The 144179-nt window shown below is 42.6% G+C and overlaps 3 protein-coding genes and 1 long non-coding RNA gene across 11 annotated transcripts in view; 2 read left to right on the forward strand and 2 right to left on the reverse strand.

Moving 5' to 3' along the window:
- The window catches only part of LOC133419528 (USP6 N-terminal-like protein), a 25389-nt gene extending 21016 nt beyond the window's left edge, over positions 1 to 4373 (reverse strand). Inside the window, exon 1 of one of the 2 annotated variants that reach the window (XM_061708755.1) lies at positions 4210 to 4373. The gene's annotated coding sequence lies outside the window, so the exon portion shown is untranslated. Of the gene's footprint in view, positions 1 to 4184 lie in introns of both variants that reach the window. The other variant, XM_061708747.1, reaches the window with a different exon arrangement.
- Positions 4374 to 14953: 10580 nt separating this feature from the next.
- On the forward strand, positions 14954 to 90674 carry mapk8ip1b (mitogen-activated protein kinase 8 interacting protein 1b). Of its 2 annotated transcripts, none has more exons than XM_061737537.1 (12): positions 14954 to 15085; positions 35280 to 35391; positions 59231 to 59488; positions 66875 to 66956; positions 69821 to 70918; positions 73426 to 73501; positions 79202 to 79374; positions 82527 to 82630; positions 82787 to 82903; positions 83880 to 83950; positions 85759 to 85857; positions 86889 to 90674. In XM_061737537.1, the coding sequence occupies exons 1-12, from the start codon at positions 15009 to 15011 to the stop codon at positions 86959 to 86961; spliced, it is 2340 nt and encodes a 779-aa protein (XP_061593521.1). In that variant the 5' UTR covers positions 14954 to 15008; the 3' UTR covers positions 86962 to 90674. The 2 variants fall into 2 exon arrangements, with proteins under 2 accessions (XP_061593521.1, XP_061593530.1); XM_061737546.1 differs by lacking the exon at positions 14954 to 15085 and adding an exon at positions 27666 to 27879.
- A 2888-nt stretch (positions 90675 to 93562) lies between these two features.
- Positions 93563 to 101592, reverse strand: LOC133419543 (uncharacterized). 3 transcript variants are annotated; one of them, XR_009770533.1, is made up of 5 exons: positions 101575 to 101592; positions 101345 to 101468; positions 100862 to 100982; positions 94147 to 94226; positions 93563 to 93766 (listed from the first exon to the last, which is right to left on the reverse strand). It is a non-coding gene; the product is annotated as an uncharacterized LOC133419543 (long non-coding RNA). The 3 variants fall into 3 exon arrangements; XR_009770534.1 differs by lacking the exon at positions 101575 to 101592 and having other exon boundaries at positions 94147 to 94223; positions 101345 to 101542; XR_009770532.1 differs by lacking the exon at positions 101575 to 101592 and having other exon boundaries at positions 101345 to 101542.
- Positions 101593 to 101694: 102 nt separating this feature from the next.
- LOC133458057 (N-acetyllactosaminide alpha-1,3-galactosyltransferase-like) lies at positions 101695 to 117600 on the forward strand. 4 transcript variants are annotated; one of them, XM_061737569.1, is made up of 7 exons: positions 101695 to 101820; positions 106893 to 107026; positions 111291 to 111373; positions 111508 to 111585; positions 111817 to 111918; positions 113751 to 113888; positions 115417 to 117600. In XM_061737569.1, the coding sequence occupies exons 3-7, from the start codon at positions 111369 to 111371 to the stop codon at positions 116099 to 116101; spliced, it is 1008 nt and encodes a 335-aa protein (XP_061593553.1). In that variant the 5' UTR covers positions 101695 to 101820; positions 106893 to 107026; positions 111291 to 111368; the 3' UTR covers positions 116102 to 117600. The 4 variants fall into 4 exon arrangements, with proteins under 4 accessions (XP_061593553.1, XP_061593542.1, XP_061593563.1 ...); XM_061737558.1 differs by having other exon boundaries at positions 101736 to 101836; XM_061737579.1 differs by lacking the exon at positions 111817 to 111918 and having other exon boundaries at positions 101736 to 101836.
- Positions 117601 to 144179: the final 26579 nt, after the last annotated feature.

Below are 144179 nucleotides of genomic sequence, written 5' to 3' on the forward strand. Positions count from 1 at the left end.
ACTCCATCTTTTTTACTATAAATCTATCTCGCTCTCAGATCCGCCATGTTTGTTACACAAAAACGTCATCAACGGGAATTTTTCTCTTTCTTTCTTTCTTTCTTTCTTTCTTTCTTTCTTTCTTTCTTTCTTTCTTTCTTTCTTTCTTTCTTTCTTTCTTTCTTTCTTTCTTTCTTTCTTTCAGGCTCATTCCCTTCCTTCTTTCCTCCTGCTCTCTCCTTCCTTCTTCCCTTCCTCTCCCTTCCTTCCTTCCTTCCTTCCTTCCTTCCTTCCTTCCTTCCTTCCTTCCTTCCTTCCTTCCTTCCTTCCTTCCTTCCTTCCTTCCTTCCTTCCTTCCTTCCTTCCTTCCTTCCTTCCTTCCTTCCTTCCTTCCTTCCTTCCTTCCTTCCTTCCTTCCTTCCTTCCTTCCTTCCTTCCTTCCTTCCTTCCTTCCTTCCTTCCTTCCTTCCTTCCTTCCTTCCTTCCTTCCTTCCTTCCTTCCTTCCTTCCTTCCTTCCTTCCTTCCTTCCTTCCTTCCTTCCTTCCTTCCTTCCGCATCGATTTAACACAGAACCATAAATCAGTTTTACACAAAAACGTCATCAACAGGAATTTATCATTTTTACCATGAGATGACAAATTCTTACCGTGGGGAATTTTTTTGATGGTTTATCGTGAACGGTAAAATATCACCCATTCCTATTGTCCATCACCCAGATATGATGGACGTGGAATCGGTTCCCTGAAAGATCCAGAAACTGAATAGGTCCAAACAAAAGTTTACTGTGATGATAAATACTGCTACCAACATAGGACGAAGATGCAAATGCACCCGGGGATGTTTGAGACTGTTGTGAAGACGAAGTCAAGCAGACGAGTGAGGAGAGCGTGGGCAAAGAGGTCAGAGGTCAGCTTTGGCTGCAGAAGCTCAAACACCATGTTTTCCTCACAAATGAGAGACATCAGTAACATGTTTTCACCTCCAGCTGTAAATGTACCGGCTCATCAACGGGTCGCGACGATAAAACTGAGCCACAGTACCAAATACCGCAGCTGCTGCAAGGACAGCTAAAGGCCTGAAGACACCAGTGGAACTGGAATCGTCTCCGCTCGTGAGTCCACCACACAAGAGCCCCTGAACAGGTGGGAAGTCCAAATACCCAGCGCCACGTGGGGGAAGGGACAAAGACACACCTCCAAGCATGAGAAGCTCTGTGGAGGTCCGCCGGACCCTTCATAGACCAACGGGGTTCCTGAGATCATGTGATTGTTACCAGCTACTGATGAGGGATGGCTTCTGGACAGTGTCGGCGCCATGGGCGGGCACCAGGGGGCAGTGCCCGCTTACTTCAGTCACTGTGCCCCCTCACTTTTCTTCTTTGGCGGTAAACAAATTTCCCGAAAGCGAACTATGCGAAGGAGAGATTGCTTTTGAACGAGACCTGACGAGGAGGCTGAGAGATGAGTGGAAGGACCTTGTGCTGTGCAAATTCAGCACCTCGAGCCGCAGACTGCAGCTTTTCTAACCACCCTTTGTTCAGTGCGACTCAAAGTGTAAATATAAATCAATGCATAGTTGTTCTTGTTCTTGTTCTATATGCTATATTGAAAACATGTATGTGACCTCGTTGTGTGTTACGAGTAAAACGTTTTCAGTCAAAGTAAAATGTGCGCTTCCTTGCATTATTTACACCTAAGTGATTTGATTTCTCTACATGTTTTAGACAGATTATTAATAGGAAAGCAGTGAGAATGCACTTTTTTCCTTAAAATGCTGTCCTACAGGACTGATTTGGTGCCCGCCCTAATAAGCCTCGTGCCCCCTCTGAATATTTGCTCTGGCGCCGACCCTGCTCCTGGATCTGTGCTTCCTCAGATATCTGGACCCCCCCATCAAGGTGGACACATCTACACTCATCATCCACCCAGAAGGTTCTGAAGCCACATATTAAACGGAGGGTCCGGGTCACAGACGCAGGTCCTCAGGTTCAGTGGGGTCCTGACACTTCTGGAGTTTTGTGTCTCTTCATTCCACGCATGTCCAAACAGTCTTGGATTTCAGAGCTGTTTTCATAACGCTGGTGAGGAAACATCCGCGTCAGAGGGCCTTTAGGTCACTGACGACCTTAGACTTCTCCGTCAGCCACAATCTGACCCAGAGAGGACGGGTTTGAACCCAGTCAGCAAAGACTATGACTAGGGACTATGACCTAAGAGAAACCGCTCTGTTGTTGCTGAGGTCCGGGCAGCAGCCTGGTGCCTGACAGCAGCTTTAAATATGAGCTGATATCTCATGTGGCGGCTGCGTGCCGTTGGAGCGGCCAAACCCACACGAGCTCTGGCACGAGTCCCGGTTACGAGGGTGGAGGCCCAAACGGGGAGAGAGCAGCGAGGCTGGACGCCATCCCTCTTCCTGCCTACCTGAAGGACTGGACGGGGGAATGTGTTTCTCCCTGATCGGATTGATCAGCACCACAGACCTTTTACTGTGATTAGGGTTCAAAAGCTCTGGTGTGCACCCGGCCCGGCCTGCTCCTTCCCCCTGATCACTCAGCTGATTGGGGTTTATTGAGCTATCCGTGAGACTCTGATACAGATGAGCCAATGACTGTTCAGTATCAGTTCCACAGGGATCAGGACTCGGATATCTGTAGCTTTCAGCTCCACAGAAAATCACTGCAGGATCCTGGTAGACTAGGGTCTAGGGAGCCACTGATCCAAATGCCGTTCTCCATTAGCTAAAATTAAAAGAAGTACGTTCTTGGGGCAATAGCAGAAAGTGTGCAGTCATGATTGGTTGATGAAATATGAAGATAAATCAATTATTTTCCTTTTCGGGAATAAATAAAGAACTTTTTAATTGAATTAAAGACACAAGACACATTTAACATCACAACAGAAGGAATTCTCTTTAGATATGAATGTTTATGTTCTGGAAGGTCTTTGTTCACAGCTCAATGCGCAGCTAAACGCTAAGTAGCATTGTTAATTATACCTGATGTGACATATTTAATCTGTCCAGTCGTCCTGGGGGTCAAATCTAACCGTGGAGGCCAGAACTGGTTCTGTACCAGACTGTAAATGTGTAATTCTGCTGGAAAGTTGGTCGTTTTAACTTGGATTCACTGGATGTGGACCCTAGTGGTCGGTGGAGGAACTGCAGGTCTGGCATTGATGCAGGTTTAACTAGACACGTGGTTCAGCCTTGAATGATGTGTCAAAAAATGTCTTCATTCAAAGCTGCAAACTGGTAAATATTCAATTTGTATTCCCCTAAATAATCCCAACTTCCATAAAAGCCAGTGGAGCACCAACAAAGTATTAATTTTGATGCTTTTTGTTGCTTGTTGATTCCATAATTTTGTCTTTAAACTGAATTTTCAGTCAATTATATCAATATTATTCATTTCAAACTGTTATTTCCCCTGACAGAGATCAAACCTGCTGTTTCTGGTCTGTTGGAAACACAAGTCCAGTCCTGATCCTGACTCCTGGACCTGCAGGAGGGGAAGGATGAGGACCAGGTCTAACCAGGACCAGGTCTAACCAGGACCAGGACCAGGACCAGGTCCAACCAGGACCAGGTCTAACCAGGACCAGGACCAGGTCTAACCAGGACCAGGTCCAACCAGGACCAGGACCAGGACCAGGACCAGGTCCAACCAGGACCAGGACCAGGACCAGGTCTAACCAGGACCAGGTCTAACCAGGACCAGGTCTAACCAGGACCAGGTCTAACCAGGACCAGGTCTAACCAGGACCAGGTCTAACCAGGACCAGGACCAGGACCAGGACCAGGTCTAACCAGGACCAGGACCAGGTCTAACCAGGACCAGGTCTAACCAGGACCAGGTCTAACCAGGACCAGGACCAGGACCAGGTCTAACCAGGACCAGGACCAGGACCAGGTCTAACCAGGACCAGGTCTAACCAGGACCAGGACCAGGACCAGGTCTAACCAGGACCAGGACCAGGACCAGGTCTAACCAGGACCAGGACCAGGACCAGGTCTAACAGGACCAGGACCATCATCTCCTCGGGCTCGGTTCTAGATGGTAAACAAACCCTCAGACTACAGACTGCAGCAGAAATAACGAGACATCCCCGTGATCCGGCCGGAAAATACCAAACAAAAGCGAGAAAAAGAGCAGAATAAGAGAAGAACAGAGCAGAATGAGAGGATAAAGCAGCAGAGCTGCAGGTACCGTGTGTGTCCGGGTTTGCAGGTACCGTGTGTGTCCGGGTCTGTGTGTGGTTCTTCTGCTCATTCTCTGCTGAGCAGCTGGAGGATCTGACAACAATGAAGCTGCAGCACCAGCAGCTCCGCGGTCCTGGTCCTGGTCCTGGTCCTGGTTCTGGACCTGCTTATGGTTCCGAGCAGGGGCCACAGCGTAGATCCAGATCCGAACGATGATCCTCTGGTCCGGAGCGTTAAAGCGACAGAACCTACAGAACCTGCAGAACCTCCATTCACCGCCACGCAGCGGGTCAGCGCGGCGCTCTGGTGCCCTCTGCTGGACGCTGCGGTGCACAACACCCCGACACATCTCTGACCCAGTTTAGATATTTTTTTATACAAGAAAGCACAAAATAAGATGCATTTAAATACAATATCTTGAATTGGATTGCCGTATTTTCTGGACTATAAGCCGCACCCGCTCTATTTAAAAAAAAAGATATGCAAGCCGCAGATATTTATGTTGTTAGATTACATATTTACTACATGTACAGAATGATTTTAACTGTAAATGATGTACATGTATGTACGTAAATAGATCCTTTCTTTTAACACGGCAGCAACTTTGCTGATTAAAACGGGACAGAACCAAGAGAAAATAACCAGTATTTATTTATCTATTTATCTGTTTGAAATCTGCTTCTACCTACTTCTATCTGCTAAAGAAGAAGTAGCGTATTCTTCTTTGCATTTATTTTGTCTTAGTTTTGATTCTAATTCCGGTTAGAGCGCCCGAGCGGTGGAATAAAAAACCACAGAATAGCAGCACCTTTGTATAAGCCGCATGGTTGAAAACCTATGAAAAAAGTAGCAGCTTATAGTCCAGAAAATACGGTTTTCTTTTTAACGAACAAAACCCACCCACCCACAATACCCATAGTGCTGTAAAGGGGGAAAAAAATTAACCAAACAAAATAATAGTAATAATTAAAAATGATAATGACAGACATTAGGGGCATACACATTCAAGTACATGTCAATATTTAGGCAAGACCAAAAATATATCCCAGGGCTCCATAGGCTTATGATGGAAGGGTCATGAGATTTTTAAAGTACACAATCAAAGGGTCCCACATCTTGTGAAATTTTCTTGTTAAGCCTTTAGTAAAGTATTTAATTTTCTATAATTTCAAGAAAAACATGAATTCAGTGAGCCAAACAGACACTTGTGGTTCAGGAGATTTCAAATGTAAAACTATATTTCTACGGGCTATCAAGGATGCAAAGGCAAAAGCGTTCATTTTGTCAGTGGGTAGTATGCACTCATTAACCAACACTCCAAAGATGGCCATATCTGCACATGCTTTGACTTTGGTGTTAAATGCATCCTTTAGTGTTTTACAGATAGAAAACCAAAATTCATTTAACTTAGGGCAACTCCAGAACATATGGGTCATATTTGCTGGCGCAGAACCGCACACCTGTCATCAATGTCCTCATAGATTCTTGAGAGTTTAGATTGAGTGTAATAAATTCTGTGAAAGACTTTGAACTGTATCAGGCTAAGCCGTGCACAGGATGATGTTTTGCGCTAATTCTTTCCTGAGCGCGTTCCCAGAGGTATCCAGGAATTTCAGAGCCAAATTCTTCCCTGCCAGAGTTTTATTGACGGATTTAGGGGGTTTTACAGTTTTTTCTTAATTGCTAAGGCACATTTCTTGAAACTGCTCTCCCTTTCTCTAAACTGTGAACACAAAACACAATTTTCAAGCTACATTCACAAAACCTCAGACTGCTTAAAAAACCAAGCTTTCAACTCAAAACAGTTCAATCTGTTCAAAACTGAACTATGTTGTCAAATCGTGCTCCGAGTCAATCAAAATGAAATACACTACTGAGCAGTCACTAAACACGGACTAAATGCATGTGTATTGTTCACAGTAGACTAAATGCATTGTTGAAAAACAAAAAAACTGCATTTCCTACCATGTAAAAATAAAGTACAAAAATATACATGGAATACTATGTAGAGAAGGGTGGCCTTCTCTTGGCAGGTTTGCTGTTGTGTCATGTTATTTCCACTTGGTTAGGTTAGATTTGATGGTACTCTTCGGAATCATCGAAGATTTGGATATTTTTTATAACCTAACCCTGACTTGTTCTTCTCAACAACGTTGTCCCTCACTTGTTTGGAGGGTTCCTTGGTCTTCATGGCAGTTTGGTTTGTAGTGCCTCTTGCTTATGGCTGCAGCATGTGGAGCCTTTCACAAAAAGTGTCAATATGTACCGACAGATCATGTAGATCGCACACAGGTGGACATCATTTCACTAAATATGTGACTTCTGAAGTAAGTTGGTTGCACCAGAGGTTTTTATGGGCTTCATAACAAAGGGGGTGAATACATATGCACATGCCAATTTTCAGTTTTTTATTTCTTTTTTTTCAATGATGCTTTTTATTGTTTCCTTCACAGACATTCATCAAGGCAGTCCAATGCATACACAGGTGTATAATCAGAGCAGCAAAAATATACAGATAAAGAGGTATATAAAAATAAGTTAAAAAATAAATAAATATACATACGTATCATAGCAGATGCAGCTGAATTCACAAAAGGTTGACATTGATGATAGAAACTAAAGACACAGCAAAAGTGAAATAATAATAAAAGATCAAAATTAAACGACTATACATGAAATTCTATACCTAGAAGTACATATAACATATGCCTGCTGTACATATACATATAAAGACGTGAAAAACTAACCCAGTGAATGTTTGATCTGAACAGTTTTTTATTTCTGAAAAATAGCTTTAAGTATATATTTTTCTCATTTCACTTCACCAATTTAAACTATTGTATTGATCCATCACATAAAATTCAGATTAAAAAAACATTGAACTAAAGGCTGGAATGAAACAAAATACGTAAAAAGCGAAGGGGGGTGAATCCTTTTGCAAGGCACTGTACATTTACTTACAGTATACTGTGGTACACTATCATGTATTTCATACAGTAATTGCTGTCAACATTTACATACTCTACTACAATGTCAGAAAAGGTCATTGCCTGTTCTCTTCTCTAAATCTTCAGATCATGGTGGACAGAGTGAATCTGATGTTTGGTTGTACCCTTTGTCCACCTCCCTCATGCCCATACCACAGACAAGAACATGGTCAATCACAGTAGCTCTGATTTCATCAGATATTACTCTTCTTTGTCTTCGCTGACCACATCCACCACATCCACCACATCCACCACCTCCACCACCTCTCACACCAACTCTCAGATTTCTATCCATGTAGGGCTTCACAAACCACTGTCTGAACTGGCTTATATGTTCCCTCATATGTCATCTTTAGTCACAAGTGCGATACATTTTGAGTTCACGTGATGACAAATATGCTTTAATTACGTTTTACTTTTGTCACCTGTGCTCACCATTGGGCTATGCAGTACGGGTGCATCACAATGAAAATGTGCTGGTAAGTTGTGTCTAAACAGCTGAAAAGTGCTTATGGATTTTGCCAAAAGAGTGATTGATTAAATCAGTGGATTCAGGGAACTGAGTATTTGGTTCAGACATCAGAGTTTGGTGTTTTAGCAACTGAGAACTGTTGAAACTGTTGAAAACTGTAATGCTTCAAGAATGAAGCAAACTTAGTAGTAGAAAAAGTGCAGTTCCTCTACTGACCACAAAGGCTCCAAAACCGAGTCAAACTCCAGTAACCCCCATGTTAAACTTTATAATAAAAATAAGCATATTTGGTAGATAAAACAGTTGATGAGGGCACATAGCAGAAAACCAGACACAAAGCTGATTAACAGCACACAAGTATATGGAAATGATTTTGCCACATGAAACTATGATGACATCAGCAAGTAAATATTGGAGTATAGAGGTGAAATGTTTCTTTGATTGCTCCAATGTGAGACTGTGTTGGATTAAATAATATTGATTTAACATACGTATTGGTCTCCATAGCTGTGTTAACACTGCCAACCCAAATCCAAAAGCATATTTGTTGTTGAGCTGCATTAAATTCTGCCGAAAGCCTGCTGGGCAGAGGAAGAAAAGAGACATGAAAAACAGGACGAAGAACAGAGAGAGGAGTGACACAGACATTATGTCAAAGGTCCAAAAGACAAGATATATTAGTATGAACTATCAGTTTGCAGGAGAACTAAGAGTTGTATATGACTGATACATGGTTAGTTGGTGGACTACAGGATTACTACATAGACAGATCTAGACTGGTAACACTGGGAAGCTCTGGCCTGCAAACATGCACAGAAAAAAAAGAGAGGGCAGACCAGCACAACAAACTACAACAACAACGATGTTGTTGAGATACTTCTGATTAATAACTGAAGGTTTATCTGAAGAAAGAGAAGAGAAGAAGAGGAGAGAAGGAGGGGTGAGAAGGAGGGGTGAAGGGCTCAGTGGATCATGGTGGTGTCCCATGTACATATAAACATGTTTTCAACAATAACATTAATATCACAATATGACAAATTCCTGAAGTTTACTTTTAGTACCTCTTTTTTTCAAGATGACAAATTCTTATCATGGAAATGAAACTTCCTGGTTTATATTTACCAAGATCAGCCGTCCCTGCATTGCAGATTACGTCACGTTTTCTGTTTGACATGACGTCACAAGGGCACATGTATTTGTACGTGTCTCCAACTGATTACTAATGTGTCAATACTAAAACTGGTGCTACTTTAAGTTTCTACTGTGGTCATTACTTTCTCAACATGGACCTGATGTTGTTCTGGTATTTTTGACCTTGATCTGATGCAGAACTTATCACATCTGCTGTCACCTTTCTGTTTTCATCGTCTTAACCAAACAACACAAACATCTTTATGCTGTCATTTTAGGACTGAATTACTTCATTAACATAAATGAATTGCACTCATATAGTTTTTATATTTAGCTTACTCGAGCAGATCTGAAATTCAGCAGCCTTATGTGTGTCAGACTCTTAGGATAAAGGCCCTGACACACCAAGCCGATTTTCGGCCGTCGGGCCGTCGATGAGCATCGATGCGCGTCTGTCGGTGTGTCCCGCACGTCGCCACAGGTCGGCCTCCCGTCGGGAGCTTTTCAGCCGATTCGACATGTTGAATCGGCGTCGGGACATCGGTCAACAGCTCACTCTGTGATTGGCTGTTCCCAGAATTTCCCAGAATGCTTTTCATCGTCATTTGCGGACTGAATAAAAAAAAAAAAACATGGTGGACATTTCTTATTTTTTAGTGAATAAAATCAATATTTTGAGTTAGTTTTTCAAACCTCGCCAGAATAAAGGCTGATTTAGCGTTCTGCGTTACACCAACGCAGAGCCTACGGCGTAGGTTATGCAGCGACGCGCGCCGTACGCCGTACCCTACGCCGTACCCTACGCCGTAGGCTCTGCGTCGATTTAACGCGGAACCATAAATCAGCTCCCGAGCCGGCAGACAGGCAGAACATTTTCGGAGCAAATTTCTTAACAGGTGTAGCTACAACTGTTGGATTTCATCTATTAAACCAACATTTATCTTCCTAAATGATTTATTTCAGCCAGCGGTAATTGTCCACAGAGCTGCAGGTGGTTGTGCCGTCTGGTCGCCGCTGTTTGTATTGCACTTGTGTTTTCTCAATAAAGCTTTGAAAAAAAAAAGCCTGCTGGTATGGAGGGGAATTACCTCTCACGCATGCGCAGAACGTACGTGCTAGTTCGCCGTCGGGTGTCGTCTTTGCGGTGTGTCTAGTGAGCCCGACCCAGCCCGACACAGCCCGACACAGGCGACGCGAGGCAACACAGCAGTCGGCCGAAAGCGGGCGACGTCGGGTTGGTGTGTCCTGGGTTTAAGACGTCCCACTTTACTACGACATGTTAGCAGTGTGTTCTTGTGACATTGTGCTGCATAGTGTACACAGCATGTCTAATGTAAGAGGCCGTGAATGGGTGAATAGGAAAAAACTAACCATCCATCCCTCCATTTATCCACTTATCTTAAGGAGTAATTCAGTCATCAGATGACAGCATACAGATGTTTGTGTTGTTTGGTTAAGATTAAAAAGACAGAAACATGTCTGTATAGAAGACAGTTCTGAAGCCACAGTTGTCGTTCACGACCAAACCTCCATGAACCCAGCAGAACACGCTGTTGCTACGTCTGGGGACATGTCCACATGTTATCATCGTTTTCAGCAAATCAGTTACAAGCATCACATGCACAGCGTTAAAAATAGTTACTCTTTCGTGTGGCCTTGGAATGTCATGAAAGACATGGGATGTGATCAAAGACGTCACAAAGAACAGTGCATAAGGAAGTTATACACAGCACACATCAAAGTGAAGATCCATTTTTTTTGTAATTATTCACAAAACCAGACACAAAGCTGTTTAACAGCACACCAAAACAGGGAAATGATTTTGCCACAGGAACATGAAACTATGATGACATCAGCAGGTCAGTATTGGAGTATAGAGGTGAAATGTTTCTTATTATTAGGCAGTTTTAGATTCATTAATATTGATTTAACATATGTATTGGTCTCTAAAGCTGTGTTCACACTGCCGGCCCACATCCAATAACTAGCATATTGGTTGTTGAGCTGCATGACATTCTGCTGAGTGCAAAACATGAAGCACATGACTGTGTTACCAGATCTGCCCTCGTGCTTCTGGGGTTTCTGGTGTGTTGTTAATCAGGTTTGTGTCTGGTTTTCTGGTGTTAATAATTACAAGAATAACAGATCTTCAGTTTTATGAGTGCTATTTAGAACATTCTTCTTCGTGATGTCATCAGTGACATCTCAAGGCTGACAAGAGCTCCCTTTCTGTTTACATCAAAGTACAAGTGCTGGTTTCTGACAGTTAAACTGTGTTATCCAGGTGCAGAAAGCTGTATAATCTCAGTGCTGTTAATATATTCACATGTTACAAACTTGTCCACAGACTCAACCACAGACCTCTGCTGTTTGAAAAAGCTCCCAGAAACTGCTAATCTTGTTTGCTGTTGCCACAAACATGCACATGCTTTCATCGTCATCGGAAAATCAATCACATGCATCTGATGCATCAATGATTCAGTTTAATTTAATGTTTATTACGATACAAGTTGTCTCTAGGATCTTTCCAGAGACCAGAACATGACCCCGGGCAATTATTACATAAACAACGGCAGGTAAAAACTCCCCTAGTTGGAGAAAAACCTTTTTATAAGATTGATACATGGTTAGTTAGTGGACTACAGAGACTATAAAAACAGACCTAGACAGCAAACACTGAGGTGGTCAGAGGGGGGAACTGCAGGGCAGCATGTGAGACGCATCCAACAGAGACCTACTGTATATGTATGTATATACAGTGGTGGACAGTAACGGAGTAAATTTACTTGAGTACTGTACTTAAGTACATATCCAGAGGATTTGTACTTTACTTGAGTATTAGATTTCTTTGGTACTTATTACTCTTACTTGAATACATTTCCAAGACAAATATTTTTACTTTTACTCTAGTAAATTTCTAGGAAGGCTGAAAAATACTCGTTACTTTCAGGTCTGCTCTTTTTTCTTCTTCTCTAAAATCCTATTGGACACAAGCTGTTTTTGTCAAAGGAGGAGACCTATCACAGTGCACGCTCTCAGACAGACATGGGGAGACAGTTTGTTATGCTCTATATTGCTATATTGTACTGGTACATGTCCTTCCTGTAAAGTTAAGTGACTTCAACATTAAGTTATTGAAAGCAGAGGTCTTTGAGGGGATCCAGACTTAGTTGGATGGTGCAGGTTCATTTGGTTTCAGTTCATGATTGTTAATAAACTCTGCATCATCTGCTGTCCTCTTATGATCCCATTCGTTTGATTTGTTTTTGGTGTTTCTGCAGGTTTTATATAACATTGTGGTTCTAAAAGAAGCACATCAGTGCAGCTGGTTTCAAAGAGTTAATTCTCAGAAACAAGAGTTAAAAGATCCTTAAATTAATTTAGAAAAAATATAGTAATTTACTAATGTGGAAAATAAGAAATTTACTCTTACTCTTACTTTTACTTAAAGTAAATTTAAAAGCATTTACTTTTGGATACTTAAGTACCTTTAAAAGCAAGTACTTTTCTACTCTTACTCGAGTAATATTTTGACTGAGCTACTTTTACTTGTAACGGAGTAAATTTTGACCAGTAGTATTTGTACTCTTACTCAAGTACTGGGGTCGAGTACTCTGTCCACCTCTGTGTATATATGTATATAAATGTGTGTGTGTATGTTTGCATGTATGTACTGTATGTGTATGGATGTGTCTGTATGTGTTTGTGTATGTGTATGCACATCTATGTATGCATTTACACACATATAGAAACTATAAATGTATGTGTATGCATTAGCATTTCACTTGTTCACTTGCTCACAACTTCAAAGAATGTTTCTGGACATAGTAACATGTTTTAAACACAATATAAATAGCTAATGGTTTTGTGAAAATTGTAATTCCACACTGTCAACAATCAATGCTAACATTTAAATTTCAAACCATCTGGCTGTTTGTCCAAAAGCTTTTAAATGATCAAAGTGGGTATTTGAAGTTTCTATTTCTATTATATAATATCCTGAACCAGAAATCTATTTTTTGCGTCAAAAACACAACATTCAAGATAAAAATTACTCTGGAGTGATGCATAAGAGTCTTACTGTAATTAGGCTGAAAAATTGGTATTTCTTTAAAAAATATGTAATGTATGGTAACCCACTGAAGAATTTCAAGATGTCCAGCAGATGTTTTAAAGATCAACAGAAAAGCAATTAAAAATGAGAAACTTCGCGTCGTGATGCCAATCAAGGAATAAAAAAAATATATTGCAAAACATTTTTGCTTCAACCCCACACCGATTAATTTCCAGCTACATGTGTTAGGGTTTGACATTCCCCACAGCTTTTCAGTTTCTGTTTTGCCCCGCCTGTGTCCCATCTGCCCTGATTGTCTGCACCTGTGTCTCGTCGTGTCTCGTTATCCCCTGAGTATATCTGGTCTTGTCATTCCCTTGTTCCCTGTCGGTCTGTATTGTGCTTCCCTCCATGTATTCTGGTTTTTTGATCCCTGTTCCTGTTAGTTTTTTCCTGCCAAGCAGCACTTTGATTTTGGTTTTTTGCCTATCGCTTCTTTTGGAATAAACCCTTGTTTTTTTTGCAAACTCCTGCCTCCTCCTGGGTCCTCACCAAAACCCCCCTGACAACATGTGTGTACCATGCAGTTGCACAAGGCCCCGTCAGCCACTAGGGGGCCCCAGACTACAAGAGCGGCCTCATGTACAGTACTGGGGGAAAAAATCATTGAAGCCATCTGGGTGCCTTGTGTGTACAGAGGAGCCTTCATTAAAGACATGCTTAATAGATCAGTTTAATAGATCAAATCATGTGCCAAATGTGGACCTTTTTAGGACATGAAAGGGATTTCTGTGAATTTACACATTTGTAACAGCAAAATTTCAGTTTCTTATTTTCTAGCAAACAATGTGACATTGTGTGCGTCTTCTTTTTCCTCCTACGAATGTACAACTCTAAGCACTTCCCTCATGTGAATGACCAGTTTTGGCAAAGTCACATTTTTATGGAAAACATACAACTTTTTAAACAATTCCTTAGGTCTTTCTATTCCATTTTGTTTTTATAAAAATCCCTGTGTGTGTCTCTCTCTCTCTCTCTCTCTCTCTCGTTTTCTCACATGGCTCAGATTCCACTGGATTAACTAAATGACCTTGGTTCAATTTATCTAACCCAACCAGGATTTTTATTTACAGTATCTACTTCTGGATTGCTCAACATAAATTTGAACTTTATAATGTAGCTGCTTTCTTCTTAAAGTGTATCACGTTAACCCATGTCAATTACAGTAGTGACCCCTAAAAAGAAGCTTGCATAGTTCCCCCCAAAAAGCTAGAAATGGCCCGGAATTCATTAATTACTGTTTCCTGTACTGCAAAGTCTTAAAAACAGCCTATATGAATGAATGAAGTTTATTCAATCATGACAACACAAAAAAACAACACAACACCAAAAAACATTGTGCACAACATTGACATTTCACACAAAACCAATAATCATGTGTTGAACAATGACTGAAAAGGCATAAGCAGAAACAAACTGCTTATAAAAGCCTATCCTATGTTATCAACTTTCTTTTTTTGGCTACCAATCTCCATAAAAGCAAAGAGACAATAGAAAAGCAAAGAAACAACATAAAAGCAAAGAAACAACAGAAAAGCAGAGAAACAACAAAAGGCAAAGAAACAACAGAAAAGCAAAGAAACATAGTCAATCGCACTTATAAACTTCAAAAATAGCTTTACAAACCATTTTCTTAAAAACCAAAAGAGAATGCCATGTTTTTAAATTTATGTTGGCATCATTCCAGAATTTAACTCCAATAATGGAGACACATTTCCTTTTCATACCTTTTTTTAGCTTTTTGTACAGTAAAATTGCAGACACCTCTAAGATTATACGGAGTCTCTGAATTGAAAAGAACCTCTGTATTGAGTCAGGGAGCATTTTTGATTTTACTCTGAACATAATTTGCATGATTTTATAATAAAACAAATCATAAAATTTAATAACATGAGAATTTAGAATGTACATATTTATATATCCCATTCATGTGGCAAACCTCTAAAGTGTTGTTCTGCGCAGCTAAATCATTGCACATCAATGAATTATGGTAATTTAGAGGGTCGTCGCTGTTTTTCCCACCGCCTCCGAAGGCAGCACGCTGCCTGCATCCCCGCATCCCCGCAGGTGTCTCTCTCCGCCGGCTGCAGCATCAGCGGGTCCGGGGAGGGATGAGCAGGCGGCGGCATGGAGCACCGAGACGAGAGGGAGAGCAGCCCGCCGTCCGGCCGCAGCCTGCGGGTCAAGTCCCCGGCGAGCTTCAGGTAGGAGGGAGGCCGGTGTCCGGGGACCCCGCTGGGCTGGGGGTTGCGGGGGTTGCAGGGCTCGGTCCCGGTCACAGCGCGGCTGCTCCGGGGATGTGACCGGGGACCGAGCCCCGCGTCCCCGCTGAACCCGCCGCTCCGCGCCGGTGTCTTGGGCGTGTCTGCTCCGCGGGGATCAGACGCACCTACAGGGAGCAGATGTCGCATAGCCTACTTTTTATTTTCTAATCTGCTTTAAACCTCCTCAGGCTTGTTAAACACGAGCTTTACGAGTTTTAAAGCTTATGTTGGTGACACAGTCGTCTTTACCGGCCTTACTGCCATCTGGATGCTTTTTGTTTCTACCCCCCATCAACATCAACATGTATGTCGCTTACCTATCCATTCCCTGGAGCCTTAATTATAAGATATATACTTTTTTTAAATATTATGATTATATACTTTTTAATTAGATTGTATGAGCATCATTTTGTAAAGACTAAATGCATCGTTTACACTCAATTAAATATTTGAATGTTACATATATGTAATTCATAGTTGGTTAAATGGTTAAACATCCTTAACTTATAATTTAACCTAATTAGTTTACAGAAACTATAAGAGAAACTTAAACCTGGACATGTAAGCACTTCCCGTTTTCATAATTCGGAGCATACACATTTCATAATATATGATTTTATTTGGGTCATATCCTACACCAGAGCAGTTCACAGGGTTCATGGGTGCTTGAAATACTTGAAAGTGCTTGAATTTCAATGTTGTGTTCTCAAGGCCTGAAAAGTGCTTGAATTTTAGTTTAAGTGCTTGAAATTATAACTCTGTGTCTTTCACAAAATTTGGATCAGACTGTATAGTTTAGTTATTACAAGGAGAAATAAAATCAGTAAGATGAAACATAACTAGATGTTTACAGCACGATAAAATGTACATAATTGTGATAAAAAGCGGAAAAAATAATTATGACTAGATATATTCCTGTAGATATTTTACCCCAGCAATAAGGTGCTTGTAAATTTTGAAAATGACCCTTGAAACTGCTTGAAAAGTGCTTGAATTTGACCTTGACAAATGTGTGGAACCCTGAGTTGACGTGTTTTGGGCATTTGGGTTGTGGTCTCTTTCCCTGGGACCTGGATTTGGGCTTTTTCATTGCCCTGATTTATTTACACACTCCTTCAGAGGTGATCAGCCGTAGCCGCCTGCAGAAGAAGCCCAAAAACACGTTGGCAAGCTCAGCAGGGATTTGCATCATGCTGGGGCTTTTTGTATACACTCACTCTTACATGTATGTTGCAGAGCTGCTTGAGGAGAAGCTGCGATCCTTCAGAGTTATCACAGGGTGCAGGAAAACCTGTGATCAATATTCCCTATTGAGACAGCAACAGATGCACAGCCACCCTCAGACTCAGCTGCTCCCCGTCTCATTACTGTGCCGCTCGCAGGCATTTCTACAACCGTCTCTCCACAGACTCTCTCATGGTGGCATCAAAGTCAGTCCAGCAGTGTTTACTGACTGATAGAAAACCTTTGAGTAAAGAAAAAACAAATAAAAGCATGTAACTGACACAAGTTTCAGCAGCAGAACAAATTTAAAGGACAAACATGATTTAATTGTATAAATGTATAACTTTTATGGGGCAGGGATTTCACTTTTGGCTATTGTTTTAATAAAATCTGAATCTATTCATCTCAGAAGGGAAATAATATCATTGTAATATTAAGTGAGAATCAATAAATATAAAAGATAACAAGCTGTGAAATTACAAGTGTAGCCTGATGATATGGGTGTAATTGAAACAGAGTTGACATGCTCATCCCTCCTGTCAGCTGTCCTCTTCTCCATTTACAGTGACAGACCCAGTAGGCTGCGTTGACTTAGCAAACTACCCCTCCACACCACCTGGTGGCAGTAGAGACACACTTTGCCACCTGCAATAGGGGCGATTAAATAAGAAGAGACGCCTCATATTGAAAACGAACATTAAGAGGGCCAATTATCATTTTCTGCCTATAGCAGTTGTAGTGTCCATCCATCCATCCATCCATCCATCCATCCATCCAGCAGGGATGTGTTTTGTGTTGTGTTTTTTTTTTTCCTGCCTGACTTTTTTGACGTGTCGTCTTCAACTTGTCTGGATTCGGGGTCTTTTTTTCAAAATTACTTGGGCATTACAAAGCTCAATCGGAGTGTCCCATATGTTCCCATTGTCGTTGTTCACCATTGTAACAAATGCTAAAGCGCCAGAATGGCAAGCACAGCATGTAAACTGGAAGAAAGATGTTTCAAAAACCACTTTTTTAAGCCAGATTTATACTTATACTTGCTTATTCATACAAAGCTGTGCTGTAGCGACGGGAACGGTTACAGTGTAAGCTGTGTCCTACGCTACGCCGTAGCCTGGCGGTGCACCTCTCTCCAAATGTGACTGCGTTGTGTTGATGTGAACCACGAGAAATGCAATTGGTTTGTCTGTTTGATTTGTTTGGTGTGTCTTGTGAAGCACGTTGTACCCTTTAACCTGCGAAAAATGCTGTTTAAACAAAACATCACTTCCTGACTGTTTTTTCTCCTTCATTAGGAATTTCACAGTTATTTTTTACTTTGTTGTTCTCATGTCGGGGAGAACGATGGTTTGTTGAAGTGTCTACTGATTCACAACATTTATCAGCTCCAACTCATGTAAAGTACACTTATGTATGCTTATTTGGTCTTGGTATTTCTGAGCTACATACAGGAAGTAAACAAATGAAAACTTGGCTGTGCGAGCGACAGTGATGCAGAAAAAGAACCATCACTGCCACCTAGGGGTTGGTGGCGTAATTACAGAGCGAAATTCAGATGCAGAAATACAAACGCCAGAGATGGCGTAGGCACCGTGCGCAGCCTACTGATTCATATGCTGGAGCCTATGCCAGACCTTAATTCATTTAAAGGAGCATGAGGCAGGATTGAGGCAGGATTTATGAAAAAAATTCGTATACGTTTTACGTTTTCTAGTAATAATGTCAGATGAAGCGTTCCAAACCCAAAAGAATGAGCCCTCTAGTGTATCTCTCCTTTGTCTTGAACAGGCTGTGTGCTGCAAAATGTGCTGCAATGGTGACCGGAATTTCCCGCGCTGTCCTGCGGATGTGACGTCAAATGACGCTGCATGCGCGTTCTCCCCGTTCTCCCGTGCCGGCTTCACTGTTGGCTGCAGTACCCCCGACGGCCGTCGTGGTGAAGGGTGGCGCTAGAGAGTCTCATTTCTTAAAAGGAGCCTCATGCTCCTTTAATAAAGCAACAACGTTGGCAAGCTGCAGAGTGGACTGACAATGGTCTGAACAGAAATTGCAATGCTTCAGATACTACTGCCAGCTTTTGTAATAAAAAATGACTACGTTATATACTTGGAAAAAATGAAAATGCAACCTTGCTATTTGGTTTTCCTGTGCTATTCATGATTAAATGATCTCAGTTGATATTTTGGAGCTGAGCCTGACAACAGAAAGGAGGCCAGATAATCCACAACCTAAGAGTTGGCTCAGCCGCAGGGTGGCCATATGCCGGCGTGTTTCTTTCTGTCACCTTCCTGCCTTCACACACTGTGTGCTTGAATTCTTCCTTTCTCCCAAGCTGGTGCTTTTCGCTTTTCAAATCCTTATGTGGTGGTAAATTGTGGCTACAAGAGTCCACACCGTCCTCAGTCATGTACATGTATGTACACACCTATCTATCTATCTATCTATCTATCTATCTATCTATCTATCTATCTATCTATCTATCTATCTATCTATCTATCTATCTATCTATCTATCTATCTATCTATCTATCTATCTATCGTTTGTAACACTCCTTATATCATAAGTATTGAGTTTGATTTTCCGCACTCGACCTTTCAATGAAGACCTGTGGTGTGTTGGTGTGAGTATTTATTGCGATACAGGCAAATCAATCATGTGCAAGCTAGGGATGTCCCGATCAGGTTTTTTTGGCCCCGAGTCCGAGTCCGAGTCCTTTGATTTTGAGGACTTGCCGATACCGAGTCCCGATCCGATACTTTTATAAAACAATAAAAAATGAAGAAGAGAAAAGAAAATTATGCAGGATGACCCTTTTATTATATTTTAACATGTGTACTGTAAACTGAGCACATAGGAGGTAGGCAGCTTGAACATTCTTAAGTCAGTATAAAAAAAAATTATTTTCTTTTTCTTTTCTTTTTCTTTTTTTTAGCATAGGGCTGCTTCAGCTTCAAAACAAACAGGCGTGCTCTGCGCGCATGCGGTGTATGGCTGCCGCTCCGAGCCCACTACTCCACGTGTGCGTTGATTTATGGTCCCGCGTCACACCAACGCAGAGCCTTCCGCGACGCGGACCATAATGTCGGCGCCGCAGCTCCGCTTCAGTCCTGGGGCCTCATCTATAAAGCTTGCTTGCGCAGAAAAAGCGCCTGAAAGTTGCGGAAGCCGCCATCTACGCAAAGCCTCGGATCTAAAAAGAAAAAACTAACCGATGGCTGCCGCTCCAAGCCCACTACTCCACGCCGAAGAGGAAAAAAGAAAGTGTTCTGATTAAAATAAGGAAAGTTGGACTACCGTATATAACAATTGCGTTCATAAGGATAAAGTTTTTAAAAAAAATAAAAATTAAAGAAATTGTCTCTTCTCCCCGTGTGTGTCTGCCTGTCATGCACGGGTACTTGGGCGCATGTTGTTTACTTTTAAGCCGGAATTATGGTTCTGCGTCACACCAACGCAGAGCCTACGCCGTAGGGTCTGGCGTAGGGTGCGCGTCGCCGCGAACCCTACGCTGTAGACTCTGCGTCGGTGCGACGCGGAACCATAAATCAACGCACACGCGGATGTCGGCGCCAGTGAGTATTTTCACCGGACATTTTGACCGGAGAGATTATAAAATACCGGACTTCGGCATATTTTACCGGACAAAGTCCGGCAATTACCGGACAACGGAAACCCTGATATATCCGATTCCTGATCGGCTCATAACGTCCGAGTCCGGATCGAGTCTGCAATCACGTGATCGGCCCCGATTTCCGATCAAGTGATCGGATCGGGACAACTCTAGTGCAAGCCAATGAAATCACATGTAGTGCAGGACTGTGTCAAAGCATTTAAACTTACTTGTGTTCTTACCAAGAAGCAATTAGTGTTTTTATTGGTAAGACAAAGGTGCATCAGAAATGCTGACCATTAAGCATTGCCACAACGGTCGGTAAGTGCACAATAAATGATCTATGAAAGTAAAGACTGAAGACGTGAAGAAGAGAAAAGAAGTGGGTGACTGAGGAGGATGAGTCTTTGACTGAGTCATAAAAGTAACTTAAACTCCCTGCTTATAGGGGGAACCTCTGAGCTTTAGGTACCTTAATAACCAGGTCTGCCATCATTATGAGCTGGTTTGATGATTCGGTGCTCTCAGTATGTATTTAGTCCTTTTATGATTAGCACCAGTTAAGATGTCTCCACATGAAAGTTCTTCTGGATCATTTCACTCTTATTTCCTTTCGTCTTGTAACTTGCTGCTTTGGTGGTTCTGCTGACAAGACCTGCTCCGGCAGATGACTCCTCAGGATGTGGTATGTGAGTGGGATGCGTTTGAGAGGAGGAGGCAGCAGCGATGATGACGGTTCAGCAGATTTGGAATTGTTTATTTTTCCAGATTCTCTGCAAATGTCTGTTTTTTTTCTAAAAGATTTCAGGATTTTTAAACAAGATTAACTTGCATTTTTTCCCCCAGCAGTTGGCTTTGATCAAAAGAAAGAAGGAAGTGAAATGGAGCTGATTTGAATTTTAGCCTGGATAGAAGCCGACAGAGCAGAGTAATTGCTCTGGTTGCTGTTCCCCTCTGCTGAATATTTACTGCCGTCTCTCAGTTCTGCTGACAGAACATGTTTGAGCCAACAGCACCGCCCCTCGCCAATTACAACGTCCTGTCCATCTGCCAAAACCTAGTTTCCTGGAGTAAAACCTACTTTAATATCCAGTAATGGAGCAAATATTTATTTTACACCTGTTAAATGAGAAAGTAAGGATCTTGTTGTTAAACTGACAGTTTCTGTGGATAGGTTATAACTCTCCTCACGTTTAGTCTTCTGCACAATGTTCTGCATTCTTTGCATTCTTTGGGAGACAATAGAAAGATTTGGCTTTGAAAACGATGCCTAAATCTCAGGATATCAGTTGTCAAAGTTGACACGGCCCAAAATGAAGTCATCGTTCAAACGTAAATTGTTTTTCATTTTCATTGAGTGATAACGTCCCCGCGGCTCTTTACAGGGAAACTGATCCTTTTCAGTATGAAAAGTGTGTGTGTGTGTGTGTGTGTGTGTGTGTGTGTGTGTGTGTGTGTGTGTGTGTGATAATGAGAGAGAGGTGGTCATCGGATGGTCATTTCCAGCTATTTTTGTCGAATCTAGGGTGCTTCTACTTTAGCTTTGTGCTAATTCTACCCCCAAACAGTGTTGAATTACTTAAAAACACTAAAAAATATCACAAATATACAACTTCTTTGTAAAGGAGAAGGTGTTGTCTTTAGTGTCTCCTCATTGGGGAGTTTCTGCTGTCCTACCTTGATCGGCGACAGGGGCCCAAACTCAAATCTTGCTGTTGCTGTGACAACAACATTGGCATGACACCAGTCAGGAACACACAGCTCAAAAACAAGCAACATGAAACAAAACTTTGATTTTGTTTCAGGTTGATTACATTTAAGCAACTTTCACAATTTCAACTTAATATACATTTATATTTTCAACAACGACAAAAGACGAACATCTAGTGCAGGGGTCGGCAACCCGCGGCTCCAGAGCCGCATGCGGCACTTTAGCACCGCCCTAGTGGCTCCTGGAGCTTTTTCAAAAATGTTTGACCTTTTTTTTCCTTTTTTTCTTCTTTTTTCTTCTTTTTTTCCTTTTTTCTCTTTTTTCTCTTTTTCTTCTTCTTTTTTTCCTTATTTTGCTTCTTTTTTTTCTTCTTTTTTTCTTCCTTTTTCCTTTCCTTTTTAATCTCGACATTTCGACTTTTTTTGTCGAAATTATGACTTTTTTCTCGACATTTTGAGTTTTTTCTCAACATTTCAACTTTTTTCTCAAGATTGTACTTCAACATTAATCTCGACATTTCGACTTTTTTCTCAAAAATTTTGACTTTTTTCTCAACATTTCGACTTTTTTCACGAAATTTTGACTATTTCCTCGACATTTCGACTTTTTTCTCTAAATTTTGACTTTTTTCTCGAAGTGCATAATGAAAAAAAAAAATCTTCCCCCAGTTCTAACTAATATAAATACATGCAGCATGTGTTTCCCTTCATTGTAAGGCTTATACAAGACTTTTCATTTTTTGCGGCTCCAGACATATTTGTTTTTTGTGTTTTTGGTCCAATATGGCTCTAAAACATTTTGGGTTGCCGACCCCTGGTCTAGTGGTACACGTTTATACCAAAGTATCACAGAAATAAACGGTGATGACAAAAAGCTAAAGGATAGTAGGTAAATTGCTAAAGAGGGTTGTAAAAACAAACCAGCTTAAATACACTGCAAAATCTCATTTGTTGGAAAGTAAAAAAGCTGTTTTCATGAAAACCAGTCTTACTTTCTGTCTAGTGGCCAGACTGGTGTTATTCCAGCCCTCGTCTTCCGGGTACACTGTCCTGCATGTTTGAGATGTCTCCTCGTATCAACACACCTGATTCAAATTAACGATCGTTGTCCGCTTGTCTTCAAGGTCTGCACAGCTGTGTTAATGAGCCAGTCATTAGTATCACATCCACAACCTGCAGGACAGTGTTCCCTGAGGACCAGGCTGGGGAAGCACTGGGAAAGACTACCTTCCTAGTTTTTTTAGCCCATTGCCAGACATTTCTGCTCAATATAAGACAATTTGAGTAGATTTAGGAATATTTGGCTTATTTCTAGATGGCTGTTTTTATGCGGCTTTAAAAGAATCAACCGGGGAGGTTTAATGGTCCAGTGATCATATCTTGTGAGCTGCTTTGCCAACGTTTGACTGTGTGTAACCTAAGTCTCCACGATGTTTTCAGTTTCACCTCTTGGGACGCTTTGGTTCCCTGTGAGGATCAATAAAGGATTTCATTTACATACATGTGCTCGCAGACTTGCCAATACAACTCTAGCACTTACGGCTCATGACCTTCCAATATTGGAAAAGCATCGGTTTTCAACGATCTGTTTCAAAATCCAGCATCATATTACGTCTTGTTCACCAAAAAAATGAAATGTGAAGTGTTGTTGACCACCAAATACATCTGTGGAAGTCTCTTTCTTACCCTACGCCCACCTGATGACATAGTTAGTTGAGGTCCCAAAATAGCGTTTCATACTGTTGGATTTGCAAGATGGTTATGCATAAAAATACAACAAAACCTTGCAGGACTCTTGCTTCTGAGTTTACGATGACATTTAAAGGAGCTTGAGGCCGGATTGTGGCAAGATTTATGAAAAAAATCCGTATACATTTTAAGTTTTCTAGTAATAATGTCAGATGAAGCGTTCCAAACCAAAAAGAATGAGCCCTCTAGTGTATCTCTCCTTTGCCTTGAACAGGCTGTGTGCTGCAAAATGTGCTGCAATTCGGTCCCGAATTTCCCGTGCTGGGCTGCGGATGTGACGTCACATGACGCTGCATGCACGTTCTCCCCGTTCTCCCGTGCCGGCTTCACTGTTGGCTGCAGTACCCCCGACAGCCGTCGTGGTGAAGGGTGGTGATAGAGAGTCTCATTTCTTAATAGGAGCCTCAAGCTCCTTTAAGGTAATAATTCACCACTGCAACGTGGAAAACATGTCCAATTAAATTATTACTTTCACCACCGATGAATATTAGCTCTCTGATAAAATGAATACACATCATATACGTTAGTGTAAACAGGAATTATGCATTTGTTCCACTTTCCAAGCATTTATTTCTTTATTAATCCTGCAGATTAAGTTTTTAAAACACACACATAATAGCTCTTTTTATATGGCATTAAGCTGGTACCTCTGATTGCAGAAAAAAGGGTCTATTTGACCATTGCAAAGTGAAAGCCGGGGTTTGGTTTATAATAAGCAAGTAATGCGCCAAAGGGCCTCTCAGCATGGGGGTGCGTTCAGTGTTTGTAGCTCTGCGCTGTGGGGAGCTGCGACAGTGGGAAGAATCGGAGCTGTCTCACCTCCTTCAGTAAGAAAAGCCTGGCACAGAAATCAATGCGGTTCGTGAACATTTTTAGCTCTTTTCCTTGTTTGGTTTGGTCATCATTATGAAGACAGGATCAAACTGCACTGTTGGACTCACCAGCTTGATGAATCTGTGTCCTGTTTTTCCTCCATTCAAACACATAGTTTCAGAAGTGGGCGCTCAGTCACGTCAAAGGAAATCTTGTAATTGTTTGATATTTTTATTGTTTGGCAATGTTTTTATTGTTTTCAAATCCTGGATAAATGTTCTTTTATCCTTCTGTGCATCAGACAGTTTAGTCTCCGTTAGTTGGTTGATTATTCTCTTGATGTAATGGTTTTCATTGTAATTTACTCCACTAACGGAGACTCTGAACTGCTGTGTCTTTTTTAAAGCCAAACCATTGAGTTTAACATTTTTTTTTATTTTATAAAAAAAAATCCATTCACATTTTAATTGAATGCAGTTTTCTCCTTTTAGGAAATGTTGCCTTGTAGTCTTTATATATACTGTAAGCAAAAGACCTTCAAAGTAACTTGGAGGACGCCTAACCAGGGGGGCTCTGCTACTGTGTGTTGTCTTTAATGGCACTATGTCATCCATCAACAACAAATAAACTAGATCGTTATGCTATAATTGACATCCTGGCAGACGCAACTAAGAGACTCCAAGTAATGACAGATAAGGAAATGAGTGTCTGAGGAAGAGACCGAACCATAGACTGTAAGAAACAATGGACAAAGCAGAGGTCAAGTTAGTTTAGTTTCTAAAGACCAGTTTTGAAGCCGGTTTTTCTTTGTACTGGGCACATTTATGTTGCCCAGAAGCTGATGTGGACACGCCCACTGCATGTCAATCAAAGTTAGCTTTGATCCAGCCAAACCGCACCGAAATACCTGCAGAGCTGCCTTCATAAATTTACAATGGGATACACCATTTAACACGTTGACTCGACAGCGAAATTAAAAAGGTTTAGCCAACACTGGGTTAATACAAATGGGTAGCTGCTTGGCTAAGTGCGGTAGCATGATGATTAAGGATCAGGAAGGGATAACGGCTAGCCATTGGCTGAGCCGACTGTCAATCAATCATATTAGAAATAAATGTACTGATTTTATATAAATTCCCCTGGGGTGGTACACAAAAAAATCACCCCCTCAGAGTTGTCATGGGTGTGAAATCAAACTATTAACTTTTTTTTTTAACCAATATGTTTATTTCTGCTCTAACGTTGGACATTTGGACATGGGATTCAGCCTTTAGGAGTCAGTCGAGGACCTGCAAAGAATCTTAGTTCTTCATGAGCCTCAATGCGGAAGTTAGAGGGTTGGTGCTTGGACTGAATGAGAGTAACCCTGCATTGTAGGCTAGTAAAGCTCCACGCCCATTGCTTCACAGCTAAATATTTTAAGTTTCTCTGTGCTACTTTGATTGTTTAGTTGTTTTTTTTCTCAGCAAATTCTGTCAGACTCTAGTAGAGTAGTAAAGTTGTAGCATGCAAGGATAGACTAATAAAAATAGGAGGCACCAACAATGTTGATGATGTCAACATTGGCTGACGTGGTTTTTACGGCTGATGCCAATTTTTAGAAACCGCGTGAGCCAATGGGCAGCTTATAATGCCATTCTTTGATTGATCAAATGTTGGGTGTATTTTTCTCCCGATATGGATGGAATTGTTTATTATTCCCTGATGGGAAATGAATAAATCAAAGTATTGTTTAACTTGAATTTCAGCAGCATGCTGGCTTAGTGGTTAGCACTGTTGCCTCACAGCAAGACTGTTCCTGGTTAACTCCTGGGTCTGGGGGGAGTATTCCTGTGGGGAGTTCGCATGTTCTCCCTTGCAGGGGTTTTCTCAAGGTACTCCGACTTCCTCCCACAGTCCAAAAACATGCACGTTAGGTTTTGTCCATACGTGGCCCTGTGGCGACCTGTAACACCTTTCACCTGTAATGAGCTGGGACAGGCTCCCGCGGCCCCCGTGACCCTGGACAGGATTAATCCGGTACGGACATGGGTGAGAAAATGGGTAGATTTGAATTCGATAAAAAAATTGGCAAATGATGTGAATGTTTCTTTGTATACATTTATAAGATAAGGCTGCCTGTTAATTAGCCTGATGTTCTCTGGTGTGGGACAACGCTGATTATTTAGAAAAAAAAAAAACCAATAGCCAATAATAAATAGCCAATAACCTGCAGTCTACGTACATTATCATCAGTTATAGCTTTCTTCTGGCCACTTTACGATTCTTTGCCTACATTTGGTTTGGATAACAGTTGGAAAGATGGTATGAACAAATTATGGGATTTCAGGCAGCCAAAGCAAAAGTGTTATGTGTGCAAGATAGTTGGTTTTGAAAAAGTTAGAAGTTGGGTGGAAAGGGAAGTAAATCAAGAAAAAACTATATATATATATATATATATATATATATATATATATATATATATATATATATATATATATATTATATTATTATCAATTATTGAAGGCACATGTGGGGTTGGCACCTATATAAATAATTCACCACCGTTTTTAATGGTGTATGAAACCTATTCATGAGGAACCCTGATCCGTCAGCTTACATGGGAGAAACAAATGCACACATCTGGTTTATTTTCACATATGATTGGGGCTTGAACCTGAGCTGAGAATATCCAAACACATTTATTACTGCTTACACATCCGTTGGCCATAGATGATCTCTGGAACCTGGGAGTAAAAAAAAACAAATCAGCATCCCGTGTCTCCTGTTTTTGTAACTTTGGCCATCATTTTTGAAGATGCAAGTGGTTAAAAATATATAAATTAGAATGTAACAGAGAAAAATGCAGCGCACCTGATGCGCCTGATGGAGTACTACCAACAGTTTAGCTCTACAAATCAATGAAGTCCACCTCAACTATAAGCTATTATTTGTCTTCATTGTATTTATTTTTGTAGCCAGATCTCAGCATTACCCTTGGAGAGCTCAGAGCTGATGGCTTACGGTAAGCCAAGAGTATTCTTTCAAGTAAATGAAGTGAGAGGGGAGGAAAGACAACAGGGATGTTGAGGAGCATGATCAATGGCTCTTGTAAATAATTCAGCACGACACGGTTTAGCAGAGCGAGAGAGGAGAGAGGGGAGTGTCCTCCTGTTTGGGCTTCCCGTGTTGCTGGTTGATCTGCTAACACCAGCAGTTTTGTGCAGGGGCATAGTAAATCTGACACACAGCAGAGTGGATTATATAACACTACTCCTGTTTGGCACCCTCATCTCCACAGCTTCAAACAATTATCCCATCTATCTCTCCCCCCTCCGGGTGAGCAGCATCATCATCATCAGCATCAGCAGCAGCTGCAGCTGCAGCAGCAGCGGCAGCAGCAGCGAGGCTTTGAATCGGACGCATTTTTCATCGACCCGGACGAGCTGCACCCTTCCTCCCTCTCCTCCGGCTCGCTCCTCCTCCTTCTCCTCCCACTCCTCCTTCTCTTCCTCCCTCCTTGACTCTCTAACCCCCTTGCTCTTTTTCCTCCTCCTCTCCTCTCGGCTGTGGATGTCCTCCCCTCTTTCAGCATGGAATCGGGAGGGGAAGGAGGAGAGGGCTGGATGGAGGACCAGTGGGAGAAATGGTAGGGCATCTCTCATTTTCTTCTTTGGGCTTTCTTCCTTTTTTTCCCTCTTTTTTTTACACCTTTTACAGAGGGCAGCAGCGTGGCTGTACCGGTGACCTTGTGAGTTTGTAACTGCTAATGCCTCCTTTTCTAGTTTTCTGTCATCTCGTTTGCATCGCAGAGCTCGGGCAGGCATGCCCTTGAAGAGGAGCACATGCACACGGGTGTTTGTGTGTAGGTGTCTGAAATGCAGAGGGGGAGCATGCATGCAGCTGGGTTTATGTTGAACAAAAATAGAAGCAGGGAAGACACAGAAGTGAATTTCCTTTTTTTTTTTTTTCCTGTACATGCTCTTGCAGGGGAAACACAGCACGGATGGATGTGTCCTCGGTTTGTTGTCTTACTGCTGAGGTGATGGAGAGGGACTTATTTCACCTGAATGTGTTGCATCTGATGGGACGGTCCCATTTCTCATCCTTGTCCACGTCCTGTCCTTGCTTAAGTTCTGATGAATGACTGACCGTACGTAGTCTTGTAATGTGGGAAATGCTTAAACTTTCTGTTCTGTTAGCAGAGAACAGCAGCTCAAGTGTGCGGTCAAATGAATTCAGCACAGATGATGGTCTGAATTACTTTGTAACGCTACAACAGATATGTTAAATGATATGTAATACTGAGGCTGAAGCTCTATTGAAGCATTGTGAAATTTAATATCGTTTATTGATTTTTCTCAGGGGGATTATTTGTGCCATGACTATCAGCTTCCCTGTGTTTGTTCTTGTTTTATTTTCTAATCTAAATCTGTGAGCAAGATCAGACTATCTCCAGTTCTCTTGATGTCTTTGGAGCCGGTCCAGTGCCGGGTTTGGGATGAAAACTATTGAGCAGGTTTGGCCCGGCGTGGCATGAGCGTGAGGTCAGCCTGTCCTTCATCAGTGCATGCAGAGAGCTAGGCCACGAGGACACGTAACTGCCGGTGGGCTGTCTTGTCATCTCCTGCTGGCCAAGTCATGCAGCAGTTTACACCCAAGTCCCAGTGTTTGTTGTAAACGGAGACATCAGTCATCAGTCCTGCAGCACTGTTGTCATCTGATGTCTTTTTCCAACTTAAACTGTCCAGAGTATCTGGAAAGATGTCTTGAACGTGATATTTTACCCACAGTATGATCAAGTAGTGATAACCACACGATCCATCCATCATCTACACCTGCTTCCTGCTGTTCTTCCTGCTGGAGCCAATCACGGGTCCCCTAGAGCAGACGCCCGGAGTTACAGCCTGGACGGGTCACCAGTCCGTTGCAGGGACACATATTTGCTTAATTTCCTGTGGGACATTCGTAGATTCATCAATCAGCCTCACATGCATGTTTCTGGACTTTGGGCAGGGGTGAAAATAAGCCGGATCGGTCCGGAACGGGGATCCGGAAAGAAATATAGACCCGGATCGTGGGAGGAGAGAGAAGAGTGGAGAGGACGTAACACAGGACCTGTGTTATTCCCAGTTTACTGATGCTCACAACAGGAGCAGAAACTAATCAAACGTTAACTAGAAGACAAACGTATCCCTTTATCTAACGTGACACTGCCAGTTTGTCCCTAAGACGAGCAAACTAGACTACAGCGGCGTAACGTTATAGATACGCCGCTGTAATGTAATGAGCAGCCCACACGGTCTCCTGGTAGGGCTGGGCGATATATCGAGATTTTAATATATATCGATATATTTTCAAACGCCATATGGTACGAGACAATATCGTTTATATCGATTAAAAAAAAAAATATAAATATGATTTTGATATAGCTTATTTTGTAACAAATTGACTTGAATGTTTTATTTGAGATTTACACAAATGTTTTGTTATTTGCACAACTGTCAACCTCAGTGGAAAAGTCTGCCTGTTACTGTCTACATTGTATTAATTGCACAGTGTATTTTAATTTAATTGTTATGCAGGAAAGGGATATTTGTTTTATTTCATTCAAGAAGCATTTTTATCCTATAAATGCAGGCAAAATATCAAGATATGACTTTTGGTCCATATCGCCCAGCCCTACCTCCTGGTGGCAGAACACACCACAGGAATATGAAGGTATATGAACACAGAATCGTCATCAAAATGCAAAGAAAGATTTAAAACATATTTAAGAGAAAAAGGGAGTCCAACTCTGAAGTTAGAGATGAAGAAAAGAGGGAGGAAGCAGCAGCAGAACCAAAAAGATTGGGTATGCTATTGACAGAATTAAGGGCCAACTAACTAATGATTAGTTCCTACAAGAACTTTATCCTACTTTCACCCCTGACTTTGGGAGAAAACCCCCGCGAGCGCAGGTGCAACCCACGAGAACATACAAACTCCACACACAGAACCCTCAGCCGGGATTCGAACCAGGACCCCTCGAGCTGTGAGGCTGTTGTCAGTTGTTAGCCTGCTGGTTCACCTCAAACCAGGATCTTACCGGCCAGGAAGTGGATGTCCGATACTGCTGCACAGCCGTGCTCCTGCTCCGCGTGTCCCTGATCACGGCGGGGGGAAGGAAAGATGGAGATTATAGATCAGAATGGTTCGACCACAGATAAATGAGATTGTAGATTGCGTACCATGACTGCAAAGCAGGGGAAATGTGTGCTCACAACCACTTGCCCTGGTTGTAAAAGTCAGATACAGATAGATATGTTTTTGAGCACAAGAGACATAATGGCGTCTTTTATATGTGATGTCTCAACCTTCACTTATGACAGTGTAATGTCTGGTGTCTGCAGCCACCTTACCCATAATTCCCCACGGGAACGGGGTCACACTGTCCTGTCCCGGCGGTTTATCACCTCGGACTTAATTTTCTCCTCCTTCCATTAGTTGCGTGTCGCCGCCTGGACTCTCTCCCTCCTTTCACCGCCTGTATCTGCACTTTTTTCACGATGTGATCTAAAGTCATGACATAAATTTCTGTCGGCGTTGCCTGGTCGCCCCTCCTGTTCCTGTCCTTGGAAAGTCATCACAAGTAACTGCAGTTGAGGGTCTAATAGTACGTTTCATGTCACCGATTGATGTTGAAAGATAATACAGGGCTTGATATTAAACTAAGTGTTTGACTCGGTCAAGGTCAGGGTTATAATAGTTTTGAATTTTTCATTTTAGTTTAGTTTTACTTCGTTTGGACTTTTTCTCCTTCAATTCAGTAAATTTTAATTCGTTTTTAGTGTGGGTTTGCTAGTTTTTATTAGTTTTTATATTTTCAAAAATGCTTAGTTTTAGTTTAGTTTTTATTAGTTTTAGTTTTGGTTTTGACGTCACGGACTGTGAGGCGTTAAGGTGCCGTAGCTGCCAGTTGGAGATAAACGGCCAGAGCAGAATAAATTCATACCAAGAGGCTTATATTGACAGGGACGAAAACTGAGGAAATTATATCTATAATTTCAGTTCATTTTAGTTAGTTTTCTAAACATGCAATATAGTTTCAGTTAGTTATTGTTTTTGTCTTTTAATTTTCGTTTTTATTTAGTTCAAAATTGTTTTTTCAATTTTAGTTTTTGTTATTTCGTTTGTTTTTGTGAACGATAATAACTCTGGTCGAGGCGCAAACATGACCCGAATGGAAAATGTTTGGGAATTTGAGAATATAGCTGTTGTCAGTCTTCTTTTGTTGTTGTTGTCCACTTGTAAGTTGTTTACCTGGTCAGAGTTGAGGTTAAGTATGAGTCAAGTGGGACTTTAGACTATTGTGTTGTTTTTTGTTTTATTTTGTGACATAACTGTTTGTTTGGTGAGCGATCAACGTATCGGCAAACTTTAAAAAGTGGCTTTAAAGGCCTGGTTAATCTTTTCCAGCACACTTACATGTTTATAAAGAAAAAAGTATTTTTGTACACATGACACCACAATAAGGAATTTGAACGGTCACCTCTAGTTGACCCTCAAATCCAGTTCTGAGCTTTGTGAATGAAAAGGTGTTTAAAAAGCTGATGATCAGAGTACGGCTGATGCTCAAGCTATTAGTGATTCCGTGTCAGCTAATTCCACAGTTGGATTCAAAATCAATAGAATAGTTTGCCTCTTCATCCTGAATGTTCAAGACATTTATGTAATTTTCCTTTTGGGGATCAATAAAATATTCCTGAAGTGAATTAAAAACACACCTGCATGTTTTCCATTCGTACTCTTAGTGACGTTACTCAGCGAGTTTGATCGAACGCTTCCCGTTTAAGTATGAATGTTCCTTTCCTGGAGACTATCTGGATATATTCAGGGTTAAGTCATATTGAACAGGAGTCCGATCAACTCCAGTGGCTGAAATCTTGGCTTTAAAAAAACTGTATTGATATTTTACCGCTTGATGCCTGATAAATAAAATAGCACAGAAAATCATACTTTTCTTTAATTTGAAGAAATTGTCTATTGTATTTGGAAATTGTATCTCTGCTCAGTTCATTTTAAGTACTCTTTCTGTTTATTACATTTTTAGACATTTTTTTTTATTGTATACATACATTTTTTTAATGATTGTATGATTGTGGGGATGGTGCAGCGGTCCCAGAGAGGCATGCGTCAAATATGCGACATCAGGCATCAAGGGGTTAATAATAGTGTCTAAAAGGCCCTGGAGACACAAATGTCATTCAATCAATGACATCTTTCACCTGCTTCTGTCTTTGTTTTTAAAATGTAGAAAAAAACATTCTTGAATTATTATCACAGGAATACATTTCACCAGGTGCTTGACAAGTTAGATTCTCTCTTCTTTGCTGGTATGACTTACATATGGCATGTATAAAATCCCCGTCCTGCCTTCGTAAACATTCCTCTTCTCTCTCCTTTCTCTTCCCTCCTCACCCTCGTCTCCTGCTACATTCCTGCCCTCATTACGGAGGGAAACAGATGCTTTCATTCAGGCTATTTAGCTCCTCGTGCACATCGCACACGTGACGGCGAAAGACGGTCGCAGCTGTGAGAACATTTGCACGATGAGGCAGTTGCAGTTCTGATCGTGCCTTTTACAGGGGGAGGAAGATTGCACTTCTCCGGGGGGACCAGGCGACCGGGCTGGGTTGACGGCTCTCTCCTGTGCTCCTGTGATTGCTGTCATCTCCTATCCCTGTCTTCTAATGACGTGTCCCTGCTCAGGCTCCGTTATGCCCAGGAGCCCGCAGGGTAAAGATATAATGGGCAGCCATTATGGCAGACGAGGGAAATTGAAGTATTGTTTACTGCGGCTTAATTGAATCTCTCTGCAGATGGAGCGACAGTCGCTCTCTGCCCAGCGATGGAGGGATCTGAGTTGATCCTGCAGGAACAATATCACCTTTTTGTTCTTTATGTGAAATATACACCGTGGTTCTTTCCTCCTCTTTGAAGGGCATTAAGATGCAAATGTGTAGAGTAAAGTAAAGTAATGGGAGTCTCAAGTATGTAGCTGTTAGGGATGGGCGGTATGGACTAAGAAATGTATCACGATAATTTCTGGCATTTATCCCCGATAACGATAAAAATGACGATAAAAAAAATACCAATTCAACTCCACCTTTAAGTATAAATCTATCACCACATTCAGTCTCTAAAAGAATACTAAATGTTACTAAACTACACCAATTAAATTAAATTAATAAAAACCAATTAAATGAGTTACACCTGTACTGCAAAACTGGAATGATTTTCTTTCTTTCTTTCTTTCTTTCTTTCTTTCTTTCTTTCTTTCTTTCTTTCTTTCTTTCTTTCTTTCTTTCTTTCTTTCTTTCTTTCTTTCTTTCTTTCTTTCTTTCTTTCTTTCTTTCTGGCTCATTTCCTTCCTTCCTTCCTTCCTTCCTTCCTTCCTTCCTTCCTTCCTTCCTTCCTTCCTTCCTTCCTTCCTTCTTTCACGTACGTTGTGCGTGGATTTAACACAGAACCATAAATCAGCTTTACACAAAAACGTCATCAACGTGAATTTATCGTTTTTACCGCGAGATGACAAATTCTTACCGTAGGGAATTTTTTTGACGGTATATCGTGAACGGTAAAATATCACCCATTCCTAGTAGCTGTTCATTCAGGCTGAGTTCAGTCTCCTGTCGAGGCTGGGATCCTTTTAGTCGGTATAATGTGTGCTGCATTTAGCTTCTGCTCTTCCCAAATTAATTCATGTCAGCACTGTTGGTGATTCTTCAGCCTGCAGAGATCAACATGGCTCAGTGTTAGGAGCAGTGTGTTTTCAGCTTCCTTTGTCTCCTCCTGTTTGCAGTGATTGAAGTGTTTTGCCTGTGGAAGATTTAAACTCTCTTTTCCAAACAGCACGTGGAGATGTGGCCCATATTGATTTTTGCTGAGTGAAAAATGTACAACAAACAAGAGCAAAGACCTGTTTACAGCTGCAGTGAAGAGCGAAGGACTTTGTGAAAATGAATAAACAGAGCTTAGAAAAAACCTCGATTTGCCAACAACTAACCCTAACCCTTCGACTTGTCGTAAAAACACACTGTTTCTGTGAAAGAAACAAATAACGACTGCGTAAAGTTGCAGCCAAACGTTCAGTGTGAAGTCGAGGAGACTTTTTCCTATTTTTGATCAGTTAACAGTTGTGTGTTTTTTGTTTAGTTTTTCTTGTAAAATGTCAGAGCATGAAGACATTTTCCTTGTTTTTTTATTTATCCTTTATTTATCCAGGAAAGTCCCATTGAGATACAATATCTCTTCTGCCAGGGAGTCCTGGTCAAGATGGCAGCAGAAAAATAAATTCAGTTTCATATAAAAGAAAATACATACAAGGACAAGTAACTTTACAAAAAAATAAAAACATATCAAAACAAGAAAACAACTTCTTTCTCCAAAGCCTGAAGTTTCCGTGCACTTGGTCAGTATTTTGGTAGGATTGGGTTGTGTTTGCGTTTTGTCTCATTCCTTCTGGCAGAAGTCGGGGACCTGAGTCACGTTAGTGGGACTTCTTGCTTGTACATGCTTTTCAACACGCTATTATCAGATTACGGTCAAGGTCTTGACCATATACCTTCACTTTGTTGCCCTTCAGCTGCTTTGCACTTTGGAGGCATGTTTGAGGATATCGTCTGTGCAGGAGACTCATCCAAGCCCAAACTCTAAGGTGTGGACTTGTAACTACAACATATGTTATGAAGTGAGCCAGACATGACCCCATGCATGAGGGACGGCCTTCTGAGACCTGCAAACGTCACCTCAGCTTTCAATATCTATGGAAACGTGACCAGCACAATGTTTTTTTTCTTTTTGTTGTCTGTGTTCAGAAGGCAGAACCTTACGAAATACTTTGTGTTACTTTAATACACAGAATATCTCTTATTTTCATGACATATCTTTGTCATTTTGAACCGTGTAGCTTTAGATGAGTGCTGAAGGACTAACAGTCTCTTCCTTGTTGTTTTTTAATCCTCGTCTCTCCCCCTCTCTCCCCCCCGATCCTCCCCCTTTACCCAGGCTGACTCATGACATCAGTGTGGATGAGTTTGAGGATGACGACCTGTCAGAGATTACGGAGATCACGGACGAGTGCGGGTTGAGTCTCAACTGCAACGGCCCAGATATAAAGGTAAGAGCTGCTTCATCGGGTCACGTTGTGAGCAAGTCTTCCCGTCGTCAGGCAGTTCTCACCAATGATGTCAAGGTCTTCGGTAATAACTCTGTTGCACCATCCATTGATTTTAGTTTCTTTTATAAGCAACAAACAAACAAAAATGTTTAAATTGATTTTGATTTTGAGTTTTATTTCGGTCCATTTGGATACAACATAAATCTGCAGCTTCTTCAGATTACCGTCTGCCCTGATGGAGAGCTACTCCGATGGAAGAGGTGAGCTGTGTGGCTTCACGTTAGTGTTCAATTTCAACTCCCTTCTTAGCTGCTTCTCCCACCTTTAAGCCCAGATTTGACTTTTCGTCAGTTGTAAATTTCAGACAAAATGAACCCAGTTACCGTTACGTAGCTACCACCACCGGTGAGAATGTGTATGAATGAATAATGATCCCTGTAAAGCGCTCTGGGTGCCTTGAAGGGCGCTATATTTAAACCAAGTCATTATCCAGATATTATTATTTTATTTGTCTGATCTTCTCCCCTTTTTACGAGAGATTAAAGTCGTGCCTTCTTTGGTGCCAGAGACCAACCACTGGCCTCATTTGTACTGAAAATGTGACAAGTGAACGTCCCGCTGTGTCCACTACGTCTACAGGAGGACACCTGTTGAGATTCTGAAGTGTCCAGCGATCCATACTCAGTCTGGGTGCCTGCAGCGTACTGCAGAACTGCCAGTGTGAATGTACTTAAACCCCCTGAATATTGAGTGTAAGGGAACTAGGAATGGGTGATATTTTACCGTTCACGATAAACCGTCAAAAAAATTCCCCACGGTAAGAATTTGTCATCTCGCGGTAAAAACGATAAATGTTGTTGATGATGTTTTTGTGTAAAGCTGATTTATGGTTCTGTGTTAAATCCACGCACAACGTACGTGAAAGAAGGAAGGAAGGAAGGAAGGAAATAAATGAGCCAGAAGGAAAGAAAGAAAGAAAGAAAGATAGATATGAGCCTGAAAGAAAGAAAGAAAGAAAGAAAGAAAGAAAGAAAGAAAGAAAGAAAGAAAGAAAGAAAGAAAGAAAGAAAGAAAGAAAGAAAGAAAAAGCAGTGATTTGGGGGCTCCAAAGACTGAATGTGGTGATAGATTTATAGTTACAAAGGTGGTATTGAATTGGTATTTTTTTATCGTCATTTTTATCGTTATCAGGATAAATGCCAGAAATGATCGTGATACATTTTTTAGTCCATACCGCCCATCCCTAAAGGGAACGCGTTCAGGACTGGGGACATAGTCATGGTCTATTAGGGTGAGTTCACACTTGGCATGTTTGGTTTGAAGTAAACTCCGGCTCCGGGGCATCAATAAACTTAAGACTGTATTGGGGCTCAGCTGGGGCTCAGCTGGGGCACAAATGATGGATGCATTAAAAAAAGCATAAATAGTGCTTCAAACTATACAATCAGATCAGATGGTGACAGGATCTTTCATTTACCACCTGAATGAACTGATTCATATCGGCCCACTTGTGAACTACTACAGACTTGTAAACCACTACTGGTAAAATCAAAAAGGAAGAGCAATGAATCTACTAACCAGCACCGTTAATGCACTGTTTCACGCTGATAGACGACTCACTGAACTTCCTCTTGGGTCTCTCTCTCATCACCACTTTGGGTTTTCCACCCTTATTAGCTACTAACAGAAGCCACTGTCTGTACTGGTGATGTTAGTTCGGTTACACAGGTTGATGTTGTCTAGCTCGGTGCTTACCTCTCTCATTTCTCCCTGTTGTTTTATTCCTTCTGCGAGCAAATAACTTTCTGACATCCATCTACAGGAGCGATACTGTTTGTGTCAAATCAAAATCAAAATAATATATGTTATATAAGTATTCAGCAAGTTGTTATGGGCTAACGTTACACCTTTAGTCACTCAGCTGCTAGACAGCGCCTCCGTCTCTTTCTCTCTCCCTACACGTGAATGAATTACCATATTAAGTAGCCATGTGCCATTTTTAAAAGCGACTAGTGTCAGCGATTTAAAACATTTTTTTACTGGTGAAATTTATACTGGGGCACTGCAGATCAATACTGGGGCGACGCCGATGCTCAGTGTTCGGGATGAGAGGAAAAGTGGAGGGAAAACAAATTTGATATTCAACATGTTTATTTAGAGACTCTGGCTGCCTGATATACTGAGTTTTTGAAGACAAATCTTTAGGTAAAAGGTAAAATGATATATTTATGAAGTAGCATGAGTTTGCACCGGCCCTGTTACTGAAGAGAAATCGGTTTTACAGAAGGAAACATTAATATTTTTTCACTTCCTTATGTTTCTGAGGTGATTTTATTTTGTGACTTTATTTTTTCAGTGATGTTTTCCATGCAACAGTAAAGGACAATCTTAAATGAACATTGATTTAAAAACAGCTACATGTTTCCTGAAGGGCTGATTTTAAAATACCTTTAAACACATTTACAGTAGGGAGGGTCTGTTTCCATAAAAGGAAAATGAGATGTGACTGCCTCCGGGAGACATTGAAGAGCATCCCATTAGCTGCTCAACTCATGCTATAGGTGTTTGTATAGGTCCATAGGGGGAGTAGCTGCACTTATGTTTTCTGCACTCAAAGAGCTGCCTGTGACCCTGTATAGGATGAGGTGGGTGGAGCGATTGGATGGATCGATGAGAAGCCATGACAACAGAAACATGTTTACAGATTAACTTTCCAAACATCAGCTGATGATACGAAAAAAATCTCAAAACCAGATGAACTGAAAAAGAAAGGTGAAGAATTTTGACTCCAACGATGCCATTCCCCTTTCGGGATGCATGAATTACTATTATTCAAATGTATTTAAAATACAAGCATAAACATGCTAAGATCTCCAATTGTGCTTCTGGTTACTTTGCAGAAAGCTGCCATCTCAGGACTGCTGGCAAGTTCAGATTTATTTTTCCTAAAAAGTCAACGTGCACTACGCTGCTGTCCTTGTGAGGTTGAGGACTCGGCGAGGGTCCAGAGACACACAAAAACCTAAATTAGCTCTATATCCCTGATGTAGTCAGCTGCACAAGTCTGTTGCGTTTTCCAGTTAAAGTCGTCCTCTTGTGACATTGTGGTGGCAACAATTGTTGTTAAAAAATGATTGTCAGGAGGACACCTCAGCCGTCTTTCTGAAGTTTTAATGAAAAGACGAAAAACATTCAATTGAATGGAGGATCACACAGTGCCGATCTGAACAGACGCTCAGTCAGCCAGTAATGTCCTAGCAATGTTTAAGCACACGCTATCTTATAGTGGCCAGGCTGGGAACAACTAGACAAAATATCACCCTGGCAACCATGCCAGCCTCTGTGTCAAAGGAGCATGACCTCGGCATAGGAATGTTCACTTGAAAACAGGATTTGTGCATTAGTCTTAAAGCATTCAAGATAAAAAAATATTGTTATACCAAAATTTCCCATTACAACATACTCTCATATCAATGTACTCATTCACTCATTCGTGCTTGTTGGTGTTGTTAGTCGTGAGCAGGTTTGTGCGACTGCCTTGCAGCTTTTTATTTTAACAGCACAGTTTGAGCCGCTGGAGGTTAGAGCTTACTGTATTTGCCACGTTGCAAGACGGACAAAAAGAGAAGGTCTAACAAGCGTTTGAGTTGCAGCGTATCCACCTCGTTCAGAACCTCTGGTCTCGTCCTCTCAAATGGATGCTCCTCTCACCTGCCTCATGCAGTCCCATCCTCGCAGGAGCCGCTTGCCAACCGTCTGTTGCCCCACGTGGGACTGCACACATCAACATATGTCTGGCTTCTCACCCGCTGCTGCCATGATGATGAGGATGATGATGATGATGTTGATGACCACCAACAACAACAACAATTGCAGTGACCTCAACCTTTTTGCAATTGCCTTTTGTTGGCCCCTCTTTTGCAACAATTTTATTGTAGATGAAAACTGAATGACAGCAGATCCTCAATCTCATTGTTATTCCGGTTTTCTTTTTCCAGATTTGCCCCAGTCCTGTATGAGTTCTCTGATGTCCTCTGATTGTGGTGCTCATATGTGCAGTGAGGTAATTATTTACCCTGCCATCTGGCTACAGCGTAGAGCAGGGAACATGCTATCCTCAGCACCCTTTAAAGTTTACCACGTATCATGGGTGGCCCACTTTAAGGTGTTTTGCTGCATCAGCGGTTCCTGTTTCAAAGGGGTAGGAAATGTTTTGTCCTGAACATCATCTTCAAACTTTATTTTAGCAGAGGTGAACAATTGGAAGGAGAGACACCTGAAAAACATTAACAGTGCTCTTGAATCCAGATCCCCAGAAACGGCTGTCACAGATGTGTCCTTGTTTCAACACGCCTCATTCAAATGAATGGAACACCATCACCTCGTCACAAAGGTCACTCAGCACGTCTGTTTTGTCGTCGTGGTTTTATTACACCTTTGCGCAAAAGCCTAAATATATATTTTACGAGGTGGTTTTTCAGACGTGTTGATAATCCAGCAGCTGAGACATGAGGTAGTCAGTCATGGCACCGCCATCAAAACCTTGTTTCCAGCTCCGTTGGCCTTATTAAAAGACTGTAGTTGTCTTACAAGACTACTTAATCATGTATTACTGCATTACAGGGCTTTGCCGTTGATAATAATCAAATCATGCCATTTGAATAATCATTTGAATGAACTCGGGCTGCAGCTATCAAATATTTTGGTAATCGATTATTCTTTTTTTTTTTTATTTTCTTTATTATTATTAACCTCACATCTTACATTACACAGCTGGTGTACAATTGGTTTACAATTATTGTCAGGGAGAAAGAAAAACATCAGCATGTCAAAACATAGCTGTTGCCCTATAGTTGTGTAATGTTGAAAGAAACAAAACCTGCGTATATTTATATTTTTTAAGGTGAAACGAACAAACAGAACTAACTAAAGACAAACACACACACACAAAAAAAAAAAAGGGGGAACAATGATGAATCAAAACTGGATGTATGGGCTTGTAACAGCGACTTAATTCAGTTGCAGGGAGACCAAACTACAATATTATAAGGGTTTGGATATACACACACATAAAATTATGTACGTATAAAACGCATGAAACCTGGCAGTCCATCAAACCAACAGAGAAATGACAGAGAAAGTAAGTGAGTGGAGACAAGTAATTCAGTTTCTAGATAATTGTGACTTTTTTATATAGGAGACCCATTTTGACCATGACCTTGGTAATCGATTATTCTATCCAATATTCCATAGATTAATCAGATAAGTTCAGTTTGGCATTTGTTTTGTGAAAAAGTGTAACGGAGGTCAAGCTGGTGATCCGTTAGTTTGAGCAAGATGTGTTGGAGCAGGGAAACGCCTGAAACACGCAGGACAGGGGATCAGAAGAACCACGATCTGAGGAAAGGCTTCATGAAAGCCTGGATGTCTGACCACATCTGAAACATGTATAAACTTTAAATAATTCTCTCTGAGATGTTTACCTTGGTAGTTTTATGGATTCACGAGCAAGTCGCAGATGTTCACAGGGAAGCGACTGGGTAATCAGTACGACTGGAGTCGGTGTGAACTGCAGCTCTCGGGGACGGAAGTGTGGAGAAAATGGGCAGAGGAGCATTTATTATTCTGTCAGATCTCTCCTGCTCTGTTCCCACTGAAACCATCATCACCTCCTCCTCAGTTCAGCAGTAACCTAGGCAACAGAAGGGTTCAAGGGCTGTTCTCACTGGCTTTTTTTCCCTCCACTCATTGGATTGTCTAAAGTAGGGGGGAAAAATACTGATATTGCAGAGGACTGGGAATATCTCACGAGCCACCTCTCTCTCTTTCACAGCTTTAATATTCCTAACCGGAGAGCTAAATATAGCTGAGATTAGTGAATGTGAGCCCTCCCCGCTGGATGTGTGTATGCATGTGAACACTGAGTCATCCCTTGAAGAGCAAACATCAGACATGTCTGGCATCAGCAGTCACAACAAACGTGTGTCATTGAAGGGCTCACATTTCAGTGCGTGGCCCCGGCTGACCTCCGAGCATGTAGACGGGGGGATATTAGCGGTGTTACAGATGTGCTTGATGGTGTTTTGCTGAGACACCGGCTCTGCCTGTTGGTCTGAACCGGTTCGTATGTGGGTTTAAAGATGAACAGTTTGGGACGGTTTGGGAGGCTGCAGTGGGGGGAATACAGTTTACAGCAATACATGTTTACTTAGACCAGGGTTCGGCGACCCGCGGCTCTAGAGCCGCATGCGGCTCTTTAGCGGCTCCTGGAGCTTTTTCAAAAATGTTTGACTTTTTTTTTCCTTTTTTCTTCTTTTTTTCCTTTTTTTTCTTCTTTTTTCCTTTTTTTCTTCTTTTTTTCTTTTTTTCTTGCCTTTTCCTTTCCCTTTTAATCTCAACATTTTGACTTTTTTCTCAACATTTCGACTTTTTTCATGAAATTTTGACTATTTCCTCGACATTTCGACTTTTTTCTCGAGATTGTACTTCAACATTAATCTTGACATTTCGACTTTTTTCTCAACGTTTTGACTTTTTTCTCAACATTTCAACTTTTTTCTCAACATTTTGACTTTTTTCTCAAGATTGTACTTCAAACTTAATCTTGACATTTCGATTTTTTTCTTGACATTTCGACTTTTTTCTCAACGTTTCGACTTTTTTCTCGACATTTTGACTTTTTTCTCGAAGTGCATAAGGAAAAAAAAATCTTCCTCCTCTAAAATATTATTTTATTTTTCTCCTGCCTGGCCCTAATACTCTTCCATAGATTCGCGTAACAAAAAGAGTCACGTGGAAAGACATTAGCAGCTACATTTGCAGCCGAGGACCCAGTTATAACTAATATAGAAACATGCAGCATGTGTTGCCTTCATTCTAAGGCTTATACAAGACTTTTCATTTTTTGCGGCTCCAGACATATTATTTCTTTGTGTTTTTGATCCAATATGGCTCTTTCAATATTTTGGGTTGCCGACCCCTGACTTAGACTCTTATTTATTTGAAGATAGTTTAACCTAAAGATGTTTATTCATGTCATTTATTTTTTTATTTGTTATATTTCAAGCCTGAAATGTTAAAAGAAAACAAAAAGAAGAGGAAAAAACGAGCTTTAGTGGGGCAGTGACCCTTTACCTTTATTGTTGCCCTTGCCTCTGTCAGGATTTGACATTTCCCCCAGTTTCAGCTCTGTCTTGTTCCTCCTGTTTCCCATCTGCCCTGATTGTCTGCACCTGTGTCTCGTTATCCCCTGTGTATATCTAGTCTTGTCTTTCCCCTGCTCCCTGCTGGTCCGTACTGTTTCCTCCCTCCATGTTCTCCTCGTCAAGTTTTTGGATTCATGTTTTTGGTCTGCCTTTCGATCCTGCTCAGCAGCGTTTTTGGTTTTGCTTTTGCAAATATATTCAAGTTTTTTCCAACTCCTGCCTCCTGCCTCCTGCTCTCCTGCGTTTGGGTCCTTAACAAACCACCCCGTGACAGCATCCTCAACCCTTGAAAAGGATGGTGCGATAGAGGCAAGTCGGCTATTTTGTGCCATTATTTCTGCAAATGTATCTTAAAGGGGACCTATTATGGCATCTAATACCTATTTTAAACAGGCCTTGAATGTCTTTAAAAACAAGCTTTTGATTGTTTTTGCTAAATAAATTAGAAATTCAGCCTCTAAACCATGTCTTATCTTCCCATTCTCTAACCTCATTATCTATGTGGGATTCTGAGTGGGCGGGGCTATGATAATGAGGCTCTGTGCTGATTGGCTGGATACACCGCTACGAAAAAATGGAGGAAACTCCGGCCGGCGGAGTTAGGTGTGGGCGTGGTTTCACGCATCGGAGGCCAACCTATATGAATCGCATTTTGGTTACGTAACGACGGGAGCAGAATCTGAACGGCTCGTAGATCCACATCACACTGGACGGCTCATCCGGGCGGCTGTACAGACACTGCAGAATTTGGTTGCTTTCCTCCTTCTATGAGTTGGCAGGCTGAGGGGAGACCACTTTATATATGTTAAAGCAAGAAAAAACCTGTTTTTCATAATAGGTCCCCTTTAAGTTGTGCAACATTAGCGGGTCATTATTCGTTTTTTTGTGGGGTTTCAGAATTTATCTCGGCCTCTGCAGATCAGAACTGCCCTCCTTCAACTGAGCCTTTTGTAACGTTTGCAGAATGTGGTTTACATTGTCTTGATGGAAGTGTATCTTAAAACTACCATATGTTACTGTAAATTCTCAATCTACTAGTCTGCATTAATGCTGCCATCACATTTGTGTAAATGGCTCGTGCCAAGGGCACTGATACAACCCCCGACCAGCACGGCTGCTTGGACTTGTTGCTGAGGAGAGTTGCAACGGTCCTTCTCATCTGTGAGCGGGAGGATGTGGTTTCCAGTCCTTTAACACAGGAGCTGGAATTCACATTTGTCTGACACGTTTTCCTGCGGGATCAGGTCACGGTGTCTGTCTTGCCCTTTCACGCACCGAGATTACATCAGGTTGATTTGATAATCTACCAACATTATGCACATAATTTCAGCTCTGCCTTTATTGACAAAGTGGAGCTCTTTTGTCAATCTTTACTCGTCAAAGAATTTCATATATTTCTGTATTTGTTTTAGAAATTCATAATTGGTTGCCAGTTGATTTGTTTTTTTTTTGGTTCAGGTCATTTTTCAGTGTATTTTACTTATAATAATAATAATGACTAAACTCTCACTTGTTGGGCAAGACCAGCACTATTTCAGACCCTTTTTTGTTGCACATTCATTAAACAGTTGCTTTTACACCTTTTTTATTTTTTTAAATAAAATTGTGATTTCAGTTAAAAATCATATAATCTTTCAGTGGAAATATCTGCATGGTGTAACATCCCATCACTGCTGACCATGCACATTACTACACACTGGACTTTTAGGGTCTTTAAATGTTAAATGAGGGTTTTTGCTCTCATGTGAAACTATGCTTTGGGTCTGAAACTAACGTGAAAAAACAACCCCTAAATGAGGAATGATATCTGTTTGTTTCAGGAGCACCTAATCCAGATGGGGAGCAGCTAGAGTGGCAACCCTAACCCTAACCCTAACCCAGGAAGTTGCATCATAGTGTTAATTTAGCTTAAGTTGCACAGTGTAGAAATGGCATTGTATGACATAATGCTGCAGTTTCTGATGTTACGAGACACTTATCCTGCCACGCACATAAAGTATTTAGGTTTTAAAACCACCTCAGAGGATATACGGTGCCAGTAAAACGTTTGAACACATTGTGTTCATGTGAATGAGTGAAACATGTAAGAACCAATCTGCGTTACTTCCTTAATGAGACATCAAGAATTTACAAACTATGAAAATGTAATGGTAAAAGAAATTGATTATTATCTTGCTAACTGATATTTTGCCCCCAAGACACGTGCACATCCAATAATTCAGTATTTATAAGAAAAACCAGTCTGCACATCACAAAGCACATCTTTGACATACTGTAGCATCCCAGCTATTACAGGCTTTGTTTATTTGAATACAGCTGATTATCTTACCATTTCTTTTTTATACAAACAGTTTGACATACACTATATTGAACATGTACTTGCTTCTACTTTGATTTGGATTTGTAAGACGTCCTGTAAGTTTGCGGGCCTACACCTTCTCTTGCTTCTTTTTCTTTTTTCAAATGCACACGCATGGATTATTCTTGTTTCTTTTCAGAGCTGCCTCTTATTCCTGAAAGCAGTTAGTGAAGTTCGTTAGAAGTATTCACAAAAGACTAACAATGGTGAGATATGGCACTCTGCCCGTCACATATAGGGTGTGCTATGGTTGAGTTAAAGTTTAGCTTTCCATTGTTGGTAATCCCATATAACTCCCTGTAATTGAAACAGGTTTTGGTTTCACTACAAGCTGAGATCCAAAGCAAGCTTGATTCATGACCTACAGTAAAGGCTTCGAGCAAGAATGATCTTGCGTGCTTTTGGTTTCACCCCCCATCAGTGCTTTTTTTGGTAATATCATCCATTTCTGAGACAAATTTGATTCGCCACTGTGGCAAAACCACGTTCTGAGATTCCAATGTGGAATCTGTTCCTGTTTCGTGCCTAGATGGTGTTTTGGAAGTTGGAATAATATCTTGTCTTTGTGGAGGTGGTTAATACGTGTAGTGGGAAACAAAAGGCTTGTTACCTGCATCCGTACTGAGCCAGACCATAGTTGTACCGTGCTATGCAGTGGAGGAAAAACACCAATAGACAGTTGCTAGGTAGCAATCAGTAACAATTTAGTCATCAGGGGCCTCGTTTATAAAAGAGTGTGTAGGATTCATACTAAAAGTGCACGTAAACCCAAAAGCCGAAAATGGCGGGCGCAAAAAAAAATCTGTATTTATAAAACCGTGTGCACGCACACTTGCATGCAATGTTCTCTTTATAAATCACAGTCCAGCTGGAAGGTTGCACAGGTGAATTCGCCTCATACCCCGCCCTCTACACGCCCACTTCATGCCATAAATGGCCAATGCAAAGTACTTGATGACTGTATTTGCATATGAATGAGCCTGCTGAGTAGGGCTGCAGCTATCGAATATTTTAGTAATCGAGTATTCTACTGAAAATTCCATCGATTAATCGAGTAATCGGATAAAACATATATTTGTTTAGTTAAAGAGCAATTATAAATATACATAAGATGTTAGATGTTAATTGACATCAAGACTAAATTATATAATACAGTAGGTTCATGGCTGTGCATTTAAAAACCCTGAACTTACACCAGTTGACCAAATTCACTGCCTTCACTCAAAAAACTAAGGATCTTACCAAGAAATGTTCTTATTTCTAACCTAAAAATGCCATTACACCTGATATCAGACATAACTTAAAATGTTAGGTGTTTTCCCACGTGTTTCAATTGAACTTTCATTTGTGTCAAGCAAATTTTAAGTTCTAGTTAAGTTTTAAGTTAAAGAATAAGATTTTGAGTTTTGGCAGTGTTTAAAATAAACTTCTGATTCCTGCTGTATTGGAGCATATTAGGCACCAGTGCTGCTTGTTTTATCCATGAATGACTACAGAGATAAAATGAAATGAAAACTATCCAGTTAGCTTTATTACGTTTTTATTTTTCTGACATTTTCTGCCTTTTCCTTTAGTTAAAACTGTAGCGGGAACAGAGGTTTATATACCGGGTAAATGCTGATTTATGGTTCCGCGTTACAACAACGCAGAATGGTGCGCGTCGCTGCGTACCCTACGCCGTAGGCTACGGCGTAGCCGTGGCAACGCCAGCCGGACCGGCGCTCTCCGCCCTCGCCGGAGAGCGGAGAGTGCGGAACAATAATTTTGGCTTTAGAGGAGGAACATATAGGAGAACGGACCAGAAGAATATAGCGTGGATTAAAAATAAAAGTTAAGCACTGAACTACATTAGTCTCCCGTCTGGGCCATTGCAGACTGCCTGAGCATGGCATGTTACTAAAACCAAACCTCTTTCTCCCCCCTTTAACGTGCGCAGCGCATGGATGTATGGCGCAGCGTCAGCGCGTTGTGTCGCATTAAATGTGGTCCGGGCGTAATACGAGGCTTTGAGCTGGTGAAATTAAACGAAAAAAAATAATAAATAAATACATTAAACGATTCCTCGAGGCAGAGAAAATTCCTTGATCATTTTTTGTAATCGAATTACTCGAATTATTCGAGGAATCGTTTCAGCCCTACTGCTGAGCATGCGCAGCGGCTTCCTGCAGCCTGTTTGGGCGTCAGGATGAATGAACGTGTGGAGCCACCGTGCCACTGAATTTCACGGAAACTGAGATCGAGATGTTGTGGATGAGGTGGAGGACAGGAAAACGACATTATTTGGTGGTTACAGTAAAAGTAAAAAAGTATATATTTGATTGTTTATTTTTGTACATGTAAGAAAAAAAAAACAACCCTTCATGAGAAGTTTAAGAAAACAATAACAAAACAAAGAATTTCATCCTTTAAAACTTGCTATCTTGATTTACATGTGCCAAAAAAGGAGTAGGAAGAAGTGTAAACTTATTTAGTCCTACCCGCATTCACTGATCATTACAAATATATAAATTGTTGTGGTGTGGTATGTTAAGGACCCAAGTGCAGGGGAGAGAGGGAGGCTGGAGGCAGGAGTTCTCAAAAAACAAGGGTTTAATCCAAAAAAGGCAAAACACAAGGCGCTGCAGAGCAGGATAAACAAAAACCAGGAACAGGGGAAAACGACGAGGAGCACATGGAGGGAAGAACCAGTACGGACCGACAGGGAACCAAGGAATGACAAGACAAGATATACTGAAGGGATAACGAGACATGACGAGACACAGGTGCAGACACAATCAGGGCAGATGGGACACAGGCGGGGCAAGATAGAAACTGAAAGTTACAAACACTGGGGGGAAGTGTCAAACCCTGACAGTACCCCCCCTCAAGGGACAGATCCCAGATGTCCCCAGAGTCCTAACCCAGGGTGGGCGGAGGGGGCCTGGAGGAGGGCCCAGGCCACACACGGCCAAAGCTCCGGGGGCCGCCCTCGGGACCGAGCAGACCAGCGAGAGAGCTCGGGGGGGCGTCCCCGAGGCCTAGGCCTGGGTCTTGGCGGGGGGCGTGACGGGGATTCCTGGCGGGGCTCTGAGACTGGACGGGACTCGGGAACCTGACGGGACTCGGGAACCTGACGGGACTCGGGAACCTGACGGGGCTCGGGAACCTGACGGGGCTCGGGAACCTGACGGGGCTCGGGAACCTGACAGGGCTCTGGGACCGCCTCAGGAACAGAGGGCTCTGGGACCGCCTCAGGAACAGAGGGCTGCGGGACCGCCTCAGGAACAGAGGGCTGCGGGACCGCCTCAGGAACAGAGGGCTGCGGGACCGCCTCAGGAACAGAGGGCTGCGGGACCGCCTCAGGAACAGAGGGCTGCGGGACCGCCTCAGGAACAGAGGACTGCGGGACCGCCTCAGGATCCGGAGTCGGGGCTGACAGGAGGCGGGGAGCCGAAACAGGGGCTGACAGGAGGCGGGGAGCCGGAACAGGAGCAGACAGCATGCGGGGAGCCGGGACAGGAGCAGACAGCATGCGGGGAGCCGGGACAGGAGCAGACAGCATGCGGGGAGCCGGGACAGGAGCAGACAGCATGCGGGGAGCCGGGACAGGAGCAGACAGGATGCGGGGAGCCGGAACAGGAGCAGACAGGATGCGGGGAACCGGAACAGGAGCAGACAGGATGCGGGGAACCGGAACAGGAGCAGACAGGATGCGGGGAACCGGAACAGGAGCAGACAGGATGCGGGGAACCGGAACAGGAGCAGACAGGATGCGGGGAGCCGGAACAGGAGCAGACAGGATGCGGGGAGCCGGAACAGGAGCAGACAGGATGCGGGGAGCCGGCGTCGGGGGGCAGAGGATCCCCGGAGCTGCCCGAGTGGGAACCCGGGTCCGAGGCGCCGGCTGCGGGGGTACCCGGGTCCGAGGGGCTGGCTGCGGGGGTACCCGGGTCCGAGGTGCCGGCTGCGGGGGTACCCGGGTCCGGGGCGCTGGCCCCCCCTCAAGGGACAGATCCCAGATGTCCCCACAGTCCACATCCAGGGCGGGCTGGGGGGGAACACGGGTCCTCGGAGCTGGCTGAGGGGGGGCACGGGTCCTCGGAGCTGGCTGAGGGGGGGCACGGGTCCTCGGAGCTGGCTGAGGGGGGGCACGGGTCCTCGGAGCTGGCTGAGGGGGGACACGGGTCCTCGGAGCTGGCTGAGGGGGACACGGGTCCTCGGAGCTGGCTGAGGGGGACACGGGTCCTCAGAGCTGGCTGGGGGGGGTCCGGAACCATCACCGGAGGAGGAACTCCAGCAGGAGCTGAGGCGTCCAGAACCACCGCTGGAGCCAGAACAGGGGGCGATGGGTTCAGGACCACCGCCGGAGCAGGAACAGGGAGCGATGCGTCCAGGACCACCGCCGGAGCAGGAACAGGGAGCGATGCGTCCAGGACCACCGCCGGAGCAGGAACAGGGAGCGATGCGTCCAGGACCACCGCCGGAGCAGGAACAGGGAGCGATGCGTCCAGGACCACCGCCGGAGCAGGAACAGGGAGCGATGCGTCCAGGACCACCGCCGGAGCAGGAACAGGGGGCGATGCGTCCAGGACCACCGCTGGAGCAGGAACAGGGGGCGATGCGTCCAGGACCACCGCTGGAGCAGGAACAGGGGGCGATGCGTCCAGGACCACCGCTGGAGCAGGAACAGGCTGGGGCTGGCGCTGGCGCCGTCGCTTCCCCTGGGGCTGAGAACCCCCGGGCCCGCCTCGAGCCAGGCGTGTTCCCCAGAAGGGGGGAACAGGCTGGAATGCGTCCAGGACCACCTCGGGAACAGGAAGAGGTGCGTCCAGGGCCCCCACCGGAACAGGCTGGGGCTGGCGCTGGCGCTGACGCCGTCGCTTCCCCTGGGGCTGAGAACCCCCGGGCCCGCCTCGAGCCTGGCAGGTTCCCAGAAAGGGGTCCCCATTTTTCTCTGCCTCTCGGCGGAAGAACTCAAAAAGAGTAATATACTCTCCCGCTGGGTCCATGTTGGTCGGTCCGTTCTGTTGTGGTGTGGTATGTTAAGGACCCAAGTGCAGGGGAGAGAGGGAGGCTGGAGGCAGGAGTTCTCAAAAAACAAGGGTTTAATCCAAAAAAGGCAAAACACAAGGCGCTGCAGAGCAGGATAAACAAAAACCAGGAACAGGGGAAAACGACGAGGAGCACATGGAGGGAAGAACCAGTACGGACCGACAGGGAACCAAGGAATGACAAGACAAGATATACTGAAGGGATAACGAGACATGACGAGACACAGGTGCAGACACAATCAGGGCAGATGGGACACAGGCGGGGCAAGACAGAAACTGAAAGTTACAAACACTGGGGGGAAGTGTCAAACCCTGACATAAATAGTATAAAACAAAGCGAGTGAGTGTCAGCACGCCGTTGCTGCGCTAAACGCCGTGAGTGCCACGGACAGATGGTGCAGAAAAAAAAAAAGAAGTGGTGTGATCTGAAGGTGGAGGCCAAGCGGTACGGAGCCCCTAAAGGGACGCGGATTTTATTTATATATATATATAATGAGTTTTACGTGCGCGCGTGAAAGCTTTAAGGCTGATTTATGGTTCCGCGTCACACCAACGCAGAGCCTACGGCGTAGGTGCGCGTCGCCGCGTACCTTACGGCGTAGGCTCTGCGCCGTTTTAATGCGGAACCATAATTTAGGCTTACGCGCGCGTAAAAGTTTCACGAGCGCGTAGAACTCATTATATATTAAAAAAAATCTGAGTCCCTTTAGGGGCTCCGTAGAGTGGCCCGGCACTCATTTGTTCTGTCCTCAGTCACTCTACGGTTGTCGCGGTGGGTGAAGACGAGGTTCCTGGCGTGTCCTGCACCGCGGCTGCAGCAGCAGCAGCACCAGAGTCCTGACTGACGCTGAGCTTCACACACAGAGGGACACGATCAGAGCTATTATATTATAAGTCTGATATATGTTGTGATATGTGATGACATTATTAAGAGTATGACATGAATCTGGCTTCATTTCACCACCTCACAGCCTGCGTCGCCAGTTACCCATATCTTCAGACTGTTCCTACGGGAGGGTCAGGGTTGCCGTAGGGATACGCACATTTTTCGGTTAGTTTTTTCTTTTTAAATCCCAACCTTTGTGTAGAAGGTGGCTTGCGCATCTTTCAAGCCCTGTTTTGTGCGCAAGCAAGCTTTATAGATGAGGCCCCAGGTCCTTTAGTCATTCTCATCAGTCTCCACTTGTTGTGCATGTTTAGGAAAACAAGATAGATAGCAATTATGCACATATGTCAGTTTTTTCTGGAGAAGAGTAAGTCAATTTCGGACAAAGGCCCAGTGTTTAAAAATGCATGATGGGACATTAAAGATGGATGGCTGTCGGGGAGGAAGGGGAGCCCTTAAGTTTGTGTACATGCAACCAGTGGTGACCTCATCGTGATCTCATCCTCCCAGGGGAGACTCAGGAGGCTTCCTGTGGCATCAATAATGAACATGGAAGTTACGTTGTGTAGACAGGCGTGGTGTCTGTCTCCGCAGCCGGCGGGTGTGTGTGTGTGGGGGTGTGTGTGTGTGTGTGTGTAACAATGGCAGCTCGTCCACTGAAGCAGGAGAAGCTGCCCTTGCAGACCAGAGCTGACTCTACTTGAAGGAACCTCTGTTTATGACTGGTCTGATGGCAGGTCTTACTTTGGTTTTGAAGCATCACTTCTGCGTTGCATCTTCAAGTAACTTTGACTGTTTTTACATCTTCCTGCGGGGACTTTCTCAGTTCCCCTCATTCAGCCTAGTCCTTACATTCAAATGAGAGCGATGAAAGTGATAAAGGGCAGATTTCAACTAACGTCCGTGTTGGGAGTCGACTTATCTGTTGATTTTAATGACAAGTTAAATAGTCATGAAAATACTCGGCTATTTCTATTATGCCCTCCACGTATCTTTGCCTTATTGATGCTGTGAAATCAGAGCTGATCATCACAGCTCCCACGTGCACGTCACCAGTAGTGCACGGATCGTTGGTAACGCAGGCAAACAATAGCAGACAAGGGCTTGGTGGCATCACCGGCATCACACCAGTCCCTGCAGAGCAGCAACATCCCTGTCATCCGGCCACACTGCTGGTTCTCTCCCTCACCCCGCCCTCTCGTTCTCCAGTGTCTTCTTCTTCTGTTGTTTTTCCACATCTGAACTATTCTGCCCCCTGCACTTCCCACGGTGAATGACAGTAAGAAATAACCATGCCCCTCTAAGTGGTTTGAAAGAACACCTGTTTGACGTTAATGAGGCTCTTATGCGGCGTGTCGACATTAAAAAGTCTGCATCTGCGAATTTTCACAAGCAGATATGCCAGGTAATAGTTGCTCCAGTCTGATGGGATCCTTCAGCAGACGCAACGTTTTTTGCAAGGAGACCTTGAAAAAAGCTTGATGAGCCACATGAACCGCCTCTTGGCTTTGGATAAATAGCTGTGTGGTGACCTTTATACAAGACGCCTGACAGGTATAGCGAGCAGGTTGAGCTCACAATGGTCTAGACTTGTAGTCAAGACCGTTTACACCGACACCAAGACCAGAGAGTATCAAGAACAAGACCAAGACTAGTTTAACTCAAGACCAAGAACAAAAAGAAACCTAGTTATGTTGTCATCCTGCGTGAGTTGTAGAACATCAGCACCATCCTGGTTTAGCTGCTTAGTTTCCATATGGGCTTGTATTCAACTGCAGCACAATAACACAGATAAGTGGATTTCTGATGTTGAATTGACTATAAATGTTTTCATCAATCAGCTGAGATCAGATATGTGTGACTGCACTACCGCTATTTCTACACTATTGGAGGATTGACTCCAGTGCTTTTGAGGATTGACACGACTACTAATTACTCGCAATGTCATTTAACACAATAATCAGCCTCAAACATCTCCCTCCACCTCAGAAAAGGAATGAATAGTAAATATTACTGATTTAAATGTGACTTAATTTGTAGATGAAACCTGAATTTTAAATATTAATGATACACACAATTATCGACTTGAAATTGCATTATTTACCATTATAGTAGCCAGATTACACTATATATCAGCATCACTGAAACGGCATAGACCTAATGCTTAATCAATCACAACGATCTGCAAATATTATTGCCAATGATGCCATAAATTTACTCAAACAAGGCCGTGATAAATACAATACTGTAATTAAATACAGACACACATGCAGATGCACCAAAACATGAAATGAAATACAAAACACAAATAGCTTAAAAACTGTACATTAACAAGAGGAAGAACTGGTGATACAAGGTTCTGTCACCTTGGTGTGTGAAATGACATTTCAATTATCTGATTCTGAGACTGAGAGACCCGAGGCCGAGAGAAGATTAAGACCAGAGACTGTCGAGGCCGTGACAAGACCAAGTGACGAGACCGGTCTACAAGTCTACGATGGTCTGGACTTGTTGGTAGTGTACACATATTCAGACTAAACATCACGAAACAAACTCCCTCCCTTGTGCTTCTTTGAGATTCTTCCCCCAGAATCGTTCACACACAATTTACATCAATATACATCCAGTGATGGGGCTGTAATGAAGAAAGATTTCACTGTAATTCATGGATAAGGAGCTCAATATGTCATAAATCTGTTGATTGATTCAGAATCTTTGGACCATAATAAGTAATAATCATTGTGTGAGAGTAAAGTCATCATTATGATGAGTTCTCATCACATTCAAAACGTTTAACCAAACACAAGAGATGAAATGTGGACACATTTAAATATTAGGAAAAAGTACACCAGAGATATGGGAATACTTTTATACACAAAGAAATGACTGGAAGTTGTGTTCTTTTCATTCCTTCATTTGAAATCTCTTTTTTTGTAGGATGACTAGAACAGAGGATAAGATTGTTGCACACACGGCTGTACTGAAAGGTTAAAGTGAAGTGACTCAAGTTCAAACAAAACACGAGGGGACTTGACGTTCCTCGGAGACATGAGATGACAAGACGCATCATCATCACAACCAGTGGAGGGCAGAGAGGTTGAGACGACTGCATGCACGTCAGCAGGGGGAGTGTGTTTGAGCAGCAGCCATTCGTTTAACATAGAGGTTGAAAAGAGGGAGAAAATTGTAATTTAGCAGAATCACAGAATCTTACTATTGATTTACTAAAAGAGATGGATTTTCTTCGAATTCTTTCTACACATGGTTGTGCGACAAAGGGAGTGCTGGTTCAGTTATCAGATAGTTATTAATAATTGTGTTATAATAGTTATTAATAAGGCAGATGAATTATCAAAATTAATAAATAAAAACGGGGCTCCACGAATCACACGTCAACTCTCCGCCATCTTGGATGTGGCAAAAAATTATAATACATTAAAAAGTTAAAAGTTTTGTCTTTTTAAACATGATTATTATACTGTACATCACAGTCAATTCCACAGCAACGGTACATTACATTAGTGAGACAGAGAAAAAATACTGTGGTTTAATGAATGAATATTAGTGTGTGTGTGTGTGTGTGTGTGTGTGTGTGTGTGTGTGTGTGTGTGTGTGTGTGTGTGTGTGTGTGATAGAAAAAAAGTGAGAGAGTGTAAGCAATGATAGTAAACTGAATAAATGAACACTGACATTATCAGTGTGTAAAGAAATTAAAAGAACAGCAATCAAGTAATAATAGTGATATTAAATCAATGAGATATCTGTAAGAGGTACTGTAGGTAAATATAGTTAAATAAAGTTATAAAGTTTTTCATACTAATTGGAGTTAGATTATATACAGGATTGACATGGTATGAGAGAAGAAGAATACTGTAATACAGGAGGAAGGAGAAAGAAGACTCAAAGAGAAGAAAAAAGGAGGGGCAAAACAAAAACGATAATCATATTTCAAATTTGAAAAATAAATAATAACAGAAATGTTGTCTTTGGTGCTTGTTAGATTTCCAAATATATTAGTGTTTGAATGGATCGATGACGGACAACACACTTTGTATAACGCTTTATGAAGTTCTGTCCACTTCTTGTATTAGTTTACTGGTAAACTTGTCACATCCAATATGGCGGACGCGGTGTCACATCACAGCAACAGCCCCCCCGCTCAATGAGGCGTCTATGTTTATATGTCTATGCTGCAGACCATGATGAATGACTGGGGAAGCCTGGGAACTGTAGTCTAGGCCAGTGATCAGTGTTGTGGGGGAGCTGACCTGGGTGGAGGAGGAGGAGGAGGAGGAGGAGGAGGAGGAGGAGGAGGAGGAGGAGGAGGAGGAGGAGGAGGAGGAGGAGGAGGAGGAGGAGGAGGAGGAGGAGGAGGAGGAGGAGGAGGAGGAGGAGGAGGAGGAGGAGGAGGAGCAGGCTTGATACAAACTAGCTTTATGACTCCACAGGCAAATTTTATGTAGCTTATATGTTATTGTCATCCTCTTGGAGTCTTTACAACATATTTATGACAGTGGTGATGAGGAGAAGCAGACCTATTTCCATGGCAACAGTGTTTCTCACCCACACACACACTGTCCCCACGGATGCTGCTCACACCTCCATACATTGTTGAGAGGAAGCAGATCCATCAGATCAAATGGACATAAAAACAGCCCTTTAAAAAAAAAAAAAAAAAAAAAAAAAAAAAAAAAAAATATATATATATATATATATATATATATATATATATATATATATATATATATATATATATTATATGTGTGTATGTAATGTATTTATCTTCCTTTTACCTTGTTTTTGCCTCCTCTGGACGGCGACTTTTTTGCCTGTTTCATTATATCGAGCTTATGCAGCTATAAAAAAAGGGAATATTCTAGTGAACTAAAAGAAACAGCTGTAAGCTTATAGAAGTAATGATTTGTTTTAAACCCTTTTCTAGCTTTGAAAGTCACTGTGTATGTTTCAGGTCGGCATGTGCAAATTGTTTTAAGTGATGGGAGAGAAATATTCAAAAGTACCATTAAATTAGTTTGGAGGGAGTAGTCTCCATAATGGTTCTGTTTAATATGTTCATGCCTCAGAGTCTTACAAACCCTGCATTTTGTATGTAACGTTTTAGCTCAGAAGCAGGTTTTTCTTGTTGTTGTTGTTGCATTTGAAGCCTTGTTTTGTGACGTTCTCTCGGCCCCATTGGCTGCGTCTTCTCTCCCCGCGCTGCTCTGATTGGCAGAGAGCCTGACGACACAGCATCTTCAGGGCTGCAGCATCTCCTTCACCGCTGAGCCTTGTCTCCTAGCAACAGGGGGCAGGGCTCCCTTAAAGAGGCCAGTCACATGAAAGCCACGCGACCCAGTAGACCACTGCTTTTAACAGAGGTATTGATTTTCCTAATGGGTGGAAAGGTGAACTTAAGAAGAGGATTGGGGCGACTAGAGGAGAAAAATAATAATGGGAGGATGTCTGTCAGAGACTCATACAGACAGACAAACAAGGGTCTGTTCCAGCTGAGCTGAACGTACGGCAGCAGGAGGAAAGGGTGGCGTTCATATCCTCAGCTTATCACACAACGGGGTTATTTAAGAGTACATTTGGGATTAATGGTTTGAGTGATGGATCGGGGGAAGAAGATTCCCTGTTGAAGGAGGATTTATAGACAGACAGGGTGAGAAGGACGGACAGATGAGTGGTCAGTTGGAAGCCTGGTAGATCTCAGTAATCAACATGTGCATGGATGGACAGATAGATGGAGGGGGTGGACAGGATAGAAAGATGGATGAGAAAAATGAAACGCTGATTGAAATATTGATGGATGGATAAGTAGATATGTGGACAGATGGGGGTGGAGATGTGTTGATTTCCAAATGGGAACGTCGCTGCATAAATGAATGCTGGATGTGAAAACAGAAGGAGGATTTTCAGTGGACGAGTGGATGTTTTGTTGAAATATGTATAAAAGCTGAACAGATATGTAGAAGCAATCTAACGTTTGTGTATTTTCTTCTGTAATCATATTTGCACTGATACTTTTAAACGCATAACAAGTAGACTATTTTGCTTTTTGAACTTTTTTTTCCATCTTCCACCAAATCTCTGGGTTCATTTTTTATTTTTTAAGCGATTCTGTCAATGTAGTCAAGTGCATCCATGCTCGTCCTATTATGATATTATAATACCGGTGTATTGTATAATATCTCTGTATTGTGTACCGTATCTCAGTCAGTCAGTCAGATATCTTTAATATAAATATATATTTATATCAATAAATGGCCCGTCTTATTATTTACACCATGGAGCTGTATTTCAGTGTTACACATCATAGGATGTTTTCACATCCCTTGTTGGCAGTATCATTTAGTCATATGATATTTCCAGATGTTATCAGAAATCAAATGCTGCCCAAAGGCTGCATATCTTGGCAATGTTTTTAGGGAGCATTTGAAAAAAAGCGTTTGTTTTATTATTGCAGCTGAAAATGAGCAGTTCAGAGGACGGTGTCCATGAATGACATGTTTCCCTTTTAATTCTTTTTAGTTTTACCTTTTAAGCAAACCACAGCCAGCCTTCCTTCATACTCAAAAGCTTCTTTCCTCCTTGAGTGAAAGAGATGAGTGGAAATCTGTGCCGAGTCTCCCACTGCATACAGATGCGCTTGAAGGCAACACGTAGCCTTTACAAGTGGATTAGCCTCCATCCCATTCACCCGTTTGAGTCGGCCGACTGTCTGCTGCTACACCCGAGCACATGCCTCATTTAGGAGAGAAGAGATGGATGATGGACTTGTTGTTTTTGTTGTTATCACCAAGTATAAAATGCCCACTCCAAATACAGAGCCTTAAATTATATTCTGCACAGACTCTACAAATGCCTTCGATAAAGCATGTACTGTAGAAGACAATATATCAAATGATTAATGATGCTGTAGTGTATATGTAATGACACCTTTATGTTTCACATTCTCCACATGAATGCGTCATTTGCATTTTTCCTCGTATCTGTTGTGTTGTGGGACAACACCTGCAGCAAAGAGTTAAATACTATAATAGGCTTATCAGCGTCTCAGAGGTTGGAGTTACCGTGTGTAAGCGTGGGTTGTGTGTAATGTGATCTTAGGGGTTTCATGTGAGTTTAATTTATTCGTTTGAGAGTAACTTAATGCAGATATGTTGCTAGGTTAGATGTCTGGTTCTGATTTCCTTTAAAGTCTGACAGGCAGATTTTCTTTCTGCGCTCTATAATTAAACCCATGCAGTAACAATCAACTGTGGGAAGATAAGAGCTGGTCCTAGCTTTATTATCAGCCTAATAGCCTTTATTAGCTTCATGCTCAGTTGGAAGATGCTCTCTTACACATAGGATTAAGATGTTGCTCCATTTGCTGACTGGGTTTATAGGAGTCTGATAGGAGATTCCTTGTTATTCCAGTCACATGTGACGGTGCTCCCATAATGCTAGCATGTTCTGATGAGGAACTAATTCATCAGTTTTGGATGAAATGACATTTTGATGTACTCCCAGTCTTGTATGAAAGGTTCTTTGTTATTACAAACAGCCAATGAAATACCAAGAATAAATGCCCTACTGCCTCAGCAGAGCGTCTGAGAGTTGCAAAGATATTTATAAGAATGCACACTTAGCAATGCCGCTAAGGCGAAAGTACCTTAACCCAAGTAGTGAATTAAGTACCTCTTAATTCAGTAGAATTCATGCTTTTATGGACTTAGATTGCATCTTGAATAAATGTTTGCTTGCTTGTGGTGTTTCTGTTAAAGAGAGAGAGAGATTAGAGGCCAGTAGAAGTGTAATTTGTAAGCTTGGAATAGATAAAAACTGTCTATATGTATAAAGACGATAGACATGTTTATTACAGTTAGTAGTAGGTTCTCCTGCCAACATTGCAAAGACTTGATTTAAGCACCAAAGCAACAAACATGGAGGGATAATTACCCAGACATGGTTTACACACTGATTAAGACCAGTTAACGACCTCCACAGCCTGACCTGACCTGAACATGATCTCTGATCAGTACTACTGTGTGTCAGTCTGATTATCGGGTCAGAAGATGATATTCTGGCAAAAGCCAGTACAGCGAATTCCCAGGAAAAGAGCAGCAGAGGATTTCATTCAGATGTAATGTTCCATGTAAATACTATCATGTAGAGCAACAGAATCCATAAATAGCCTGTTTCCTCCTTTAAGCAGCCCACTGTTGGCAGTGAGAGTGCTGTTTGTCGAAGACGGAGCAGCTTCTAATTGGCCGGCTTTATCTCCTCATTCCATGGATGCACACACTCCGTCTGTGTCTCTCTCTCTCCCTCTCTGATTTGACTGACGGCGTGCTCCCTCCAATCCCTGCAGGGCCGTGTGCGGCGAGGAACCAATAGCATGTCGGGGAGGGCGGAGCTGGGAGCCGTCGGCCAGCTTCAGGCAGAGATGCTTCATTTCGACCTCATCGACGGTGCTGACGGTTACCGCGGTGATAAGGAGTCCTCCAAGGCGACCGCAGTTGCTACGCCGCCGGTCACCAAGGACCCTGCAGCACCTGTTACCATGGATACGTACCGGCCCAAGAGACCCACGACCCTTAACCTCTTCCCAATTGTGCCACGCACACAGGTAGTGCCTGCATTAACCTCATCTACAGATGCATGCATACACTCTCAGTTTCTGTCTGACAGCAGAATACTGATCAGAAAGCAGAAGCATTGCATAGGATGTTTTTTCTGCAGAGGAGATGCTTTCTTTCTGTGTGTCAGCCAAGCCTTGTATGCAAACATTATTTTTGCAAATGCAATCACGAATGAACAGTCTGCTTGACATCGGCACGGCATTCATGACAATTGCTTCTCTGATAGGATGTGTTGTCAAGACTGAACAATAGCTCCGATTGTCAAGACACTTCTCCCTTTCCCCCTTGGTGCTCGTCTCGGTTTGTGCTTGAATGCTGCCAGAGCTCGTGACTGTGTGTTTGTGTCCAGTATGGCAATGCTGGTGAGAACCGGGATGAAGAGGCAGGAGTCTCGGAGGGGGATTTTAGGCTTCAACTTAGATTTAATGTCATTGGTTATTGGAGCTATGTTTGGGAAAGTGGGTTAATGTGCATGTGTAGAAAAAAGAAGACTAAAAAGGGATTGTGTATGCTAGAATATGATGCCCCCTATCTGAAAAAGGACACGACAAATCATGGGCTTTATGTAGCCGTACCACTTCTGTCCACACGGGGGCATACGGAGCCACTCCACTGACCAGAGCTAGCAACGTTGCCGTGGTAATGAGTGGGGACAGTCCGGCATGTCCAGTGGTAATAGTAACAGTTTGCACCTGTTGTGTCGATTCATGCCAGAGGCTGACAAACATTTTTATTTTTGTGCTAAGTTGTCCACGTGTGGTCAGAAGTGATGTTGTTACATACAGTGCCTTTAAGTTGAGGACTTTATTGACAGTAGGTGGACAGCACGGGTATAGAGAGAGGGGAAGACACAGGATAGAGCGACAGGCCTGGATTCAAACCCGCGCTGCCTGCAGTAGGGCAGTAGCCTCTGGAAATGGCGCCCGCTCAACCCACTCTGCTGCAGATTCATTTTAAAACAGGACATGTTCTTAAAGGTTTCACCAGACATTCACTGTTTCTGCAGATTTTACCATTGAGTTCTGAACATTTTCGATAATCTCCAGACCTGGTTTGTTGCTGCTCATTAGGAACTGAGATCTTCAGTTTCAGCACCACATGGTTGCTAAACATGTCTTTGGTGCTGGGCAGGTGGTCTCAGGTGGATTTACCAGGTCCTTAAAGGTGAGAAGACCTGCATCAGAGAACCATAACCCAGGATAACCAAGTCAGTCACAAAGGAAACTCCCTTTACGAACTAAACCTTGAGAAATAATCTTAAATGTTACCAATGTCAAATCATCTCAAAAGAGTAAATTCTTGGCTAAATAAAGATAAATGCAAGAGAAGAAATCAAATAGTTTTCAGGCAGAAGCTAAACACAACATTCCCATTTGTAGAATGTAAAATGTTAAATGTTATAAATTACGGCCAGCTTGAACTGTAATGGGGATACTTGTGTTATGTAACAGACAATAATATGTCACATAACGAGGTCACCCTTGACTCCAACATGACTAAAGGCTGTCAACATGATCAGCCAGGCAGGTCTATATATATCTGCATTTGTTCTTGGAGCAGTTCTGTGGGGCAGAACTACGCTCAGCGTTCTTGCTGTGTGTAATATTTGAAGTATGGAGTGTCTTCAGAGGTGCCGCCGTCAGGCTCGTATTTGCTCTTCTCACAGCAACTGCAGGAGGAAACCAAATAAGCAGGCAGAGATGTGCAACCTGACAATGTTAAGTGTGTGAATACATCCTGGTATCTCCTGTATGTAATCTGTAAAGATTTAGGGTTAACCCTAACCCTAACCCAAACCGTATCTTATCTACGTAAACACGTTGAAAGAAAATGGGTCTCTTTGAATCGAAGAAGCCGCCGGTCAGGAATGCTTTTTTTCTGAACATTTGACATTAATTAAGGAGGACTGGTCAGTCAAGGAAGAGGGGATGGTACGGACTGCATGGTTTAAATGTTGATTACGTAGAAGGAGAGGACAGTTTACATTACATGTTACTGCATCTCTGGAAAACTTCAAAGTGTCTTTAAATAGATAGTTATTTCTGGATTGTTTTACTTCATGTGAGAAATAAATGACTTAAATTGTTGTGCAAAACATATTCCTAAAATGCGTGTGAAATAGTGTCAAAGTACAATAAAAAGATTCAGAGCAAGATTTAGCCCCCCCACATCCCTAGGACCAGAGACCAGAATTTAAGTCACCCACATAAGCATTTTTATTGATATATAAAATAAACTGGGTGGAGGTAACAGTTAATTATTGGTCCTTTTATCAAAGGGAAAATAGAAAAAAAATAAATCAGCTCTGTGATTGAGGTCATTTATTTGGGGTCTTGGAGTCACTGCCATCTAAAAAGAAAACCCATCCAGCATAACACAACTGTGGGATCATTGCGCCGTTTAAATTTCCAGGGAACCGTGATGTCACAGATCCAGATCGGTGTAGAATTACCAAACCTCCTCAGCAGCTTTCCATCCCGTTGAAGTTTCAACTGCAGCTCAGTGGTTGGCTGCACAAAGCTGTGTCACCGATTTAAAACGAGGCACACGCCATCGAGGAGAGGACTGGCGACGAGTGTCTTAATCCACCCTTCCACCTTAAAAGGACTGCCTGGTCCAGGCCGTACAGGATTGGTGGAAAAAATGAATTAAAGTACTGATACAAACTGGACTTCAGGAAAATTTGGACATCTTTTGAGTTTAAAGTTATTTAAACGATAAACTTTGATTATCACATTTGATTATAACAGGCATTCATCCCACATAACTCACCGTTATCGCCTATTGCGTTTGTGAAACCATGATGTACAATCTAAATTAAAGCAGAACATGGGGGAATGTCAGCTTCAGTGTAACTTGAAGGAATATTAGATTACCTTTTTAGGAGGCGTCGTCCAGCTGTGGGGGTCTCCCATCCCTGCACCAAAGTTTAGTTTTGACTTCTGTCTTCTGTCTTCAGTTGTGGCGTGCAGCAAATACCTACCACTCTACAGCAGTATGTCACACCTCAAGATCACTCACAGAGCTACTCTGGCATGTGGCAAAGGTGACTGAAAGAGCGAAAAAGTGAATGACGGGACAGAAAACTAAGGAAAAAAGTAATTTTTTGCCCCTTTAATTATAAAGGATGCTAGCACATTTGCAGGAGCTCAAACAGAGCCAACAGTGATAACAGCCCAGAAAGAGAGGAGATGGGTGATTGATGAGGATCTCCATGAGGTTTTACTCTCAGTGAGTACTGTAAGACGAGAGGATGAGAGATGGATAGAGAGAGAGAGAGAGAGAGAGAGCCCACTGGGTCACAGTTTCCAGGTCAGTGCATCCGTAATAATGCAAAATAGACATTTTTAGTCCAATAGTGTGGAAAAAAAATAGCCGCTCTGATTGAACCCCCTGGCAATTTGAGCCGGAGTATTAAAAGATGAACGTCATAGGACATCAAAAACCTCAAACTATACAGAAACATGTACGTGAAGAGTCAATGAATGAATAATCAGATTAAAAGATTAATGAAACTACACAATATCTTGGGGAAAAAAGTGTAGGTTTATTTACTTTAATCAAAGGAGCCCTTTTCCACCGTTGGGGATGGTTTTCTTTCACAGGTGGTCTCCTACGGAGCTACTTGCGTTAAGTCGGTCGCTTGACAGAAAGACAGACGCTCGAGTCAAAAAGGATTCTTTGGTCTTAATCTAAGTCTGACTGTAATCCTTCAACTAGCTAAGCGGCGTTCGTTATGTGAAACAACATATGTGTCCCTGACTGTGATGTGCCTGGCCTACACATGTCTGAACGCACTAAAAAGTTTTACTAAAACCAGACACAATTAGCCTCAGAATATAATTCAGAGATAGTGCTGGTGAGCGGCCGTTTCTGCTCGCCATTCCTCAACCCTGGAGGGAACATGGACACATTCAGCACGCCATAGCCACCACGCACCAGCAAGGCAGTTACAGTTACCAGCCAAGGGCCAGCCAAGGGCCAACCAAGGGCCAACCAAGGGCCAGCCAAGGGCCAGCCCAGGGCCAAACAAGGGCCAACCAAGGGGAAGCCAAGGGCCAACCAAGGGCCAGCCCAGGGCCAACCAAGGGCCAACCAAGGGGAAGCCAAGGGCCAACCAAGGGCCAGCCCAGGGCCAACCAAGGGCCAACCAAGGGGAAGCCAAGGGCCAACCAAGGGCCAGCCCAGGGCCAACCAAGGGCCAACCAAGGGGAAGCCAAGGGCCAACCAAGGGCCAGCCAAGGGCCAACCAAGGGCCAGCCAAGGGCCAGCCAAGGGCCAGCCAAGGGCCAACCAAGGGCCAACCAAGGGCCAACCAAGGGCCAGCCAAGGGCCAACCAAGGGCCAACCAAGGGGAAGCCAAGGGCCAACCAAGGGGAAGCCAAGAGCCAACCAAGGGCCAGCCCAGGGCCAACCAAAGGCCAACCAAAGGCCAAACAAGGGCCAGACAAGGGCCAAACAAGGGCCAAACAAGGGCCCAACAAGGGCCAACCAAGGGCCAAACAAGGGCCCAACAAGGGCCAACCAAGGGCCAACCAAGGGCCAACCAAGGGCCAACCAAGGGCCAGCCAAGGGCCCATGGAAACAGGGGGACGTTTAAGTTGCTTTAACTACTTTAACAACTTTAACTGGAAGACGCCTTCAGCAGAACCAGGTTTGTGGGAGGGGTTGACTGTCTTCCTCGACCAGCTGAGGGAAACTGCAAACCAAATAGCTAGCACAGAAGCCTACTTCCTTTCCCTCAGTGTCTATAAAAGCTGTTATTCTGGAAAATGAAGACATATGACTATAAAATAAACCAGCCTTTGCCTAAAACCTCTCCGTGACCTCTTAGGAAACCCTTCTGGCCATTTACAAACATAATGAATCCTTTGATTATTGTAAAAGTGACATCAGAAACCAGCCACAAATGGGAGAATGAAACATCTAGAATGATAAAGTGGATGGACGAACCTGAAAATGAAGACAGTAGTAACGTATGTAACAGCCTGGGAAAGAGAATGTCAGCAGCGAAGTAGAGAAGATGATAGACAGTGAAAGCAAACAGTGGTACTGATGGGAATTGCGCCAGAATCTGGAGCAGTTGGGGCTGCGACCCTCTAACTAGGAGAGGATCTCTGGTAGATTCTTGACGCGCCATCAGAGACCTCTGGTCAGACACCGTAGAGAAGCCTCGACCTCTTTGTCTTCTCAAGCTGTGAGGTGGAGGTTGCTATTGGCATGGTGGTGTAGAGTTTGTTGCCGTTTAAACAGAAGTTAACTGGGTCCACCCCCCCCCCCCGTCACAGGCAGGTGCCCCCCCATATGACACTATGGTCCACTCTAGTGACCCCTACAAAGTGAAAATGCAGAAGAACTTGCTAGATTTGAGGGACAGTTTTACTGTCTATTTATTTGCTGTTTTAAGGAAAATCTGAATCTCAGCTGCAGTGAATCATAAAAGAAGTTGCCATGGCAACACGTAGGACAGAGTCATGTATTATCTGATCGGACCCATCACACCATTAAACCATATCTCAGTCACCGTCTTAAGCAACCATCCAATTGTCACTGCGGTAAGATATTTTGCTCTGTACATCAACGCTGCCATTTCCCACCGGCTTATTCACCCGTTACTACGGCAACAGCAGAATTTCCACATCTTACACGTGGATGGGAAGTGACTCATGTGTGGGTTGGCGAAAAAGTGGAGGACTAGATCTAATTATGGACCTGCTGTCGTCACAGGAGTTTCCACTTCTGCTTCCACCTAAAAACCTTTATCTCTTAACTAAAGCTGGACAACCAGCCAGAGCTGCTTTGATACCAGGTCCACCACAGACACCGTACAACATTTATGATCTTATTTTCAAGCATTATTTTACTAACATGGTCGTGCTGCTTTCTTCCTCATTCAGACGACATGTTCAGAGCAACGTGGTGATTCGGAAACACGTCTGTGGCAGGGTGGAGGAGCTGCAGCCACTCAGGCTGACGGGACACAGGTGTGGCCCGTCAGCCTCTCCACCCTGCCAGTCTTATAAGGGAGAGACAGAGAAGCTGCAAGGAGGACTGAGAAGCTGCTGCAGAGAAGCAGAAACTGCTGGTCGTGGTGTTTGTGCACGTGTGGTGGTGTCGTGAGTGAAATAAAAGGGTTCTGCACAAAACTCCATGTCCTCCTCTATCCTGTCGGTCGGGCCCCCGTAGCACTCGCACTTCTACAACGTCCAAAGATAATATCTAATCTGTTATTTTCCTTGCTCTTAACAATATATGTCTCTATAACCTATTTTCATTCTCCATTCTTCAAACAGCTTTAAACCAAAATCATTCAAATGCACTTAAGTGAATTACTGATTGTTGTGTTTGTGTTCTGATAATTGTCAAATATTCACTTGAGACACTTTCATTATAAACATGACGAATAGAAATATATGTTTGAAAAAATACGGAAAAGGAGGTTTCAGCTTTGTTTCTAGGGGGCAACACCAACGGATGCGGAGAACACGATTTGGACCCCATTGGACAAGTATACAACCAATCGAAACATGCGACAATTGGACCAGTACCAGCAAAAGACGTCCAAAATAGCATGCAGTGGAGGAATGTTGGTGTGTTGTCTGTTCTGCAGTAAAAACTTGTTGTTAGGAGTTTTGTACCAGTGGAAATGGCTGTGAATGGAAGGGGATATCAGCATGATGTCACGCGGGTGGGTGGGATGGCTGGCCAGGCTACTCTGTGTCCAAACGTGGACTGGGTTATGGCTCGGACTGGCTGGGTGCGGCCAGTATGATAGGTGAAGCTGACCAACCTCCAAATATCACACTTATACATCCCAACCCAGAAACCCTGTAAGTAACATCCACTTTAGAGTGCACAGGTGTCTGGTTAGAAAAATGTGTCCAAATGTTTGTAAATTTGAATAAACAAAGAGATTTCACAAAGGTTTGAAGAAAAAATAGAAACACCATGGGGGCACCTTGGCGACTATACGAATAACTTTCACAAACTGAATCTAAAGAGTCCGACTGTCGGTGTAGATTCCTGGTAGCTCGCACAAAATGTCTGGTCCCTTTAAATGCACACCACGGAGCACGGACAAAAGAATCGCTGCTCATTCATTACAATAAAAGGTTGGTGTGTGCGTGTGTGTGTGTGTGTGTAATAGAGAGAGAGAGAGGTGTGTGTGTGTGTGTGTGTGTGTGTGTGTGTGTGACAGAGAGAGAGAGGAAGGCAGAAACACACAGAAAAGTTGAACACTGTGTCAGTATCCAGAATTCAGAAGGCAAACTTCTCCCTTCTCTTCCCTCTTTCCTTCGCCTCCAACTCCATCTGTGTTTCTTTCTCAAAATGTCTTTCTTCTTCTCTCCTTCCTCATTTTGTTTCTGATTCAGGACACTTTAAACAACAACTCACTGGGGAAGAAATACAGCTGGCAGGAGAAGGTTTCGGGCTCATCCTCGCCTCTCAAGACAGGTGAGCTTTCCTCCGTCCACGCGTCTCCAGACGGCGACGCTGCTTTAACTTCATGAAGGTTCTGGAGTAGTTGATGATGACTGGTACGACAGTCCAGGGCGGTCTTTCCGGTGGAAGTGTATTGTTGTGCTCCTAAACATCGCGTCAGATTACTTGTGCGATTTGCATTCACAGCGACGGGCTGCGTCCCCGTCCCTGCTTCTTGTGGAGCGGTGGAGCTGACGGAGATCCACATGAAGTTAGTGGAGGACGGCTGTTTCATCCAGGCCAGGCAGGCACAGCTATCTTAGCTCAACTCTTTTCAAAGTTCAACAACCAAACTTAAGATATCAGCGACTAATCCGACCCCGGATCAGGAACGGGCTTATTTAGATGTGGTTGTTTCACGCTGCTGCAGTGTAGCAGCTGATATCTCAGATACAGAATCGGTGGACAGTGAGAGAGCTAACATCATCTGTCTGGCACTCGTGCCGACTCGTGTTTCCAGTCTGTACAAGTGGATCAGATTTTTGAGCTTTCCTCTGCAGAGCTGCTCCAGTTCACATTTGTATGGTGGGGGGTGTAAACGAGGGCGGGACCATTTTAGGAAAAGATCTCTCTGCGATTTTACCGGCAGATATTGTGATATAAATCCGATCCACGATTTTCTTTTTAGTGCCACAATCCTAACATTAAAGGCTATCACTCTAAAGTAAGGATGAATAAAAAGTAAAAGTAAGAACTGCTTCCAAATATATTTATTGACAAGAAACATCCTTGACCAAACGCAGTTATTATGACGGTGGAACTGAAAGAGCCAGCTTTGACGGTCTTAACTTAAAAAAAACATGTGCAAAAAATCCTTAATTGTGTTAAGGGGAGGGGAAGGAATCAAGTATCTTCTGTCCAGCGTGCGGAGGAGGTTTTTAAATCCGTCCTTAGTGACGGCGTTAACAGGAACCGTGTCCTTGGCAGGGTAGTGTCATATGCTAGTTGTTGTCTCGCGGCGTCTTCAGCTGCTCTTGTCATACGGAGTTAAGGCTGGATTATGGTTCTGCACTACACCAACGCAGAGCACACGCGGCTGCCGTGACGCCTTCGTGAATCCTCCGGATTTCTCCAACACTCCATTTCGCTGCGGTGCAATACCCCCCGCGACCACCAGGGGGTCGCAATCTTTTCCTGAATGGTTTATCTGACTTTTCCGGTCACAGTGAATCAAAGAGATAAGGACAACTATTGTGCAAAAAAACAAAAACAAAAAAAAAATCACACATACATGATGAAAAGAGCGCTGAAAGTTCACGACTGCTTCACGAACCGGAACTGGAAATGCGTTGCTACCAAGAGAACCAATCACAGCCCTCTCGGTCAGCGTTGGTCTGCGACCTCTCGACGCATAGTTATTTGTGGGAGGTGTGCGTCAGGCACGGCGTAGCCTGCGGCGTAGGCTCGGCGTCGATTTGTTGCAGAACCATAATCCAGCCTTTACAGCGACAAAGGATGCCGTAATTGTAGTGTGTTTGGTACGATGGGCCGGAGAATTGGTTGCACGATTCGCCTGTGGGGATTTTTCAAGTGCCGCTATAAGTTGGTTGTGTTTCCGCTGGATGTTGCAACCTTTGCGCGACAGGATTTGCACAGTAGCCTGCCTGTTTCTGGCGCACGTCTGCAGCCTCAAACCTGGATTACTCCCGAAAGGACCGCTGTGCTGTTTTTGCTTGGGGATTAAATCCCCCAACTGTGCTTCTGGTTCAGCTGGAGACATTTCAACATACACAAGGAGCAGCTTGGTACTGATTGGTCAGCGTGATCTGTCCACGAGTAGCATGCCACCTCTGATTGGTGAGATTGGGATCCTGGGACAGTCAGGAGCGCTGCAAAAAAACACAGCTTTTAGAGGAACAAACGCTCCTATCCGGAGAATGTATTGTTGGGAGAAATTCTTGCATCTTTCAGCAATACGAGGCTCAAACCACATCGTATGGCTTCACAGCAGGCAACCCTGTTCAGGCCCTGAGACGATGGACTGTCGCCTGCAGCTCAGACTTTATTTCACCAACTGAAAACATTCGGAATATCGAGAAATGAAAATATGAGATAGACCGAGGACTGTTTAGTAGCTCAAATCCTATTTCAGACAAGAATGGGCGACACGCCGCCCCCAAAACTCCAGCAACTGGGCTCCTCGGTCCACAGATGCATACAGACTGTTGCTCAAAGAGACAGGGATGTCGGCACTTTCCAACTTAAAACATGTTGCTGCCTTTAAATGCAAAATTAGCTTCTTCTGCACTTTCCCTCGTGTTGTGAATAAAATACGGGATTAAAAGATTTGCATATTGCATTCTGTTTTTATTCACAATTTACAGTGTTTCAACTTATTTTGAGTTGGGGTTGTGATGTGTCATTATAAGGGTATTGGGATGTAACTAGTGTAAAGATTGGTGCCTGAACTTCCTGTCCCCGTTTCCTAAATTCTGAAGCCCGTCTGGATGCTCAGCTCTCAGTTATGATCATGTGGCTTAATGCCAGTGCTGTTTCATTCAGAGGGAGATAATATAATGCTCCGGATTACTGACGTAACACATGACATAACAGAGCCAGGCACCTTCGCCGGGCTGCTCTGTGCATTTGATGAGTAATAAGGATTTAACTGTAATCTGAACATTACCTAACCATTTCTGCTCATCTCTCCTTCTGATTTCTGCGTTGTGCGTCTGTGCATTTGCTGCCATGTTCGTCTCCCGTCCGCCTGCGCGTCTGTGTCTGCACCATGTGCATCTACTCCGTGTTGGTGTCTGGCTTCTGCCTGTGCTTCTGCGTGTGGACGCCTGTGTTGGTGGCCGCCTGCCTGCTGATGTTGGTGTCCTCTGCTCTCCTAGGCGACCTCAGCCCTCCCCGGGAGCACCGCTGCCTGAGCGACGAGGACACGGTGCAGGCCGGGGCGGCGCAGACCAAAGACCGCGGGACGTCCACCGATGCCCCGTGCAGACACAGCCACACCTCCGGACACGGAGCGGCCACCCGCTCCAAGCTGCAGGAGAAGCCGCCGGCTCCGCCGCCGCCCCAGAACTACACGCCGGCTCCCCTGTACCCGCCGGGTAAGGCGGACGGCGGGGGGTACCACCGGGAGAGGAGCCGCTACCAGGCGGATGTGCACCTGGAGCCCACGGAGGAGATCTATCTGACTCCCGTGCAGCGCTCCGCCGACCCGCTGGAGCCCAACGCCGCCGCCGCCGCGCAGGACCGGCCGTTCCTCTCGCAGCAGAGCGAGCAGGGCCGGATGTCCATCAGCTCGGACACGGAAGGACCGCCCCCGTACCAGCCGCTCCCAGACCGGACCAACCCCTCCATTTACGAGGAGGATGAGGTCTACATCCCCCCGCCCTCGTACGCCTCCTGCGTGGAGTCTCTCATAACTCCGCCCGGCATGGCGGTGTCGGGCTGCTCCTCCCACGCTCTGGACCTCAGCCTGAAGGGGGCGGGGAGCGGCGCCCGGGGCCTGCTGAGAGCCGGCTCCTCCGTGGAGTACGTGGACGCGGACGAAAGCTATGGGGAGGACGAGGACGTGGACAGGGTGATAGTGAGGAACGGAGGGAGGAGGGGGGACGGGAGCGGCGGCAAAGCCGTCAGGACTTCCCTGAGCCCGGAGGCCAGCGGCCTGTCCTACGACTCGGTCAAATACACGCTGGTGGTGGACGAACACGCCCAGCTGGAGCTGGTCAGCCTCCGCCAGTGTTACCACGGCTACAGCGACGAGAGCGACTCGGCCACCGTCTACGACAACTGCGTGTCGTCTCCCTACGAGTCGGCCATCGGGGAGGACTACGAGGAGGAGGACGAGGAGCAGGATAATGGGACCGGAGGAGTGCGGCGGGAAGACACGGCCTGCTTCTCCGAAGACTCCACCCCCGAGGCCGACCTGCACTTCTCCAAGAAGTTCCTCAACGTCTTCATGAACGGCCGCTCTCGCTCATCCAGTAAGTCACAGCTGTGATCGTGACCTTATATATGGTAGTAAATCAACTCTAAAAAGAAATAATAATTCAATTTTTAGTAGTATTAGTATTATTTCTTTATTTCATTCATTAAAAGAAAAAACAAAACAGTTCAATATAATTACAACATAATCTCTTTCCTTGAATGAAAGGGAACAGAAAGAAGACTGAGCTTATTTTATCTCTCCCTTTTTCCTAAGAAATCAAATTTCAATTAATGTAATAATAAAAAACAAATTACAAATTACACAATTGAAAAAAAAAACAAAACTTTCCAATAAATGTAATTTGAAAAGAAAACAACAAAAAAACAAAACCAAAACTACAACAAAGTTATAAAATAAGACAAAATAGCTGTTGTCAAACACAGATAGTCGTATTCTTTTTTGATTCAAAGAAAAAAAACATGACAATGGTGCTAAAAAGAGAGGAAAAAAAAGAAAACCCACCTAACTTTTTGATTTGCATTCTTTGGCTTCTGTATCCATATTGTTCCATAAACTGATAACTTTTACAGAAACACAACGTTCCATTCATTTCGTCCTGAATTTTTTTTTTTTTAAAGATCTCTGTTCCTTTTAAGTTATACTTATTTTCTCTTTTTTCAAATTTTTTCTGTATATTGATTGGCAACATTTTCTTATGAGCTTTCCACATAATTTGCAGAATTCTGTGGTCCACTAATTCAAGAAATGTATATTATTAATATTTATATATATTTATATATATTTATATTAATAATTTGGTCTGTCCTGCCATCTACCTGCCTGGCCACAGGGCCCCTGTGAACTGACAGCTGTGTAGCGCAGCTCGCACAGGCAGCTCACCGCCTGCAGAACCGCGAGCCTTTAGCATCACCAGCTTCACATACGACATCCACTGCCATATGTTGTTGTTTACACCGTCGCCCACGCTGTCCCGCCTCCTGCACTTCCTGTAGCGCGTTGCAATAGCAGACGAACACAAACCTCTGAGCTGGAAAGATCTGAGTCTTTGTCACATTCATGTGTTTTTCTCTGATGCATCAATGCATTTTCAGAATGAGCTCGGCCTTTCACGTCGACCCCACGTGGATCATATTTGCTTTTGACGGGAAGACTCGGTCACAGCCGTGCAACGCAGCTCGTCTGGGCAGCGCAGCAGAAAGTTGAGCCAGCTTGACCTAGAGGAACGTGTCCAAAGAGATGATGTTCTCCAGTTAAAGTGGTTCTCCTTTTAGCATTTCAACTGCAGAAAATCCCTGCTTTGGTCCATTACTCTAGTGGTGCTGCTGGAACCGGTTATGTGGCGTCTCGGTTCCACTTTAAGAAAGATATTTGGGATTACTAAAATTGCTACAGACCCAAGTATTCCTGCAAAAACTCAAACAGTTGTAGTTGAGATGACATTATCAGTACGGCCTGGTGACTAATATCAACTGTAGCATGTAAAAACAAATGATTTTCAACCACGTAAAGAAAACGTTTGGTGAAATAATCAGATGTTTCTGGGAGGCACAAACATACAATGTTGCTTTTGCTTTTCTAAGGCTAGCCCCTGTCACACAGCCAGTTTGAGGCGGGAACGTTGCGCCTTTAAGCCGCCTCGCTGTTCTGTGTGAAAGTCACGGAGGCGGAATGGGGGGGCCAAGTGGCCCCACCAATAAGCCGGCAGCGGAGGTAGTCACAGAGCCGTCACAGAGACGAAACGGGGTCTGTGTGAATGACACAGCCGGCATGCCGCTGACATGACGGTCGGACTGACGCTGTCGTCACGCCTCTGATTGCGGAACGCCGGCATGCTGTGTGAATTTACAGACGGGAGCGGCGTTATGCCGGCGTTGTATGGTTCTGTGTGAACCAACAAAGGCGGCGTATTGGCAGGACTTCTTTACACCAATATTGCGGAATCTCTGTGTGAAAGGGGCTACAGTCTTGGATAACTAGTTAAATCAGTAATTTGCATTACAACAAAATGAGGTTTAAATAAAGTCCTAATATCGGATTTAACCTGACGTTTTATCGTCCTCTTGTCTTTGGGTAAAAAATGACCCGACCCAAATTCAGTTTGACACACAACACCCTAACAACATCTTATGAGCCTGAAATCAGTGAAGAATGAAGACATATTTGTTCTGATGGGCAGCAAAACATCTTTGAAAACCAAGAAAAGGAGTGCTGTTGTCTGGTATTTAGAGACGTTACAGCTGTTTATCTGCAGAGTTGACGAGGGAGTCGAGGGTCTCAGGGGGATGCAGGTAAAAATACACAACACAGTTGTTTTTCACACCTAATTAAAGCCTGATTTATGGGTTACAAAGTGTGCCCATGTTTGCTTTAAACTAAATCCCCCCGCCTTCATTGTATTTTCTTAATATATGACAGGCTTTTGATGCAGTCTGAAATCAGTGAGTTAATCTTTTTGCCAGTTTTATGGAAAAACGCTGAAGCCCACCATCATTTACATGCTGTTTCAGGTTCTCTAATCATCTGTCTTGTCTTGTAATGAAGGTGCAGAGTCCTTTGGCTTGTTTTCCTGTGTAATCAACGGAGAAGAGAAGGATCAGACCCACAGAGCCGTGTACAGGTGAGCAGGAAGTGCAGCTCCGTCAGCACCAGCCTGGTATTCTGCTCTTGGTCCCGGTCATCCCACTCATCACTGGATCAACACCTGCAACACATTATACAAGACACAAAACACATTTCATCCATGGATTTACTGGCTAAAAGTCTTTCATATGGGCTCAAATTAATGCCATAAATATGTTGTATCTGTAAATAAACTTTGTACTTGTAGAAATATTTTGTGCGTGTGCAAAAAATATTTGTACTTGCAAAAAATATTTGTACTTGTAGAAATATTTTGTGCGTGTGCAAAAAATTTTTTTACTTGTAGATACAAAGCTACAAACTTTTTTACAAAAGCTACAAACTTTTTTACAAAAGCTACAAACTTTTTTTCAAAAGCTACAAACTTTTTTTACAACTACGAATTACGGAGAATTATGCCACTGTTTTGATGTGCCAATAATAAGAGCCAATCAGCGATCTTTGGCACGGGTTTCAAAGCGTTTCTGGAGAGCCAATCAGCACATTGCATCGCCTACTGACGTCGCCGCCATATTGGATGTGGCAAGACTGGGCTGCAAACTAATACAAGTAAATGGACTTATTTTCATAAAGCGCCTTTCTACAAAGAAATTTACACACGCACAAAATATTTCTACAAGTACAAATATTTTTTGCAAGTACAAATATTTTTTGCACACGCACAAAATATTTCTACAAGCACATACTTTCAGCAGAAAGGCATGAGGATATTCACTCCTGTTTATCCTGCCATCCTCTCATTACATTATATAGCACTGTTGTTGGACACTTCCCATGTTCCTCAAGTAGACCTGTTTTACACCAGATGGTTTGTTTACTTCCCTGGCAGATCTTTTCTGAGTCAAATCAAATACGCTGTGGAAATAGTTGGTGTGAACTTATCAGTGTGGAGCGAAAACATTTGCAAAGGTTGCAAATGTGCCCCCAATGTCATTGTTTGTAACTATCACAGGGGTTTTCCCCTCGTCATTCAGTTCCTGTATCTCTCTGTGCACCGTCAGTTAAACTGTATGCACACATTCAATAGATCACTTATAGTCCTCTGTTTATCCATCTATTTTTAATTGCACCCATCTTGACTCCAAAAATCTGTGATTATTTGTCTATGACAAGGACCGAGACTCAAGTGTTTTCTGATTGGTGGAATTCCTGGAGGCTTGTCGATGGGGGAAACTGGTTTCTCATGAATGCGTAAAATTCCTGTTGCCAGTTACAGTAGACACACGTGTTTTCAGCATTTCACCATGTTATCAACACATCCTGTGGATGTTGCCAAACTCCTTTTGACAGCAACTGTCCAGCAGTGCAGGAACTGTTCACTTCTCAACGAAGCATCTCCAATAAACAAATACTTTTGCTGCGTTTCTGGCCCAGGAAAAGTCATGGTCTGCCAAGTTCCTGTGGACACAGCTTGGAAACAAAAGTAAAATACTCCTTCAGTCGTAACTTGAAAGATGTACTGGCAGATCCACCGTTAGAGCTTTTAAACTTCCACTTTTGAAACAACCTCTTGTGAATGCGCTCCTGCTTGAGAAGGTGGATGGTTCTGTCCTCATGACGTCGTAGTGAGCCGACTCTAGAGAAGATTCTCCAGAAGAAGCACCCTGATAAGCATGTGCTTCTATATGCAGGAAAACTATAACACGTTCAGCTCGTTTATTTTAACGCTCTGGTCATGTCAAAGACATACATTCATCGTAAAACACTCGATAAGTCTCATCACTCATCTTCTCCCGCTTATCCGTTACCGGGTCGCGGGGGCAGCAGCCTCAGCAGGGATGCCCAGACTTCCCTCACCCCAGACACCTCCTCCAGCTCTTCCGGGGGGAGTCCGAGGCGTTCCCAGGCCAGCCGAGAGACATAGTCTCTCCAGCGTGTCCTGGGTCTTCCCCGGGGTCTCCTCCCGGTGGGACATGCCTGGAACACCTCCCTAGGGAGGCGTCCAGGAGGCATCCGGTACAGATGCCCAAGCCACCTCAGCTGACTCCTCTCAATGTGGAGGAGTAGCGGCTCGACTCCGAGCTCCTCCCGGGTGACCGAACTCCTCACCCTATCTCTAAGGGAGCGTCCAGCCACCCTGCGGAGGAAACTCATCTCGGCCGCTTGTATCCGCGATCTTGTCCTTTCGGTCACTACCCAAAGTTCATGACCATAGGTGAGGGTAGGGGCGTAGATTGACCGGTAAATCGAGAGCTTCGCCTTTCGACTCAGCTCCCTCTTCACCACGACGGTCCAGTACATCGACCGCATTACTGCGGACGCTGCACCGATCCGCCTGTCAATCTCACGCTCCATTGTTCCCTCACTCGTGAACAAGATCCCGAGATACTTGAACTCCTCCACCTGAGGCAGGACTTCTCCACCCACCCGGAGAAGGCATGCCACCCTTTTCCGGTCGAGAACCATGGCCTCGGTCTTGGAGGTGCTGATTCTCATCCCTGCCGCGTCGCACTCGGCCGCAAACCGCCCCAGCACATGCTGGAGGTCCCGGTCTGATGAAGCCAACAGGACAACATCATCTGCAAAAAGCAGAGATGAAATCCTGAGGTTCCCAAACCGGATCCCCTCCGGCCCCTGGCTGCGCCTAGAAATCCTGTCCATAAAAATTATGAACAGGACCGGTGACAAAGGGCAGCCCTGCCGGAGTCCAACATGCACCGGGAACAAGTCTGACTTACTGCCGGCAATGCGAACCAGACTCCTGCTTCGATCATACAGAGACCGGACAGCCCTTAGTAGAGGGCCCCGGACTCCATACTCACTCAGCACCCCCCACAGAATGGCACGAGGGACACGGTCAAATGCCTTCTCCAGATCCACAAAACACATGTAGACTGGTTGGGCAAATTCCCATGAACCCTCGAGCACCCTGCGGAGGGTATAGAGCTGGTCCAGTGTTCCACGACCGGGACGAAAACCGCATTGTTCCTCCTGAATCCGAGGTTCGACTATCGGCCGTAATCTCCTCTCCAGTACCCTGGCGTAGACTTTCCCCGGGAGGCTGAGAAGTGTGATCCCCCTGTAGTTGGAACACACTCTCCGGTCCCCCTTTTTAAACAGAGGGACCACCACCCCGGTTTGCCACCCCAGCGGTACTGTCCCCTTCCTCCATGCAATGTCGCACAGGCGTGTCAGCCAAGACAACCCTACGACATCCAGAGACTTGAGGTACTCAGGGCGAATCTCATCCACCCCCGGTGCCCGGCCACCGAGGAGCTTACGAACCACCTCGGTGACCTCGGCTTGGGTGATGGATGAGCACGCCTCCGAGCCCCAACCCTCTGCTTCCTCAGTGGAAGGCATGTCAGTCGGGTTAAGGAGATCCTCAAAGTATTCCTTCCACCGTCCGACAATGTCCCCAGTCGAGGTCAACAGCTCCCCACCAGCACCATAAATGGTGCCGGCAGAGTACTGCTTCCCCCTTCTGAGGCGCCGAACGGTCCTCCAGAATTTCCTCGAGGCCGACCGAAAGTCCTCCTCCATGGCCTCCCCGAACTCCTCCCAGACCCGAGTTTTTGCCTCCAAGACTGCCCGAGCCGCGGCCCGCTTGGCCTGCCGGTACCTATCTACTGCGTCAGGAGTCCCACCGGCCAACATAGCCCGGTAGGACTCCTTCTTCAGTCTGACGGCATCCTGTACTTCCGGTGTCCACCACCGGGTTCTAGGATTGCCGCCACGACAGGCACCGGAGACCTTGCGTCCGCAGCTTCGAGCCGCCGCGTTGACAATGGAGGCAGAGAACATGGTCCACTCGGACTCGATGTCCCCCGCCTCCCCCGGGATCCGAGAGAAGCTCTCCCGGAGGTGGGAGTTGAAGATGTCCCTGACAGAGGGCTCAGCCAGACGTTCCCAACAGACCCTCACAATCCGTTTGGGTCTGCCCGGTCTGTCCAACCTCCTCCTCCGCCAGCGCATCCAACTCACCACCAGGTGGTGATCAGTTGACAGCTCAGCCCCTCTCTTCACCCGAGTGTCCAAGACATGCGGCCGAAGGTCAGATGAAACGACAACAAAGTCGATCATTGACCTCCGGCCTAGGGTGTCCTGGTGCCACGTGCACTGATGGACACCCTTATGCCTGAACATGGTGTTCGTGATGGACAAACTGTGACTCGCACAGAAGTCCAACAACAAAACACCACTCGGGTTCAGATCGGGGAGGCCGTTCCTCCCAATCACGCCTCTCCAGGTATCACTGTCATTGCCCACGTGAGCGTTGAAGTCCCCCAGTAGAACAATGGAGTCCCCAGTTGGAGCACTATCAAGTACTCCTCCCAGGGACTCCAAGAAGGCCGGGTACTCCCCACTGCTGTTTGGCCCGTAGGCACAAACAACAGTGAGAGACCTATCCCCGACCCGAAGGCGCAGGGAAGCGACCCTCTCGTTCACCGGGGTGAACTCCAACACATGGCGGCTGAGCTGGGGGGCTATAACCAAGCCCACACCAGCCCGCCGCCTCTCACCCTGGGCAACTCCAGAGTAGTGGAGGGTCCAGCCCCCTTCAAGGAGCTGGGTTCCAGAGCCCAAGCTATGTGTGGAGGTGAGCCTGACTATCTCTAGCCGGTATCTCTCAACCTCACGCACAAGCTCCGGCTCCTTCCCCCCCAGCGAGGTGACATTCCATGTCCCCACTGTGAGGGTTGATGTCCAGGGATTGGGTCGTCGAGGCACCCCGCCACGACTGCCACCCAGCCCACAATGCACCGGCCTGCCATGGTCCTTCCTGCGGGTGGTGGGCCTACTGGAAGGCGGACCCGCGTCGCCGTTTCGGGCTGAGCCCGGCCGGGTCCCACGGGCAAAGACCCGGCCACCAGGCGCTCGCCTACGAGCCCCGACCCCAGGCCTGGCTCCAGGGCGGGGCCCCGGTGACGCCGATCCGGGCGACGTAACGGTCCTTGTTTTTCTTCTTCTCATGATAGGCTTGTGAACCGCTCTTAGTCTGGCCCGTCACCCAGGACCTGTTTGCCATGGGAGTCCCTACCAGGGGCGAAAGTGCCCCCGACAACATAGCTCCTAGGATCACTCGGGCACACAAACCCCTCCACCACAGTAAGGTGGCGGTTCAAGGAGGGGACTCGATAAGTCAAAAGTCAAAATGCAGAAAAGGAGGAGACTTGAGCTCAGTGTAGAAAAGCCTACGATGGCCACTTTAAAGTACAATTGTAGCAGTTATTGATCTCCTGGAAAGCCTCCCAGCAGAAACTGCTCGTATGTGTCCGCTGGCCTTGACTGCCGGTCTCTAAGTTGTCAGGATGAGTTCATCCAACCTCCGACTTTGACTGTCGGAGCTGTCCTACCTTCTCCTTTCAACGGCAGATTGAAGTTGTTGGCAGTGACAGAAGAGTTACATTTTCTAATTAAGATTATCAGTCAGTGAACCCGGCGGGTTTGAGATACAGGAGCAAAAGAAAAAAAAAAACCTGAATAATTTCCTCCTGTTACCTTGGCAACAGTAACACTTCAGTGGGCAGCGTTGGCCCCCCCGCTGCTGGAGGACAAACACTAGCATGAAAACATGAGCGTCTCTGACGCTGCAACATGAAGCATGCCTACCTGACAGCAGAGGGGGGGTCACGGTTCCTTCACGCACTTCTGGCTCCTGCGTTTGAGCCATTAGTGGACTAGAAAATGTGGAGTTGTCTGGCTCCTAAAGAGCTGCCAACATCTGCTCCTGCAGGTTTGTCCCTCGACACGACGACGAGCTGGAGCTGGAGGTGGACGACCCGTTGCTGGTGGAGGTCCAGGGGGAGGATTTCTGGTACGAGGGCTTCAACATGCGCACGGGCGCACGAGGGATCTTCCCCGCCTACTACGCCATCGAGGTGACCAGGGACACCGAGAACTACAAAGGTACACACACAGCTGGGGTTTACGGGAGTTGGAATATGCCTGTCTAATTGATTAAAGGAGCATGAGGCTCCTTTTAAGAAATGAGACTCTCTAGCGCCACCCTTCACCACGACGGCCGTTGGGGGTACTGCAGCCAACAGTGAAGCCGGCACGGGAGAACGGGGAGAACATGCATGCAGCGTCATGTGACGTCACATCCGCAGGACGGCGCGGGAAATTTGGGGTCCGAATTGCAGCACATTTTGCAGCACACAGCCTGTTCAAGACAACGGAGAGATACACTTGAGGGCTCATTCTTTTGAATTTGGAACGCTTCATCTGACATTATTACTAGAAAACTTAAAACGTATACCCATTTTTTTCATAAATCCTGCCTCAATCCTGCCTCATGCTCCTTTAATTAGTAGCTACAGCATGAAAAAGAAATAATACAATACTAAACATAACATCATAAAAGCAAACCAGATAAATTTCCAATAGATAAAGAAAATATAAAATTATAAATACTCTGCAAAAAAAGCAGAGACATTCCACAAAATGAAGACAGCAAAATGAGAACATAACACAAAACAAAACAAAAACTCTGGACAATTAAGAGTTCATCTGAGGTGGTCAAAAAGTCTGAAAAGCAGTCCACAATTTAATTTCATTTATAGTCTAGAACTTCACAACTGATCTAATACAGAAAAAAAGAAAGATAAAAATACATTCAACAACAGTCATAACCAACTATGTTTCAATTTCCAGCAGGTCAGACAATCAGTCTCAGCAGCTGCTGGTTTAAATTATCTCTATTTCAATGTTCTATAATTGTTACTTATACTGATTCAAAAGATGTTGCTTAACTAATAATTTTAATGTTCTTATGCTGTTGCCTGTGATCTGCAACTAAATCTGTCAATGCTATCGTCCACGTCCAAACATACTGCTTTACTTTTTCATTTTAAGGTTCTTTTTGTTGAACTCATGGTCGACAACTTAAATATCTAAAAACGCCACAAACGTGATGCAACATTTACTGTTCCTATCAACAATTTGGGTCTTGAATCCATTAATGGTAGCGTTTGTTCTTCCAGTCAGTTCAGTCATAAAACCAGAGTCATGCCCTGAGAAAACCTTCAAACCTTGGCCCACTCACAGCTGGCCGGGCTGCAAACCCCCCCGACCCTCAGTAGGATTAACGCGGGTACAGATGATGGATGGATAAGTGTTTCCTCTTACTGGTTTTCCTGCAAACATGACACATGATGACTACAGTTTATTCTCGCGTCCTGAAACTAATCCGGCTTTTCTATCTAATCACCTCATTTCCAAGGCTTTATCACAGTTATGCGGTATGAAGTATAAATGGTTTGCTGGGTCCGTCACAACAGCTGTAAATGTTTCAATCTCAAAGAAGATGAGTTTTGTAAGGACACTAAATTTGACTGAAAAAATCGAATTTTAATTATTTGAATTTCATTTTCTATTAATTTTGGTTTTCAAAAAAACAAAAACCTACATCCATCCATGAATTGTGGCCTCATGGGGCTCGGGGGGAAATGGCCGTGAAAGGGAGGACCAGTGGGAGGAAGTGAAGGGCTGGGACACCACTGTCACAAAAATCTGACAAGGAATTAGGAATGGGTGATATTTTACCGTTCACCATATACCGTCAAAATAATTCCCCACGGTAAGAATTTGTCATCTCGCGGTAAAAACGATAAATTCCTGCTGATGACGTTTTTGTGTAAAGCTGATTTATGGTTCTGCGTTAAATCCACGCACAACGTACGTGAAGGAAGGAAGGAAGGAAGGAAGGAAGGAAGGAAGGAAGGAAGGAAGGAAGGAAGGAAGGAAGGAAGGAAGGAAGGAAGGAAGGAAGGAAGGAAGGAAGGAAGGAAGGAAGGAAGGAAGGAAGGAAGGAAGGAAGGAAGGAAGGAAGGAAGGAAGGAAGGAAGGAAGGAAGGAAGGAAGGAAGGAAATGAGCCAGAAAGAAAGAAAGATATGAGAAAGAAAGAAAGAAAGAAAGAAAGAAAGATATGAGAAAGAAAGATATGAGAAAGAAAGAAAGAAAGAAAGAAAGAAAGAAAGAAAGAAAGAAAGAAAGAAAGAAAGAAAGAAAGAAAGAAAGAAAGAAAGAAAGAAAGAAAAAAAAAAAGGAAAGAAAGAAGAACAGTGTTTTTGGGGCTCCAAAGACTGAATGTGGTGATAGATTTATAGTTAAAGGTGGAGTTGAATTGGTATTTTTTTATCGTCATTTTTATCGTTATCAGGATAAATGCCAGAAATTATCGTGATACATTTTTTAATCCATACCGCCCATCCCTACAAGGAATACATGTAGATGTCAAATCAGTAGGAGACAGGTGATCGGTCAGCTGGCGCTGGCTAGACCTGACCTGGGCTAGACCTGATGTAGTTCACAATGTAGTTTACAAATCTGTTATCACTTTTATTCCTGATGCCACGAGTTCTACGTCTGTGGACCTTTAATTATGAAGATTCCCCAAATGTCTTCTAGCACCACGCTGCACCTTTATATCAGTTCAGTGGATATTGTCAGTGGTGGGAAGGTGGAGCAATGTTTCAAAAATACCATCATTTATTTTTTATGAAGTAGTATTTGTCTGCACATTTTTCCTATTTATATAGTATAGTTTTTTGTTAATATAATGAATTGATCAATAAAGTTAGCTCCTGATTAATTTATGAATAATGAAAAGCTCTGAGCATGTCTGCGGTTCTCTATTTCTCTATTTCTTTGTGTGTGGCTTGAATTTTACTCAGATTAGCAGTACTGGGTTCCAGATTTTCTGTGGTTTCCTGATTTTCTAGGTTAAATAAATGGTTCACATCCCAGTAAATGTAATCTGGCTTTGTTGGACACTCCTTCAAACACAGCTGGGATTTTTCATGTGTATGAAGCCTATGATGGACGACACCATCCTGTTGAAATTGAGAAGAGAAGATAAGCTGGTATAAATATAACGTTGTTATAAAAGTACAAAACAGAACCAGAACTCGGTCATGAACCTTACTGTGTCTCTTTAAAGCAGTCAGTAACTTCTTGGTTCCACAAATGACTGCTGCTTGCATTGCTGAGTGGTTTCTCGCCTGTGTCTCTTATTCCTTTATCACTGACCGTTGTTCATCTTCTGTTCATTTTGCAGTGAAGAGCAGTGAATGGATGGACAGATACTGCCTCAAATTTCTGGGATCAGTTCAAGTGCCCTACCACAAAGGAAATGATGTTCTATGTGCAGCTATGCAGAAGGTACGGGCCGTCATAGATGTTTGAGACCATAAAACCGGATTTTTTTCACTAGGACAACACGACGTGTGTCTCTGTATCTTCTCTCTGTAGTTCGATTGCATTTACAAAGTTGAATTTGTTGCGTTTTAGGAGTCATCCTTTACATTTGTCTTCCAGATTGCCACCAACAGAAGGATGACAGTGAAGTACAACCCGCCTTCTTCCTGCATCCTGGAGATCAGCGTCAAAGGCATCAAGCTTACAGTTCAAGAAGATTACTACGCCTGTGACAGAGTAAGACTCTTACTGCGTCTTTGCCCACCTGGTTTATTAGACGGTGGGTTTCCAGCTGGGCCAGGGACAAAATAAAGTCTGTCAGTCTTGGCCCGGATCCGATAGCTCTTAGTTGATGTTGAGCTTAAATATATCATGTCCCCCTGGTCTCAAGGGTGAGGTGATCCACTGGCCGAAAGCCCAGCAGGCCACGTTAACGTTCAGTTCAGACTTCCAGCACAGTTTCAGTGACTTCATGGGAAAGTGGGGGGAAAAAATCAAAGAGGCCAGAACTTTGGCTCACTTAACAACTTCATGATTTTTTCCTCAGTGCACCGATCCCACAACAGAGTTGTTGAATATATCACGAGTGCATCTTCTCTCAAATATGAGCTCAGATTTGGAGAAGGATCTGGGTTGGGACTGTGGGCAAGTAGAGCTCAATCATAGACTGAAAACTTGAGGTCCCGTGCTCCTGGTCTGGAGTGGAGATCTACTTTCTCCACAGTCACACCCAGATCTTGCACACTTCCACAAGAATCCCATCGAGCTGTTGAGGGTCAGTATGTCTCCCCCTTGTGGCCCTTAACAGAAACTGCAAGAAAGTACCTTGTGAGGGGGATGTTGAGGAAGAGCAACCTTCCAGTTCCTCTTCTCAGCAGTTCGTTGACAGAACTATGTTGGCATGTGAGATGCACTTCATGGAAGCTTAGTATCCAGTATGAAAATAATAATTTCTACGATAGCAAGGTATTTTAAGATTTTTTTTAATTAGCTGATGGTTACCAGTATAGTTTAAAAATTATAAATTGTGGTAAATTAAAGAAATTACTTGCAGAAATTCTCCAGATTCCAAGCTCACCTCTTTCAGGGGCCTTGTTTGTCCCCCCAAGGTCCTAAAAGCAGGACACTGGAGTCCATTTTTGACATATTTGCATAAACAATGCAACTCCAACATCCTTCGTGTTTAACGGTGCTTTCTGTGTTTTCTTGGCAGAGTAATGAGTGCAGCCACTTCTTCCAGCTAAAGAACGTGTCCTTTTGTGGCTACCATCCCAAAAATAGCAAGTAAGTGAAATGAGAAGGAAGACAGCTCCCCTTCCCTCCTGCTCCCACCTGCAGAGACATAAAGCTGCCACTGGGCGTCGCTACACATCAATGTGCCGATTCAGAACGACCTCACCAGTTACAATCCACAACTGCATGTTGTTTTCATACAGCTCTGGAAAAAAATGTAAAATTCCCTCTGCAATTGATTATAAAATCTCCTCCTGTATGAGAATAAGTAATAAGTCTTACTGACACAGGGATACACTTGAGCGTCCGGTTTATTCAGTCCTTAACATTTCACAGATGGCAGTGCATAAGAAGAAGGTCAAGCAACACACACTAATCACTTCTGACAAGGACGGCCAATCAATAACTCAAGAAGCATAGGCTGACAAGGCGAGCAACCTTCAATCACATTGGTAGGGGCTGGGGTGACATGCACGGCCAAAACCATTCACCTCAGGCTTCCACGGGCTTCTGAAGTCATGCAAACCCAGAAAATCAGCAAGAAGCAGAGAAGAGCAGGGCGATGTTTGCATCAGATCACGGGAACTGGGCCCTGGAGGACCAGAGTGAGTCCAGATCTCAGCTTCAGTGGACGTCTCATACTAAAACAGAGACCTGGAGCTGCCCGCACCCCACAGCGCTTCACTCCAGCTGTGGAATATGGAGGGGGGTCAGTAGGGCTGGGGATCGATTCAAATGTCAAGAATCGATTCGATTCCGATTCTTAAGATTCAGAATCGATTATCATGATTCGATTCGATCCTATTTGATATTGATTTGGCTTAGTGTTATTTAAAATGTTTTTGAGCTGTTGCCTGAATTATATGACTGTAAAATAACTAGTGAAATAATAATTTCACAATAATTATTGTGAAATAACTAAGAAATAAATAACTCAAACAGGCCTTTCAATATCCATTTAAAGTGCAAAAAAGAAAGAAATTGCAACAGTTCATGCAGTTAACAAATCATTTTAGCTTATTTAATTTATTCTGTCACCAGACACACATATTGCCATGAAGCACCTGGCATTTTTCAGAAGTGTCATGACAAACTGTGTGTCCGACTACTGGGATTAAAGTTCACCTGGCGAAAATTATGGAAGAAAAAATAATAAATACATTTTTTTTTTAAATTGATCTTTAGACATAAGAATCAATTTTTAGGAACTAATATGAGAATCGATTTAGAATCAGAAAATCGATTTTTTCAACACAGGCCTAGGGGTCAGCGATGGTCTGGGTTCAGATCACTTCCCTCCCTCTGCTAAGGCTCAGTTCTGTCTCAGAGGATTGGTTTCCACGCCGCACAGCCAGGTGGACGGAGGACCACTAGATCAAGACTGACATTTTCAATCCTGACAGAAACATCTGGAATGTCACGAGGAGACGGACGGATGGTCACGCATCCTCAAGCAACAACAGATGAGCTGTTTGAGTTTTTTTATATTTTTTCCTCTGAAAAAGATGGATACATTTATGCAACAGCAGCTTGAAGGCTGTGCTCGGAAACCAGGGTTATTCGTCCAAACGCTGATTTCTGACTGTTTTGGAACATTGTTGCTCTTCTGTTTGAAAATTAGCTGGGATTTTGTTTGCTAATTATTCAACATTAGCAAACGCTGCATAATTTTAGTTTTTTTGTTGTACTCTCAGTTCCTTTATCCTCTCATTAATAACAGGTTTGTTCGGTATGTAGGAGAGCAGGTCACGAAATCATAAACCTGAACTGTTAATCCTCTCACAGTTGAGCTGCCCGTGGCGTCCCAGTGATTGTTGCTCTGAATTTTCACATTTTTAAGCTTTTTTCTCTTTCCACAGGTATTTTGGTTTCATTACTAAGCATCCAGCAGACCAGAGATTTGCCTGCCACGTGTTTGTGTCCGAGAACTCGACCAAACCCCTGGCAGAGTCAGTCGGGTGAGTTGGACTTAACTAAACTGTTCTTGTTGGTGGGTGTCTCACTTCAATAAACCGATCAGCTCATTACGTTACAGCCTTATGCTGTCTTGACAACTGTGACTACGTTTACATGCAGTCAAAACTCGGGTTATTGCTAATATTCCGGTTACTGAAACATTCAGAATATTCCGTTTCCATGCGTGAGCAAACAGGGTTATCCCTGTATACATGGTAATGAATCATTTGGGATATCTGGATCAAACCAGCGACGCGCGGAGAACGTGATGACGCATTTAGTGTCATTTCCGCTTCCTCTTCCTGTATCCAAATTCAAAACAAATGCTGCTTCGCGCAACTTTTCGCTCACCTTCTTGTAAATCTCGCTATCCCGGTACTTTCTACCGTCTACAAATGCCAAAATGTTCATATCCTTCATTACATTTATGAAGTGATTAGTCTCCTCCTCACTCCAAAAGTGTGGCGTGGTCTTGCGTTTCCCCGTGTTTATAAGAACTTCCTGGACTCAAAAGACCAGGATTCCTTGTGAACAGAGCATGCGCAGAAAACAAATTCCTGTTCCGTTTGATGGGGATATTACGTTTGGCGTTTACATGACCGAATATTCTGGTTTTAAAAGGAGTAACCCAGGGGTCATATTCGGGTTTTTAAAAACCGGAATATGAGCAAATTCGGGTTATTCAAAGGGGTTAATGGTGTTAACATGGCCATGCAAATTCGGGTTATTGCTAATATTCAGGTTTTAAAAGGGTTATTGATGCATGTAAACGCAGTCACTGACATATATGTGCAACTGATGCAGAAGGAGTCATCAATAGAGCAGGATGTTCTCTCAAGGTGTGAACTATGGTCTGAGCAGCCAGACGGGTAGTAGAATGATACTGGTTATAGATGTTTGATTGTTTTATCAGTGGAGTTTGTCACTGGAGAAGTATCCATTCATATCCAGCTGCTGTTAAGGTGCACTTGTATATAAGGTCTCAAAATGACAGCGCTTTGTGTTTGTTTTCCTGTTTGTTTGTTTCTTCCAGGAAAGCCTTCCAGTTGTACTACAAAGAGTTCGTGGAGTTCTCGTGCCCTGTAGAGGACATTTACTTGGAGTAACCCTGCCTTTTAACCACAGCAATGTACAGCCCACTGTATCATAGCATAAAGTTGCATGAAGGACCTGAATTTAAAAGTAAAACTAACACACATTTCTTACAAATTATCAAGGAAATAAGGATAAGTGGACCTGTGGTGCAGGAATGGATGAAAGAATGAGCCAAAGGAAAGAAAAAAGAATTTAGATAGAAAAATATGCAAACTGGTATCAGTCATAAAGTGGTCAATGCAAAGCACAAAGCGTACAGGTCCGTCTGCAGCCGGGTCAACAGCTCGGCCATGTCACGGCACTTAGAAGAAAAAAGGAGCCTAGATTTGGGAAAATAAACAAAAGATCAGTTTATTTAAACACTTGAAATATCTGGAGTCTGAGCATGAAGGAGATGTACAGTTATTAAAATAACATCACTAAAAATGTACATTAAACGACTTAAAACTGGTGTAGGAACTGTACATTGTTTTCATTTGAGAAGACGTATTGAATACAAAGGTTAGTGCCGCTAATTCCCCCGTTATTCCCCCTTGGAGCTTGTAAAAGCACATTTGAACGGATGAACTTCACGTAGTTATTCTGGACAACATTGCTTGAGTTCAGAGCAGCATCCCCAAATCTTGACTCTTTTAGTTTTTTCAACCTTTAACCTTTTTTAACCTTCTAAAGTGGATTTGCGGATATCCTTTATATCATTGGCTGTCAGACTGATGACCTTACATGTGTCTCTAGAGACTCTGGTAAACATCTCAATAACTGCACAGTGAACAAGTGCTGCTGCAAAACAAACCCCAAACCACCAGAAATACCTTTCTCTAAATGTGGCAAAAAAAAAACCAACAAGAACACAGCACAGAACTTTAGGACCGTCTTCATTTCCACTCTTGATTTCTTTTTTTTTCTTTTTTTTTTACATTTTATAGTTTTTGGAAATGGTTTTGAAAACCTTTCCTAATTTAAAATGCATTAACAAGAGCTTCTCCAAGACATTAGCTTCTGTCTTTCCCTCTTGGCATTTTGTTAACACAAACAGATGCCTTTATAGAGGTCTGGATACCTGCTAATGATTAGTTGAAGTGCTGGTGATGAGCAGAAGCTGCCTGCGATGTTTCTGCTTACATACTGTGGAAACAGCAAAGCGGTACTTGGTATTGCCCACATGTTTTTTTTTCTTTTCATTTTAGTTTTATTTTTATAAAAGAATTCTAGAGTAACAAAAAAAAAGTTGCATGTTCATCTGAGGTTGTATTCCCACTTCCATCAGATGATTCGGTTTGTGCACAAAGAAACAAGATTAAAATGGGATATTACCTTTTTTTTTACATGATTGGCTTTTTACATGATTCCATGTATGGAATGATGTTAATAAACCCTTCATGGTGGGTTTGGCCAATTTCTACATTCAACATTAGCTGCCAGAGCTGTCATGCTCCCAGGCAATCATAAATCATAGTCGTGTTAAGGTGTGGTTACATAAACAGAGTAATTACTCAATCATAAAGCAGGTGTTTTGTGCATCACTTTCCATGCTAAAGTGCTAAGATAAACAGCCCCAAACATGTGCTCAGTAAAACCTAAATCCTTAATTCCCAGTTTGATGCCAGACCAACTGCACTTCCTTATCATGAGTTTTATCTTTGTGTAAATCATTTCCAAGGGCATCAGATAAGGGAAAGCCTTTGCCCCGGGCGGTGTGCCGGTATAGGACATGAGGTCTGACAAACAAGATCTTCTTCATATTTCACAAATGCTTGTCCGTTTTCACCTGAAGAAATATGTCATATATCTGTGCAGTGGTGACGACTAAATGACAGTGATCCTTGGTGCCGCAGGTGCGAACAAGGGAGCAAATATTAAACTCTGGTGCCCTCACGTCTCCACGAGTAGTGCCTCTTTTTCAGTAGATCATTGTAACAGCGGTCCCAACGATGTAAGGGACTGCCATAGAGAGTGTGACGAGTCTAGCGGGTTTGGATGCAACTTCAGAGTGTTTTGCTGTGATTTTCCTTTTATACCCACTGAGCTACATGTGCTGTGCTGTACCCGTGCGGTCCAATTCACGGCCAGATACCAGTGACATCGTACTAAGACGATGCATGTCTGTCACTCGGACATAAAGAGACAGTAACGCAGCGGTATTCATACCTTTGGATGATGATTCCTAGCTAAGATGTCCACCAATCAAGCATGATGTCATCACTACCAACTGGAACATTTTTGCCAGATCAACCCTTCAACGGAGGAACATTACTCTTCAGACGTTTACAAAGAACACAATAAAGCATCTGTGGCGTTCATTAGTTCTCCACCCTCCTCAGAAAGCATTTGGATTAAACCTGGAGATATATGTGGGTAGCAATCCCCAATCCAGAGGCCCCCATCCCCACAAGCTACAGGGCCCGAAGGCTCTGCTCCCACCATCCCAACACTGGACCCTCAAGGACGGGTTCTTGGTTCAGATCCTGACAGGTCAGAGCTCTCCTGGGACCACGAGGGGGATCTGCTCAATTTCAAGCTGGTGGGCACAATGGTGCGCTTGATCGGTGCAGGTTAAAGCAAAAGCATCAACGGCAACTCAGCAGGATGGAAAATACCTGACATTTCCAAGGAAAGGACTGTAATAATTATCATCTGTGTTTGATACCATCAAAACATAAACTGAGCAGAAAAATATGAACCCTCATTAACCCCATGAAGACAAATGGGTTATAGCTGATAGAAGAAGACCTGCAACCTCTCAGACTTTTCTCAGAAAATGTCTGTGACCCACCATAGCTGTAATCACAGCTCCTTTTTTTAACACAACTGTAAACTTTTGTTCATAATGGCTGTTGTGTTTGGGGGGATGACATAAAACTGTGTTACTGACTCCACCCCTCTCCTCTGCAGGACTTACAGTTTTCTAAATCAGATTTTGTTCTTTCCACTCCAGAGGTGCATGTACCCCAGAACAGGGTGATGGTGTGATTTGGAGGTGCAGAAAGGATGATGGAGCTGGATAAATCGATAAAACAGCAGCATCTTATATGATTTATCCCAGACCTGGGCAAACGTGAACAGCTCATGGAAAAGCATATTTTCAGACTCAGACTGTCTAAAACCAAGTTCACGTCTATTTTTGTTTCGGATCTTTATTTTATTGCACTTAAACTACCCAAACTAATTAAAATCTAAACTACTAAATGTTAGCTCCACATCCGATTCAACTAATCATTGAGGGTCCCCTTTATCACAAAGGCCTATGAAGCACATCCCTGGATTCCAGCATGATACAGCACAGTCGCTCAGCAGTTAAAACAAAGGTTTCCTCCCTACATCTTATACAACTTATTGGAAAATGATTATTTTATGTGATCTGAGAGAAAAGATACAATGTCTGTAAAAACAAATGTGAATTAAAGGTGATGGAAATGTCCTTTTCAGCCATCTCGCCGGTTCCCACATACAGTCCCTTTAAGAAGATTTTTTTGTAAATCTAAATCTAAAAGCTATCGTGAGACTACTTTTATATGAATTCCTTTCTCGAGAGCTGATCACACCAGACGATGGATTTCTGTCAGAACTTTACAAAGAGAGTATAGACATGCCATGTATAAAAATAATTTAATATCTGTAAATATAAATATGACATTGTAATGATTCAACATGTAGTATGTGAAATTCCTCTTTATTTTTATTTATTTTTTTTAGCTGTGCATTTTTCTTGATTTAAAAATTTTAAGGCAAATTCAAAAGCTTCCTGTCGTTATTTTGTTTCAGCTCGCGGACAGCTTCCCTCGCATCGTCTTGTAGGACGCTTTTGATATACTTTAACATCATGTTCTTCTTAGCGATGGCAAGAGCTCCAAGTGCTCAGGCACCAAAGCAAGTTCAAATGACGACTGTCTCCTCCAAACTTCTAAGATGAGATGTTTTCTTGTTGATAAGCTGTACGCTTTTAACTCATACGCAGTAAGTATTGTACACCAACAATCTACCTTTCGCTCCATCAGTCCTCAGAGTTGGAGTCTGACAGTTTGGTCTTTGCAAGCCCCAACGTCAAGCAATCCTGTTAGTTACATAGCGTAAATCAGAATCAGAATCGCTTTTTTGTTTTATTTTTATTGCAGGTATGTCAGCACACACAAGCAATTTGTTTTCGGTCCACTTGGCTCTCTTAAAGGAGCATGAGGCTCCTTTTTAAGAAATGAGACTCTCTAGCGCCACCCTTCACCACGACGGCCGTTGGGGGTACTGCAGCCAACAGTGAAGCCGGCACGGGAGAACGGGGAGAACGCACATGCAGCGTCATGTGACGTCACATCCACAGGACAGCGCGGGAAATTCGGCCTCCGAATTGCAGCACATTTTGCAGCACACAGCCTGTTCAAGGCAACGGAGAGATACACTAGAGGACTCACTCTTTTTGGTTTGGAACGCTTCATCTGACATTATTACTAGAAAACTTAAAACGTTTACAAATTTTTTTCATAAATCCTGCTTCAAGCTCCTTTAAGTGAAAAAAAAGGAATGTAAATACTATAAACATAAGCAAGAACAATAATACATAAAAAATAAAAATAAGATATTAAAAAATAAAAACAGGTAAAATAAATATATAAATATGTTTATATACACATAAATATCTGTAGTTGAGTCTGGTTTTTAGCTGTTTAACACAGACAGCCTGAGGGAAGAATCTGCTCTTGTTTTGGTTGTTTTGGCCTACAGAGTTCTGTAGCGCCACCTAGAGGGGAGAAGTTCAGAAAGGTTGTGACCCGGGTGTGATGGGTCTGCAGAGATGTTTCCTGACTCTGGACAGGTCCAGGTCCTGGATGAAGGGCAGGCTGGCACCAAAGATTTTCTCTGCAGACCTTATTGTCCGTTGCAGTCTGTTCTTTTCCTGTTTGGGGACCGATCCAAACCAAACAGTGATGGAGGGGCAGAGAACAGCCTGGACTATTGCCGTGTAGATCAGCAGTTCCTTTGGCAGATTGAGCTTCCCGAGCTGGAGCAGGTCCTGGGAGATTTGTGGAGCCCAGAAACGTGAAGGTTTCAACAGCAGTCACAGGGCTGTCGGTGATGGGGATGGGTGGCAGAGTGACCAGAGACGTTTGCCAGCCTACAGCTGTTTATCAAGGCTTCTTCTTTACCTCACTGAGGATTCGGTTTTGCCTTTGTCCCACTTCCAGGAAAAATAGCCACAGGACAAAACTGTTTCCATTCATACCAGTTTGTCTAACTATGGACTGATGGATGGTTGAACATTTTGAGATAAATTTGTGCCTTATGTAGCTTTACTCTAACAACTACTCTTGATCATATCTGTTTAGACCCTTCCTTTTGTGAGACATGGTTCATGTTGGCAGATCCTTCTTACAAATTGGCAAACTTAACATTTTGAAGTGTCTTTTATCAATCAAAGTAGATCTAAACACACAAACCCATTTCTGTTGTTGGACTTCAGATGCAAACGTCTGACCCCCATTAGCTTTTATCATAGTTATTTTTCTCCAGGTTCAGTTACTTTTTCCCAGAAGAACTATGACTTGGTGAATAAAATAGGTTTGTTCACCATGTAAGAAATTGTTTGTATTTTATCATAATTATTAATAGTAATTGTAGTTCCATTAAAGTGTGAATTTGGATGATCCAAAGACATCACACTCTTGATGGCCACATTTCATTTGCAAATGTTTGTCTGCTCTTTTACACCAGCTTTGTGAATCAACAAGGATGTTTTTGATGTTGGCGCTACGATAATTTTTCTCCAAATACGCAGAGGGGCAAGGTGCTCAGTTTTCCCCAGTCTTCTCAAATCTGTCATCACTTCTTTAATTCATTAAACTTCAAATTGTTTTAGCAGCATTTCTCATCCCTGATGGATGTTCTGTCGTTGTCTCTTGCTAATCCAACTATGTTGATGTCATATGCAAATTTTAAAAAAGTAGAAAAGGAAGGGTAGGTCAGTGGGCTTTGATGTGGGTCAAAGTGAGCAGCTAGCGTCTCATATTGTGGGTTTCCAGCTAAAGGTAGCACTGGGAATTTAACTCTAATTGTGCATGCCGAATGATTGAAATGAAGTGTAGAGCGTAGAGGTGTCCCTGTAGCACTCGGTCTTTAAAGGGCCATTAGACCTGATTCTGTTCTGCTCCTGATTTCAAAAAGCCCTCGTTTCAGGTTTGCCATCTGATAATTACGTAATCCCTGACATTTAAAAAGGAATCGTTTGAGATATGAAGTGAAAAAAAATATAAATCAGAACAATATCTTAGTGTATTATCAGGAAAAAGGAAATGCAAGTGTGTCATTAAAACATCAATATGAATCTCAATATTTTCATTATATATATTATAATGTATATTTCCATTTTCTATATCCAGGTCTCTAAAAGACGGGGTTACACCGATAGGTTGCCGGTCCATGGCGAGGTCCCATTAACAACCACATATACTCTTGACTACGTTTAGGATCATAAATTAACCTGACATGCAGGTTTTTGGACTGCGGGAGGAAGCCAGAGCACCCAGGACATGCAAACGTCTCACAGAAAGACCCCTGCTGGGATCTGGCCAGAAACCTCTCAAACAGTAAATTTGAGATTGTAAAAGGGTTTGGTTTTTCTCAGTGAATTTTAATATTGTCCTCAAAATACATGGAGAGATGCAACAGAATGTATATAGCCTTTTTTTTTGTACTGTAATCTAATCCTCTTTACTGGATGAATCGACTTGATCTGACGTTTCTGTTAGTAGTATTCCTCCTCCAGGTTGGGCTGATAAGGAGATCCGGTGTCAGGAGGCAGAGGAGGAGGGAAGGGCTTTTCGCCGTAATCTGTGGCAACACATTCAAATTAAACTGAATTTATTTGTGTCCTTAGGGGGGCAATTGGTTTTGCAGAAAAGAAAATCACATACAGAGCACATGGACGCAATACATTGAATACTTTCTTTAGAAAAGCAAAAAAAATATGAGTCCTCACTCTCAGGAAAAAGGAGGTGGAATTACTTTTCACGCTTTTTCACTTAAAAGGTTTTTATCTGTGAGGACATTAAAGAAAACGTCCATGTCCCGATATTATTATTCTGTAAGTATAACCCTAGACTGATGATAACATATTAAATATGTGACTGTATCATTTATTGAACAAAAACTAAGCCAAAATTCAGAGTTAGTTTGTGGAAAACATAAACGGTAAAACATATTTATCTTACCATCAGTAAGACTAACATGCTGTCTGAAGAGGTCGGGGTCAAACACCAGCTGGAGCTCTGCTATGTGTTCGTCTGACCTGCTTTAAGAAATTACAATAGGAGGAAAATTACAATTAATTTTGATTAATATTTAAAATGCTAATTAATGTAACCATAGCATGTTTGAATTTGTAACGTTTGTTATTTGATTGAACACTGAAATAGAAAGAGGTTAAATCACACTGTCATACCTACAAGTATTCAAAATGCAGCACTTTCTTGGACAGCTTGAAACCAGAACGGCAGCTTTTTGTTCAGAGTTCTCATAAGATCATCAATTATTGAAATATTTTCACTTTGTGAGTTCTATGAACATTCTGTCTTTGCACACGTGGAAAACAACAACATTTATCCAAGAATGCTGCAAGCCAAGTTTGCAGACGGCACCATGATGAACAGCGCCATCAGCATGCGCGGATTAATGCACAGTCTTCCCTAGGCTAGAGCCTAGGGGCCCCACGTGTGCAGGGGCCCTTGGATTGGTCAAGATATTTTTTCTAAATGTAAATACACTACAATGGTATAAAAAAAGGTGAACTCTATTAGTCCGTGGGGTGATAAACAAGCACAAAAAGCACTGATTGGGCAAACATGGGTCACTTCTATCCAATCAGCTCATTGATTTGTCGTTCTTCCGTCATAATGCTGTCGCCTGTCAATCTAAAGGCTGATTTATGGTTCTGCGTTACACCAACGGTTCAGAGCAACAGACTCTTTTCTTATTACAGGCTGGTAGGCCTATGTGGTCCAATCAGGCGCCGCCACACATACACCTGAGCACCTTCAAACAAGGTCACATACCGAAGTACAGTCAGATTGTATCACAAAAACACAGGGAAAAAAAAAAGAAAAAAAGAAAAAACACCCACAAAGTACATCAAATCCAAAGGTATAATCATTAAAAAGGGAGGATGATTATACCTGTAAAGTGTCAATCTTACATAGTAATCAATTAAAATACTTGCAATGAGGGAAGAGAGTCACACAGCAAAAATCCTATCCTATCTAAAGCCGGGCAGACACTGTGCGATTATCGGCTTGTTTTGAGCCGATTTTCCAGTCGTGCGACTTTTTTTTGATCGGGCCCGATTTTGACCCAATCGTTGCTCGTGCCTCGTGCAGTGTACGTGGGGTAACGACGAGAGATTAACACCTCACGACAAGCTCCCGATCACAAATCGTGAGGTCGCAAGAAAATCAAGCATGTTTGAAATCCTGGTCGCTCCTCGTGAAGGAATCGCACAGTTGAAGCAGCTACGACCCGATTGGACTCATCCTTTCGCAGAGAGCATGCGCAATCTCTGATGTCACGTCAAAAACTATTATTTGCAGTTTAAGTGTTGCAAATTCACATTACAAATAGTGTTTTAATAGCAAAAAAAGACTGCATTTCCACGTATGGTGCGGGTCGCCGCGTACCCTGCGCCGTAGGCTCTGCGTTGGTGTAACGCAGAACCATAAATCAGCCTTCAGTGTGTGCGCTGTCTGCTGTTTGGAACACCTCTTTTTTCTCTTCTCATTTTGCTGGGACGCCGGGTTACTCCGCGGAGACACAACTTTTGCGGTATGCGTTCTTTGTTGTGTCAAAAAATGATGCGCATATATATATATATATATATATATATATATATATATAAAATTATAAAAAAAATAAAGGATCCCATAACCTTTGATCGGGTGGTCACAGCCCACCCCTGCCCCAAAACTGGCCTCGAGTTCCAGTACACAGAAGTCCAACGGGAGGATTATGATCGTATAGTGTGAGCAGACGGGTCACATCCGAGCATCGGCTCGTACAGTGTGAGAACCTAAATCGTGGGCTCTGAACTTTTGAACTCCGCGATCTAGTCGTGCAGTGTGAGATGGGGCAGTCTCAAACGATTTAAAATATCGCACAGTGTATGCCCAGCCAAAGATCTTCTATACACAAGATAGCGCATTGCCGTTACTGGCAATGGTTTGAAACGGTATACACTTCCGGTCTCCTAAGTGGGCGTGGCCTCCAAAAATACTTAAATAATAAAAATAACAGTATTATTAAGCAAAGAAGCAAGTTTTATTTTAGTTTTAAACTTCATTTTATCCGTTGGGAAAACGATGAGAGCCAAATCTCGCGAGAGTGTGTTGCTCAGACAGAGACAGGTCTCAAACAAAGTTCATTTTCTCCTAATCTGCCGGTCTGAAAATTTCCATTTTGGTGTCAGAATGTTCAGAAGGTTTGTGGCTTTTGAAAAATGGGTCCCGTATTTACTTAGGTTACTATGGGGCGAAGGAATTGGTAATAATCTGTGCTCACGTTCACTTTTCCCATAGGACTCAATAGACTCAGGACCTACTTCCGGTCTCCTAAGGGGGCGTGGCAGTCACGTGACAGAGATACAAGAAACACAACCGTAGTGGGCTGTCTCGGTTATAGAACGTCTCTGGCCCAGCTTAAGTGTTCTGATCATGAGTGCGATGAGTCCGACCACCGTGGTGTCGTCAGCGAACTTCACTATGAGGTTGTTGTGGGTCGGACTGCAGTCATTGGTGTACAGGCTGTACAGGAGGGGGCTCAGCACACAGCCCTGTGGAGAGCCGGTGCTCAGCATGCGGGTGGAGGACAGGTGGGGGCCGAGTCTCACACAGGCCCCCGGTCTCGCACTCAGCAGGCACGCCGATTTTTCCCAGTGGCCAGCCGCGGTACTGCAACAAAAAATCCCATAGGGCCCAAAAAGCTTTTTTCCCATAGACCACAATAGTAAAAGAGAAGCCTCTAAAACTGTTCACAGGACACCTCCAGCTGTAATCACCGGCAATTACTAATCTTTGTATTCTATATTTTTAAGTCATGGACTTTATATCCGTCAAAAATTTTTTTTAACGGCCAGAAAAGTCAAAGAAAAGTCTCTTTCTGGGCATGACGTCACGGCTGTGTCCGTGCACTCCATGGATGTTTTATATTAAAACATATTATATAATTATATTATATTAATACATTAATAATATATGTAATAATATACATCTAATAATATACATTAATTAATATATTATATTAATACATATACTAATACTCGTTCTCATTGCCCCGGGGCATGATGGGAGGCCCCAGAGCATCATGGGAGGTGACTCAGGAATTTTTTCGGCGTATGCGCCAGGCGAGCAACTTCCATTGAAATGAATGGCGGTTTTCCGGTCCGGTGTCGGTGCTTTTTTTTCCCACCTGCTTTTTTTTACCGGCTCCCCATACGTGATGACGTTTCGTCTTGTGATTGGCTTTTGACCGTACGTGATGACGTTCCGTCTTGTGAAAACTGATGATTAATAAATGTAATAAAGCAAATCGATAATTTAAAATGTCTATTAAGATCAAAATATTTAACTGCTTACTGATATGCAGCAAGCAAAATATTGTTTACCCTATACTGTATATAGTAGGCTATTATTGTTCTCAGCTCACTGATGAATCTCCAATTGTCTAATGAAAATAGTCCCTAATAAATATTTTAACTCTAATATTTTTTTTAGCCTATGTCAGTAAGATCACTGATAATTCTGATAATTCCTTGTATATGTTTCTTCTCCCTTTTACCTCCACTATGATCTGCTGCTTCTGACTAAAACACCATCGCAGGGAAAAAATGCACACTTCCGGGGAAAATATTGCAGCCCGATACAATCTGGTACCCACACCGGCATCCAGTTATATAATACATCCATGGTCTCACAGTCTGGGGTCGGCTGGTGAGAAAGTTTTTAATCCAGGCACATGTGAGAGGGGGTAGGCCGATGGTGGTCAGTTTTGTAATGAGGATGTCTGGGATTATTGTGTTAAATGCAGAACTGTAGTCCACGAAGAGCATCCGGACGTACTGTAGCTCTGCTGCTGCTCCAGGTGGGTCAGAGCAGAGTGTAGAGCCAGGGGCGTTTTTAGGATCCAAAGACATCAGGGGCTAATGAGAAATGATCAGGGGCTGAAACCATCTGCATTATTATTATTTTTTTGCTCTTTTTTATGATGAAAAACGCATAAATAACACATAAATAATGCTTTAAACTGTACTCCTCAATGGTTGTTGTTATCTTGTCTCTGTGACTTGTCCATCTGTCTTCATCTCTTTTCTCCTGTCTCCAGTCACATTCTCTGTTGTTCTCAGTCAGGCCCGGATTTAGCGAGGCCCACTAAGGTGGGCAGACTGAAATGTAGGGATGGTGATGCCCGTGCCGCAACGCGGCGCGGGCAAAAAAATTTTGGGGGGTCAAACCCCCGAAATACATAGAAAACTATGCTGTCATATCAGTTCATCTATCTTCTCCACAGTATGCTAACCCAATTGCCCTTCCTGACACTGCCCTCTGCATTTACCCGGACTTGGGGCCGGTGTTCTGCCAATCCTTGCTACCTGCAGAGAAATGCTACTTTGTGGTTCTGCGCATGCGCACAGTCGATTTTCAAAGTTTGATTGCCTCACCCATCATTTACTTGCACGATGTAAAATGGATAATATGGGATGTTGAGTATTTGATCCATCAAAATACACGACCCATGACATGAATTGCATTGCACATTGTGAACATTATACGATAAAGAGAAAAAAAAAATTCTATCGCTTTATTTGATATTCATTCAGTCATTGGCCTTTATTTAACCAGACAGGTCATTAAGAACACATTCTTATTTACAATAACGGCCTGGCAAGAGACAAGGAAGTGGGCTAGGGAGTAAAATACAGAAAAAAAAACAAAACACAAAAATTGTAGCTTTGCAAAGGTAGAAAACCATTAGGGAGCATTTTTGGCAAAGCAGAAAAAAATGGCAGAACACCGGCACAAATAGGATGTGCCCTGTTGAGGCTGCATTTATTTAGTTTTTTGCTTTTTTTTTTTGCTTTTTTTTTTTATCAATCAATCGTACCCTACGGCGTAGGCTCTGCGTTGATTTAAAAGGTCCCGCGGGAGGCTGGCTGCTCCAGAGTCAGCACGGCATGAACCGGGATGGAGAGAGGCGTCTCCATCCCGGCGAGGGCGGAGAGCGCCGGTGCGGCTGGCGATGCGCTGCAGTCTGTGCAGGCTCTGGAGCCACGGCTACGCCGTAGGCTACGGCGTAGGGTACGCGGCGACGCGCACCATTCTGCGTTGGTTAACGCGGAACCAGCCTTCAGTGTGTGCTGTTCTGAACACCGGGTCCCTCCGCCGAGACACAACTTTTGCGGTATGCGTTCATTGTTGTGTCTAAAAATGATGCGCAGTGCCCACCCAATCAGAAACGGTACACATATTCCGATATTTTTTTATATTTATAAAAAAATAAAATTATAAAAAAATAAAGGATCCCCATAACTTTGATTGGGTGGGCAGGACGCACGTTTGGGTGGGCACAGCCCACCCCTGCCCCCCCCCCCCCCCCCCCTAAAACCAGCCTCGTTCTCAGTCCTCCTCAATGGTTGTTATCTATCTTGTCTCTGTGACTTGTCCATCTGTCCTCATCTCTTTTCTCCTGTCTCCACTCACATTCTCTGTTGTTCTCTGTCCTCCTCAATGGTTGTCGTCTTCTTTCTCTCTTTCTGCATCTTTCCTGCTCTCTCTCCACTTGGCTTCCATTGTGGCTAAGTGCAAATCGCCACAATATATTCCGCAAAGTTTATGAAGAATAACACGTTTATATCTGAAAAATAGGGTCATTCTGCTGTAGCTCGTTGGCACGTAGCAGTGACTCGAATCACCCAATGTCAAAAGTACTGTTGATATTAAGTTACAACTCCCCCAGTGAAGACAGATGCATTCATGTTTTAGTCCATCAGGCTTTTATAGCTAGAGTATAGTATAGTCCTTTTTCCTCCATAGAGAAAATTTGGGCGGCCGCCTAGGCCGATCTTCCCACCGCCTATGATAAATCCCGAGCGCCTAAGTCCTAAAAAAAAAAAAAAAAAAAAAAAAAAAATTTTTTTTTTTTTTTTGGGGTGTGTTTTAGGTTCGGGGCTAGAGGAAATACATTCGGGGCTCCAGCCTCGGAAGCCCATAGCTAAAAACGCCACTGTGTAGAGCTACGGCGATGGCGTCCTCAGTGGATCTATTTCCCTGATAAGCGAACTGGAATGGGTCAAAGTCTGGGGGGAGGTGGTTCTTTATGTGGTGAAGAACTAGTCTCTCGAGGCACTTGGTGATTACCGGGGTGAGGGCCACTGTTATCGCTGTAACAGAACATGAATTCTACATTTCGGAACAAAATAGAATGAAAAGAAAACATTACCATAGAAACCAGGTTATTGTACCATATTAAAAAAAAATGTGTTGCTTTAAGTTTGTTTTAAATCAGAAAAGCGTTATTGCCATTTAAAGCAACATTTCATTTAATTTAATGAATCATTTAATAAAGACATTTCATTTATTTTTACACTACTATGGAGTTATCATGACGTCAGGTGCATAGAGAGTAAAATAAATGTGCAAAGGTCTGAAAAATGAGTTACATATAAACTTGAAAAACCCCTTAATAACTGAAATATAACCAAACTATACACCAGAGGTCAAAGGTCAAAGTTTGGACCCATTTTCTAATAAAAATGAATGTGTGCAAACCTTTGACTGGTAGTGTACATTTGCCATTGAAAAAAACAACAATTTATGCACATTTTGGGGTATATATTCACATATGACGTAAATACATAAAATAAAAAGAATAAAAAGAAACCCCTACCTGTTCAGCACAGGAGCAGATAAATTCTTGTTTATCATGATAAAAAGTAGGAAAAGGATTATGGATGTGGATTTAGTGATCCTGTGTGGCCACATTTTATCAGGAAATCTTCAGCAGGCTTCTGTAGGAAATCACAATGGAAGGCGTTCAAACTAGAATGTTTATTGATGATGCTTACATTCAATTCACATTCCATTCAAATTCAAATAACTTTATTAATCCCTGAAGGGAAATTAATTACAATAATGAATTAATCATCAAATATGATGATGTAATTGTACATAATAATACATTTATTTCTTTTCTTTTTTTCCAAGACTTTTTGCTACGGCTGATATCTTCATAACGGCAACTGTAATACTGTGGTTATATGCTCAAAACATTGTTTTGGTGTCCAGCCAGATGCTCAAAACTCATCTGCAAATTCTTTTTGGAAACACAGCTAATGCTTTTTTCACAGTTTTCTCTGATTTGTGGTCTTACCTTGGGTAGATTTGCTTGGACATCTTCTCAAGGCAAATTTAAAAAATGGCAAGTCAAGGATATTCAGTCAATTAAGAGCTCGTCCAAATAAAAGGGTCTTCAGTTGTGTTCCTCTGCTGTTCCTCTGTGTAGACAGAGGTCCATATCATATTTGCATTATATTTGCACACATTTAAATGCTCAAGATTAAAGGCTTTAAAAACAATCACTGTTTATCCAGGTTTGCACACCTGCTGGTGAATGATTCATCAAGCTGAGATGACAAGACAAACCGGGCTGTGATGAGGCTCATTTCCTGGAGGTTTTTCCTTTTTTTTTTTCTACATGTACCTTTCCAGATAACTGTCTTTAACTCCTCCCTCCATCTCTGATGTTTCTTTTACATCCGCCACAGTGAGATTATTCAATGCACATCGCGTCCCTTTATTCCAATCTGGACTTGTATAAATGTGAACTTCGAAACAGCTTCCACACAGGTGAGTGACGTTCCAGGTAATTTTACGGCTCTCGTTGGGGTTCTTGGGAATAGAAGAAAAGAAATAGGTGCAGAGTTTTCCAATGTATTTCATTTTTTTCCCTTTCTTAAATTTCACAATCAAATGTCAGCTTTTTTTCAAACAAACAAAACCAAACAAAAAAAAAAGGAAGAAAAATGTTTATACATTTGGCTTTGAGCAACTTTAAATGAGCGTTGAAGTTTTAATCCGGCAAAGATAAAACCATAAAACAGCTGTTTCTGGATGTATGGGAATGTTTTACTGGGTGCAAATGTCCAACTTTTAACAGGATGAATTACTAAATTGTGTTACAGTAGTTTCCACACTGCATGCGACGCGAGCGAGCGTCAGCGTCAAAAACAATTCCATTGCTTTATTTTTTTTTGGACTGTCCATACTGGTTGCGAGCGGCGTAGCGCGACGCGGCGCGCCGTTTTGAGCTGGACTTTTGTCGGACGCCCTGTTTCTATTTTCTTCCTGTCGCTCGCATTGAGAGCCGGTGTCGTGCCGGATTCAGCACCCCTGCCGTGAAAAGCACCCCCTCGTCGTACACACTGTTTAGCGTCCAGTTTTGTGTTAATGATTCATGCATAGGCGCCGAATTATGTTTTTGCACCGCACACACACACACACACACACACACACACACACACACACACACACACACACACACACACACACACACACACACACACACACACACACACACACACACACACACACACACACACACACACACACACACACAAATAATAATCAAATTCTAAACAAATTCGGGTGTTCATCTGAGAAAAAGGAGGCTATATTTCTATAGTTCATAACCAAGATCATTCTTTCTTCCATCTTGATCATTTCTGCAGGTTGTAGATCAGAGACGATCAACATGGAAGAAAGAATGATCTTGGCTGTGAGTCTGTGAGGAGCTGTGGGATGAGACTGCAGGCCTATCGGGACATTATTAAAAAGGGACAAAAGTGGAGAGAAATCTCACATAATTTGGACACACCTGGTGTGTTTAAAAGTGGTAGAAATGTGATATTCTTTTGCTCTTTTAACAATAAAATGTAAATTTAAAATAAAATATAGCATTTCCATGCCTCATCTGGGGATCAATTGAATCATTGATCAATATATGGTTATGAAAAGACCACGTGTCAATACTTTTGCAAACTGAAGCACTACAGGTCCGCTAAAATGACTGACATGAGCTAAAAAACAACAACATAGTTCAGAAAGGTTTTTTAATAAAATATGATTCAGCCTGAAGTAGACCTGGCCATCATGGAGCTGTAGCTCCCGAACGAGCCTGTATTCCCCCAAATCCTGTCTTCTCATGAGGATTTCATGGACCCATCCCCTCCTTGCTGCTGCTGCTCGTCTCCTCCTCCTCCTCCTCAGAAGAACTAAAGCCAGGGCTTTTCTTTGAATCAGGGACAGATGCATTTTGCAAACCGAGCTGTAGCTACTGTACGTCCAAATGAGTGGGAAAACGGCGCCAGACCGGAAAAACTTTTTTTCGGTCGCCAAGCAACTTGCAACAAATGTGTACGCAGGTTTATGCGCGCAGGCTCTGCGCCGAGTCTGCGCCCACCCGGGCGCAAACCGAGTTCTAGGTGAAAGCCGCTTTGCGCCGCCAACCTCGGCGTCAGACCCTCCGCTCTTGCGCAGCGGCAGCACATACACTTGAATGGGAAAGCCCGCGGCGGCTGTGCGCCCTCTATTTGAAAACCGCTTTAGCCAATCAGTGATTATTGACATGGGGGCTCGCCTACTCTGCTCTCCCCGTGGGTGCTCGGCCATCTCCGTGGGTGCTCGGGCCCCGAAGCACCCACGGTTCCGGCGCCTATGGATTCATGTTTAAATGCGCTCATGGATTCCACAATAGTCATACTTTCCCACAATCACAGTCACAGATAACAAAAATCGGGTAAAAAAAAATCGGGTAAATGGTTATTGACATTGTCATTAATTAATAGCCTGCTTACTGTGTTGTCTTCCATAATATTTGTAAATATATATAATATAAACTCCTAAGTATGTGTTTGTGTGAGTGTGTGTATATACATATATTGAAGTGTCAGTGTGTTGTTTTTTTTCTTGGTCTACTTATCATTGAATATAAACTCCTAAGTATGTGTTTGTGTGAGTGTGTGTATATAAATATATTGAAGTGTCAGTGTGTTGTTTTTTTTCTTGGTCTACTTATCATTGAATATAAACTCCTAAGTATGTGTTCATGTGAGTGTGTGGAATGAGAATATAATTTTTGTCATTGTGTGTACGAAGAGGGGGTGCATTTCACGGCAGGGGTGCTGAATGCGGCACAACACCGGTGTCGTGCCAAAAAGTGATTGCCTGACAGAATCTGATTTCTACCCTGAAAATGGGTCTTTTTACCTGCCAAAAATTGATTGAATGCCAAATACAATTAATGAAAGGTTGTTTCTACCTAAATATGATTTGATGTCATTCTTGAGCTTCATAATATAAACACTAGAGCTCACATTATTGCTTTTAACTCTTTTAAAGGACCATTACAACACAAAATAGGCATTTTCACCTGCCAAAAATTGATTGAAGGCCAAATACAGTGAAAGGTGGTTTCTGCCTAAATATGACTTGATCTCATTCTTGAGCTTCATAATCTGAAAATCTGACGTTTTAGCGCTATCGCTCAACGGGCTGCTGTGCGCGCTCCCGCGGCCACAAATCAGAAGAAATCAGATTCTGGCAGGCAATCACTTTTTGGCACAACACCTGTGTTCTGCCAATTTCTGCTACCTGCCGAGAAATGCTACTTTGTGGTTCTGCGCATGTGCACAGTCGATTTTCAAAGTTTGATTGCCACGCTAAATTGATAATATGGGATGTTGAGTATTTGATCCTTCAAAATACACGACCCATGACATGAATTGCATTACACTTTGTGAACATTATACGATAAAGAGAGAGGAAAAAAAAGAATTATATCGCTTTATTTGATATTCATTCAGTCAGTCGCCTTTATTTAACCAGGCAGGTCATTAAGAACATTCTTATTTACAATGACGGCCTGGAAAGCGACAAGGACCATTTGGGGGGAAAGGAAGTGGTTTAGGGGGTAAAACACAGTAAAATTGTAGCTCTACAAAACCATTAGGTAGCATTTTTTGGCAAAGCAGCAGAAATTGGCAGAACACCGGTGAAAGCGCTGTAAGAAACAGTCATTTCAATACAAGAACCCCAATAAAGTGGCAGCTGGCTGGAGGGAGATCGCCAGGGAGCTGGTAGGTCGTCACCGTCTCCATCACCAGCGGTTTCCCAAATCAGCCTGGATCATTTCTCGTGTCCTCTGCATTTTTCCCACATCCAAGTAATGATCTGACAACCTGACATGTTTGCTGCATTTAACACCACACGCCGCTCACTCCACGCTGTTCGCTGTTTGATTGCGTCACAACACGCCGTTATTAATTGTTCGTGTTTTTCCCCACTTACAGGACCTTTTCTCTCCCTCCCGATGTTCCGGGACCGGGACCTATATAATAATAGGATAGTATTTCTTTCTGTCACTTTATTGAGGTTTTTGTAGTGAAATGAATAATTCCTCTCACTATTGGGAAAGTTGTGTTCTTTTGAGATTTATTAAACTGTCCACAGTTCCTATTAAAAAGGTGAGAGTTTGGTTTCAGTTTTGTAAGCTTTGTTGTTTTAATTTTTAACCTCAGACATCTAAGTTGAACCTTGACAACCTGACTGCCTTACAATTTAGCAGAAAACTATGGAGCTAGAACAGTCTCATAATTCACAAATGCACAGGACAAGTTTTACAAATGCACAGACCGTGTCAGGGTTTGACACTCCCCCCCCCCCCAGTTTGTAACTTTCAGTTTCTGTCTTGCCCCGCCTGTTTCCCATCTGCCCTGATTGTGTCTGCACCTGTGTCTCGTCATGTCTCGTTATCCCTTCAGTATATCTTGTCTTGTCATTCCTTGGTTCCCTGTTGGTCCGTACTGGTTCTTCCTCCATGTCTCCTCGTCGTTTTTCCTGTTCCTGTTTTTTTGTGTTTGTTAATCCTGCTCTGCAGCGCTTTGTTTTTGCCTTTTTGGAATTAAACCCTTTGTTTTTTGAGAACTCCTGCCTCCAGCCTCCCTCTCTCTCCTGCACTTGGGTCCTAGAAAACCACACCCCTAACAGAACGGACCGACCACAATGGACCCAGCGGGAGAGAGCCTCACGCTAAGGGAGTTTTTGCGCCGGGCCGAGGAGGGGGAGTATTGGGACCCCTTTTGGGGAACACGCCTAGCTCTGGGTGGGCCCAGGAGCCTGCAGGCTCAGGGGAGGCAACGACGAGGGCGTCAGCGCCAGTGCCAGCCCCAGCTTGTTCCGGCTCCAGCTCCTGCACCTGACGCCCCCTCCTCCCCCTCCCGTTAGCGCTCCGTCCAAAGCCACGCCCCCACAAACTTTGGGGAACGCGCATTTGCAGGAGTCGAGTTTTACAGGACATTTTGGACAGCACATTTTCATGTTTATTTATTGTTATTTATATTTTGTCATATTTGAATAAAAAATATAAAACGATAAATGCCTTTCCTTTACTATTTCAGCATAAACAAGCTATTACATTTCTCACCTTCTTACATGGTAAATGAATAATGACAACGAATGTGGTATAACACTTTGTTTTATTTAAAAAAATACAAAATAGAACAATTGCTAGAGGGAAAATATTTTCCCATGATGTGGCCTGTTTGATTTGTTTCTTTTATCTATCTGCTTTTCTCACCATTCTTTGCTGCATCATGTGAACCGTGTCAAGGTCGCCTCATCTGAATCCAATGTGTGATGATGTGATCCACAACACACCCACAGCACGCCTACTTCTTGATTGTACTCTGAAATCTACACCCTTTTCTTCTGTAAATACACACCCATTTTTACATGTCTTTGAATAAACTTTGCTGGGGGCAGGACCATTGTAGTTCGCTGCTCGTGCGCCTACCCTTGCATGCAAGAAAATAAGATGTCTCAGCCTCTTTCTTCTGATTATTGAGTGTTTTTTTTCTCCCTAGCATTTCTTGGTCCTTCGAGCCGGATCCCGAAGACCTCCCACCGACGCCAAGATAATCACCACTGAAACCTGTCGACAGTCATCGCTGAATAGCCATCTGCGGTGCCAAAATCCTGGGACGTGAATTCATCCCAGGTCGGTGGCCTTAGTTTGGTCCTCGACTGCCAACAGTGCGACATTTTGTAACAAAATACTGGGTTCATCAGACCACGGGCTCTGTAGCACAGGCCGTGGAATTTGCCTCCCACGCGCAAAGGGCGGTGGCCGTGAAAGAAAAGTCAGGGGGTGCGTATGCTGCAGAAGAAGACACAGAATACGTTGAATACTCTGGTGATTATCGGAGTGATGGGCGGGGCAATCTACGGGGAAGAGATCATTTCCGCCGTAGACGAGGGGGGAGGAATGCAGGAGGGAATTGGGAAAACAGACAAAAATCTGATCCAAATTGAGAAGATGGACGAAAATCTGATCCAAATTGGGAAGATGGACGAAAATCTGATCCAAATTGGGAAGATAGACGAAGATTTGATCCAAATTGCTGGCATTGTGGGAAACCTGGACATTTTTCCAGGGATTGCAAGTCTAACCCTGCAAATAAAAGAAAACAGCTAAAGCAAGATAGACGTCCGGATAATCCCAACTCAGCCCAACAGAAATGACTAGTATCTGAACCTCCAAAACAGGATCCAAATGATGTGGTAGACATCTTCGCAGCCCATGCCCGTCAAAATAATGAATTGCCATTCATAACCCTTAGTATTCAAGGGGAAAACTATTGCTGTCTTTGTGATTCTGGGGCTTGTAGAACTGTTTTACAAACTACTCCCCCAAAAGTAACCTTATCTTCGGATGAAGTATATGTGAAAACAGCAGGTGGACACGTGGCAAAACATCGGTTGACAAATCCAGTTTTCGTGTGCCACAAAGACACCGGAAGAACAGCTTCTTGTCCTGTTCTGGTCGACCCTTCATGCCCAGTAAATTTGTTAGGCAGAGATTTAATGTGCCTGCTCCATCATTGTAACCAAGAGCGGAATGAGAGCAGAGATAACTCCAGCTGATTCTCAGGATGTCTTTGTCGCACAGGGAATGGGGATACCACATTATTGGTGGGCCCTAGATCTGGGTAACATAACAGTAGCAGATGAAATATTGCAAGTTACAAAAACTAAAGTCGAACAGGAGGAATTTATGCCTCGTGACGCCCTCCATGCAACTATGAGGTATAACACAACCCCTGGCCCAGATCCATCTTATGATACAAAGCTTCATAAACTACGAGATCAGGGGTCCGTTTCACAAAGCAGGTTCAACAAACTCTGAGTCTAATCCTGAACTCTTAGTTGATCTACTCTGAGATCGGAAACTCTGAGTTTTCGGTTCCAGAACAGCGGATTTGAGGTAATTTACTCAACTCTAAGTAGTTTCACCTGGAGTTAAGCGCGAGCGTGAGGGAAATCAAAAGCCATCATCAGTAGAGCGCTGAAACAAGGATTCACCATGGCAACCGGCGACACAAAAGAGCGACATACTTTTTATTTTTTTTATTTTGAACTTTATTTATCATTTCAATTTACAAAATCCCTTTGAGGAAACATTAGTTTGCATCTGAAGATCCACATACTTCACGCCGTGTCCTTTTTCACCCGAATAGAAGTAGAGATTTTAATGCGCGCATACGGCGAATTTGAACATGTTCTTCGAAAAAAAGAGTAACACCGCAGCACAGAATATAATATAAAAATAATTTAGCAGATCTCCACATCATTCACCTGCAATCCTGTGGAACCCCTTGATGGCTTGGACAGGTTTATGTAGGCTTGCCACCCGTCCCTTGAAATACGGAATTGTTCCGTAATTGGGAATTAAAAGTTGCGTTCCGTATTGAACCTATACAGACACATATTATGCTCTTATTTATTTATGTAACAATATACAGGTGGAGGTCGGAAAATTTGAATATATTGCAAAACTTCATTCGTAGTAAATTCAACTTAAGGTGAAACAAATATTATTTCCCACTACATGCAAAGTGAGATATTTCAAGCCTTTATTTGTTATAATTTTGGTGATTATGGCTCACAGTTTATGAAAACCCCAAATAAAAAATCTCAAAAAATTAGAATATATTATGAAATCATTAAACAATTCAATCATCAAAATTATAACAAATAAAGGATTAACATATATTGCTTTGCCTGTAATGAGACTATGTAATATATTACGCGGTCTGATAACCATCTCCCGACGAATATTTAATTCTCTGCGCATTAATTCTGCACCTTCATCAATTGTGTCTTCATCAAAAAGACATGCCATGTTCGTGACAATGGACTTCTAATATATATACTGACTCTGTTTTTAATGACAGACGGCAGAACTTCACCAAAACTCGCCTGCTGACTGAATGAATGAGGAAATCAAATGTGCGTGCGGCTCTGAAAGAGGCGGAGACGCAGAAAAACTCCAGGTTTCACGATATAAACCTGGTCCCGACCAGGTTAGGTTCAGAGAGTCTGTTACTACGGTAACTGACCGAGAGCTTAAGTTACCTCTCTTTGTGAAACAGGCTAGAGTTACCTCTCTTTCTCTGGTTTGAGTTACCTCCCTTTGTGAAACGGAAAACTCAGAGTTTCCCTCATTTCAGGGTTAACAGACTCAGAGTTTTCACTAAACCTGCTTTGTGAAACGGACCCCAGGTCATTACAGTTTCCCATTTGTACATCTCTCCGGATGGAGTCTGTTCGGTAATATTGTCAGAAGAAAAAACTCCTGTATCAGCCTCTCCCGCACATCTCAGTGTGCAGAGTAACATGCAGAGATTGGAAGGAAATGTCATATATTCTGCGCACAGCTGAATCAGACACATCATGAGTAAATATTTTCCCTCTAACAACAATCATAAATAATATTTTTACACAAGTATCTATAGTTTTTTCACCTCTGGGTGTCAAACAATCTGTATTTACACAAGAAAAGCCGTGTCCAGGGACGGCTGACAGATCAGGCTTTGCATGAAGTGTCATTGTGAGCTGTGGCCATCTAGTCCTTGGGCAGTGATTTACCTTTAGGGGGAATATCACAATTAGACATCTGACAACAATTACTGCATTTCAAAGACACAATGAATGACAACACTTCAACTATGTTTCCATTTCACACAGTAACAAACATTCATGACAGTTTTCTAAGTGGTTTATCCTTGGCTTTGTTTAGATACAGTAACTACAGGTGCATCTCAAAAAAATAGAATATCATGGAAGAGTTCAATATTTTTGTAAGATAGACAAGTACAGAAAGTACAGAAAACAAAAATATATAAATATTTTCATGGTGTCTGAAAATATGTATACATATTTTATTTATTTTTAATTTCCTGAAATATCTTACAAAAATTGAACTTTTCCACGATATTCTAATTTTTGGATATGCACCTGTATTTTCGATCATAAGTTATGATATGGATTTTTCAAATTACCTTTTCAACATAAGTATGTTAGCACTTCATGATCAAGCTACAATACTGTAAGAGAACTCACCTAGCCCTCTGCTGAGTTGACTCTGCAAAAGCTCCTGCGTTGACGGGGCAGGGACACCTGACAGAGCCCCACGTTGACGCGGATCGTCAGGCCTCTTTCTTGCGCTCCGTGGCGGACCTCCAGTAGCGGACAACCTGCGCCGCAGAATCGCACTTTGGCTTTCTTTTTTTAGCCTTTTTAGCAGGGCAAGCCGTTACAAGTAACGCTGGAGGTGGTATTTTTGGCTGCGTTTTCTCTGCCATTCTTCAGCAAACGTGACTCGAGTGTGTGAAGTTTTCCGGCAAGATTTTCGACGTGACGAGTGCGCGCATGGGACAGAGCGGGGTGTGGGCGGGACTTAAAATGAAGGCATCTGATTGGTTCTTTCCCCCCTGCCAATCCTCTGGTCCTCTGACCAATCCGTTTCATTTGGTGCGAATGAATTAAAGCTGGATTAAAGCTGCCAGAGAGGTCGGATATTTTTCTTTCCTTTTTCTGAACATATTATTCACTGGCTACTCTCAGGATGGAAGGACCATTTCACCCAGTATAACAATAAATGTTTTTGAATACGATTACAGACTATACCTTTCATTGTGACTAGATTGCAGCTTCTATTTTTTTATTATATATATATATATATATATATATATATATATATATATATATATATATATATATATATATATATATATATATATATATATATATATATATATAGTATTATTCTTATTTGCAGTCATCCCATTGCTGGAGTCGCCAGTTTACATACAAGTAATGATATGCCTGTATTCAAAAAGTGTGTGGGGGGGGTGGGGGGTGTTCATGCGTGCTTTAGAGATACTTCTTGTGTAGAAATGATGTTCTATTTTACTTTAAAGGGACAGTTCAGCCATTGTGGGCGACACTTGACAGAACTTTTTGCCAGCAAACCTCCAACAAGGCACTTTTTCACAACAATGAGGTATTGTATTATGTCTTATTGTGTTTGTCATGTTTTGTTAAAGACATGTTTTGTTATTTAGAAAATCCTTTTAATGGTTAAACTGAATTGACTTATTTTTTTCCCCCTCCTGCTTTATTTTGGCATCATTTTAGTTGGAAAACTACCTGGACAAAGTATGCTGGAATCAGCATTGTACTGATCCTATTGGGTTTCACATCCTTATATCTCAGGTGTGTCTCTTTTCCAAAATCATTGAGCAAATATGAGTTATTTGCATTGTATCTTTCATATGTTCAGAGACTTGAAACAAAGTAACTGGACTTCCTTGTCTTACAACAATAGTAGGAAGTAGGAAGTCCACCTTGTTCCAAGTCTATGAGAGAACAACCACCAATGACTGAGAGTCTGCACCAGCACATTGTTATATTCTATTCTTGCAGACATTTGTTTTGTTTTCTCAGTAACAGGGATTTAAGAAACATTGCAAATGAGGAGAATCTTAAAGTGGCAAATAAATTGTCAACAAGATCCATTTCTGATTTGGATGACACACTTTCATTTGGGTAAGGAATCTCTGTGGAAGTCTTAACTATGCTGCATATTCACGAGCGTGCTGTGATGAGCTGGCTGCATGGGTGCTGTGGTGATGGGTGTCCTTGGATGTTGCATTTTTGTGTGTATTGCAATCCTTGATAAGGGAAAAAAGGCGCTTCCAAGCAGCTCCTTACCGACAAGACTATATCCTCCATTGGTAAATGACACTTCTCGATGCATTCTTGTTCCACTTTTTGTAAAACATGCCAAAGACATTAAAGGTAGGGTCCCTGATGTTTGAGAGCTAGCAAGATTTGAAAGTGGCACCTCCTCTAAGCCCCGCCCCCTCCTCCCCCTCCCGTCAGCGCTCCGTCCAAAGCCACGCCCCCACAAACTTTGGGGAACGCGCAAAATGCTACGCTCTAGAGCCTGCAGCGCACCGCCACCTGCTCTCCGCTCTCCACTCTCGCCGGGATGGAAGCGTCTCCATCCCCACGGACCCCCATACTGCTTCCGAGCCGGCTGCTGCGGCGCTTCAGTGCGGCTTCACGTGTCCCCGCGGGCTGCTGCTGCTGGGCGGAGAGTCCTGCAGCAGCAGCCCGGACCGACGGCTCTGCTCCCCGCTCTCACACACAGCGGGGACAGAGCCGCTCTGGAAATAACTACATAATAACTACATACTGGGGGTCCGTGGCAGAGGGGAGGGAGGGGGGTTACACTGGGACACTGTGAGCCCAGGAGGACCCGTGGGAAGTGGACACGGGGGTCCCGCCGGAGGATAGCTTACCAGCTACCTCATAAATAAAACGGCATTGACCCGACCGCCATATTCCATCCCATATCTGACTTCCACCGATGCCAAGGTAAATAAGCCACAATTAAGCATTTTGCTCTTCTCCTGGTGTTTGAGCAGTCAAACCAGGAGATGTGTTTCAGCTGTGGAAGTAGAACATCTCTAAATGTTTCATAATGTATCATTAAATGATTACTAATTAATTACATGTGTATTCATACACTACTTATTTTCAACATCTTTTGTCTTCATATGTTCTATAAAAACCTCAAGTTTTACAATTAAGATACCTAAACAAATACAAAAATAGTGTGCCTATCTGAATAGTCCTTTGAGTCACTTATTTAAAATTCTAGATAGCAGACTGCACTTTTTTCTCCAAATTTACTTTTTGTCAACAGCAATTGGACATTTGTTTGCACAAGTTCAGCTGATATGGAATATGTTTTCCATGGGGATTACCAAATACCTGTAATATCATGAGAACCAGGCTTGTTTGTAAGCACAACATTCAGCATACAACCAAATAGTCCAAAGTCTTTAATTTAATTTCTTTGTGATCTTCCCTCTACCATAATATCCAGTATGTGTCCATCTCAGATTACAAGAGTCATTAAAAAATAATCCAATACACATCCACGCATGTATCTGTATCTATAGATACAGAGAATGTAGATGAACAGACAGACAGATACCATCTCCATCCATCCATCCATCCATCCATCCATCCATCCATCCATCCATCCATCCATCCATCCATCCATCCATCCATCCATCCATCCATCCATCCATCCATCCATCCATCCATCCATCCACCATTATCAGCTATCCAACTAGCAGGGAGGCCCATACTTCCCTCTCCTAACTCATTCCACCAGATCTTACAGAAAAATACCAAGACAGGTGATCTCTCCAGCATGTCCTTCCTGTGGCTCGACTCGAGGAGCAACATATACTCCAAGTCTGTCCAGGATGACTTTTAGTTACAACGAACGTTTCCTGGATTTAGAGTTTAGTAAAAATACTGGAATCATTCTAACATCCAGATTGTTTCATCTTGTTTTTCAGGGCGAGACCAAAAGTTCAGACACGCACTTCTTGGAAAGCTCCTATCATGTGGGAGTTGATGTTTGACCCCAGGGTTTACGACAAAAAGCACCAAGAGGAACAAACTACTGTGAGCCTGACGGTGTTCGCTGTCGGCAGGTTTGTTTATTGGTAAACATGAAATAAAATTTGGGAAACTCTGTTCTAGGAGTTCATTTGTTATTGGCTTTTTACAGCGTTGAAAGGAAATGAAAGAAACTGTATGAACAGTGCTGCCTCAACGTTTTTCATTATTCATGTCAGTAATAAGATGAATTAAAGCTGCAAGCAGCGATGGACGGGCCCTGGTACTCTTGTGCACGTTCAGGCGTGCTGCAGCGGAAGCGCTAGTATGACTTGCATGTAGATTCTTCACGCCTGGACATTTAGCGGATAACACCAGCCACGACTCTCTATGTCAAACCATTCAAAGGTAATGGCAGAAAGAAGGAACTATCAGATATCAACCAATCAGATGAATCGGCGGGGCTCATTTGCACCAATTACGGTGAAGGAATCAAAACCGAGTCAGATGACACCAGCCACGACTCTCTATGTCAAACCATTCAAAAGTTATAGCAGAGTATAGGGACTATCAAATATCGACCAACCAGATGAAGGGGGGGCGCGCTTTTTGGCATCTATCGTCGCCACGGTAACGCTTTTGACTGAAAAAAGTAATGCACGTCGTTGCAGGATGGAGACGCACATTTTGATGTATAACACACCTGGGTGCACGTTATGGTTCGGGCTGTATTAACGGCCGAAGACATGGCATAAATTGCGGCAAAATTACACGATTAGCTCAAAATGTTCAAAATGGACAACTTCCTGTTCGGCTTTGGCCATGGCGCCAAGAGACTTTTCTTTAAGTTGCGACATGATACAGGTGTGTACCGATTTTCGTGAATGTACGTCAAACCGTATTGTGGGGATTGAGGCACAAAGTTTTTTCTGTATGGACCAATGACATGAAGGGGGGGCGCGCTTTTTGGCGTCTAGCGTCGCCACGGTAACACTTTTGACTGGGAAAAGTAATGCGTGTCGTCGCAGGATGGAGAGGCACATTTTGATGTATAACACACCTGGTTGCACGTTACGGTTCGGGCCGGATTAACTGCCGAAGGAATGGCATAAATTGCGCCAGAATTACATGATTAATTCAAAATGGCCGACTTCCTTTTCGGTTTCGGCCATGGCGCCAAGAGACTTTTCTTTAAATTGCAACATAATAAAGGGTCTACATCAAACTGTATTGTGGGACTTGAGGCACAAAGTTTTCTAGGGGGTGCTGATGAGCCATTTTCCCACGCCCATTAATTCAAACCATTAAATATCAAATTTTTCGCCAGGCCTGGCTTGCGTGCAAAATTTGGTGACTTTTGGGGCACGTTTAGGGGGGCAAAAAGGCCCTCATTTTGTCAGAAGAAGGAAAATAAAGAAAAATTCCTACAGATACAATAGGGCCTTCGCACTGTAAGTACTTGGGCCCTAAAAAAAGTATGGATAAAATAAACTGAACTGAATTTTTGTCAGTTGTTCCAAAATTATTAAAAAAGAATAAAGAAATTAAAAAAAGAGCGTAATTTGTAAGTGTTTTCCTGATTTTAACAACGGGATCTCATGTTTCTCTTTGTCTATCCTGAAGATACCTGGAGGCCTACCTGGAGACTTTCCTCACCTCAGCAGAAGAACACTTCATGCCGGGATTACCAGTGACGTATTATGTGTTTACAGATTTGCCAGAGAAAGTGCCAAATATTACACTTGGCCCCATGCGAAACTTGACAGTTGTCTGGGTGAAGAAACACAGCAGGTGGCAGGACATCTCCATGATGCGAATGAAGACAATATCAGACATAATAGAAAGAGAGCTCCAGCACAGGTTCACTTATGTCTTTTGCTTTGACGTGGATCAGATATTTAAGGCAAGATTTGGCTCTGAGGCTCTTGGGGAATCTGTGGCTTTGCTCCACGCCTGGTTTTACAAACTTCCTAAGTACCGGTTCACCTATGATAAAAACCCTGAATCTGAAGCCTACATGGAGCAGGGAGATTACTACTACCACGCGGCTATCTTCGGAGGCACATGTGAAAAAGTTAAGGCTTTGACATTTTCCTGTTATCTGAGCATCATGAAGGATAAACTGAGCGGCGTAGAGGCACTGTGGCATGACGAGAGTCATCTAAACAAGTACTTTTGGATTCATAAACCGAGTAAGCTGCTTTCCCCAGAGTACTGCTGGGATCCTAGCATCGGTGATAAAAGTGATATACTTATCAGACGGCTAATTTGGAGGCCAAAAGAATATGACACACTTCGTACTCGGTAGACTTGCCAGAAAAGAAATGACTGCAAAATACTTGCATTTCTTCTTTCCACAAAAGTGTATCGTAATGTCGGATGCTTTACTTAATTAGATGCTTTACATGTCATGATCCTTTCTTGTCTTAACTCACCTGCCTGTCACTCCCACCTCATCAGTGCAACCAGCTTCACCTGTGCTCCCTCACCATATATATATTTACCAACTCCTTCCACTCAGGCCCCGTTTACACGGAGCAAAAACGGTGGTGTTTTCATGCGTTTTGGCCGTTTGTTTACACGAAAACAAAGCTCAAAGTCACCAAAAACGATCATTTCTGAAATCTCCGGCCAAAGTGGACATTCGCAAAAACTCTGTCTTCACGTTTGCTTGTAAACAGAGGAAAACTGACATTTAGGCTTCAGAACGTCACATTATGCGACAGAAACGTCACCAGCGTCATGTGTGCGACCTGCCTTTATAATTTGTTAGGCCACTGTAGTTACTCGTGTCATTTGTTAATGTTTTTTTCCAGGATTCCGATTGGCTAGCATAACTTTATGCTTCTCGTTACACTGCCCCCTGCAGGTTTGGCTGCTCATAGCACCTTAACAGCGTATTTATGCAGGTTTGTGTAAATTATGGTATTTTTCAAAACGTAGAGGGGGAAATATCCATTTTTGTAAATACCCGGCTATGTGTAAACGTGGCCTCAGTCTTTGCCTGATTGTCTTAGCTCCATGCAAAGCCTTATAGCAGTTTTCTCTGGATTGTCTTGTTGATTTCTTGTTTGATTGTGGAACAACCTCCCGGAGAACCTCAGGGCCGCAGAGACTGTTGATGTTTTTAAAAAGAGGCTCAAGACCCATCTCTTTAATCAGGCTTTTAACTGACTCATTTAACTCTTTTACATTTCTTATGCTCACCCTTATTTTTATTGAATCTTACTGCTCTGTTTTATATTTAGTTTATCCTTTCTTATCGTATTTTATTTTTGTTTAATCTCAATGTTTTATCTAAATATTTTAGTTGTTATTTATGGTCTATTTTATACATTTTACTGTTTTATTATTTTAGTTTTTAATGTCTTACTTTCTAGACATACTTTTAGGATTTTATGTTTGTATGTTTTATGTTTTTTATAAACTCCTTTAGTGTATTTTATCCTGTTTTCTTGTAGCTTTTATCTCCAGTGTTTCCTCATGGGGAGCCTCCATGCTGGGAGTGACTCTGGCCTGCAGGGGGTCGTCCTGGGGGTCGTTCTGGCCTGGATGGTTGTGGAGCTCTGCACCACGGCTTCACCGCTGTGGTGTGGACTCCTCTATCCGTCCGGGCCGGGATGGTCTCTGTGGGCCCCCCCCCTTGTAGCTGCGGGCTATGAGACCTCCTGGCGTGGACGGCTCCCCGTTACCGTTTCCTCACCTGGATCCTCTGTGCCTAGCCATGTCTACACCATGTGTCTGTGTGTGTCTGTGTGTGTAATTTAGGAATTTAGGTGAATTGTAGTGTGCTTTTGTCTGCGGGGAGGGGGGGGGGGGGGGGGGGGGGGGGTCAGGGGGGGGGGCGTTAATAAGTTTTATGTTTATTTGTTTTTTCTTGTTTTTTTTTTCTGTTAAGCACTTTGTGTTTCATTATTTGTAGGAAAAGTGCTATATAAATAAAGTTTGATTTGATTTGATTTGATTTCGACCCTGCCTGTTCCTGACTAATCTACCTGCTCGTCGCTTGTCTGGTTCCTGGTTGCTCGGATTTCCTATTTTCCTGATTTTTGACCTGTTCAGGTTGTGGAATACAGCGTTCAGCTTTGGCTAATAAATTGAACTGTTCCACCGGCCTCGATCTGTGCTATTCTTGTGTTCAACCTCACGACCATCACATTACAGAAGACAAAATCTGTTGCCAAGAGCGTATATGCCGTCTGATCTTGCAACCAAATCAAAAGCTTTTATCTAACACAGTTCTGTCAGTTTGTTAATCAAGGCTGACTAGATCTGATAACAAACCAGCCAGTCAGCCAGTCTACGTTTGCAGTGACACGACAAACCTCACTTGGATAGATTTATCCAGATCCCCCTTGCTTTTTTTTTTTTATTGTGTGTGGATGAGCCTGTTGCCGTGTCGGAAAACACCGTCAGTCCTGAGCCACAACAAACCATTTTCCTTCCTGACGGTAGTTATCGCTTTGACCTCAGACCAAGAATGGTGCCTAGAGTCAGGTCCGGATGGACGTGGAGGCACAGTTGATGGACTGATCCTTCCCATTGTGACAGACTTGACACTGATTATGTTTACATGCAGTCAAAATTCGGGTTATTGCTAATATTCCGGTTACATTCGGAATCCATGCGTGAGCAAACAGAGTTATCCCTGTATACATGGTTATTAATCATTTGGGATATCACGATCAAACCAGCAACGCGCGGAGAACATCATGACGCAATTCCTGTCATTTCCGCTTCTTCTTCCTGTATCCAAATCCAAAACAACAACAATAACAGCAGCACGGAGGATAATCGGACCCGCTGGTACCGTTTTGTTTCTTGACCCTGTAGTTCGCCTTTTTCAGCGTCTTCCAGCGGTGCTTGATCTGGTCTGGCGTTCATACAAATCCTGCTTCGCGCAACTTTTCGCTCACCTTTTTTGTAAATCTTGCTCTCCTGGTACTTTCTACCGTCTACAAATGACAAAATGTTCATATCTTTCATTACATTTATGAAGTGATTAGTCTCCTCCTGGTCTTACGTTCCCCGTGTTTATAAGAACTTCCTGGACTCAAAAGGCCAAGATTCCTTCCATTCCTTTTGATGGGGATATCACATTAGATGTTACATGGCCAAATATTCGGGTTAGAAAATGAGTAACCCAGGAGTCATATTCAGGTTTTTAAAAACCGGAATATGAGCCAATTTCGGTTATTCAAAGGGGTTATTGGTGTTTACATGGCCGTGCAAAACCGGGTTATTGCTAATACTCCGGTTAGAAAAGGGTTATTGACTGCATGTAAACGCAGTCACTGATTGACTTCTTTTTGGTTTCTTTCTCTGCATTTTATCATGTGAAGTTTTGCTCTCACTTTGTTTATTTAGTTCTCGTTGTCACCTACCATTGATTAGTAGTCTTATATGGTACTTATGAACCTTTTGAATAAGATTAAATTTTTGTTGTTTGTGACATTGTAAGTTCTGTTCTTGTTTGACAAAAAAAAAACAAAAGGAAATCCATGTTGTTTTTGATGCATAAACTGTATTTGAGTTGGGTTTTTTTTCAACTAATATTAATTAGTTAATTATTAATTAATATTACATGTCAGCAATAAATCCAGTCAGTATGAATCTACTTAAATATGTGATGCCCCTTTTGTTTTTGACAGCTTAACTGTTTGTTCATGTGTGAGAGCATGTTGAGTGATATCTGTACTTCCTGTTGTATGGCTGAGGTCAGCTTTTGTCTCCCTGGAGAGAATATGTAACAGCCGTATTTGGCAGACCTTAGTGACTGAGTGATGTCATCTGTGTAGCTCTCTCTTACATCCGGCTCACGTGGGTACAGAGCAGCATTTTTGTGAAAGCTAAAAAAAGTTATCGATTGATAAGATGTTGAAAGTTGAATATCTCAGAAACTGTAATAATTGGCATGATAAGATTATAAGATAGATATAGAGCGCTTTACTTTTGTGCACTATTCTTTTTTTCCCCCTTCTGTAACACAGTTTTTTTGGGTTGTTTGGAACTTGCTGTCATGTGTGACACAAAAGCCAACAGTTGAAGTTCCCTTTCTGTTTGTTTTTAATAATAAACAAGCACATTGTGATTTCCATGGCTTCGTGCAGTCCTAGATTCTTTAATTTTCTTTTTTACATAACCCCAAAAACACTAAAAGGTGTTACATGCTATTCTGGTCCTGTCAAAAGTTAAAAAGATACTGGGACAAAATATGGAGGGGTTTACAAAAGATAATAGGGTATGAGATACCAAAAACATGTAAGATACTTTACTTGGGGAACTTAACACAAGATACAAAACAGAAAGAAGATGAGTACCTTGTCAAAGTATTGCTGTCAGCCAGTAAAAAAAACAATTACTAGAATGTGGTACAGTGGAGCAGTGGATGTGACTGTGGAAGAGATTTTTGTAATGGAGAAAATTATACATAAACTACTACAAGAGACACAATTTGGGGATAAATGTGAAAAATGGACTGATTATGTGACACCCACAAAAGAAAAGGTCATTTTTGTGAATTTGTTTTATTTTATACCTGCATTAATTTTAATATGAATAAGCCTGTGTGACACTATAGGATTGAACCTGCACTACCGACTCTATACTGTAGGGGGCAGTGTCCGCCTGTTGCGTGTTGTGGGAACACAGTGTTCTTCTGTGGTTCCTTAGAGGGAGCGGCCATTATACTTTGTGCCTGTACAGAAACAACATGCATTTTATTCATTCCTTGTCCTGTACTTCTCAGGTTGGTAATTACCTCAAACACACTTTATTTACAACAGAAACGTTCCTATAAGAAGATAAATGCACTAGCTTTCGTTTGATGTACATAACATGATGTTTGGTGTTGATTTAGTGACGTTTTTGACTAATAAGAAGTGGACTCCTGCACAGGTTGATGTTTATTATTTTGAGATCGGTTTTGTAACATTTATGGACAGAAATGAGTCAGTATGTGCCTGTAAAGATTTCGGTTTGAGTATTTATGTTTATTAACAGTGTGTGTTTACCAGCCCCAAAACTAGTTCTGTTTCTATCTGTTTGTGCACTTTAGCAGTGCAGCGCCTGTCACACACAAAAGTGTGTCCTATATAATTTCGTGACTGCAGGGTCATGTTACTGCAATGATGGTGTTATACTGTGAATGGTATTATGGTAAAGTAGCAAGAAAACATAGGAAACGAAATATGGTGTGACCAAAGTTACTATAGCCTTCTGTATTATACTGCAAAGTAAAATAAGAATATGTGAATAATACTAACAGGTGATATACTGTAAATGAATAGAGAAGTATTATGGAGCATGGATGAAGAGAAACTTTGGGTTACCTTGGATAATTTAGTGAAGAGAAAATATGGGTTATGGACAAGAACAAGGTAATGGAATATGGATTTATTGCAATGACAATGATTGTATTATTGTTAATGATTGTTGACAAGACAAAAATAAGAACATTGAACATACAATGGAGAAAAAGAAAATAAGAAAGAGACATGATGACATTCTGGATTTTGGTAAATAAATTATACTTTGTGCCTGTACAGAAACAACATGCATTTTATTCATTCCTTGTCCTGTATTTCTCAGGTATATTTAAACTGCTAACGGGTACCCACGCCGGGGCCTGTAACAATTACAGAAGACGAGAAGAGGACACCACCATTGCTACTGAACAACAAGGACATTGATATAAGGATGAATGCTTAACTATGTATGTATGATGTACCCTGACACTGTAATTGTTGAAAGAAAATTTGAATAAAAAAAATAAGTTACAAAAAAAAAAAAAAAGTGTTACATGCTGATGATGGTCCAGGGAGACGCTCCTGTGACATTGTGGACCTCAAGTACGTTTTCATCTGGCGTAGCCAATAGCAATAAACAATTCCATAATCATGGTGTGAATTTGCACTTGTTGCAAACACAAACCAGACTAGGTTCCCTGTGGGGGAAATTAGTTGCATGACATGAAGTTTTTATAGTTTCTAGTTTAGCTAAACTAAAAAAAACAAACACAGTCGCCTTCTGTGGCTAATAGCAATATATTAGCAACAGGCTAATTAAAAACCTATAGCCTACTGTCACTCATAGAAATCTGCATACATATCTTTTGCCCATATCTCCTCTTCTTATTATTCTGAACTGGCACCTGATGGCTTCTTTGGTTTTTTACTAGTTGGCTCCATGATGAAGATGAATACTCAACATCAGCTGGAATCACTTGAATCATGTAGAAGACTAAACAGATTTTTTATTTTTCACCTTACCAAATTAATTACATGTAGGTATACAGTAGGCTATGGGTCTATTTTATTGTTAGGAAAGAAATGCATCTTGCCTCACTGGCACGGGATCAGTCTATCCTCCTCGCCTCTTCTGAAACACACAACCTGTATGACTCTCAGCAGCGAGTCGAGGTGACAGGGTGACAACGAGGACGCCCAGCGCGCACTTCACGAATGGAAAATGAAAATGAGCGGCGGATAGTCTAGGAAACTGTTTTTTTTTGTTTTTTGTTTTTTTTTCGCCTTCATAAAGATCCCGCCCTGGACGATCGCCCACATTGCCCATAGCAAAAACCCGACTGGCTGGTGTGTTCAAAGTTGGACTGCGAACATATGCACCAACTTTGGGCCAGATCAAACAGAGTTACCGCCATTGACACAGTCTGGGCCACAAAAATGCTATGTCCACCCCAGAGGTCGCTGTATTATTTTACATGTCAGAAATTAAATAGTTAAAAACACTTCATAAATTGAGTACATTTACATCATCATTATGAATATTATGATGATTTATTTTGGCTGGATTCATGAGGAAACTGCCATGCACTTTTCTGACGGTGAGGCAAACTCTAGATCATAGTTTTGTCGGGGAGTCAGTCATTAAATAAGTGAACTTTTAAACGCAGCTTCTATGGCATTAACACCATATGCAATATGTTGCTCTCACGGAGCCAAAGCCTCTGACGTTTTAATAGTAGGCTACGCCAGCATTTACTCTCAGCCCTCACACCTTCACTATGTTTTATGTGGGTGCAGATAGCATTGTTCTTATTTGCATTTATTTAAATAGTGTCTTATCTGTACCTACTTTATGATCTACAGTCCGTAATATCGCAAAGATTAGGAACATCCTCTCCCAGTGATGTGGAAAAGCTAGTTCATGCGTTTGTATCTTCTAGGCTAGATTACTGTAATGTGTTATTAGCAGGATGTCCAAGTAATTCTCTGAATATATTCCGGCTGATCTAAAATGCAGCAGCGTGAGTGCTGACAGGAATCAACAAGAGAGACCACGTCTCTCCAGTGTTAGCTTTGCTCTATTGGCTCAGCGTTAAACTTAGAATTCAACTCAAAATATTATTACTTGCGTATAAAGTCCAAAACGGCTTAGCTACGCGATATTGGCATGATCTGATAGTATCTCATTGTATGTTCCTAACAGAGCTCTCCATTCTCAGAGTGCAGGTTTACTCGTAGTTCCTAGAGTATCCAAATGTAGATTTGGAGGACGGGTCTTCAGGCACCGTTACTATGGAACCAACTTCCAATCAAGTTAAGGACACTGACACCACCTTCACCTTTAAAACCAAACTTAAAATGTTTCTGCTTAGTAAAGCCTGTAGTTGGTGTTAAATAAACCTCTAGTTAGTCTTAAATAAACCTCTAGTTGTTGTTACACAAACCTATAGTGTAATCTCTATAGGACAAGAACAGTTAGCCTTAAATATAGCTTTGTTGTAGATATGCTGCTTGCTTCCACCTGTCTGTATGGATGTCTGGTAGATGCCTGCTCTGCTGACATCCTGACATGCAGCCCCCCACCCCATCTGACCACCTCAGTGTCTGCTGTCTACATCTGCTTATATAGTTATCTCTGCAGTGCACTAGCTAGACATTGTGTCTGTGTCTCTCCTTTCTCTGCTCTTCATTCTCTCTGTCTGTTTTCTCTTTTCCTGCTCTGCCCAGCTGGTCTTCAGCAGGAGGGTCCCCCCTTATGATCCAGGTCCTGCTCAAGGTTTCTTCCTAAAGGGGAGTTTTTTCTTGCCACTGTTTGGTTTAAGGTTTTTGATCCACTAGGGGAGTTTTTACCATCTATTTTATATAATTATGTAATAATTGTAATAATAAAAGAAGGGGGATGGATGGATGGATGGATGGATGGATGGATGGATGGATGGATGGATGGATGGATGGATGGATGGATGGATGGATGGATGGATGGATGGATGGATGGATGGATGAATCATGATCAACAGAGGAGGACATCCACAGAAGTTCCCTTCCTATGGATGAAGAGCCTGATCACATGTCACACATTACAAATTTAATAATGAATATTTAGATATAAACACAGTGTACAGTGTTATTTTCTTTATTCTTTTGTTTTACTTTGATATCCTGTATATACAAATGGTACTATGTGTTGTAAAGGTAAGGTCAATCACCGGGACAGCCGGAGGCCACTTTACACATATCCATATACATAGGTGACTTTTTGTTTACACACACTGAGTAAGAGGGTTCTTTCAGTTAATTCACATTTTATACGTCTGAATTCAGGGCTTGTACGAGATGTTTATCTCACTTTGGATCTATATATTTCTACCGTCCCTCTCCATGAGCCGTTGAATACAGTCAGCTCAAAATCTCCTCTAGGGAGCAAACTTGAGCACCCGACGTGAGCGACAGTTGTGTTCTTCTGCTGCCCTCATGTCGGCTTGTGCCTGTCTGGTTGGTGGCATCCATGCATTATTCACAGACTGCCACCATCTGGCGCGTCGCTACACTGTTCCGTATTACCATTTACCCCAAGACATACAGTACAGCCAAGATGAAGGCAGCATACTATCAGAACATTTGACGGTAATTAGCTTAATGGCTGTTGTGCTAAACAAAAGTGGAGAATAACTCTACTCTATGGGCCCGATTTACTAAGATCCTAAATAAAGAGTACTAAATTTTGTGTGCACTGAAAAAGTTTGCGCGTGCTGTTGTTGTGTGTTTTGCGGGTGATCAACTAAGATTGCGTGCGCAATTGATAACAGGTGCAAACCGCAGTATTTAAATGAGGTGTTGCGTGTTTTACGGTTTGCGGCGCAAACTTTGCGCCATGGAGAGTGGATGGAAAGCAGGATATAGTCGCAAGCGCAAAATGAAATTTGACGAGTTGGAGTTATAGAGATATTAGTGGAAGAGGCAAATTGTTGTGCCGTATTCAGCACCCCTGCCGTGAAAAGCACCCCCTCGTATATTCAATGATAAGTAGACCAAGAAAAAAAACAACACACTGACACTTCAATATATTTATATATACACACTCACACAAACACATTTATGGAGTTTATATTATATATATTGACAAATATTATGGAAGACAACACAGTAAGCAGGCTATTAATTAATGACATCAATAACCATTTACCCGATTTTTGTTATCTGTGACTGTGATTGTGGGAAAGTATGACTATTGTGGAATCCATGAGCGCATTTAAACATGAATCATTAACACAAAACTGGACGCTAAACAGAACGTGACACGGAATGAGAATATCATTTTTGTCAGACGAGGGGGTGCTTTTCACGGCAGGGGTGCTGAATACGGCACAACACCGGGGTATGACAACTGCAGAATAAGTATAGGCGCACAATAAGAAACACTTTTTTCTCCATGAAAACACAGGATTTATTTATTATCACAAATAAAAAAAATGAATGTGCCTCCTGTGGCAACCTTTTGCTGAATAATACTTGATTTAACATTCAAATAAAATATTTCTCCTTTTGCATGTGGAGAATCCTCACCACAAGTTGAGCCATCCCCACCCCAGTCCTCAAATCAGGCACCAACAAGCATCCCTGCGTAATGCTGGGCAGATTAGCACCTTCCTTTCGAACGTATTAAATACAGACGCAATCACAATCCCCGCAAAAACTTTCAGGCTTGGTAAATCTCATTGCGGGTGGTAAATGGACATATTTGCATCTTCCCCTCCCAGTATTTAGCGCGTTCTGGCGGTACGCCCCATATTGATTATTCATCAGGGCAAAAGTACTAAATGAACAGCGTGTGCTATTTTGCGCATTTGAGAGGCGCAGTCCTCTTTGCACGCTGTTAGTAGATCAGCTTGCACATTGCTTTGCGGGTGATGTTTGCACACGTTTTTACGCACGCAAACCTTTAGTAAATCAGGCCCTATGAGTGTAAAACTTGTTATTGGTCCATTTGTTTTCATTTTAAAGGAACAGTGAGGGGCACATTCCACTCTTATTCCCACACACTTTTTCAAAGGCTTAATAAAACAAAAACAATGAGTAGTTTGATGCAATGCTTCTTCCTAATTTGAGGTACAAAGAATGCTAGAGAAGAAAACATCTTTATTACTGTAGCTTCCTATGGGACCACTTGGGGGCAATAGAGTCTAAATTGTAAAACTACTTTGACACCCAAACATCCATCATCCATCCATGCAAGCATCCATCCATCCATCCATCCATCCATCCATCCATCCATCCATCCATCCATCCATCCATCCATCCATCCATCCATCCATCCATCCATCCATCCATCCATCCATCCTTCCATCCATGCAAGCATCCATCCATCCATCCATCCATCCATCCATCCATCCATCCATCCATCCATCCATCCATCCATCCATCCATCCATCCATCCATCCATCCATCCATCCATCCATCCATCCATCCAGAGTTGAACTCCAGAAATTTTAAAGACAGAAAAGATCATTTAAAATACAAATGTTAAAGATTTGTATCATCCCCTTTATATCCAAACCCATTCTGGACACATCAGCCTTCCTCCTCTGAAATGTACTCCCGTTTGTCAAGTAACACCAGATTACTATTTGTTCTTACAATAAAACAGCAGAAAAAGTTATTTCTTTTTCATCACTGGGACAATAATATTGTCTCAAAATCATGATAACTTTTGTTTAAGAGTAAGTTACTGATTTATTGAACACTATATTCTAAGTATTATTTCTTGGTGCTGTGATCAGACTTGTTAAGTCAAAACAATGGCCGCGTTTAAAAGGAATCTCTTGGAAGAAAGTGATGTAAAAACAGTGATATAATACTAATCATTATTGCCTGTGATACATAAGAAGGAATCAATTCCTATTTATGATATTCAACCATTTACTTCCTTTTTTGACCCTTCTTTCTGGTACAGGGGATCACATTTTTCAGTAAACTATTGAGAGACAACTTTGTAATTATGAATGACTTAGCACTTCCCTGAGAATAAGAAGCTTTTATGACCTGTGGGTAACGGTTCTGTTTGGTTCACAGGTATTTTAAAACTCACCGCTGCCGTAAGACTTTAGGTTAATTAGCAGCCGGGTGCTACTGATAAAATCCCTTTGTTAAATTGGTCATCCGTAGGTGTGCAGACCTTCTTTTAAAGAAGGTGTTTTTGGGGGTTATTGTCAAGTTTTATAGTCCGGAGCATTCGGCTGTGTGTTATTAAGTTGAGGAAGAAAGTAAGACATCAGTTATTATGTTACATATTAATGTTAAAGATAGTACAGCTAGAAAAAGAGGATGAAAAGTTGGGACCAAAGTGTAATTTTTTTGGATTTAATGCCCAGTGACATGATTGCCAAAAACCAAACATTTCATTCCACCTGTCAAGCATGGTGGTGAAAGAGTGATGATTTGGGCTTTATTTTAGCTACAGGGTCTAGCAAGCTTGCAGTCACTCAATTAACCATGAAGTCCTCTATGTACTAAAGTGCTCGGTGGGTCCCCCTACAGGCCTGGAGGTAAGGTAGCTTTTAGGACGCCATTACAGGACGCTCGGACACTGTTGACTCTTATTTGGTCTGCTGCTTGGTCGTTCATTTACTTTTCTATTTTAACTTTCTTGAGCTTCTCAGTCACCTCTGCCTTAATGTGCACTGTGAGCTAGTTTTATCTCTGTTGTTGTCGGGACACAGCTCGGTAAAGTGATTGGCTGTTGTCACAAGTAAAAAATTACTTTGGTTTGATTATTTTTGCCAATATTTGAGATGGGACACCATAAGAGATAGATGGCGCTTCCTAAAAGTGTCAAAATCAAATATCCTTTCAAATGAAATTGGAACTGATATTTCAATATGAAAAACATATTGTGCTGCTTTGATTGAATCATGTCCACATCCTATGTTTTAAGGGCAAGTTGTTATAACTTGCTCATCCGTAATCGTCATGCTAACGCGCGTATCACCCACTTGAGTTAACCTAGAGTCTACATGTTAAACAATACATCCCGTTGTAGATGTCTGACAGCAGCTCTGTCTCCCGCATGAAGAAAAAGAGGCTTCAAAACCACTCCGGGGAAACCAGTGGGTCACATGACCGAATGCTTCATCCATTGTTTTATGCCGCCCATGGGGAAGACATGCGCTAAAGCGCTACAGGCCGGGATTGGAGCCTGCGCCGCCTGCACGGGGGCCATTGCCTCTGTCCCAGGCCGGGGGCCCCCCATTAGCATCTTTCTAAGACCTGGCAAGGGCCGGATGCGGTTTTTAGCATATTCTGACACCTATAAATGTAGAACTGAAATAATCCTTTAGAGAATTACAGAAAATGAAGAAGTAAAAATATTTACATTTGTGCAGTCGGAGACAACTTTGAGAAAGTCCATATTATTGCCCAATAATAACAGTGGCCAGGAACAGAAAAGGCCTCAAGAGTACTTTTAACCTACAGGTCTTATGAATGTTACCAGGAAGTTCACCAGCTGGTCATTATACAACAGCAAGACAAACTCTGAATCCTCCTCACGGAGCTCTCCCCCGACAGAGCTCTCCTCTCCTCTCCTCTCCTCTCCTCTTCTCTCCTCTCCTCGCAAAGCTTTTCCAAAATGCTCAAACAGTTGTCAGGTTTCCACTGTGGCTTTCTAAAGCTGCTGTCACAGAAATAAGCATGAAATGTGACTTTGTTTCACACGGCTGTGCCAGAACAGAGTCTGAGAAGGAGAGGAAGTTCACAACACAAACTGTTTGGGACTTCGTTTGTGCAGAAAATAGAAGCAGAAGAGGCCTGGGAAGCAGAGAACAGACGGGCATGTGTTCTTGATTTTGTTCTTTTACAATTTATAAAAATAAAACCTTCAGAAAAAGAACTAAAAATAGAATATTGAAGTGTTATCTGTGTGCACTTAGATTCTCTGGGGCCACCGAGGTTAGGTGTTGAGGCACTTTAATGAGTAGGAAATCATTACAGTAAATTACAGCAAGTGTAATTAACTTTCATCTTAATCCAGAAGAGGAGCTAGGTCTTCTCAAGAGAAGGTTTGTTATCTTCTCCCGTTTCATGTTGCTTTTTTTATTTTAAATGTTTTATCTTTGATGTCATCCCTTAGCTTTCCCCCTCTAGGGGTCGCCACCGCGGATCTTAGACTTCCATGTTTCCATGTAGGAAAGGTCTAACATGGATAACGACAAAACCCTCCTCTTAACCGGGGCTGAGCTGGACACCACGAGAGCACTGGTTTTCATTTCATTTTTCACTTTATTTCGTGTAGAGTAGGAAAGAAAGAAAGAAAGAAAGAAAGAAAGAAAGAAAGAAAGAAAGAAAGAAAGAAAGAAAGAAAGAAAGAAAGAAAGAAAGAAAGAAAGAAAGAAAGAAAGAAAGAAAAAAATCCTGTTGATTACGTTTTTGTGTAACAAACATGGCGGATCTGAGAGCGAGATAGATTTATAGTTAAAAAGATGGAGTTGAATTGGTATTTTTTTAATCATAATTTTTATAGTTATCGGGACAAATGCCAGAAATTATCGTGATACATTTATTAGTCCATACCGCCCATCCCTAGTGTAGAGGGACATTGTACATTGATAAACATTTTACAATGCCAATATACCGAATTGTTAGCCAGAAGGCTAATTTGCATTGGCAGTCCCCCTGCAAAACTCAACATTACACGACACACAATATCAACAACAATTAAAAATGGCACAACACTGCAATTGTTAATACAATAAACAATTAATGATCACAGATTTGAGAAATTTTAAGCCATTCCTTGAGATTTCCCCTAAAGAAAGAGTATGAGGGACAATCCCTTATTGTAGATGGAAGGCTGTTCCAGATTTTCCAGCCTACAACAGATTCATCCCAAAGGTGGTTCGTCTATGTTGTATCTCACCGTCACGTCTATCACACGCCCGAGTTTCATCCCACCCACAGATTTCCTCTTTCAGCGGCAGTGGTGCAAGACCATGAAGGGTTTTGTACACAGAGCAGGCATATCTGAAGGTTTTCAAATTTTGGAGGCTTAAAAATGTAAATTTTTTTTAAATGTTACAAGTATGAAAAGAATGTGTTTTTTTGTCTAAGATTTTTAGTCCTTTTTTAATAAAGGGATTCAATCCCTTAATAAAAGTAAAACTATAATAGTTTGTGACCCTTTGGTGAGTTTTTGCAACAGGGAAACCAATATCCCGCCTAACAGCAGTTTGACATGTGACAGGGATAGAGATGAGACTTTTGGGATGCGGTCTCTAAATTTCAGGTTGGAAGGCAGCCACATGCACCCACTGCACCACCGCCTGCCTGTGTTATTCCAACAAAACAAGAATGCAAGCCCTTTAGAGTTGGTTCTGGGTAATAGAGATGCATTTTTGCAGTTTGCGATGTTGTTGTTAAACTATTGAGGCTCCAAATTAAGGAATTAGTGATATTATTTCATTGGTGACATTTAACTCCTTAGGTGTCTTTTAAAGACTCTCCATACATTTATTAGTAATTGATTTAAAAACCCTTAACAACCCACACATCTGATGTGAAAAGGCTTTAATTTATTCTTTATTTCATTCAAAAAAATAAAACAATTCAATACAAATACAAATGTTCTTAAATTGTGAATGAAAAGGGAGCAGAAAGAAGAAGAATCTTATCTGATCTGCCCCTTTTTCCAAGAAATAACTTCACAAATAACATAAATTAAAAATTAAAAAAAAACAACTAAGTGAATAAAAAACTAAATTAAAATTAAATTACCGCCGTCTATGGGTATGTCAATCAAACTTAACTAACATATTTCATCATATTTACTTAACATACAGGCTTTAATTGTTCTTTTGAATGTAATGTTTGATTTGGATTCTTTGTTTTCTTTATTCAGATTGTTCCATAAACTGATTCCTTTCACAGAAACACAACGTTCCATCAATTTTGTCCTGCATCTTGGTTTTTTAAAAATCTCTGTTCCTTTTAAGTTATACTTGCTTTCTCTTTTTTCAAATCTTTTCTGAATGTTGATTGGTAAAGTTTTTTTTTATGAGCTTTAAACATAATTTGCAGAATACTACTAGTTCATGAAATTTCTACAATTTTAACTGAACGAATAATGGAATAATGAAGCTTTAATTAGGAGGAATGCAAGGTGCTGAGGTGAAGACTTACTATTGTTTGGTTTCTTGGTCAGTCTCTTCTTTTCTCCTCCATCATTACTTCCTGGAGAGTACGTGCCTCTGTCATGATGTCAACTGTTTCTCTGAGTTGTTTTCCTCAGTGCTGATGTGTGACCGTGCCGTGCAGTGATATCCAGCTGTCACAGAAGATGTCACGGATGAAAATCCAGACTTACTCTGACTGTTTCTGATAGCGGGGATGGGAGGTGTTAAAAATTAGACCATCCATCCTGGAAGGGAGCAAATATTCACTCAAACGAAACTGAAACCGATACAGAAAAAAACTCATCTGGTTTTACTTGTCACAGTAAACCAGTTTGTTACCCATGTTTATTTACGTTTTTGAATCTTAGCAGTAATTTTTCTCCCAACTTCTCTATGACCAGCATGGCTGTTCTGAAGCAAAGCAACAAACACCCATTTAGTTTTCACACACAAATAATAAATCCTTCTTTAATTAGAAGCTTTTGTACGAGTCAGCGCATGTTTTTTCAAAAGTATGTCAGACAGTTTACAGATAAGAAGTCAACTAGAGGTTAGTTTGCAAAAGTAATTTAAAAATTGGTCAAATCAAAAAGAATAACCCCACATTTGGTAAAAATAGCTGACAGCCCCTTTCACTGTTACTGTAATAACCAGCTTCAGCTTGACGCTTGACGTGCACACAACGGTCTCTGAAACGTATCCCTGCAACTGGTGGTCCTTGTTACTCGCATAATTCATACAGGAGGTTTGAAAGTGTTTCAAACGCTTGTCACTTGATTTAATACAGCCAAAAAAACTTTTCTGAATTAATCACGCCAGTATTTTAACACAAAAACCGCTGATCAAAAGCAGCAGTGAAAGGAAACCGATGAAGGTCATGAATACTATGCAAACGAAGCTTATCCCAGCGTTTTCTGCTGTTCGCTGCACGATGAGCAGATGAGTAATCACAGTTAAATACAGCGTATGACTTCAACTGCTGGAATGAGAATTATAGCATTATGTGAAGGGTGTGTCGTGCAGAATCCACGGATCACAGAGCTCACAGCGATTTCTTGTAAATTCTTACTGCAGCAGCAACACAGTAAATCCTTGGCTTAATTACTATGTGGGGACTGTTTGTGTGTGTGTGTGTGTGTGTGTGTGTGTGTGTGTGTGTGTGTGTGTGTGTGTGTGTGTGATACAGAACAACATTTCCACAGGTGGGAGCGACTGTGTTAAGGTATGTTTGTTGTTATGGTTTGAGGACACACAGACCCTTTTGTTCTGTGTGTCAAGAAAGAATTCTTTCCCTGTTTTCTGTCTGAAGTCATTATTACCCAACGAAGAGAATAAAACTTTCGTCAGACATATAAATAAAGAACAGATGTGACCACAAGTCATTTTATTTACACAAAATATGATACTTTATATTTATAAGAGTAATTGGAAATAAAAGAGCAAGAATGATCCAGCAGCTGTGAAAATGTGAGACTTCTTCAGGCCACCTTACCTTAAAAATAGTCTGAGATTTAATGTGTAAAATTAAGGTGGATAAAGTATGTAATCGTAATTACATACTTTATGTAATCTTTCTGTTATCTCTCGGCAGTCTGACTTGAAAAATCTGCCTTTCACTGAATTGTTGAGGTCTGGTGAGCTCTGTGACATCACAGTACCACATGAGAGTAAAATGACGTTTTCCTCCACCCAGCTGCACATCATTCTGCATTTGAAGTTCAACTGAAGTGGCAAACAAAGTTGCCAAACCGATTTCAAAAGAAGCACACCCCACAGGGAAAGAGGGTGGAGTCACATCGAGGGGTTGACTCCACCCCCTGAAACCAGCTGCTATAAACAGTTTGAAAAACATTAAAGGAGCCGTCTGTAAGAAATGGCCAAAACTGGTACTGCAGTCACTTTCAAAATATTGTTGAGCGGCGTGTACCCTCCCCCTCCTCCCCCCGACCAGAGGTTGCCAGGTAGGCTGCAGAATGCAGCAGGAACGTAGGGTAGAGATAGGTGGAGGGTGGAGCTTCAGAAACAATACTGACTTGGTGATTGGGAGATAGGTGGAGGGTGGAGCTTCAGAAACAATACTGACTTGGTGATTGGGAGATAGGTGGAGGGTGGAGCTTCAGAAACAATACTGACTTGGTGATTGGGAGATAGGTGGAGGGTGGAGCTTCAGAAACAATACTGACTTGGTGATTGGGAGATAGGTGGAGGGTGGAGCTTCAGAAACAATACTGACTTGGTGATTGGGAGATAGGTGGAGGGTGGAACTTCAGGCCAAAACAAAAAATGACAACATAAACATCAGTTGAGGGCTGCAACTCCTCTTTTTAAACTGGAATATCCTGGCTTGAGTGCTGTTGTCAGTGACATAAGTATTTGAAATGAACATGATTTTTAAATGTCTGTTGACATATCGGGGTCATTTTATGATTTGTTTTATTATTGCTCTTACATACAGCTCCTTTAAAGATGGAGCTTTTTGTGTCTTTGATATTTTCCCCACAGCACATCCCCAACATATCATTAAGACATCATGAAATAGTGTCTTCTAAGACAGTTGATGCCTTGATTTTTGGATTGTTTTGAAAGTTCACTTCAATTTGTTTAGGATTCTTAATTCTTCATGTTAAAATAAGGGTTTGGTCTCCTTACAGAGAGAATCAGTTACGTTTTCCTTTAATGTGATACTACCAGATTACTGTGCGGACCTTTCCTATGAAAATGTTTATTATACATATCATTTCAGACCGGGGTGTCCAATTCCAGCCCTTAAGGGCTACTGTCTTGCATGTTTTTGATGTGTCTCTGCCTCAACACACCTCATTAAAATGAATGTGTCATTAACAGACTTGTGCAGAACTTGATGAGAAGCTGACGGTGATCCACTCGTCTGAAGCCGACGTGTTTGAATCATCTAAAACATGCAGGACACTGGAATTCAACCACCCTGATATAATAAAGTTAGGCTTGTCAAAGCGGCCTGGACGTCCATTCCTGCTGTTCTGGCACCGACCTCGACTGAGGTTAAGACTTACCGTCATACAGGTCTCAAGTTCACAGCCATGAGCTGTGACAAACTTCCACAATGTTGGATTCTTAACAGCCTCTTTTCACACAAGGAGGTCCACTCAATAACATTGCAAGTGTGGCAGCGATGCAACATTAAGTTTAATGTTTAATCATACGTACGAATAATCCTGCAAAGGCTTAACAAACACCCGCGACAGTCTTAAACTAATCTAGAGAGAAATTCCTGTGGCTTGTCCTCTGTATTTTGAAGCTTGAGAGTTTTTTATCCGACATGAATCTTCCACCAAGCTCTGACTTTGATGAATCTAACTTTCACAGGTCTCTGCACACAATAGCTCCCTCCACCCGCGCTTGCCCTTGCGAGGATATGTGTCAGAGCTGTAATGGCACACTACAAAGTATCACTTCAGCTCTCCACAGGTCACATTCCTTTACCAACGGTGGAGGAGACGTGAAGGGATAAGAGGGGAGAGAGACGGTAAATGAGAAGAGTTAAAGAAGGAAAGAGAAAGACAAGAAGAAGAAAGGCGGAGCAACTGTAATAAAAGACAAGGAAGAGAAGGAACAGAATTATGAGAGTGAAGTTCATCAATGACACGGAGCAGCTTCTGGCATGGTTCATCCACCCCATCATACACATTCCTCTGTGACACACTCACAAAGCACCATTGTACTGAATTGGGTCTTACTCATATCCTGGCTGCTACCTATTTTATAAGCTTCAATCTCATGAGCACACACAAGTTTGGCCTTGGGCCATATCCATTATGTAGAGTTACGGGCTGACAGCTTTAATACCAACCGTAAAAGATTCTCTACTGTACAGGGAGGAGGTGTGAACTTCAAAAGATAAGGAGACGAGAGAGGAGGAGGGTGAAGGAGAGGCAGGGAGTCCTGACATCGTGGGTCCCCGTGCCTGAAGGGGTCATCGTGATAGGTCAGAGACGGTGACGTATCACCCCTCCTGCCTCACCTGAACAAGCCTCCAAAAGATTAACCTTCAGCTTCAGCAGCAGACAAAGCCCCATCATGTTTAATCCCACTTTTTGAGTGTGACTCATTAAAAACAAGCATACTAAAAGGCTAAAATTACTTATACTAAAATTAGAGCAACAGCAAAGCTAGACATTTATATAAATAGAAAGAGATTTCTGCAAAAACTAAAAATCTTACCAGGAATATTTGTCTTATTTCTAGTTAAAATGTCAAATTTTTTGTCAAGAAATCTCATTACACTTCAAACAAGAGTCATTACCAGAACAATAACTTGTCATTTGACAATTTTCACCTATTTCAAGTAAATTTTCACTTGAAATAAGTAGAAAAATCTGCCAGTGGGACAAGATTTATCTTCTCATTACAAGCAAAAAAATCTTGTTCCACTGGCAGATTTTTCTACTTATTTTAAGTGAAAATCTACTTGAAACAGGTGAAAATTGTTGTTTTTCCAGTGATGAGTCTTGTTTTAAGTGTAATGAGATTCTTTTGACTAAGAATTAGACATTTTAACTAGAAATAAGGCAAATATTCTTGTTAAGATTTTGAGTTTTTGCAGTGTAATTGCTTGTAAAAATTATGTATTAATGTAAATATCATATTTAATGTTGGGTAGCTCCTCATAGAAATGTCTTCAAGGGGCAAAGATGGACAGAGTGTCCCCACTTGCAGGGATTTCCATCACTCTCCTTTGCATGTCATCAAACCGTGATGAAGAAATACGGTATGCCTGAATTCAGAACATGAGGGGCAATAATATCTGATTCAATGCTGAATATTAGATTGTGTGCTTTTTATTTATTTGAATGAAGCCATAAGAGAGGAAGAAAACTGTTACTAATCCATATCGTTGATACATGGCCCTTATTGCGACCTGGTTTGGTAAAACTCCAGATGCCACGCAGATTAGAAACAACACGAAACAGTACATTTCAAATCCTGTCCGTAACTAATGTATATCATTAAAAATGTGACTGAAGTTATGAAAACAAATATAATTGAGATGGAAGTATAATATTTGCCTGTGAAATTTAGCGGAATAGAAATAAACCTGAACAGAAAAGGGAAATACTTGTATTAGTATAGGTATTTTAAAACTGCACACAAGGGCGCTTCTCCAGTCCTTCCTGCCTCAGGTAAAAATGCCGGTCTGTTGCGCTGACTCTGTATGTGTCCTTATCTCACACTCCCAAACGAACCAAACATGTGAATTAAATCCAGTTTTTTTTCACCGCTTCTGCACTCCGAGAGATAACGCTGAGATGGCTCACACTGTCAGAAATGGAGGAGCAGCAGTTATAATCTATACTTCTCATTGCAGAACAGCAAGCAGAGCTCAAGTGGGTCAACAGAAAACGTGAACAATAAAAACTGTTTATGGTTGGCGTATCGTTTTTCATGCAGCACTGTTCTGCTTGGCCAGCTCCATCCTGCCTCCCCTCTGCTCTGAGAGCGCTTAGGTGCAGAAACATCTCCTGGTAGGTTTAGTATATTAGCACCTCCTCTTTTAATCCTACATTTTTAAGTGAAAAAAAAGCCATAATAGAAAAAATCTTTTTACAAAAAAATTGAGAGCAAAAAGAAGAATTCCCAGGCACCCTGAAGTTTCCCCTTATTGCTTCCACGGGATTTAAGAGGGTAGATTTTTAGCCAGGTTGGTCTCCAGGTCAGCCCTGGGTGAACTGATCTTCTGACCTCTGTAAAAGTGGAGATGTTGATGGTTTGGTTGTCTGGAGCGTTCAGGGGGGTGTTAACACAATGCTAAAAGGGAATGACACAAATAATCATTTTCGAGAAGTAATTGATGCTCTAAGGGAATCTGAACAGCGTTATAAAATGATTCCCTCACAACTTGTAGGTCATCTTTCTTCAGTGAGAAATATTGTTCAGTGGAAAGCCTTCACGACACTTAACAATGCGCCCCCAAATAAACACTGCTGCTATTTTACGTTAAAAAAAAATCACAAGGTGGAATACTCAAAGAGGGAAAGGAAAGAAAGAGAAAATAAGAAAAAGCTGCAGCTCAGAACCTACAGAGCTCACTGAACCCGTTAAATGTTAAGGACGGTGATGGACGTAAGACAGAACAAGTACAAGTTGTTTGGAGGGGTTGCCGAGGGAAACCCCCTTCTACCTAAAAACACCATGTAACCACGACTGAGTTTCATAAAACTCCATCTGAACAAACCACAAGAGTTGTGATACAATGTCCTCTAGATAAATGAGATCAAAGTGGAGTTATTTTGGTCTTGATCTGACCCAACCCATCATTTCAACAGAAACACCTCACACCAACTGTTAAGTACACCAGATGGGTGACGGTTTGGGGTGCCAGACCTGAACTCGGTGCAGTCACCGAGTCAACGGATTCTCCGTCATCCAGGATATGTTGGTCCTCAGCGGCTTGTCAATTCAAACTGACTAAACCACCTGGATGGAGCGTGAAACATATTCAAGAAACAGGAACAGGAAGTCCAGCTGCCTTGATTCAAGCCTTTGAGAGAGCCTGGTCCTGTTCCAGGTTTCTTCCCTCCTAAACTGTTTGGCTTAAAAGGAACCCTGGCTATTAAGACATGTAGGTCTTAAAAGATAAATGTTGGTATCAATTAAAACAATGTGATATAAAAAACCTTGTTGATGTCTTCGTTTTTATAAAATTTGAAAATATAATTTAACTCGTAGGTCGCCATTGTTTCTTACATTCTGGGTAGTGACGTCAGACGGTGGCTCCTGCTAACCCCCGTACACTGTTTTGACACCCAGAAACAGATGAAAACACAGCTAAACAGGTGACGGCGCACCAGAAAAACAGATCAAAACACAGCTAAACATTAAGGTGACGGCGTTTTCACATAGACATACACACTGGCTTGTTCACCTGCATGCTGGCTCTCTAGTTTTTGGGTTTAGGTAGCGGTAGCGATAGCTTAGCTCAGACTGCGATCAGATCTCAAGATTTAGGTCGATTGCTGTTCGTGTTTTGGTTGGCTCCGTGCCGGTTTCGTGCTTTGTTTGTGGTTTTTTGTTGCAGATTTCCAGTGCTTGACGTGTGTCTCCGTGTGTTCCTGCTTCCTGGATTGGCAGTGGATGTCGTCACCCCCCCCCCCACCCCCTCCCCCCCCCCCAAAAAAAAAAAAAAAAACACTGGGTTTGTATGTGTATATTTATGTATGTGTACGCATATGTGTGTGTATATATATGTATATATTACATATAGTAATAATGCACATATATACACTTTTGGTTTCTACCGTCATGGTATCAATCAATAACATGTGTGCAGACAAGGTAAAAAAAAAAAAAAAAAAAAAAAAAAAATATATATATTTTCAAATTTTATAAAAACGAAGACATCAACAAGGTTTTTTACATCACATTATTATAATTGATACCAACATTTATCTTTTAAGACCTACATGTCTTAATAGCCAGGGTTCCTTTTAAGGTTTTTCTCCCACTAGGGGAGTTTTTACCTGCCATTGTTTATGTTACGTTTATGTAATAATTGCTTGGGGGTCATGTTCTGGATCTCTGAGAAGCGCCTAGAGACAACTTTTGTTGTAATAGACGCTATATAAATAAAATTGAATTGAATTAAAAATTGAATTGAATTGAGAACACATTTTATCAAGTTTAGTCTTCTGGGTCTTAAGATTGGGATTTGTAAAACAACGACAAAACAAACAAAAAGAAAAGACTTCCCACACTTGATGAAGGAAATGTAAAAGTGTCCCCTTTAGCCTCAACGCCAAACTACAAAGTGCAGAAAGGTCTGCGGTTTATGCTCAAACTTGTATCATCAAGTCAGCAACAGTTTTTCTTCATGGGCATCATTTAGGCTGAAGTTCAAAGCAAAGGAGAGTAATCCTGCGGCGTTCAGCCTGTATTCCTTTCATGACATTTACACCAGAGCAGACATGGGAAGCGTTTGCCCCACAGTCACGGTGAGAGCAGCAGGGAGGTGCTCTCCATCGCTGCCTCTGTACCGTCCAGGGTCCCTAAGGCAGAGGTGTGCGATGCGCTAAATGGGACAAGAGAGAAAAATCCCCACATTCCCTCTGTGAATGGCACCGGGTAATTAATCTCCAACAGGGGGTTGCCTTCCTCCCTGACATGTGAGTGACACGCAGGTTTTCTGTATGTGTGTGTGAGAGTGTGTGAAGGGTGTTTGACTGGCTCTCCCTTCAGGCCTGTTCCATCATGTTTTCTTCGTCCTTTGATGTTCTCCCTTTCTTTTTTATTCCTCTCCTCTTCATCCTTTCTCTCTGCCACCTGCTGTGCTCAGTGTCCTTTATTATACTCGGCTTTTTGGTCTTTTTCTATAGTAAAATATGAATACGTGCGTGATGAGACTGAGCTGAGAGCAAGCCAAATTATCAGGTCAGGTGGAGTCCATTGCTCAAGGGCCTGAATTATTGTTTTTTTTCTTTCTTTTCACTTTGTCTTTTAAAGTATACAGTAATCCCTCGTTTTTCGCGGGAATTACGTTCCAAAAAGAACCTGTGATAGGTGAAATCAGTGAAGTAGCAACAATTATTATACAAGGCTTCAAATTGCGGAGATCAGCACCGCCCCACCGCAACCCCATTGGATTTGAACAGGAAAAAATGAAAAATTATTATGAAAAACATAAGAAGTACATACAATACAGTAAGTACAGTAGGACAAATTGTGACTGGCGTGTATTTCACTGCTCTTCTAACTGCAGCTGCATCCTGACTCGCTCTGTAGCGTCTTTTTCTCCCAAAGCCGCGGTGCAGGGGTGTTTTTTGAGATAAGAACATAGTTATGGGTCGTTGTTGTCGCTCTTTTTTCTTCTGGGCAAAAAGATTCTTATAAACCGACATGACACCATCGATTATATTTCAGACTGTAATGAACGATTCATCAAAAGGTCCTGTTCTTGAGCTGCTGCTGAAGCTCATTGGCCGTTCTCAGCATTGTTGCTAAGCGACCAATGTTATTGACACAGTAAGTGAAGAAGCGGGGAGACTGTGACTGCGTTTACATGCAGTCAATAACCCTTTTAAAACCAGAATATTAGCAATAACCCGGTTTTGCACGGCCATGTAAACACCAATAACCCATTTGAATAACCTGAATTTGCTCATATTCCGGTTTTTAAAAACATGACCCCTGGGTTACTCCTTTTAAAACCCGAATATTTGGTCATGTAAACGCCAAATGGGATATCCCGATCAAACAGAACATTAATTTGTTTTCTGCGCATGCTCTTTTCGCACGTAGTACCGGGATAGCGAGATTTACAAGAAGGTGAGCGAAAAGTTGCGCGAAGCAGCACTTGTTTTGAATTTGGATACAGGAAGAAGAAGCGGAAATGACGGGAATTGTGTCATGACGTTCTCCGTGCGTCGCTGGTTTGATCCAGATATCCCAAATGATTAATTACCATGTATACAGGGATAACCCTGTTTGCTCACGCATGGAAACAGAATATTCTGAATGTTTCAGTAACCGGAATATTAGCAATAACCTGAATTTTGACTGCATGTAAAAGTAGCCTGTTTAGCCAATCAGAATGCAGAACACTATGCACAATGCAAATCTGTCAAGGAGCGAGACGGTGAAAGGTGAGCCGCGTTATAGCGAGGGATTACTATATATGTTTCTGGATTTCAAAACTGAGGTAATTAATTAACTGCAGCTAGTGTAGGATTTGAGAAGTTGTATCCTACGACGATCTCACCGGCAGTTGTCGTCAAGCTCGACAATCATCCAGCGGTCACCAGAGCTCAGTCTTGGTTTTATGATAGACAACCTAACATTATCTCATCAACCTCCCTGGCACTACTGTATGAGAAGCCTTTCCAACAGCAACCAGTTGCTCTTGGTGAGAAATCCCTGCTCAGCCCACTGTGCTATTCACCTCTAGTCTATTCTTCTCCTGTACCAGTGATGATCCTCTTATCACCCCCTCATCTATCCAAGAGGGCTGTCAGCACCTCATTGGGGGGAGAACAGAGCGTAACTGACCCGTCACAACAGCCAGAAGAGTCAAGCGGGTGGCAGCATTCCCACCCTGGTCCGGAGTCCAGGTCCAGAACTTCCTCAGTCCTGCTCACTATTATTGATATGTGATGCACCGAGTCTCAGCAGTGCTGCTAGCCACTTGTTTTTCACTTTTAGTCTTTATTTTATGCACATATAATTGTTTTAATCATCCTCTTAACTCATATTTATGCCTGCCAGTCCTCATGTTCTTCTCTGGTGTCATATTTACAGTCAAGTATATTTCCTCCTCATGCTTGTTTATTAAACATAATTCTGTGGGTTTTTTTATTGTGTATTTGTGTAAAGCAGTTTCTAACACTACATTTAGTAAGCGCTCGACAGCCGTAGCTCAGAGTCCACGTGTAGTTGTGGAGGTTAAGTTGCTGTTTTGGTCTCTTTCTCTGTCACTCTGGTCTTCTCTTCTCACATTACTTTGGTTTCACCTCTGTCAGTATGTTGCTGCACCGAGTGGTCACAACACGCTACATAAGCAGGTCCCCACCTCCCTGTCAGTGAACTGGATAACTTCAAATCACCTTTTACTTTTATTACTCGCAAATGATTTAAGAATAAGAAATTGGTGAATTTACCTGGAAGAACACACTAAAGGTACTTTATAACTCCTAAAATCAAGAGTTCACCGACTAACAACCCAGAATACGGACAGTGTTGGAGAGAATGTGGAAATAAGGCCCCGTTTACACGTAGCAAAAACGGTGGTGTTTTCATGCGTTTCGGCTGTTCGTTTATACAAAAACAAAGCTCAAAGTCTCCAAAAACCATCATTTCTGAAAACTCCGGCCAAAGTGGAGATTTGCAAAAACTTGTTTGCTTGTAAACAGAGGGAAACGGACATTTAGGCTTCAGAACGTCACATTATGAGACAGAAACGTCACCAGCGTCATGTGTGCGACCTGTGTTTACAATTTGTTTGGCCACCGTCAATATTTTCTTGTATTTGACCTGTTTTATATTCTAAAGTCACACTTAAAAGTAACTCCACTTCTCTGTCACTCCAAATGAAAGACTCTCGTTCATCTTGGAAGTAACTGGAAGTTACTCGTGTCATTTGTTGATGTTTTTTCCAGGATTCTGATTGGCTAGCATGACTTTATCTTCTTGTTACACTGCCCCCTGTAGGTTTGGCTGCTCATAGTACCATAACAACCTATTTATGCAGGTTCGTGTAAATGATGGTATTTTTCAAAACGTAGAGGGGGAAATATCCGTTTTTGTAAATACCCGGCTATGTGGAAAAGTGGCCTGAGTCTGCTGGCCATTACCATATATTTTGGGAGATTCCCAACATTCCACATACTGGGTTGATGTAGTAACAGCAATTAGAACAATAATTGACTTACAACTGGATTTTAGTTTTGAAATTATTTACTTAGGGAACATACCAATTGAGCTGGACAAACAAGATAAGTATTTACTGAAAATACTGTTAGCAAGTAGTAAAAAGGCAATAACTAGGAAATGGCTTATTGCTGGGAGTGTCCAACAATTTCAGAATGGATAGAAATAGTTAAAGAAATCCACAATATGGAACAACTAACTTTCTCCCTCAGACATGAATCAGATAAGGGAAACAAGTACTGGAGGAAATGGAGACATTACTTGGATTTGGGATGACATGTTATAAGGATGTCTGTTTACTGTCTGAGGATATATGGAAGAACATGATGTATGTAAATGCTACATGAACAAGGGATTACTATAGAAAGACTGTTATGGACACGAAAGGACCCCAAACCAAAGCCGCTAATCCAACCCGACCATACTCTTAAGATTGATGAAGACATTTTGTCTTTTGCTCTAGATGACCCTGTCTGCTGTGTTTGTTTATATGTACTGTATTTGTTATTTTTACTGGTATGACATATATATCATGTAAAAAAAGAAAAGTATTCCGTAATGTAAAAAAAAAAAAAAAATAAAGTTTAAAAAGAATTATAAGAAATGGGTGTTTTTAACCATTCTTGTTAATGATATTCAGTGATATTATACTGAATTGCTACTATCAGTAACTATACACCATTTATACACTCACCAGCCACTTTATTAGGTACACAAACGATAGCCAATAAAGTGAGTGTACATTGAAATTGGTGATCCCAGATGTAAGGACTCACCCTTCAAGGATGATTTCATGGTGTTGGGTTAAAATGACGGGGTAATCTCTCTGACAGCCGCTGCATCCAGCCCTAGGAAGGCTCTTTGCCACAAGCCTTGTCCTTTCTTCGGATTCACAGCTAGAATCTTCCTCGTTCAGCCTCCTCTGCCAGCTGTTTTCAGCTCCTTCCTCAGCCCGGCTCTTCAGACGCCTCCCAGCCTCAGGAGCTGGCGGGTGGATGTTTTCCACTGGGTAGGTAACTACCCTTCATCCCGCTTGAGACCTCTAACCAGCCAGCTCTGCTGACTGCCACATTTACCCCTTTCTTCCGAAGCAGCCTCCATGTTTCTACCTTGTGGTAGCAGACTTAAAGGAGCATGAGGCAGGATTGAGGCAGGATTTATGAAAAAAATTTGTATACGTTTTAAGTTTTCTAGTAATAATGTCAGATGAAGCGTTCCAAACCAAAAAGAATGAGCCCTCCCTCGTATCTCTCTGTGGCCTTGAACAGGCTGTGTGCTGCAAAATGTGCTGCAATTGTGGGGCCGAGTTTCCTGCGCTGTCCTGCGGATGTGACGTCACATGACGCTGCATGCACGTTCTCCCCGTTCTCCCGTGCCGGCTTCACTGCTGCAGTACCCCCGACGGCCGTCGTGGTGAAGGGTGGCGCTAGAGAGTCTCATTTCTTAAAAGGAGCCTCATGCTCCTTTAAACCAGTGATTCTTAACCATAGGGCCGCGGCCCACACATGGGCCGCGAGCGCCCCCTAGTGGGCCGCGAAAAAAATTCTGTTTTGTAGGTTTGGGCCGCGGGGGCCGCGGGACT

Source organism: Cololabis saira, chromosome 2 (assembly GCF_033807715.1).
Source record: "Cololabis saira isolate AMF1-May2022 chromosome 2, fColSai1.1, whole genome shotgun sequence".
Classification (NCBI taxonomy): Eukaryota; Metazoa; Chordata; class Actinopteri; order Beloniformes; family Belonidae; genus Cololabis; species Cololabis saira.

Bases quoted from the DNA above. Each gene is read 5' to 3' on its own strand.
- LOC133458057 (XM_061737569.1), top strand. The intron at 111,586-111,816 runs GTGTGTCTCTTT...TTGTTTTCTCAG, and splicing joins TTCACATCCTTATATCTCAG to TAACAGGGATTTAAGAAACA. The intron at 113,889-115,416 runs GTTTGTTTATTG...TCTATCCTGAAG, and splicing joins ACGGTGTTCGCTGTCGGCAG to ATACCTGGAGGCCTACCTGG.
- mapk8ip1b (XM_061737537.1), top strand. From the start codon at position 15,009: ATGGAGCACCGAGACGAGAGGGAGAGCAGCCCGCCGTCCGGCCGCAGC. The intron at 66,957-69,820 runs GTGAGCTTTCCT...CTGCTCTCCTAG, and splicing joins ATCCTCGCCTCTCAAGACAG to GCGACCTCAGCCCTCCCCGG. The intron at 82,904-83,879 runs GTAAGACTCTTA...TTTTCTTGGCAG, and splicing joins ATTACTACGCCTGTGACAGA to AGTAATGAGTGCAGCCACTT.